The sequence below is a fragment of the Erinaceus europaeus genome, chromosome 11, assembly GCF_950295315.1.
Source record: "Erinaceus europaeus chromosome 11, mEriEur2.1, whole genome shotgun sequence".
Lineage (NCBI taxonomy): Eukaryota > Metazoa > Chordata > Mammalia > Eulipotyphla > Erinaceidae > Erinaceus > Erinaceus europaeus.
Genome location: NC_080172.1, coordinates 55,850,497 through 55,994,675, shown reverse-complemented (window position 1 = coordinate 55,994,675; position 144,179 = coordinate 55,850,497). Strand labels below are relative to the sequence as shown.

Below are 144,179 nucleotides of genomic sequence, written 5' to 3'. Positions count from 1 at the left end.
CTTTATATGTTAACTCTCTTTTCAGCCACCAGGTTACAGATGCTACCATGATACCAACCAGACTTCCCTGGACAGATAACTCCACCAACGTGTCCTAGAGTCTGCTTCCCCAGAGCCCTGCTTCTCTAGGGAAAAAGAGAGGCAGGCTGGGAATATAGATAGACCTGCCAACACCCATGTTCAGCAGGGAAGCAATTACAGAAGCCAGACCTTCCATCTTCTGCATCCCATAATGACCCTGGGTCCATATTCCTAGAGGGATAAAGAATAGGATACCTATCAGGGGAGGGGATGAGAAGCAGAGTTCTGATGGTGGGAATTGTGTGGATTTGTACCCCTCTAATCCTATGGTTTTGTCAATGTTTCCTTTTTATAAATAAAAAAAAAGAAAGAAAAGAAGGAAGGAAGGAAGGAGGGAAGGAAGGAAGGAAGGAAGGGAAGACAGTACCATAGGAAAAAAATGGATAAATATAGATAGTTATAGAAATAACAGTCAACTTATTTAAGTGACCTTGAGAGAATTGCTGTAGTTTCCAATAGAGGGAATGGAGACACAGAACTACGGTGGTGGGAACAGTATGGAATTAAACCTCTTTAATATGATAACTTTGTAAATCAATATTAAACCACTAATAAAGAAAAGAAAAATAATTCTGAAAAATTAAATTCATAAATATTTTTAAAGTGCCAGTTCTGTGACATTGGTGTGTTCCATAGATTGTTGTCAAAAGTTAATACAAACTTGCCCCAGAGTCTGCTTTCTACTTAAATTCAATTATCAAGGAGGGTCACAGTTCTGGAATTGTATCAGACTCCAAGAATTCAGAGAGCCTGCAGTTTTCCTCTGGCTTCTAAGGATATTGTTGGGCTAAAGAATTCAAGATATTTAATTATTTTTCTTTTTATCACAGTCATTTGATATCTTTCCACCAGGAGGCAGACATCACAAAGACATAAAAGGGAATATTTGGGGGGAAATCAAGTAATTCAAGGACACTTTTCAATTTAGCAGTAACTCTTTTACATTTTGTGATTTATGAATGTCACAGTAAAAAAAAAAAAGTCCTAGACAATACTGATATGAAGGGGTATGTTTCAATGAAATTATCATCAAAATACCAGGTCATAGATTGATCCATGAGCTATATAGTTTAAATACCTCTGAATACGTAAATAGATACACTCAACTATCTTCTTTGGTCCGAGCGTAGCAACCACTAAGCCTCTGCCTCAGCCTCTGGCCAATCCCAAGGTCATGTCTTAGGAAGAGACCTGTGGTATGGAGAGACAGAATGAAATTAAGTCTGGCAAGACAAACCTCCATGGTGACACTATTAGGAGTGCTATGAATGACATTAAGTGTGATCTATCTCTAGTACCATTCCTAGCATTCCATTGGCATTTTATATATTTTCTCAATGAATAGTGATGAAATTATTTTTCTTATTTATTTATTTATTTTGGTCACCAGAATTTTTTTCTGAGACTCTGTGCTTGCCTGACTCCAGTGCATCCGGTGAACTCATTGTTTTTTCTTTTTAGATAAAGGGTAGTAGCAAGTGAAAAGGAAATGGGGGATGAGCAGTAGCACACCTGGTTGAACTCACATGTTACCCTATGCAAAGACCTGAGTGTAAGCTCCAGTCCCTACTGGGAGGGAGGAAACGTCATGAGAAATGAAGTTGTACTGCAAGCATCCCTTGTCACCTTTCCTTCTCTATCTCTCTCTTCCCTCTCAATTTCTCTCTGTCCTATCAAATAAAGGGGAGAGAGGGAGGAAGAAAAATACAGGGAGTAATGGTTTCATTGTGTAAGCACTGAACTCCAGACATAACCCTGGTGACAAGAAAAAATAAAACCCAGTTAAAATTTTAAGAGTTACAAAAGGAAAGAGAGAAAGAAGGAAAGACACCGCAGTACTATGCCACTACTTGTGAAGCTTCCCTCCATGCAGGTGCTCCTCTGTGGTGGCCAAGGCTTCATAACCATTACCTTCACACATGGTAAAGTGTACTTACTACTGAAGTAGCTATCTCTCAGTCCAGTAATGGTACTATTAAAGTGAGTTTGATGTTTAGTTGCCCCAGAAAACTTTCAGGTTCCATTTGAGTCATCTCTAAAATCCTATCTGGCAGCCAACTCCCTTTCCCAAAGTCAGTAATGACAGCAATGACCTAGAGTTGTGCCTCTGATTCCAGTAGCACACACAAAGTGTCTGTGGTGTCAGTGTGCCCCCAAAGACACACTGAACTTCCTGATTTCCTCCCCGTATGGGTGTAACTAACCCTCCTAGGTCAGTGGCATTTGGCCCTGTAATGTCATGGATTATTTCTAAGATAACTAACTTGCCTCCCCACATCTGAATCTCAGAGCACAATGGTTCTTGTGATCCCCAATGGTCAGTCCTGTTGCAGTTCTGCTCTTGGTGTCAAAGCTGGGTTTGTAGTGAAGCAGAAAAGACTGCTAAGCAAGGAAAGAGGTGGGTAACGGCCTTCTTTGACTCTTGTCACTCTTGTATGAAAGGTGAGTCTAGAGGTTGGGTTGTGGTTCATCTGGTGAAGCACACTCATGCCTGAAGACCTGAGTTCAAGCCCCTAGTCCTCACTTTCAAGGAGGGAGCTTCATGAGTGTTGAAGCAGTGCTGCAGGTGTATTGGCTTCTTTCTGTCTCACTCACCCTCTAATCTCTCTCTCTCTTGCCTTGGATTTAAAAACAAAATGGTCTCTGTGGGTGTGATGGTGGGCAATGCAAGTACAAAGCTCCAGCAGTAATCCTGATGACAAAAGAGAGAACAAAAAAGAGAAAAGAAAAGAAAGGAATGAAGAAAGAAGAAAAGAAGGAAAGAGATAAAGAGAGGCAAAGACAAATCTAGTTTGAGGGCTGCTGGAGCAGACACCTATTTCCTCATATTTCCAACATGACTTACTGCCGTGACTTATCATCTGTGACTTGACATGTTCTACACACATGGGCATGTTGTACACATTAAGACATGCTTCCTGCATTCAGAAATATTCCCAGACTGAGGCTATTTTCCTGATGAAGAACTGAAGAATGAAACAAGGGTTGACCTCAGGCTCCCTGGGTCTAAAGTTGTTTTAAAACAGCCCCTTCCCTTTGGGAGTCCACCCACATTTTGAAAAGCAGCAGCACTTTCAGTAGACCTCAGTGGCTTGCCTTAGCAGAACTTGCTGTCCCTGGGACTTATGACTGTGCCTCCCAGACCAGCCCTGCCTCAGCCTGCCTTTCACTTTGCCCTTGCACATGGGGAGCGGCTGTGGGCCATGGCTCTGGGTTCACCTGGAATGCCTCTGGTTGCCTAAGGGCTGGTGGGAGACTCTGAGACAACCTGATGGATCATCTCATAAACAGAGCCCGCAGGAAGGAAAAGAAAATTATACCAGCAGAATGCACTTATGAGAAATAGATATGTGTGGTGGAGGGAGCAATGCTTTGATATTAAAATTTTCTGTAACTTAAAAAGGCATGAAAAATGATACCCGACCACTAACTAATCAACATTCCTCTGTGAATGCAGCCTTGGTTCCTAACCAAAAACACATCCTGGCTATTGTCTTGTCTGGATCCAGATGCAAACATGATTAATTAAGTCTCCTAGAGGAGTGGGAGGGGGAGGGTTAGAACGGATGGCTCACTGAGGATTTTTTTTTTTCTTTTTGTAGACACAGACCTGGAGGCCGGGTGCCTCATCCCACAAGGCAGGACTAGCCTTTCACACACTAACAGTCACCAGGTTGCAGGGGGTGGGCTGCACCCCAACTTGTGTGATCTCCTTAGAGCCTGAGAGCCTATGTGGGTCACTAGGAGAGGCTCTCAGTGGTGTCCCTTGCCACTGCCCAGCACAGCTTGAGAAAGCAGCAGAAGCACAAGGGCTATCTTGTTGTTAGACCTCAGCTCTGACCCCGACACTACTTTCCAAGTAGTTTGAGACCTTCTGTTTCTGCAGAAGTGAAAGGTCAACTTTCAAGTTCCTTAAAGTCTTCCCTTTCTCGTTTTGCATTCTGGTGCCTGAGATCCCTCACATGCAGCAGCAGGTGTTTGCCGAACTAACAGTCATAGTCACCTTTGGGCAAAAAAGCCTGTTGGTGGTGAGGTTGAATAGTATCTATGGAAAGTGTGCCAGGAGACTGAGCACTGACACTCATGTTGCTGGCAGGGTTGGCAGACCTTCTCACTATTCCCTGTGCTATTCATCCCAGCCCAATGGCTATGAGTGAGACACCCAATGGCTCTACCACTCGGTGTCCCCATCAGTGAACAGTACCCAGGTTCCTCCTACCCTGGAGTGTCAAGAAACTGAGTGGTGGCACTTACACTCTGTTCTCTTCATGGCATAATTTGTCAGAGGGGACAGTGACATGGAGTTGTGACTTCTTTAGATGCCTGCTGTCTTGTAGGAGCCAGAGGCACTGCACTCTGGAAGTGATTGACTCAGGTGTGGGTTCTGGAGTGAGAGTGCCTATGGCCAGCTAACAGTTCTCCTCCCCTCCTACCCCCTCCTCACAGCACTCTAACCTGCAGATTACAACCCTTCTTTGGGCCTCACTGACTTCACCTGTCAAGTGAGACTATTAACTACAGACTATATATGTCATGGGATTACCATCAATACTAAGTCAAAGCATACTAGGAGCTTATACTCAGATCTGACATATTGGTAATGGCCAAATAAGCGCTGGGTCATTATTACATTTCTTCTCTAGCTTTGAGCACTCATCAAACATCCCTTCAGCATACATTCAGTCATCATTTTTCTCTAGACAGAGAAAATGGAGCCACCCAAACATTCAGCATCACCAAGCAGCCTCATTCATCCATTCACTCATTTGTTCCACAGATATCATTTAGGACCCACAATCTGCCTGGACCTAGGCTTGGGGTGAGGGGAGTTGCATTGCATGGAGTTTCCTAATAGGTTTTTTGTCTGCATGATGAACATCAAAGGCTTGTGGCTGGGTGAGAGAAAGGTATCAGACCTACTGTACCCCAAAGAGGGTGCTGTCACCAAGTATGTACCAAATATTCCCCCCCCCAAAATTCAATAGGTCTGGTGTAGGAATTTAAGCCAGAACCATGAACAGGGTTTAGTGGGCTGTTTTACCGGGGATTTTACCATCTTCTTCCAAAACCATCTGATTCCAAAAGTATCTACATGCTCTTGGTTTTAGCTGGGTATGACCCTCTCAAATATTAGAATGTATAAATTTCCCAGTTTCAAGTTCTATCATTCTCTTCTATTTCAGTGGAGAGTATTTTTCTTCTAGATATGTGATACATCACTTCTGGAAACATCTATGAGCTATGAAGTATTCACTTACATACAGGGGGAATCACTTTACAAATAGCCATTTTAATTCATCTTTATGTTTTCAAGAGGAAATTTATTCTTCCCACTTCTCAGCTGGAGTAACTTGTAGAGTTGAGTTAGGAACTAGCTTGCTTAGGGACCTTGAACCACAGGAGTTGGTGCTGGGGCCAACAATGAGTTCTTCTTTCCTCATAACCCACTGCAGCCCTAGAATCATCTTTCTGAGTTATGATAGAATTGTGGAAGTATAGAATGAAGAATTCAGACTAAAGTCCCCTGGATTATATCCAAGATGCTAAGAGTCTTGCACCTGCGAGATGCACTCTAAGAATCATTTACTATTATGGATGTAATTGAAGGTGAAGCAGATTTTCCACAAAGCTCCAGGAGAATCCCAGAGGCCCTCCTCTTCCCCCAACTGATGGAGAGTTTACATCAGTAGAGATTTAATCCTGCTGCACATGGACCACTATTCTGTTGGATGTTTTACAAAAGAACCAAGAGAAGGAGTTTCCTTTAACAGAAGAGCATAAAGATGACTATATAGAGATTGCTACTCCAGGCATATAGAAGAAACAGCCCTGTACCTGCCAGTATCATGCTCCAGTTTACCTATTAGGTATGTTCAACACCTGCTAGACCTCCTATCTTCATTCTAGAGCTATTTCCTCCATTTCAAATGGCTTCCCATTTCCATTTCTAGTTGCTTATCCTGCCCCAGGGGCTGGGCACAGGTTCTCCTGCTTTTTATTCTCAAGGTCTTAAAGTATTAGGTTGGGACTCACCCTCACAGCACACACATACTTTTTAAAAATTTTATTAGAGATTTAATATTTATTTACAAGACTACAAGATAAAAGGGATACAACTCTGCATGTTCCCACCACCAGAGTTCTGTATCCCTCTATTGTAAGCTACAGCAGTTCTCTTAAAGTTGCAGATAAAGGGTAACTATTATGTCTGCAGTTTTCTGTCTATATTTGTATCCGTTTGCCCTTTTTTCTTCCTATGGTCCCATTTTCTCTTCCTCTCCAAGTCACACATACACCTATTACAACATTCAAATGTCCCTCCCTTTTTCTTCTTCTCTTTCCAGGTCCTGATGGAGTTGGAGTTCAGAGCCCTCTGGTAATCTTCCTTTAACATCTCTCCCCGACTGGAAGCATGGACCAAAATTATTTTTGGGGTGCAGAAGGTGGAAGCTCTGGTTTCTCTAATTGATTCTCCACTGGATATGGGCATTGGCAGGTAAATATATACCCCCACCCTATTTCTATCTTTCCCTAGTGGAGTAGGCATCTGGAAATGTGAGATTTGAAGACATATTGGTGAGGTCATCTGTCCAGGGAAGTCAGGATGGAATTATGATAGTGTCTGAAACCTTGTGGATAAAAGGTGGTAAGATATATAACAGGAAAAATTATTAATGAACAGGAGCCAAAAAGTAGGAATAGAGCAGATAAAGATAAGGATTTTAGGGTGGAAAAAAGCTACAAAGTCTATTTTAGGTATGTTATTAGGGGCCTATGACTACCATAGCTTTTGCTTGAGTTTGGTAGCTAAAAAAAATATTATCTGAGAAGATGGTATCTGTTGAGAATGGTGTCAGGGCTAGAAAGTTGGATTAGGGCAGAGGGTAACTTCCAAACTTGAAAAAAAAAAATCTATGAATGAAATTAACTGTTTACCCCATCCACATGACCCAGGAGCCCATATATTTATATTTAGCACGGGAGAGTGTATAACTTCTGAGTCCCTGTCAGTCTAAGCTTGCAGTTTATGGTCATAGCTGGGAGCATCCTAAGTTGTACTCATTTCAGGACCAGTCTTCCTCCAGTGGCAGGGCAGAATGACTCAGCCTCCCTTCGGAGAGGGAGAAGTCCCTACCATTGCTACTTTATATTGAGGATAAGGTTCTGGAAAGGTTCACAAGATGATGTTTCTGACAAAAGTGACCAGTGATGTCACACACATTTGAATACACATATATGCACATGCCATCATATATGCATCACACTCTCCAGAAGCTGAGCCTTTATTTGCCTCCTTCCTTTCATTGCCTCCTTCACACCCCTGCACTGATACACTCATCAGGATTTGCAGAAATGGCATCTGGGTCCCCTCTGTCTTTGACTAAAGAAGCCTTGTCAAGATGTGAGGACCTGGCTGTTACCTCATTGATCTCCATAGTTGATTCGATTAGCTGGTCTGGCTGGGTGGTTGAATGTACCCTTCCTTTCTCCCTCTATGTTCTCCATGTGAATCCCTCCCCAAAATGTGTGTTCTGTCAAAGACAGAGATGGACTGATCTTCAGTCAAAGGTGTAACTGTGTCCCCCTGCTAGAACCTTCAAGCAAGCTCTCAAGAAGTCTGGTAAAAGAAATGACATGTGGTTTCAAGTCAGTGTCTTGTTTATCACCCAATCTGAGGTGCCACTTGTCCCTGAGCATCCCTGTGTGCCCAGACTGTTCCTGACACACCCAGGCAAGCATCTAGACAGGCTCTGAGATACCCAGGGCCTAAGAGATCCCAGCATCTCAACAACTACATTTACTGTAGTGGGCACTTAGCTTCTCTGGGGCTCTGTTCCTTTTGGGATAAACTAGCAGTCCCTTGTATACATGAACTTAACAATGAATCAAGCACTATGCTTAAGATTTCTCCACTCTTTTACTTATTTATTTATTTATAAAAAGGAAACACTGGCAAAATCATAGGATAAGAGGGGTACAACTCCACACAATTCCCACCACCAGAACTCCGTATCCCATCCCCCTCCCTTACTAGCTTTCCTATTCTTTAACCCTCTGGGAGTATGGACCCAAGGTCATTGTGGGATGCAGAAGGTTTTCCACTCTTTTTAATGCTCACTCCACCTTCTCTGTCATCCATGTCTTTGGGCACACATGTTTGAAATTTCTCCCACTAAAAGGACAGAGTATATTTCTCTTCCCCTTAAATTTTGAACTTGACTATGTGACTTACCTTGGACAATAGAAAAAGGTAGGGGTAACTGGTCAATTCTAAAAGTAATATCTAAGAAAGAGGCAGTGACTCTCTGTGTGAGTAGTTTATATTTCTTTGTACAAAATACTATTTGTCTTACTAATTCAGGATACATTTGTGATTACACTTCCACTGTTTCAAATTAACTTCTAGTTTGTGCACATTATATTTTATTTTTATAAATTTCTTTATTGGGGAATTAATGTTTACATTCAATAGTATGTGCACATTTTATTATCAGGGATTCAAGAACCTCATTTTTTTAAACCAGAACATGGTTCAGCTCTAGGTTATGGTAGTACTGGGGGTTGAACCTGTTACCTCTAGCAACTGAAGCATGAAAATCTGTTGCAAAAACTTCTGTACTATTTATTTCCCTACCTGCAGAATCATGTTTCCTAATACTCTCTCCAGCACCTTACTTACACCCTCAGATTGTCTAAGAATCCCAGGAGCTTATGTAGTTCAAAGGAAGTTGGTAATTATTTTATATAGAAAGAACTGAGTACCAGCCACAATCATCATTGGTTCTAGTGATCTGATAGTTACTCTTGACTTCTGGTGCTATATGGCTTTACCTAGTTCACTATAACTCTCTAGGAAAACACTGCAGGTCTTTTGGGCTCCTATCCCCATGTCCTTCCTAGGATAAGGACAATTTAGGGCAGCTCAGGAAAAGAAAAAAGGATGAAGAAGGACCAGTCTAGTTAATTTCTTCTCTCAGAAATGTTTTACCTGATCAGTCAATTCTCAGTTAACTAAGAGAAATTCCTCAGAATCTACCTTTACAGAGTCCTGAAGTCTTATTTGACTAGAAAAAACATCTCTGACAAATAGACTTCATGATGGAGACATCCTATGACAAAGATGATACACAAAGCAGTGATTTTATAATCTATTTTTGTACTCAACACAAACTGAAGCATAGGAAGATTATGTATTGTCCACATTCAAAAACCTAAAGTAAGACACGGCCAAAATGAGAACTGATAATTTTTATTCACATCTTTTTGATACTTAAAATATGCTGCAGTACCTGGGGGAGCCTAACAAATAAGACCCTTCATGTTTGCCCATATTCTGCACAATTGACAAGCAAAGGCCTGGCAAATAGACAAAATGCCCTTTGTTTCTAATAGAGGCCATATTGGAGGATGTGGTTATCTGTTGGCCAAGACGACCTGCCAACACTGGATCCCAATAAGGAAAAAGATTCCTCCCTCAGAGAAAGGAAACAGAATGCTTCCTTTCTCTGAGCAGTTCGCACTGAACAGGAAGAAAAGCAGAGCTGAGCTGAGCTGAGCTGAGCTGAGCTGAGCAGTCAAGTTAGATGCTCCATCCTCCCCAGGGGAAATAGAAGTAGCAGAGAGATCGAAGTCAGGAACTACACTAAATCAACTCCCTGAACAAATGAAAACATCATGGAGTTGGTTAGATATGCTCCTACAGTATGCCAAATTTATTTAATGTCAATCTAAGTAAGGCTTCACTAGAAAGCCTACATCTCACCTAATCCTTTTCCAGGAAGCCAGATGTTTATATCTTGTGTCATGAAATTACCAAAGATAAGAGTAATTATTCAGGTCTTAACCAAAGTCTGAAGAACTGTTAAGTGAAGTGAGGTGAAATGTATGTATATTGAATCACCTGAAATCATACCATTACATTTAGCCATCAGTTTCTGCCTCTGTATAAAATTCACTGGACCAAATCCAATGCAGGAAATCTTCTTGGTTTCATCAATTTTTTGGCTAATGAGAGACTTTCTTAATCCTAGTAAAGTTGTCATTTCACACCTTTTCCCTACTCTCTGATATGACTATTTTTTTTGTCCAACTGGTTCATCTTCTTCAGCAGATGAACTATAATCTGTTAGAAAAATATGTATATTAAATAGGTTGCCATTATAATCTATTCCCAATATGGTACCCATTCCAGCTGCTGATTAGCTCCTTTTGGTCAATGCACAATGCACAATAACAGCTTAAAGACTCTGGATTGATATATGGATTCCCCCCAACCATGGCAGCAAAGAATATGGATTGCCAAAGATTTTTATAAAGTAGGTGGAGAGCAGGAATGGTTCTCATCATATCCTGTCTCCACCATCTTGATTCATCTACAGTGAAAAAGGAGGAGGTTATGGTGTGGAAATGTGTGTGTGCATGTGCGTGTATGTACGTGTGCACTCTTGTGCATGAGCATTGCATGTATCTGTGCTTCAAATTGCTTCTTCTTCTTCTCCTTTTTTTTTTTTTTTGGCTACATCTCCAGTGAGATGATTAAAGAACTTCAGCTCTTTGCAACCAGCTCAGCCAAAAGTTTGACTCTGCTTCACTCTCCCAATGTGGTTCTCATTTGCTTTCAACCTCATTCATTTCTTATTATTTGTCTCTTGGAGAAAAAGGCAGCAAGAAAAATCAACCTTGGTCTTCGTTAATTAAGACCTGCATTCTTGCTGGTATATTTCAGAAAGACAGTTGGTTCCTTTTGTCCCACTCTCTGGAGAACCTTATAATGTGGTTCCATTCATTCATCAAGGCTCCCTGCAGCTTGGGGCCTGTCCCAGTTAGGTGGTCCTTAAAATATGTTTTCAAATAAGCTTGTAGACATTGGATCACTTTATAGAACTAGTATGTCTCTCTGCAGAGCTTCAGTAAGCAACTACTATGGTAAATCCTCCTTGGGAAGAAGACAGAAGTAAGGAGTTTTCTCTGAGTCTGTGATTTTCAGAATTTAGAAAAAAAGAAAAGGTAAGCACTGTATCTCTCATTCTGCCCACCACTACCCCCACCTCATCCCCAGGCCAAATACCAAGCATTCTATTTCTGATTCCCTGTTTACTTGGTATGTGAGGTACTGATCCATCATATGGTCAGTGTTTTTTGTGATAAACAAACAAAAGTAACTTTGGGGTTATTTTCCAAAATGTAGCACCAGCCAGAGCCATATGCCTGCCTTCTCAAATCTCTTTTCCTCTTCACAATTACAGCTTCTGGAAAGAAAGCTAGTGTGATTCATTTTGCCCAAGTCTCTTGTCATTTCCACCAAAATAAAACTTCCATATTGGATTCCTTACATAAGAATAGACCCAGGGGACTGGGTGGTAATGAAGCAGGTTAAGTGCACATGGCACAAAGCGCAAGGACTGGCATAAGGATCCCGGTTCGAGCCCCAGCTCCCCACCTGCAGGGGGGTTGCTTAGCAAGTGGTGAAGCAGGTCTGCAGGTGTCTATCTTTCTTTCCTCCTCTCTGTCTTCCCCTCCTCTCTCAATTTCTCTCTGTCCTATACAATAACAACAGTTATAACAACAATAACAGTAATAACCACAAGGGCAACAAAATGGAAAAAATAGCCTCCAGGAGCAGTGGATTCATAGTGCTGGCAACTAGCCCCAGCGATAACACTGGAGGCAAAAAAAAAAAAAAAAAAAAAGAATGGACCTTGGTGGTTAGGGAAGTGGTTCTGTGAGTAGAGCACATGCTTTTGCATGCATAAGATTCTAAAATTCAGTTCTCAGCATTGCATATGAGTAAGCACATGACCCTGGTCCCTCCCCTTCTCTCTAATAAAATACCTTTTTAAAAAAGGTTTTATTTATTTATTATGAGAAAGAAAGGGGGAGAGAAAAAGAACCAGACATCACTCTGGTACATGTGCTGCCCAGAATTAAACTCAACCTCATACTTGAGAGTCCAATGCTTTATCTACTGCACCACCTCCTGGACCACTAAAATAGTATATGTTTAAAAAAGAAAAGGTGTGACTCCTTAGAGCAGGGCTGGGAAACCTTTTTTTCTTTCAAAGGTCATTTGGATGTTTATAACATTGGTCATGGGCCATACAAAATGATCAATATAATTAGCACTTAGGATTGCTTAAAAAACTGTTCCCTAGATTTATTTGTTTAGTTGTTTTATTGCTGCCAAGATTATTAACAGTTTAGGCTATCAGTGGCCATTCTCCTCTCTCCACCTGCCCCACCTCATTCTTGTTATTATTGATAAAGAAAGAAACTGAGAGGAAAGTGAGGATAGAAAAGGAGAAAGAAGGACACCTGCAGCACTGCTTCACCACTTGTATAGCTTCCCCCCTATAAGTGGGAACTCCAATCCTTGCACATGGTATCATGTACATTCTACCAGATGTGCCACTGCCTAGCCTTCTCCTAGACTTACTGAATTTTGAGCCCTACCAACAGTAGCCTTGGCGAGGCCAAATCATATGACCTCTGTCTTAGCGGAAGTTTTCCAACTAACATGAATCTTATACCACTGAAGCAACTGTGTGTTCCAGGGACTGAGATGAATTCACAATCTATAAGCAAGGCATCTATGCTCAGAACAGAGCATGATAGACAAGGAACAAAGAAAAAGAAAGGATTAAGAGATAAGAAGAGAAAAACACACCCTCTTATAGTGTTGTTCTCCCTGTTCTGGTTGTCACTGACTTTTTGTACATATCACCATAATTCTGAACTCTTTCACTTCCTTTTCTTCTTCTTTCTTTTTCACTCTACAATCAGATGGAGCTTGGTCAGGGTGGACAAAATGTTGAGAGAAGTAATAATCACAGCCTGGATTTAGGGATGACATTGGCAAAGCAAGAGTGGAAACTATAGCCTGATTTCTAGTAGAAGAAGTAGAGATAATTTTTGACTTTTTTTTTTAGAAGGGGAGTCTTTGTAGATAAAGTTAAATAAGAGTTCCAGTGCTTATCAAGGATGAGCAGTTGTGTATCTAGTTGGTTGCATGTGTTACAGTGCTCAAGGATCTGGATTCAAGTTCCTGATCTCTACCTGGAAGGAGGGCTTTGCAGTGAAGCAGTACTGCAGATGTCTCTCTTTCTCTCTCTCTCTCTCTCTCTCTCTCTCTCTCTCTCTCCTTCTTGATTTCTCTGTCTCTATCCAATGAAATAAGTGAGTAAGTAAGTAAAAAAATAAAAATATTTTTTAAAAGAGTTCCAGTGCTTAAAAAGGTGAGGACTGGGTGGGGGTAGATAGCATAATGGTTATGCAAAGAGACTCTCATGCCTGAGGCTCCAAAGTCCCCAGTCCGATCCCCCATACCACCATACGCCAGAGTTGAGCAGTGCTTTGGTAAAAAATATAAATAAATAAATAAATAAATAAATAAAACATGAGGACCTCAGTTCCCTGATCAGTTTGGTGGTACAGAATAATTATCTCCCTCTGGTTTTAGAGAATTTTTAAAATTTATTTTATGGAGCAACAATAGCTAATGTTGAGAACTTTCTGACTCAGTGGCAAAGCTTTATGATTCTATGTACTCACTGTCCATTGACTTAGTCCTTATGACTCTGTAAGGTTACTGCTCTTATTCTAGTCTATTCAGTGTAAGAAGAAATGAACAGAGGGCAGTTCTGAAGTTTGACCAAACAGCACAGTCTTTACAAAGCAAGAGGAAGCATTCTAATACAGCCAGGCTCTCACTTGTATCACCTTGTTGTGAATCTCCCTTCTCTGGTATCTCTGGAGAGCTAGGAGACTCTTCTCTTCCCACAAATACCTGTCTTGCTGGCCACCACTCAGTTCCAGTCACTGCAGAGATGAGGGGACCAAAGGATGAGGAAGCACAGAAAAGCCCATATTTTCTCTGCTCTTATCCATTTGCACATTCTCATTCAGTTGTCTTCTGCTTGTTGAATTTCTCAAACTATAGCCACTGAATCTTGTGGTGTATTAAAAGCTAATGTGATGGGGCTGGCAAAATAACTCACTTGGAAAGTATGCTCCTTTTTCATGTGTTCAGCCTAGGTTCAGGCTTTGCCCCAAGCACATTGAAGGAAGCTTCAATGCTGTAGTCTCTCTCTCTCTCTCTCTCTCTCTCTCTCTCTCTCTCTCTCCCTCTCCCTCTCCCTCTCCCTCTCTCTCTCCCTCTCCCTCTCTCCCTCTCCCTCTCTCCCTCTCCCTCTCCCTCTCCCTCTCCTTCTCTCTCTCCCTATCCCTCTCCATCTTCTCCTTTCTCTCTCTCTCCTTTTCTGAATCTCTGTCTCTATCTTGAAAAAAAAAAAAGGTTGGCAGCTTGGAGTGATAGGAGTAGGCAAAGTGAGAGGAGTCTGGCAAAGCCAGGCTGTTGGAGGGAGGGAGGTATCAGGGTCCCTTGAATCAAGTGTCTTCTGGCAATAAAGCCCACTGTGTAGCCAGGACATGTCTTCCAAGGTAACCAAGCATTCCTCCCCTCCTTCTAGGCTTTACTCTTCACAAGGAAAAAGGCTGCATTGAGAAGAGAAGACTCACAGCTAGGGTCAAGGCAATGTGGAGGCAAGAGGTTTTGAGATCAGAGTGAGCCCACATACTCTAGGTGTGGCTGAGAAAGTCCCTCGGGAAATGTTCCTTCTTCCCTCTGTTCCTACTGCCCACCTGCCAGTTTAAGACTTGGAAATCTGCACTGTCATGCTGCAGCGTAGCTAGTCAGAAGAGAAGGATACTGAGCTGTCTTGTGTTAGAAGGCTAAATCTACAAATTTTCTGGTAGTTGAATTACAGCTGTCTATTTTCTGTCTGTTCTCGGTCTGCTTTTTCCACACCTTTCCTTTTCCTTTACCCTTCTCAGACTTTGTTCTTGTCACCAAGGCTTCACCACTCCAGATCAAGCTGTTCAGATAAAAAAGAGATACAGAGAAAGGGAGGAAGACACCACAACACCACAGCTACCTCTAATGCAGTGGGGACTTGGCTTAAATCTGAGTCATGCACATGGCAAGATGAATGCACAGTCCAGGTAAGCTATTTTACCAGTCTCTTTCTCAAGCTTTTTGATGGACCTCTCTGTCTCCCCTGGTAGATTTTGCATTTACTGAGAACCAGTATTTGACCACACTGCTATCTCTATCCTCCATGCTCATGAATACTCACTATTTCAGTAAGGATACCTTCCTGTTGCCGAAGTAACAGGAAACCTGACTCCAGTGGATTTAAATGAAGATAATAAGTTTCCCATCTTGCATAATAAGAAACCCTTAGTTTAATTATTTCTAGGAGAGGACAGGCAAGACAGCTGGTATTCTCTTTGTCATGTGCATGACCCAGGTTTGAGTGCAGTTCCCACTATACTGAAGGAAGCTTCGGTGCTGTGTTGTCTCTCTCACTGTCTTTCTAGCTGTCTTTCTATCTGAAAATGTTGGCCTGAAGCAGTGAAGCCCTACTAACAACCGAAAAAGAAAAATGTTGCCTGAATAGAATAATGTCACAATTCAGTGACGGTATCAAGGGCTCAAGGTCTCTCTTATCTGTGTCCTCTGCCAAGCTAAGTATATTTGTGCATGGCATGGGTTGCCTTGCCCTACTCATGGTCATAAGCAAACCATTAGTCACCGACATGGTAGTCTCCAGTGAAAATAAGAGGAATTCTTTCTCAGCAGTGCTCTCAGAAAATACTGTCTCCCACTCACTGACAGGAACAAGGTCTTATGTCAAGTGTTACATTGAGTCCTACTGTGGAGATGATGAGAATAATCATCTTTTATTTCTGAGTTGGGCTTGGAGGTCAATATTCTCTTTTGCCACCAGGGTTATTACTGGTGCTTAATGTGTGCATAACTATCATTCCTGTCAGCTATATATTTTTTTAATAGAGGATGAAAAAGGGAGAGAAGAGGAGAAGAGGAGCTGCAACTGCAGCATTGCCCCATTGCTTGTGCAGTTTCCCCCTTCAGGTGGGGACTGTGGGCTTGAACCCAGATCCTTGTGCATGGTAAAGTGTATGTTTTAACAGGTGAGCCACTACCTGGCCATGAGATCAACTTTTCTAAGCACACTGCTATACAGAAGACAGTGGACCCTGGAAATAAAAAAAGAAAGAAAGAAAGAAAGAAAGAAAGAAAGAAAGAAAGAAAGGAGAGAAAGGAAAAAGAAAAAGAATCACAGCTCTACCAGCAAAGAAGAAATTAGGTGCTGGGACACATAAATTATAAAAAATTGTAGCTTATAATGTCTGACAACCCAAGGCATAATAGCACTGTTTATTGAACTTCACCACACCCTGGACTAATTATTTCAGTATTCCTAGCAACAGAGCTATAAGAAAATAAGACTGAGATCAGTAGTCTATGGGTTGGGTGACCTGCTAACGAGTCAGCCAGCACTGAAAACCTGCTACATCCTAGGCCTTACATGGGATTAGCCACACACATTCCATTAGCTAATTCTCATCAGACTCCTCTGACATGTAAACAGTGGGGCCAAGAAAGAGCTCACCAGATAAGGCACCCACCTTGCTTTATGCCTGGTCTGGGTTCAAACCTCAGCACCACAGGGTAGATGTTCTAATACTAGAGGAAGAAGCCCTAGGTGCTGTGATGTCTCAGGCATGAAAATCTTTTGTATGATCACTATACGAACTGCCTGTCCCTATGATTACTTCTTTCATATTTTCTCTAACTATGTTGAGGTTTGTTTCCACTAAACAGTTAATTTTAGGGAATTTCCTTAGGAACATAGTTTTGACAAGTTCTTTATTAGGAAGGTTACATAGCCCTGTTGACTTTGGGGTTTTCTTCACATTGCTTTCTTGGTTCATCCAGTGGTGGACCTCTCCTCATTATATTTGTTGTTGCACGGTGACCATGGCCAGGAGGAGGGGGAGGCTCTATTTGAGTGAGCCTGGAGGCATTTTTGGCTACAAGTGCCTAGCAGAAGCGATAGAATCAACGTCATGGAGCTCCAGTGGCGCAATCGGTTAGCTCGCAGTACTTATACAGAATCAAGGTCAAGGCAACATGGGTAGTGAGCAGAAGGCTGACATTGCAAATGCTTATCAGACTGGTGGGGAACAACCTCTGGCAGGTTCTAGGTCAGCAAGGGAGCCCTCATCCTAGAAACCACCCTCAAGATGTGCTGTGTTAGAGACTAAAGGCCAGCATGGCAGACACCAGGGCTGCCTCTGCAAATCTCACCTGGTTTGTAACTATTTTCCCCTTTTTTTATTAGATAGGACAGAAAGAAATTGAGAGGGAAGAGGAAGACAGACAAAGAGAGAGAAAGAGAGAGAGAGAGAGAGAGAGAGACATCCTTCACCACTTATGAAGCTTCTCACCTGCAAGTGGGGAGCAGACATTGCGTCCTCAAGCACAGTAATGTGTGAGCTCAACTGAGTGTGCCACCGCCTGGGCCCTTGGTTTATAACTTTTAATGCCCTATTTCATGTACTTGTAAAATTGCTGTCACAAAACTGAAGCATGTTTGAGATTCAAGTTGGCTTCTGTGTGGCTTTTTCATATATTATTGTGGCTTTGCTATTGTTGCTGGCATAAGAAAACTTAGTTATTTAGTTACCTTACCCCCCCCCCGCCCCGCCCAGAGGATCCCTTTTAATCTCCATTTCTAATCTCTTAGAAAACCTGTAGCCCCAATCAGTTGTCTTTGCATACTCTCTGATGGCAAATTCTCCTCTCCCAACAACTACCTATGCACTCTCAATAACAACAGCTTTCTCTTCCTGGTTGAACTGTAGTTACCTCTCTGAGATCCCTTTGTATTTTTACAAATATTTAAGTCACATGTAGATTTCATATATCTGCAGGTCACTGAAGTACTGTATTATGTATTATGTGTAATGTATGTGAATACACACATCCCAGACTTTACACAATTTATTTATTTATTTTTGCCACCAGGGTTACCATTGGGGCTTATTGCCTACACAACAACAGCACCAATCCCAATGGCCATCTTTTCTTTCCTTTTCTCTTCTTTCTCCCTATCCTCCTTCTCCTTTTTCTTCTTATTTCTCTCTCTCTCCCTCTCTCTCTCCCTCTCTCTCTCTTTCTCTCTCTCTCTCTCTCTTGCTGTTTTTTTTTTCTATATAGAAATAGAGAAAAACAGAGAGGAAGAGAGGTGGAGATAAAGAGAGAAACCTGCAACCCTGTTTCCCGGCTTATGAAACTTGTCCCTATATGTGGAGACCTGGTCTTGAACCCAGGTACTATGGTAGCCAAAGGGCTCGACACTTTTGAAGTCCTCTAACTTTGTCCCATATTCCTACTATCTACCTTCAACACAGTAAGTACTGGTTATACATTGTTCTTTATGTTTTAATTAACTACTGTCCATCGCCATGTGCAACTACACTAATCACATGCCACTTGCTTGTAGCTGCAGATCGGCCAGTCACTCCTATATTCCATATGCTCATGCGCAAAGTCTCTTTGGGCAGCAGTCATCTATATTATTTGTCAGTGTCTTTCTACATCTCTCCACACTCTCCTCACACCTTTGTGAACACAGAGAGGACACAAAGGGACTTCTAGAAAATGTTGGTTCTGGGGCTGGGCAGTGGTACACTTTGTAGAGAGCACATATTATAATCTACAAGGACCCAGATTTAAGCCCCCAGCCCCCACCTGCAGTAGGAAAGCTTTAATTCTCGTTTCCCTCTTTTTTTTTTTCTAATTCTGTACAATAAGTAAATAAGAAAAAGTCTGTTAAAAGGGTAAAGAGAAAGGAAAGGAAAGGAAAGAAGAGAAAAGAAAAGGAAAGTCCTCATTCTTTTTTTCACTGCTTTCAGCAAAATCTAAGACCAGGATGGGTCTTAGCCCAGGAAGAATATTAACCTGGATTCTGCATGGTGGCACAACTAGAGAGCACTGTCTTCTAGGAATGAGGAGTTTCAGAGCTTTACAGTTTCCCTTCTCTGAGCTCCAGCCTCAGCTTCTGTGCATTTGCTCAAGAGACTCACTGAGTGGCGGTGATGACATGTTTAATGAAAGATAAATATTTACGGTCAGTCTCCAGCACATGTACTCTGTTGGTGGATAGGTGGATGGGTGAGTAGGTGAGTGGGCAGGTCAGCAAGGCCAGGAGTACAGGAGCTGGGACCCCATCCGGGGTGGGCCTCCATATCCCACCTGATATGTTACTATGTCCCTAACTTTGACCCTGCTGTTATTCTGAAATCAAAGCAGGTAGAAAACTAGGCAATTAAGCTGCTCGGAGCAACTCTCCAACTCCAGGACTGGGGAACAGGGAGCTGGTTACTGAAGTAACTTCCTTTGCAATGTTTTTGAAAACTTCCAGAAAGCTTCCATGTTGCCATATTGTTTCCTGGGGCATTGCTGGCATCTAGTGGCAAGAAAGGGAAGTAGCTGGTGTGCAAATGTCAAAACTTGGCACTCACAAAGCGAAACCTCCTTGTGTACAAGGTTCAAGTTTGGCATCCCTTCTCTTGAAGCAAGGTTACCAACACAAAACAGGGACCACCAGAATGTAAAGATGCTGATCTGATCTGATTTACCCATACAACCCACAACACACTCAGGCGACCTATAAGGTATATTCAGTTCTTATATCCTGTACACCTAAAAACTAAAGTCATAGATGTATCACCTACCTGGGCATCTTATTTTAAAAACCTGCATACTTGAGTTCAGACATGCAGGGATGCGGAGGTTGCACAGGCTCCTATGCTGACTATAGGCCCCAGATTAGATCGATGAGATTTATACTTACCAATATTTGTATACATTTCCCATAATTTCTAGCTATTCTCTGCCCTGTTACAGCTTTCTAGTCCTTTTTCCAACTATGACACCATCTCCCCAGACTGTGCCATTTGACCCACCTGTATGTTAGCTGGCAGGCTCAGGCAAAAACTAGGAAAGTCACGGGCCCTTTGGAATATACCTAAAATGAAGCTAGTAAGCTTCTTCCAAAATTGAGGCCTCAAATCTCATATGCTATAGTCTTACCTTTAGATTCCTGATTATTAAACGATTTGTTCTGCTTTATATCTTAATGCTTTTTCAGACACCAAGTTGCAGATGCTACCATGACACCAACCTGACTTCCCTGGATGGATGACCTCACCAATGTACCCTGGAATACACCACCTCTCCAGAGCTGTGCCCCACTAGAGAAAGATAGAAAGAGGCTGGGAGTATGAATCAACCTGACAACACGCATGTCCAGTGGAGAAGCAATTACAGAAGCAACACCTTCCACTTTCTGCACCACATAATGATCCTGGGTCCATGCTCCCAGAGGGATAAAGAATAGGAAAGCTTCCAATGGAGGGGCTGGGATACAGAGCTCTGGTGGTGGGAATTGTGTGGAACTGTACCCCTCTTATCCTATAGTCTTGTCGATCATTATTAAACCAATCAATCAATAAGCATTAAAAACTTGAATAATTTTCTGATTGTATTGTAAAGATGAAATATAGTATGATTTTTAAATTATTTTTTAAATTTTTTAATTATCTTTATTTATTTTATAGAGACATCCAGATATCAAGAGAAGGAGAGATAAGGAGAGACACAGAAAGATAACTATAGCACTGCTCCGCCACTTGTGAAGCTTTCCCCCTTCAGGTGGGGACTCGGGGCTCAAACCTGGGTCCTTGTGCACTGTTAAGTGTGTGCTCAACCAGGTGCGCCATCACCCAGCCCCTAGTTTTTTAATGGGTTTCAGAGCCAGAGAGAGAGCTCATGGCCGAGATTTGAGCACTGACACCACATGGGCAATACCACAGCCTCAGACCTCCTGAATGATAACAGGAGCATATCTAGGTGATCTAAGAGTGATTATTTCTTTCTTTATTTATTTAGTGTGGTGCTTGGCTCTCACACATGTGCTCTTCACCATTATCAGGATAATCTTTTTTATTTCTTTTTATTTCAGATGTGTGGGGGAAGGGGGGACACACCATAGCACTGCACCACAGCCCATAAGCATTCCCTTGATTCTCATGGTCTTACCATGGGCTGTCAGGACTCAAGACTTGGTCTTTATGCATGGTAAGATGCTAAGGTACCCATCCTACCAGGTCAGCTATCTCAGTAGTATTTATTTGTTTGTTTGCTTGCTTGCTTGCTTGCTTATATTGCATACAACACTAATGGCATGATATGTGGTGGAAATAATTGAGAATACGGAGTTACTTTTTAATTGCCATCAGGACTGCAGCTGGGGCTCCATGTCTGCAATTTTTCCTTTCTTTTATTTGAAAAGACAGAGAAATCAAGAAGGGAGGTGTAAATGGAGAGGGAGAGAGACAGCCACCTGCAACATGGCTTCACCATTTGTGATGTCTCCTCCCTGTGGGAAGGTAAGACACAACAGAGATTTAAAAAAAAAAATTCATCAGCAGCAAGCTCTAAGGAAATAGATAAAAGAAATGTAGGTCCTCTGAGAATCCATAGAAACATGGAAGAAGCTGATGGGAATTTCTACTCTATGTGACATGAGAATTAGTACCAGATGAAAGTCATAGGTCATTCAGCAATCAGGATACATTCTAAGAAAGGCATCCTTAGGTGACTGTAATTCTACAAATGTCTTAGAGTGAAATTACACAAACTTGGATGGTGTAACTGACTACAAACATAAACACTACTGGACAGCTTTTGGGATCACTGTCAGATGTGGTTGACTGTGGGCCAAAATGTCATTAAACAATATACAACTGTACTTTTTATCTAACAGTGAAGAGAGGAGTTGTCCCTTACAGCTGAAGGATAAGGGACACTTGGAAGGCAGGATCTGTTGCTTTCATTCTGGGAAACTGAATTAGAAGGGTAAGGTGGCTCATTCTATAAAAGCAAGTTGTCAGTCAAATGCATCTTCCATTGTATCACTGAGACTATTATCCTTGTTAATTACTGAGGCTGTCAATGACCAAGCATCTGCTGCGAAAAGGTAATCTGTTGCCTACTTCTCTTAATCACTTTCATGGCATTCATTTACTAGCTTCACTTTTTAGGGATACATGCCAAGATTTTGGAAAGTTAAATTGGAAAGTAATGTGGTCAAGCTTTTTGGTAGGATATGGCAGAGTTGGGATTTGAATGAGTCTGCTTCTCATGAGCATCTCACATTCATCAGGTATGCAGAAGCAGGAATCACTTCTCTCCCTTCATGACTGAGTCAGCAGAATCCAAGAGAAGCAATGTAACTTTCCAAGAGCTGCACAGCTGCTGAGAGACACCCCTCTCCTAACAGAAGGTCTGTATCTCCTATAGAATCTTTAGCATAGCCTCTTCTGTTTACTTTATAGCTTATTTTAGAGGTCATAGGAATCAGCTGCAATCTTAAGCAAATTAAATTTCACTTTACTGGCAGGATATAAGCATGGTAATTGATCAACTGTCTCCTAATAGAGACCAGATATTTAAATGTCACTTAACTGCATTCAGTTAAGACCTGCACTGAGTATGGGAACAATTAGTTCACAGACTGCAAATAAATTTCTGATTACTCAGGGGTGGGAAATCGGTTTGTTACAAAGTCATTCAGACATGAGGGCAATCTGGCTAGAACATCTGTCATCAAATTGGTTGTTGAATTTGATCCTGTGTCATGGACTAAGCTGTACAGTCTTTCTCCTTCACTGCTCTCAAGCAGCTTTCCTTAACTTCACATGTTCTGGGTCTGAGGTCTGTGAGTGGAAACTCTTTGCCTGTCAAGTGTGTTCAAATATGAAGCATCTTTTGGAAGGCGATGAAGTCTATTTGTAAGAGTCAGTTCTGTGACTCTTTGAACTGTTCAAAGTAGTGATGATGAATTAACAAGATGAAACTTAAGTGAAATGAAGTAAATGTACCTTTGCACTCTGGGATAAGAGCATTAAGTGGTACAGCCAGTTCTGAGAGCTTTCCAGTTAAAAACTCACCTATTCTGTTATTTAGAATTTCACTCTTAGGCATTTTGCCAAGGGAAATGAAAATATGCCCACAAAAAAAGAGCTGTATAACATTTATAGCAGTTCTTATCCTTTAGAACATCCCCCAATTCGGGAACGGGTGGTGGCATACCTGGTTGAGCACACATGTTACAGTGCTCAAGGATCCAGGTTCAAGCCCCCCAGTCCCCACTTGCAGAGGGAAAGCTTTGCAAGTGGTGAAGCAGTGCTGCAGGTGTCTCTCCTTCTTTCTCCCTCTCTATCTCCCCTGCCCTCTTGATTCCTGGCTGTCTCTATCCAGTAAATAAAGATAATTTTTAAAAATTAAAAAATTTTTTAAAAGAACATCCCCCAATGCTTGCCAATAGATGGATAAGGCAGTGTGTGTTGTGTTTCCATAACAGAATAATGCAAATTGGTAAATAATAAACTACTCATACAAAGCAACAATATAGGTGAATTTCAAAAGCATTTTGTTTAAGGAACAACAACAACAACAAAAAGACAAACACACATAAATAATCATTTAATTGTTTCCAAAATTTTAAAGTTTTGAAGCAAGTAACACTAAGTTATGGTGATAGAAACCATGATACTAGGCATTTTGCTCCCCACCAAGAAAATGTCCTTATTATTTCTTTCTGTTAATACCCTCTTACAGAGATAATTTTATAGGGGAACAAAATGTTGATTCCCAAATAGAAAAAGTGGTATTTGAATCATTTTTGACAAAACTCTAACTAACACACTTAAAATGGGTTTGTTTTATTATGTGTCAATTACATTCTGATGTTTTGAAAAAGGAGTGAAAATTGGTTTAGCTACTGGGAGGCTATGCTCTGATTTTGCTCCTATTTTCTTTTACATTCATCCTTTTTTTCCATAGCTCAGACCTAAAGTGATAAAGACTAGCAAGTCAGGTATAAATGGACGTAGATTGGGTAAGGACCTTGGGTGACATCCACTGTAGTTGAATGTGTGAAATTGTGAACTCATGATTCTGAGAAATAGATTAAGCTACCTGTGGAGCCAGCAGAAATGGAGGATAGAAAATATTCACTGCCACCTCTCTGCAGTGTGAGGCAAGCAGTCAGGACCAAGGAACTTAAATATTCCTCAAGGATTGAGCTCCAGACAAGCACAGCAGACTTTAGAGAAAGAGGACATGCAAATTCATTGTGCTAATGAAACAAAAGATAGTTGTAGGAAGTGCTTTCCAGTGCTCCCAAAGACTCCACAGAGCCATAGAAATTCATTCAGCAGAGTCAGTGTGAGGCATTAAAGGGAGTCATTGGTGGCTTGTATGGACAAGAGTCTGATCAGTCTTTCTGTATGTGTGCCATCATGGTATTGGGACTCAGTGCTTGCAGGATTTTACCATTCCTGTTGACTATTTTTTTATAACAGGTGAAAAAGCAGAGAAAGATAGAGAGGGAGAAACAGACAAGTAGGCAGGCAGAGAAGAGAGACAGCTTAAGCTCTACTCTACTACTTATGAAGCTTGCCCCCTGCAGGTAGAGATCAAGAACTTGGACCTAGGTCCTTGTGCATAGTAATGCGTGTACTTTACAAAGTGAGCTACCACTGGACTCTTACAATTCCAACTCTTGCTGCCCAGCATATCTTCACATCCAGAAACTCCATATATCCAGCCAGGCTTGACTAATGGAGCAAACTCAGCAGGTGAAGGGACAACTAGTGTAGACCTTGTAAAATAAGGACAGCAGTGGGGCAAGAGATAGCTCACCTAGGAGAGTGCATACTTTTTCATGCACAGGGACCTGAACTTGAACCCCTTGCACCACATGGGAGCGCCATGCACAAAAGAAGTTTCACAAGACTCAGTGTGCAAAGTTATCCTCACCCATAGGGCAGCCTCAGCCTTGAGGTGCAGAGTCTATAAAGGGTCTCTATCAATGGCTTCAAAAAGATTCAAGCCACCCCATGGTTTTGCTTTTCTTCATCTACAACTGGCTTGGTTGCAACTTCGAGCAACACAAGATTATTATTAACTTCTCTGAGGTTCTGAAGTATCAAGTCAGTTTTTAACTCTGGTGGGTTTCAGCAGAGGCCTCAAATTCCAGGTTTTACCCCAATAACTGGAATCAATTCAAGCAGAATGGCTGGCTGGGTGGCATATCCTTTACCCCCCACTAGGATGCCACTGGGAAGGGGTCAGGAGGGAACGAGGGCATTCCTTTCTGCTGACACAACTATCAATACATTTGTTTTCTGAGAAGCTGGGCTGTCATTTCTCAGGAATCACCCATCATCTACCCCAAAATTAGCAGGTATGTTATCTAACAGTTATCCCTGTGGACTCCTGAGAAAGTCCAATATTTCCTTACATCCCCAAACCAGCCTGTAAGCTCTCTGGTGCTGTGAGGAACACACTGTCAGATCCAAGGTTGGACCCATCATGACCCACTTGTCTGGAGTTCAAGAGCTGCTGCAGAAGGTCCCACTTGCCAGAGCCTGGGACCTTCACATTCTTTTCAGATGAATCCATGTGGGATAGTGGGAGTCGACTTGAGTCACATTGGAAGAGAAGAAACTGAGACACAGAAGAGCATAAGTAGCATGAGGGAATGAGTTAGTGGCTATAGGTCTGTATTCTTGATCACCACTCTGAAACGTCTGGGAAGGAGGGAAGTGGTGCAAGACTGGAAGATGACAATGGAGATAATGGATCAGGGATCATGAGCTGAAGGCTGATTGTCTAAGGAGGTGTTGGAAAGCCTTTATGGGCTAGTACTGCCACCTAGTGACAAAATATAGTTAGAAATAACACTGAGCAAATAGAAAATGATTAAGTTCCAACCACAGCTTCTAAAAGACAGATGGCAGCCAAGGAAGGGCCTGGCTCCATAGGTAGGACACAAGAACACATAGGTAGATCACAGGACTTAAATTTGTGAGACTCTGGGTTTGGCTCCTAGAATTGTATATGTCAGAGCAGTTCTGGTTTTCTCTCTCCCTGTTCTCCTCTCCTTAAAAAGACCAAATAACTAGGACAGGGGTGACAGCACCATGGTTATTCAGATGGCTTTCATGCCAGAGGCTCTCAGTTCCCTGCACTATCATAATCCAGAGCTCAGTACTGCTCTGGTCTCTCTGGTCTCTCTTGCTCTCTGTATCTCTCTCATTAAACTAAATAAACGAAATGTTTATTAAAAGATTAATAACGCTTTGAAAATAAAATAAACTGTAAAGGTCCTTGGACTAGATTGCAAGTTTCATATGCCACCTGGTAGCTACAGGTTTAGTTTTAAGAATGACTTTTCGGGGAGTCGGGCGGTAGCGCAGCAGGTTAAGCTAATGTGGCGCAAAGCCGCAAGGACCTGTGTAAGGATCCTGGTTTGAGCTCCAGCTCCCCAACTGCATGGGGGGAGTCACCTCACAAGTGATGTCTGTCTTTCTCTCCCCCTCTCTGTCTTCCTCTCCTCATTTCTTTCTGTCCTGTCCAACAACAACATCAATAGCAACAACAATAATAGCTACAACAATAAAAACAAGGGCAACAAAAAGGAATAAAATAAATATTTTTTAAAAAGAATGACTTTTCTCATTACCACCAAAAATTTTGGGCAAATTAATTAACTTCATTGTTTTTCCTACAACAAAATAAAGGTAAAATTGATCCATATGGTTTTTGTGAAGATCTAATGTAACAATGGGTATCATAAACACATACTAGAGACAGATGGAAGGGAAAGATACCACAGCACTAAAAATTCCTCTGGTTTAGTGAGGGACAGGCTTAAACCTGGGTCACCGACATGACAAAGCAGTTGCACTATTGAAGTAAGCTAATTTGCTGACCCCACTGTAGGTGCCCTTAACCCACACACTCTCACTATCTCCCCAGACAAATATTTCTTCTTCCAACATATGGTTATTTTGCAACTCTCTCTCTGAAATTGCCCACTCTTTTCCTTCTACAATCTTCAGCATATTGAGAAAACATATGATTTGTGAACAAGTAAATAATCCAAATTGGGAAACCATATGATTGGGAAAGTTTCTTTATCTTGAGGTTTAATTTTATGACGAACTTGATTTCTAGGTATCTTTGTAAAACAGACTGTTTCAAAGTTAACCTCTCTCTGACCTAGTTACATATTTACTTTCATTCTGGGTGCCATTCTTTTTAACATATTAACTTTTAACCTTGACTTTCTTCTACAGACCTGGACTTGCGGATAGTGATCTACTATTTCCTTCTACATCCTGTCGTGAGCCAAGTGTTGAGCAGCTACATGTAAGTACTACTTGCCCCAAGTAGTGGAGGACACTGAAATCAGGTTTGTCATTGAGTGTCTTCTTTTTGTGGGTTTGTAACTGGGGAAGGAAATGGCTGGTGAGGCTAGAAGAGAGGCTGTAAGCTGCATGAATCACTGGACGTGCTCTTCAAGGTAAGAGGCAAGGTTGGCCAGTGGGGAACCTGGTAGAGCACACATATTACTGGGAGCTCAAACCCCCAGTCCTTACCTCAGAGAGGGAGCCTCATGAGTGGTGAAGCAGTGTTGCAGGTACCTCTCTTTCTTCTCCCCTATCTCCCACTTCCCTCTCATTTTCTCAGTTTCTATAAAGAAGTAAAGGGGGCAGGCTAGGCAGTGGTACACCAGGTTAAATGCACACATTACAGTGTGCAAGGAACCATGTTCAAGCCTCTGGTCCTCATCTGCAGGGGGAAAACTTCACAAGTAGTGAACCAGGGCTGCTGGTGTCTCTGTCTCTCCCTTTCTATCTCCCTGCCCCTCACAATTTCTCTCTGTCTCTATCCAATAATAAATAAATAAAAATATTTTAAAATTTTATTTATAAAAAGGAAACACTGATAAAAACCATAGGATAAGAAAGGTACAACTCTACACAATTCCTACCACCAGAACTCCATATCCCATCCCCTCCCCTGATAGCTTTCCTATTCTTTTTTTAATATTTTATTTATTTATAAAAAGGAAACACTGACAAAACCATAAGATAAGAGGGGTACAACTCCACATAATTACTACCACTAGAACTCCATATTCCATCCCCTCCCTTGATAGCTTCCCTATTCTTTAACTCTCTGGGGGTATGGACCCAAGGTCATTGTGGGATGCAGAAGGTGGAAGGTCTGGCTTCTGTAATTGCTTCCCCACTAAACACGGGCATTTACAGGTCAATCCATAATCCCAGCCCGCTTCTCTCTTTCCCTAGTTGGGTGAGGCTCTGGGGAAGCGAAGCTCCAGGACACATTAGTGGGGTTGTCTGTCCAGGGAAGTCTGGTTGGCATCATGCTAGCATCTGGAACCTGGTGGCTGAAAAGTGGGTTAACATAAAGCCAAACAAGTTGTTGACTAATCATGAATCTAAAGGCTGGACTAGTACAGATGAAGAGTTGGGGGGTCTCCATTTTGTAGATAGCTAGTGGGCATATTTTAGTTAAATTCCAAAGGGCCTGTGGCTATACTAGTTTTTGTTGTTGTTTTTTTTTTTTTCCCTGATCCTGAAATTTGATATGCAGTTGGATCTAAGTTATTGTCTGAGGAAATGATGTCATGGCTGAATAAAGGACCAAAAAGCTGGATCAGGGAAGCGAGTAGATCCCAAATATGGGAAAGGTCTATATATATTGTTGAGTGTAAACCCCATTGATTTGATCTGATCTGGGGCCCATATTCAGCTTAGGAACCTATGTGACCTCTGCATCCCTATAGATCTGAGCTCACATTCTGTAGTCATGAGTAGGAACGTCCCAAGCTGCCCCAATATCAGGACCCATCTTCCTCAGGTGGAACATAGAGTATGTTTGTTGTCCATCCTCCCTTCAGAGGATAGAACATTCTCTACTATTGTTGACCCATGTTGAGGGCAAGTTCCTATGGGGGCCCACAAAGGGAATACAAATATTTATTAAAAATAATAAAGAAATAATAATGGGCTGGGGAGACAGTATATGGTTATGCCCAGAGACTCACATCCCTGAGGTTCCAAAGCCCCAGGTTCAGTTCTCTGTACCACCATAAGCCAGAGCTGAGCAGTGCTTTGGTAAAAATAATAATAAATAAATAAATAAATAAATAAATAATGTAAATCTTTACAAATAATATTTTTTAAACAATGATAATGGTGAAACATGGCTGCCTTCATTGTGTAAGTACTGAGCTCCAGTGATAATTCTGGTGGTAAAAAAAAAATCTAAAGGCAGGTATGAGGAGGTTGTTGCAAAAAGCCAGACAGTATGAAAAAGCTTAAACACTACAGAGAAATAAGGTTTTGTCTAATAAACCTGGGTCTTTTAATCTCATGACAGAATATTTATGGGAGTCCTTCAGAAGGAAAATGAGTCAAAATAATATATTTCAAGATAACATTTCTGAGAAGGTATTGAAAACTTTAAAAGTTACAGTTCCTGCCTTTAGGGATACTCCTTACACTGGATCATTTCCTGGCCACATACAAAGGACAATTATGACTGCTGCTGCTCTAAAAGACTTGTCTGTTAAGCAGTTGAACTAGTGTAGTTTCTTTGAGTGGGATAAGTTTGAAACTAGGTACCAACCTTTCCTCCCATCCCATGTGCCTTTCCAGACTATGACTGACTAAAGTTGAATCTTCAGGTCAATTTAGGGAGGACATTTAAGAACACTATTTAAGAACAGTGATCAACCAGGTTGGTCTACATGTACAGACAGACTGATAGGCCAGTGGGTCAGAATAGAGTCTGGAGATAGGATCAAAGGAGAAATGGATTTGTGCCCATTTACCTATTAACAAGAAGCTAAGTTACTCTCAGTCGCCAGGCTATTCTGCATTTTACAAGATCCTTTGTTTCTCTCACAAGACCTCTAGGACATAGATAGCATGTCAAGTGTGAACTGGAGCACATCTAGCTAAAAAACTAGATGGTAGAGAATGCATCCCATTATCAAAGGCATGGCATTTGAAAGGTACTGGGAATTTTCTCAAATACCTAGATGACTCCCCCATCCCCAGGATCTTGGCTACATTGCTATTCATGGAAAGTAACAGAATTACACATCAAAATCCATTGTCTTCTTTGACTTAAATTTCTTGAAAGTTCTTAAAACTGATGTCATATAGAGGATTTCTTTTGAGGGCTTATTAAACTTTTTTATTATTATCTTATGAGAAAGAGGATCCAAGCACCACTCCAGCAGATGCAGTCTGAAAAGTCCACTTGGGATCTCACATATACTAGTTCCGTGCGCTCCTGATGAGCCATTTTGTTTTGTTCTGTTTTTCAGTGTTTGGCACAATAAAGATTAAATTCAGGTGAGGTGTAGTTCTATAGCAAAGAAAAACCCTGAAATCGTATCAGGTAAACACTCAAGATATTTGTTTCTTGCTCATAAAGATGTCAGTCTCTCTCTCCAGAGTTAATCTTTGACAAATTGTAATCCCTGGATCCAGGCTGCCTTTATCTTATTGCTGTGTTCCTACGGGGTCATGGCCTCAAATTCTTGTAGCTAGAGAAAAGGAAGATTAAGGGTTGCACATCATATGTCAAAAGTCTTTTAAAAAAATTATTTTGCCACTGGAGTTGTCATAGGGCCTCTGTGTCTACAATTTCCTCCACCTCCTGTGGATTCATATTTTTAATTTATTGGGGGGGGTGGGAAGAGAGAGAAAGAGAGCAACACTGCTTCACTGCTCATGAAGCTTCCCTTGTGTACCTACTACATGTGGTGGCTCGGGGCTTGACCCTGCGTCCTCAAATAGTCAAGTGGGCACTCCACCTGATGAGCAACTTCCTTCTAAAGAAATATTTCTTATTTTATGAGACACACAGAAAGAAAGAGAAGGGCGGGGGAAGGAGGAGAAAGAGATGAAACATCAAGGCATATGTTTCAGGTTTCTTTTAATATGTATTTATTTATTATTGGATAGAAAAAAGAGAAATTGAGAGGGGAGAGGGAGATGAGAGGGAAAGAGACAGAGACACAAGAAGCCCTGCTTCACCACTCATGAAGCTTTCCCAGGGGACAAGGGCCTTGAACCCGGGTTCTTAAACACTGTAGTCTGTACGTTTAACCAGGTGCACCACCACCTGACCTCCCAACATGTTTGTTTTAACCTGTAAATCACCTCCTAGTTGCCAGCTCTTAAATTCTTCAGTCAGAATTTGGACTTCCACTCGAAGCCCATTGGCCAGAAAGTAGTTCTATTATGTACCCTTAAGCAACTGGGAAATGTTGGGGAGAAAAGATAAACAGTGAAAGCCTCTGCACATATGCAGGAGACAGTATTAGATAAAATGGTAAGAAATTCTGAAGTGGGATTTACATTATACTATAAGGGGATCACTTAAATCTTATAAGTCTCAGGGAGTTGGGCTGTAGCGCAGCAGGTTAACTGCAGGTGGCGCAAAGCACAAGGACTGGCGTAAGGATCCCTGTTTGAGCCCTGGCTTCCCATCTGCAGGGGAGTCGCTTCACAAGTGGTGAAGCAGGTCTGAGGTGTCTGTCTTTCTCTCCCCCTCTCTGCCTTCCCCTCCTTTCTCCATTTCCCTCTGTCCTATCCAACAACAACAATAATAACTACAACAATAAAACAACAAGGGCAACAAAAGGGAATAAATAAATTAATTTTTTTTTTTAAAGTCTCAGTCTTCAGAGCTTCAGGTGGGAAAGCATGTCATAAAAAGGAGGCACAGTGCACATGGAGCTACCAATGACTAGCAGTCTTCTCAATGTAAGACACTATTCTAGAAAGCCTGCATGGGACACAGTGCTTATGCAGGCTCTGTGGGGTAGGCATTTGTATTTGCTCACTAACAATTTCATGGAATGTGAGGGGAGTGATGTGCCTAGAAAGAGGCAGAGTGCTTTGTTCTTCCTCCATAGCTCCCCTCAGCATCTCTTCCATCTAACTTTTCCCAAGTTGTATCCTTTTCATTTGTCATCACTGGGGCTTCAGCTGACTTTTTCAGAAAGACAGAGTAAGAGAGGGAAAGACAACACAGTACCAAAGCTTTCTCCAGTGCAGTGAGGTTCAGGCTTGAGCTGGGTCACACCCATGACAAAGCAGACACAATATCCAGGTGAGTTATCTTGCCAGCCTTATCCATTTCATATTAAACCCTTTTCTAAGACACACTTTTGTTTTTATTTATTTTTGTCTTTCATCCTTCTCTTTTAGGAAGGGAATGTAAATTGGTCCAATCTCTGTGGAGAGCAGTCTGGAAAACCCTCACAAGGCTAGACATGGACCTTCCATATAACCCAGTAATTCCTCTCCTGGGGATATACCCCAAGGACTCCATAACACCCAATCAAAAAGATATGTGTACACCTATGTTCATAGCAGCATAATTCATAATAGCTAAAACCTGGAAGCAACCTAGGTGCCCAACAACAGATGAGTGGCTGAGAAACCTGCGGTATATATACACAATGGAATACTATGCAGCTATTAAGAACAATGAACCCACATTGTCTGACCCATCTTGGATAGAGCTAGAGGAATTATGTTAAGTGAGCTAAGTCAGAAAGATAAAGATGAGTATAGGGTGATCCCACTCATAAAAAGAAGTTGAGAAAGAAGAACAGAAAGGGAAACTGACAGCAGGATTTGACTGAATTTGGAATAGGGCACCAAAGTGAAATGCCTGGTGTGAAGGTGAGGGTGGATGTTCAGCTTCCCGGGGTGAGGATGGGTGAGTGGAGGGATGGGATGGAACACAGTCTTTTGGTGGTGGGAATGGTGTTTAATATATACACCTATTAATTTGTAGTCATATAAATCACTATTTAATTAATATGAGAGGGGAAAATTGATTGTATGTCTAAAACTTCTTAAAGCACAGACTGAGTCTTTTTAATACATAGGCTGAGTCTTTGATATGTTGACTCTCTCAAAAGCCTAGACCAGGGAGAACAGAAGCAACCGGTGGCACACCTATATATAAGTAATGTCAAAGGACATAAATCATGGTGATGTTGCGTATGATACAACAAATCCTAACAAAGGGATTTTTCAAAGTTAACTCAATTGCCAAATAATGTGATTATAGCAATAACTATCTATTGTCTTATTAACCCTAAGACAGCAGGAACCTCCCACTTCCTCTATAAAGCCCATATTTCCCCCAGTCCTGGAACCTCTAGGGTGGGGCTCACTTTCCTGCATGCTTCTCTCAATTCATACCAAATGATATTGCATCCACTGATCCCAACCTAATCAACACAAAGAGTAGTACCATGTCAGCATGCTTCACTTTAGACTGCGTCCAGAGACATCAGGCATGGAATTTCAACCCTTTACTCTCATTACTCAGGTGAGACCTTTCCTTTCATAGTATTCTCTAATTCTATTCTAGATGGTTCACTTCCTAACAAAGTCCCAAAACCTAGATATAGACCAGGTCCCATGAAATAGAGCATAGGTTCACATGTATCCATAAAGTAGGGCAAAATATGTATCTAAAATAGAAAGTACACAATAGTCTGCAGTGAGTCAGTATAAAGTTCTTAATGAAATAGTGTCTACTTAGACTTAGATACCCTCCTCACCTACTTCCTATTATAGTTCTCTCACTCACTCCAAAGCTAGCCTTATCAAAGCAAGTACTGCAAAAGCTGAATAAGGGCAAGAGACTGGCATAATTTAATGATGACTCTTTAGTCACTATCAGGCCATTCCATCAGCTGGGGCCCTAATCGGGAGTCTTGAGATTCCCAAATAGACATGATTGGCCTAAACCTCAAATAAATCCCTCACACACACACATATTTCCCATTTTTTTTCAATGGTCCTGCCTTCATTTTCTTTCTAAGTCGTATCTACACACCTATTACTACTTCTAGGTATTTTTCCTCTTCTGTCTCAGATAAGAGAAATAGTGCCTGGCTTCCTCTGTTGTTTTCCAGTGATGTTATAAAAACAAGATTGCTGGTGACAAATGTTTCAAGTCCAGGTGAAACTGGGATTCATAGTCCTCTGGTTTTCTTCCCCTATCATTTACCCCTCTGGGAATATGGACCAAATTCTTTTTGGGGTGCAGATTGTGGGATTTAAGCTTATATAATTGCTTCTCCACTGGACATGGATTTTGGAAGGTTTATCCATAACCCCCAGCCTGTTTCTATCTTTCCCTACAGGGGTTAGGGCTCTGGAGAGGTGAGGTTCCAGGAAACATTGGTGAGGTCATATGCCCAGGTAAATCAGTATGGAATCATAGTATTCAGGAACATAGTAAACAGGAATCATAGTAAACAGGAACCATAAAGTAGGAATAGAGCAGATGGAAGTAGGGACCTTAGGGTGGAAAGCTAGAAATTCTATTTAAGTATGTTCCTAGGAGAAAATATCTTAGTAATATTTGCTTGAATTTGATAGCTAACATGGAGGTGCATTAGAAATATTGTCTAGGAAGATGGTGTCAGAGTTGAGAATAGAACTAGTAAGCATGATTATGGCAGAGAGTTGCTCACAAACTAAAATACATAAATGCAATTAACTGTTTACCATGTTGATCTCAAATGGGTCCCTTATCTATTCATATTTAGCATTAGGGCTTGTACAGCCTCTGAGTTCCTGTCAGAGTGAGCTCACAGTCAATGGTCATAGCTGAGAACATTCTAGGCTGCACTCACTTCAGAACCAGTCTTCCTCGAGTGGCAGAGTAGGATGACCCAGCTTCCCTTCAGAAAGTAGGGCAGTCCCTACCATTGCTAGTTCATAGTGAGGGTATGATCCTGAAGAAGCCCACAAAAGGGCTTATGATGAAATTTCCAATGGGCATGACGAGTGATAGTAGAGAAAAGGATCTATTAGATGTCTAGGCCTACATGAAGGAATCCAAATATTCCTTGATAAGACACCCTTTTACATAAAGCTGGTAAACTAGTAAGTAAAATGTGTCTCTGAGTTCTGTTAATTTCTAACCATTTAACTGAACTTGATAGCAATGGAATCATAGAAACCGCTGATGGATAGTCTGATAGTCCAAAGAGTACAACTTGTACTCTTGCCTTGGCATCTAAAGTCATGCTCAAGGTTCAAAACCCTAGTCCCACATGCAGAAAGGAAGCTTCACAAGTGATGGAGCAGTGTTGCAGCTATATTTCCTTCTCCTTTCCCTCCTCTCTCTCTTTCCCTGTCTCTAACCCTCTATTAAATCAAATAAATAGCCACTGGAAAGATGGAATCTTTGTGTAGGTATGGAGCCTCACCAATAGCCTGGTGGCAAAAAAAAAAAAAAGAAAGAAAAAGAAAAAGAAGCCCCCCCAAAAAATGATGGTTCCCTGTTTTGTACTTTATTGCCATGAACTAGGTGCTAAGCACTGTTTTTGTCTTTATGGGGAAGGACACCACAGAATGTGAGGATCCAGGGGACCTCATATCAAATATCTTTAATTTTGGTAGCTTCAAGTATAGTCAAGAATTAAACTGAAATATGCAAGACCTATCATATATTGTTATTTTTTTATTAGTGTTTCACAAAATAACAGGACTACAATTACACACTGTTTTCACCACCAGAGTTCTGTGTCCCCATTCCCTCCATGGGAAACTGCAGGTGATTCTCCCAATGTCACAGATATGGGTTGACTATTATTTCTATAACTATCAGTCTGTCTGTCTGTATCTATTTATCTATCTTTCCCATTTTTCCAGTGGTCCTGCCTTTTCTTCCATTTTAAGTCACACCTATATCTATTACTAATTCCAAATGTCTTTCCTTCTTTCTTTCCACTTCTCTTTCTAGGTCTAGATGGAATTGAATTTCAGAGCCCTCTGGTTATCTTTCCCTAATCTTTCTCCTCCTCTGGGATAATGGACCAAAATTCTTTCTGGGGTACAGAAGGAGTTCTTGCTTCTGTAGTTGCTTATTTGCTGAGCATGGGCATTGGCAAGACCTACCATTTTTAAAATGAGGAGTGGAGTTGAGGCCCAGGGAAAGAAAAAGATTTACCTCCACACATAAAGTTGCTCAGTGTCATAAATTCATCACCCTCTGATCAGGCTACCTCTCAATTTGGCACAAACATGAGTCACCTGATTAAAAAAGTTAATGATTTCTTTTAGGTGGGGGGGGGAGGCATATCCAACTTGATCCCTTTTTTTTAAAGATATTGACTAACCAGGCAGAGATTGATTAACCCCAGCATAGATAAGTAAAGTCTCTAGAAAACTTAAATCTATGCTGAGACACATTTTATCAAAATAAAAAGAAGTCCTTGCATTATTTTGCCAGATTACCCAGAAGTCATTGCAAAAATCACATACTATGCCAGACAGAGCAACAGAGCACTAAGTACCTGCATTCTGAGTTCAAAGAGATCTGAGTTCATTTTCAAAATCTGCTCCTGTACAAAGTCATCTATGATACTCTTTATCAGCTCTATCAAAGATAGCCCTTGAAACTATCTTTATTAGTTTTACTTTTAATAATGATCAACAAGACTGTGTGATAAAAGCGGTACATTTCCTTGCAATTCATGCCACCAGAGTTCCACATCCCATCCCCTCCATTGGAAGCTTTCCTATTTTTTATCTCTCTGGGAATATGGACCAAAGATCCTTATGGGGTGCAGAAGGTGAGAGGTCTGGCTTCTATAATTTCTTCTCCACGGACATGAGCACTGACAGTTCAATTCATACTGCCAGTCTGTTTCTATCTTTCCCTAGTGGGGTAGGGCATTGAGAGGTGGGGTTTCAGGATGTATTGGTGAGGTCATCTGCCCAGGGAAGTCATGTTGCCATCATGGTAGCTTTTGCAACTTGGTGACTAAAAAGCATTTAAAAATAAAGCAGAAAAAAAAATTTACTAATCAGGAACCTAAAGGCAAGAATATAGCAGATGAGATTTGGATTCTTCATATTGGAAAAGGCTAGGAAGTCTATTTTAGGTATATTTCAAATGACCCATGGCTTTGGTTTTACTAAGTTTTGCCTGAACTTGATAGCATGCAAGTAGGCTGAAAGTATTGTCTGGAAAGATTGTGTCAGAGTTCGGATTAGGACCAAAAAGCTGGATTAGGGCAGAGAGTAGCTCCCAAATATGGGAAAAGTATACAAATACCTTTAGCTTACCTGGGGACCATGTCTATTCATATTCAGCAAAGTAGCTTGTGTAACCTCTACATCCCTGTTGGTTTGAGCTGGCATTCCATGGTCATAGTTAGGAACATTTCAAGCTGCACTCATTTCAGGACCAGTCTTGCTTGAGTGGCAGAATACCATCGTTATTCTATGTTGAGGGGAAGTTCATGATGTTGTTCTTGTCAGAGATGATCAGTGATGGTGTAGAGAGGGATCTGTTAAAGGTGTAGGTTCATCATATTTGTGTGGGAATGCCAGGATCCCCTCACTAAAGCCCCAGATGATGGCCTGGCCTGGTAGTGATTAAAAGGACCATCATTAAAGTGTGCTGGTCACTTGCCCTTATCCAGTTTTTGTAATCTTTACTTTATTTGACAGGGTTAGACTTAGGATGATTGAGGGAAGTGAAATAGGAAATAGGTGATGGGGGGGGTATCTAGGTCTAAGTAGAAAATATTTGATTAAGTACTTTATGTTTTCTTTTTTAGCTCTTTCTACTTGCTTGCTGTACTTATTGAGTCACTGTAGGCTATTACACCATTTTACTTGAAGGTATATATTTTCCCCTAACTTATGTATACCTGTGCACATGTGCCCCATCTGATGGGCCCTGGTTGGTATCTAGGTTCTATAACTTAGAAGGTGTGCCACCCAAAATGGAATTAAGGTGTCCTATAAGCTAGGAAAGATCTCACCCAAGTATTAGAGCTGGGGGGTTGACATCCCAGGCCTGGATACAGTTTGAAGTGGAACATGTCAAGGTAGCACTGATTGTATTGATTTGGTTGAGATCAGCAAATGTAGTGTCAAATGTATGGATCAAAAGAAGCATAGAGGAAAACTAGCAAAGTCCCAGAGGTTCCATACAAGACCTTACCATGACTTATGTCATTTAATGCTATTTATAAATAACTATCTTATATACTGACAAGACCAGTTGCTTCTGGTCTCCCTAGTCTAAGATTGTAGATGATTTAATATTTCAAAAAAAAGTTATTGTTCAAAAGGCATTAACAAGTTACACCTAGCTTTCTAATCACTCTAGAAAGGACATATGCTCATGACTAGGCTAGTGATCTAATTGGTTTACAACAGTTCTAGGGCAAGGACATCCTTACCCCAAGGGCCTTAGAATGTTATTCAAGATATGATAAACTGAAGCTCTTAAAAGAAAAGCAAGGAAATAAATCATGAGGGTCCCTCATTACTGCAGAAGGGATTCAGAAACTCCCAAACTCCCTGCACCCAGTCACAGAGCTTGCTTACAGCTAAAAGAGTTGAATGACTGGAAAGGAAGGAATCCTGTCTAATGAGTGCTTGCAGGATGGTGGGTGTTATTACATAAAGCAGAATCAAAAAGATTCTGCCACCAATAGATTCTAAGCTTCGGTCCACAGTGTGAGAGGGCATAGCAATCTTGAGATGAGGGAAACCAGTGGACCAAACTTAATTCTTACAGCAGCTAAGCAGGCTGGTGCCATCAGTCAAATACACTAAAGTTCTTTTGTTCCCTTACTCCTATGCACCCATCATCCTTGGTTCCTTGAGTGATTCCAGTGCTGGAGACATTCTAGTCTTGGTTTCTGTTTGCCTGTGTTGTCTTTGTTTTGTTTTTGGCCTGAGCACCACACTATTCTGGCTATTGGTGGTTCCAGGAATCAAGCCTGGGACCTTTCACATACAAGTTCCATGCACTATCCCTAAGTATCTCCCTGGCCCCCTGGTCTTGTTCTTATCCTGATTCAAGGTTACCTTCACTTTCCTTCCTTATTTCAGGGATTCCCCAAGGGATCATCTCCCTTATTCACAGAGGTGGGACATCCGTGCTCTATCTGGTTCTGACACTGCTCTGTGTTGGTTTCTCTGGGTCTTACTCTCTGCCACCTTGCATTCCATGGACTCTTGTAAGAGGTTTTCTCCAAGACGGCATTGCTGTGGAATGACTATGTTTTGAAGCCACTCTCCTTGAGTATGTTTCCCCATCAACAGTAATTTAAAAAAATAAATAAAATTCCTTTCATCCAGCCAACCACTAATGGTATAATCTCATAAACATTATCCAAGTGCAGCCATGACAGTTATCTTTACTGCCCCACCATGCAGCTTCCCCCAGGGTGCCAAACCAGGCAGTGCCTGCACCTGGAGGTGCCACAATAGAACAGCATTGGCTTCCCCTTTGTACCTCTACAACCTGCCCTGTAATATCTTGCCAGAGAGTTCATACAGAATGCCAGGGGTGGAGGAGTGAGAGGCGGGCATTTCACAAGAAGAATCACTCTGCTATCAGCATTGCTATACTGGCCCCAAGATGAATCATATGAAATTTTTGAAGGAAAACACTTGTCATCCAGCTAGACTGCAAGATGTAAAAGGGCAGCATTGAAGGAAGCAAAATCTGCTTTGAAATGCCTGCCCTCTGTCATCTCTGTCTTCCTCTGTTCCTGGCACGGAAAACAATTTGAGTATCAGATTATTTGTATCTGATGGCCTTGCTCCTTGAGTTTCTCTTCCTCCTCACTGATAAGCTAATCATATGTATATCCCCCATTTGACATTGAGATCAAAACAAACAAGCAAACAACCCCCCCAAAATCTAGAAAGAGTAAAAGAGAAAAAAAAAACTCCCATTTTTTTACTTGTGATTAAAAGTGCCTTACAAGATTGTAAGATTACACACCACATCCACCACCAAAGTTCTGTGTCCCCAACCTCCCACCTCCCAAAGATAACCACCATAGTTCTTATAAAGTCTTAGAAATAGTTTTGCTTGCTTCTATTTTTGTTGTTTGTTTTGTCTTTATGCCATGTTTATAAGTTCTCTATATGTCACGTATGAGTGAAACCACCCAATATATAGTTGGAAAAATGCTAAGATTATTATAGGTAAAGTTCTTGGTCCATGTGAAAAAAATCTTTACCTTTTTCTTTCCTGGGTCCACCTCTTGGGTAGATAGGTAGGGTAGAGAAGAAAAGAAGAAATATTGTTGTGGGCCTGGAGATGACACAGTGGATAAAATTTTGAACTTTCAAAGATGAGGCCTTGAGTTTGATCCCTGGCATCACACTTGCAGAGTAATGTTCTGGTTTTCTCTCTCTTGCTTTCTCCCTCTCTTCCTCATAAGTGAATAAATAAATCTTTTAAAAAGTAGAATACTGAAATGGAGTTGAAATAAAATTGGAATATAAGAATTCCATTGGATAATTTGGGGTTTTTTTTAAAAATTTTTTGTTTATTATTTTTCCTTTTTGTTGCCCTTGTTGTTTTTATCATTGCTGTGGTTATTATTATTGTTGTTATTGATGTTGTTGCCAGATAGGACAGAGAGAAATGGAGAGAGGAGGGGAAGACAGAGATGGAGAGAGAAAGATAGACACCAGCAAACCTGCTTTACCACTTGTGAAGCAACCCCCCTGCAGGTGGGTACCCAGGGGCTTGAACCGGGATCCTTACACTGGTCCTTGAGTTTGGCTCCATGTGCCTGCTACTCTACAGCCTGACTCCCTGGGGCTTTTTTTTTTTTTAACCTCTTAAGTTTTGTATGGATGAAATTTAAAAACATAAAGTGTAAGCAACAAAGCTATTCTCTTTAGTAATAATCACCCTTTAATTAGATATCTAATAAAATTATGAGTGAAGTATTCTCCTAAATTTTATACATGTTTTACAAAAGGGAAATAACGGCCTTATGATTACATTTTCATTTATTTATTTTAGCTACAGATGGAGAGACAGACAGACAGACACCATAGAACTAGAGCTTTCTTCAGCATGATGTAGTTCCAACTCAAACCTGATCATGTACCTGGCAAAGCACCACACTATACGAGATGGTCCATGTTTGTGTTTTTAATCTACATAATTCATTTTAAATGTCTACTTATTTCTTGAAAATAAAAGAATTTCACGTGAAAAAGTGATAAGTCAGAGTTTTGTTGCTTGTCCTCCAGTACAAACAATACCAGAGACTGAGTAAGGAACTTCAGGCATGCACATACAATGTTTTATCAGTTTAGTCATTTCCCTAGTAACTAAAATTCTTCAAAGCAATGTGTAATTTATGTGAACCAACCAATTTCCTGTGTACCATCAAACTGAAAATGGAAAATGTCTATCTTTAAAGTCTACCAGAATACATTATTCTAGAATACCCACCTACAATAATTTACTGCCTAATATTTCACAAGTTACTTCATTTTTTAGATGTCATTTTATGCAAATACAAAATGAAGAGACCGATGCCTTCTATGATTACTTTGTAGGGAGGTAGAAAAAAGATTTTAAATAGAACTGTAATTTTAAAAAATAGTGGTTGACATATATAAAGCAATGTTCAGATTCCAAGTAGGTGAGTGAATCGGAGGTATTTCTCTTGGATTAGATACAACTGTCATTGCATTTCCACAACAGGAATCTGTAGAAGAGGGTTTCTGTGTGGGCCTATAAGACATGGAGATTTTTCAGGGCAGCCAGAATTGAAGCCTGGAGAAATCTCATCTGACAAGGTAAAGAAAAGACACAGAAACATTAAATTCAAGTAATGAACACCTATGAATAGCTATGCAGTGTCATATTATCTAATGGCTGAGGATACAAAGTACTTTGGCAGGGTGGGTAGGAGAAGCGTCCCAGAGTCTGTGATTCAGCTGGGAAGACTCTTAGGATACAATGTGTGGTTGACAGTATGATTCGTTACAAAGAATGCAAAGCCAAAAGGCTGAGTGGGCAAAGTCTAGAGAAAAGCAGGTGTAAACCTCCCAGAGTTCTTTCTCAGAGGAATTATGCATGATGCACTTCATTGCCCTGGCAGTGAGTTGTAATCACACACAAAATGCTTTCACCTAGTGAAGTTCATTCTAGAGACTCAACACAGAGTTGTGTCTTGGTGGCTTGTGATGTATACACCCTCTGCTTAACCGATGCCAAAGCTCCAGGCTCCCTCCCAGAGGAAAAGCAGATGTTCCAGGCTCCCTCACAGAAAAAGAAAATGCTCAGAAGAAATCATATTACTTGCACAAGCAGATTGTACACAGTGCACCATTCTTATCAGCAAATGGTGGGAACTCTCCTGAAAGCCAAGTTCCCAGACTCAAATTCCAACCTTGCAAACAGGCTACTAGAGGGACAGTCTCCTTGATTAAGTCCCTTTGGTTTCATTAACCCATTGATGCACACAGGCATAGAAACATGTGTTTCCAACATGGATGAATAAATACGGGAGGCAGGGATGAGACAAATTAGATTCAATCACTGAATTTTATCAAATCTACTCAGCACCACAACAAACCCCTGCTCAGCCACTAACAAAATGTCACCTATAGAAGTTGTGTGACTGATCCAAATTCCCCTTTCACCCTCCATCTTGAAACCCTGCACCTATCAGGAGCCCTCTTTTCTATCTGCCATATAACTTCTTTTATTTAATCCCCTTAAATAGAACCTAGACTCAACTAGGTTCTAGCTCTCAAGTCAGTTGTGTCTGTCCCATCCCTACCTACTCTACACTCCCCAGAACCATTCATCTGGTTCCCATGGTCCCTTGTCCACTGAGGAACTGTCCCATTTGTGTTTAAAGCCCTAGTTCCTGGAACTTATTCCCATTCCTCAGCCAATGACTAAAAGGACATTTTGTTCATACTTAAGTCTTAGGCTTATTACTATTACTATTAATTCCTACCACCAGGGTTGCTAATTTCTACTCCTCTGCCAACTACCTGGGAAATACCCATAGCTGCTTACTAACCATAGAGTTCTCAGTCTTTCCTTCTACAGGAAATCTATTTGCTATGACTAATTGCACAGTGCCTTCAACTTCTTTCCCACTGCCCTCACCTCTGCTGAAAGAATTTGCTTGTTTGTTTGCATGTGTTTGTGTTAATACCAGAGTACTTCTCAGCTCTGGCCTATGCTGGTAAAGGGGATTGAACCTGGGAAGTTGTAGCCCCAAACAATCATGCTTTTGCATTACCACTATGCTATCTCCCTATCCCTAGTAAGAGTTTTTAACTCCAAACCCTCCCCTCTCCCATTTGCTTGATATGTTTATATCATAGAGTCCATACTCCATAAACATAGAGTTTTAATTGGAAATAAAAAATGAGTGGAGGTAACATGTGGTTTACTTAGTCTCAAAAGTAGAAATATGTGCAATGGTCCAGTCAAGAATTGTCCAGAAGTCACAAAAAAAAAGTCAGCTTCCTCCTAAACATTAGCCACACTGCCAGGCAATTCAGACCCCAAAGTTTTGGGGGGAGCTTCCAGATCACCGGAGTCCAACACACACACACACCCACAAGGTCTCCATCCCTCATCCACACAGATATGAAAATGTGGCTTTCCATGGTCATTGGAGTTGCCCTGAACATTTTTTGAGCACCCTAGAAGACTAAGAGATCTGCCATGAGACAGCAGTTAAAAAAAAGAGTATGAACAAATTTGTACTTTATATAAATTCTGGGTACCTGGAGGGAGACAAAGTAGAGAGTAGATCTGATGGCTAAGAGACAAAGACAATCTTATGATGATCTTTTCCATGAGGCTGGAGCCTGCATGACTCCACCATTCCTGGCAACCAGGGTTTTTTTTTAAATATTTTAAAAATTATTTATTTATTTATTTATTCCCTTTTGTTGCCCTTGTTTTTTATTGTTGTGGTTATTGTTGTTGTTATTGATGTTGTTGTTGTTAGATAGGGCAGAGAGAAATGGAGAGAGGAGGGAAAGACAGAGAGGGGGAGAGAAAGATAAGATACCTGCAGACCTGTTTCACCGCTTGCGAAGCGGCTCCCCTGCAGGTGGGGAGCCGGGGGCTCGAACGGGCATCCTTACACTGGTCCTTGAGCTTTGTGCTACATGTGCTTAAACCACTGCACTACCGCCTGACTCCCGGCAACCAGTTTTTTTGCTGGAGGGTGAGAGACAAAGATAGAGATTAAAAGGGAGACAGAGGGTGGGGGTAGATAGCAAAATGGTTATGCAAAGGGACTCTCATGCCTGAGGCTCCAGAGTCCCAGGTTGAATCCCCCACACCACCATAAACCAGAGCTGAGCAGTGCTCTGGCAAAAATAAATAAATAAATAAATAAAAATAAAAAGAGAGAGAGAGAAAGGAGAGATACCTACTGCACTGTTCCTTAGCTCATGAATTTTACTCCCTGCAGCTGGGGTCTAGGGGCTTGAACCCAGGTCCTCATTCATGGTAATGTATGCACTCTACTGAGTGAGCTACCACCCAATCCCCTGATAGTCTTATAGGAGGTGGGAGCCTTCAGTGAGGTCTTGGGCAGTAAGTGCAGCAATGAGAAGTATTGGAATAATCACAATTTGGCAGGGGCTTGGGAGGGAAGGTATAGCCTGATTCCCTGTATCTCTGGGTGAAACATCCCAGACTTCCAGAAAGGCTTACTGTAGAATCCCAGCAGCTTCATGTCGTCGCCTACCCTGGTCTACATTTGAAGTTCTCTGAGTTTTTTTTGTTGTTGTTGTTTGTTTGTTTGTTTTGTTTTTCCCTCTGAAGGTCCAGAAATGCCATTGGTGTGCTTGACAGACTTTCAGGCTTCTGCCCAGGAGCGTCTTTCTAAATCCTCTTGGGATTTTATTGAAGGAGGAGCTGGAGATGGCACTACAAAAGATAACAATGTTGCAGCATTTAAAAAGTCTGTCCTTCTGTATCCTTTTGCCACTGAGTTCAGATGCACTGCTTCCGGGCTCCTTGAACGCAGTCAATAATCTGCCTTCAAGGAGCACAGCACTCAGGATACAATGGCTTTCATGTTTTATGGTTGGGGGTTTGTTTGTTCTACATAATTTTTGAAGGAGGGTGGTATGGTGTGACCCATGCATGCACTAGGAGTTCAGAAAACAGAGGGATAATGTAAAGCAGACTGTTTCTAAGGAGAAGAGAAGGAATCTCCATTGGACTATACTGCCTAGTGATCCCACTCACCCCAATGGAGGTTTCTTGGAGTTTGCTTCAGTGTAGGTCTCCGCCAGGAATCTGGAGTTCCTAGCACTAGGCAGCGGCTCTATAGAGAAGAATCCCACCAACAGGAGATCTCTTTGTTGTCTAGCACAGAATCCACCTCCGACCCCGGTACCTGAAAGATGTGTCAGAGGTGGACACTAAAACTATGATCCAAGGGGCAGAGGTTAGCGCCCCCATTTGCATCGCACCCACAGGTTTCCACTGCCTGGCCTGGCCCGATGGAGAATTGAGCACAGCCCGAGGTAAGAACCATTCCCATCTTGAAGCTGGGTCCAAAGAGGCTGGATGTGTGGACAAGTCCTGCAAATCAAGGGGAGGCAGCATGAGGACTTTTCTAGAGAAAGGTCTAATGGTCTGGTTGGCGTTAAAGAGGGTGGGAAAAGAGATGCTAGAAGCTATGCTTGCACAACATCTAACATTGAGGGAGCATTCATTAAAATAATAGTAATAATAATAGTGATAGTAAGAAGAAGAAAAAGGAGAAGAAGCATGTAGAGTAGGAAAAATAGAAAGGTGAGAGTCCCATCAAGGCAGGCCTAAGAAGAGGGGTGCTGGCCCCAGTGACTTACACCCTCTTTGGGGAGAGGAATGCTCATGGCTAGAGCTCATGGACCAGCGCTGCTTCTGGATGAGGGGAGCAGGATGAATTAAAAGAGCATGTCCTGAAATAGGGTACTGCTGGCAGGCTCTCTTGTCCAAATGTTTTATTCTGTTTTCTTCAATTTACTGTATCACTTTATTTGAAAATATATTGTTGTTATATTTTGTCTCCATCCTAGTAATCCCTTATTTTCTTTTGTGGTTCCTCACCACCAAAAAATGAAATAAAATAAATATAGGAAGAAAACAGGTGGTGGCACACTCATCTGAGTGCATAAGTTATCATGTGCAAAAAATTGGGTTCAAGCCCTGCCCCGCCCCCACTTGAAGGAAGTAAGCGTCATGAGCAGTGAAGCAGGTCTGCAGGTGTCTTTCTTGCACTTGTCCTCTATATCTCCTCTCCCCTTCTCAATTTATGTCTGTCTTATCAAACAATATTAACTTTAGAAGGCCACCAGGAGTGGTTGATTCACTGTGTGGGCACCAAGTCCCAATGACAAACCTAGTGGCAATAAAAATAAAACAAAAACAAGTAAATTAATAAATATAAAGGGTCTGGGAGAGGAGAGGAGAGGAGAGAAGAGGAAAGGAGAGGAGAGGAGAGGAGAGGAGAGGAGAGGAGAGGAGAGGAGAGGAGAGGAGAGGAGAGGAGAGGGGAGGGGAGGGGAGGGGAGGGGAGAGGAGAGGAGAGGAGATGCAAAGCAAAAAGAAAAGAATTACACAGGGTTTGAAAACATTTCTATGACCCCTTTGTACTCTTTCTTAAAATTAATTAATTAATTTTTTATTTTAATGACAGAAAGAGAGAGAGAGACCTGAGCTGCTCACCTTTGACTTGTGGTGGCTTATATGACCTCAGAGCCACAGCAGGTGTAAAAGTCTTGCATAACTGCTGTGCTATCTCCCACCACTTATGTACTCTCTACCCTCAATCAAGTCTCTGTTTTGAGTGTTGCCCAGGACTTCCATGGGAACTTTTCCTTTGATTCTATAATACAGAAAGTAATGAATCTTGAGAATTCCAGCGCTGAAAATGATATCTATCTGGTTAGGAACCACATCCGGCTAAGTTGAAATATGAGTAACCTACATGAATATGACTCCTTCACTGAAGTTCCATGGTTGGATGTGCTGTGTCAGGGTTGGGGAGGGGATGGGATATCTTCTGGTGCCATTGGGAGTTGAAATATGAATTTTTGATTAGGCCAAATATTTTACTCATAGGTTAGGTGCTACTCTTAAGGTAAAATGTTACTGACTTTAACCTATAGGAGAATTCCATGAAAAATAATTTAAGTAGGAAATTAGAAATATACTGTGTAGTTGCATCAATATTATTCTCTCTCTCTGCCCCTCAATCTCTTTCTCCCTCCTTATCTCTCTTCCTTACCTTACCCCCTGCCGTCTCTCCCTGTCTGTTTGTCTCCATCTGAAAACAGATCTTTTCAGAGTGGCAAAACCCTTGTAATGACAAAACAAAAACAAAAATTTCTATTTGGTAGATAGCTCAATGAGAGTACAGACAGGACTTGTGAGTATTAGACCTAAGGTTTAGTCCCTCAGTACTGCCATATGGCATAGCTCCAGTCTGTCTGACTATCTCTTTGTCCATTTATCTACTAATGATCTATCTATCTCAAATTTTAAATAAGTAGAATAAATGTAATAGCTCACCAAGGAAGGCACCCAACTTGCCATGCACATGACCCAAGTTTGAGCCTAGGCCTCATGGCATTGGTGGAAACTTTGGTGCTGTAGTGTCTTTTCTTCTCACCTTTTACATCTGTCTCTTTACAGATGGCTCATATCAAGTATCTTATTTAATCTCCAAGTAGTCCCACAAGAGAGGTATTACTACTTTCTCCACTTTCTTTTTCACAGATAAAAACCCTCGGCCCTACAGCTGAGAAGTGATGATGCCAGTGTTCTTCTATCATCAGATAGCATACTTGTCCCACTACAATTTCTCAATTGAAATTACAGGTCTTAATCTTCCACTCTCTGTAATTCTCTTCTACTTCATTAGTGTGCTCATAAGAAGAACAATGTTCCCATCTGAAAGCTGTAACTTGCCCAACACAGTTCTGGAAATGAAATGACATCTCGATTTGGCAACATCTTAATAAACAGGGCAGTGTCTGTGAGACGGGTCACACAAGGAAGAGTCAGGCAACTGTGGGCCTCCTAGTTTGATCAAACACCTTAGGTCCCTGATTCCCAGGAAGGCACAATTCATTTGAGCTTTATTATTATTCCCAGAGCAAGCTGGGCAGAAGCAGCATGGTCACCCGGGCTTCTCACCCTAATGCAGATGTGTCTGCCATCCAACCCAATTTGTGTCACTTGCTTTGCAGCTGCCCAAGCAGCTAACATCTGCTACATCACCAGCACATATTCCACCTGTAGCCTTGAAGACATTGTTACTGCAGCTCCCAAAGGTCTTCGCTGGTTCCAACTCTATATGCAAACAAACCGGCAACTAAACCAACTGCTGGTCCAGAGAGTAGAAGCTCTAGGTTTTCAAGCTCTGGTCATCACTGTGGATGTGCCCATGCTTGGTAACAGACGCCATGACCTTCGAAATCAGCTGGACTTGAAGTCGAATTTACTGCTGAAGGATCTTCGGTCACACAAGGGGGTAAGAAAGATAGGGAATCTAGTGGGCAAACAGAATATAAAACAAAATGTTTTCTCCCCTGGAGCGGTGAAAATTGTCACCACAAGTGCTCTAGTCAGAGAAAAAGGAAAGACTTTTTGCATGAAATAAGAGAGGGGACCAACTGGTGACTCATCTGGCAAAGTGTGCATGTTACCATGAGTTAGGACTTGGGTTCAATCATTAGGTCCCCACCTGCAAGGGGAAAGCTTCATTAGGGAGAGCAGTATCTCTCCTTCTTAAAAATTTTTTATTTATAAAAAGGAAAGACTGACAAAAGCATAGGATAAGAGGAGTACAACTCCACACAGTTTCCACCATCAAAACTCCATAACCCATCCCATCCCCTGATAGCTTCCTTATTCTTTATCCCTCTGAGAGTATCAACCCAGGGTCATTATGGGGTGCAGAAGCGGGAAGGTCTGACTTCTGTAATTGTTTCCCCACTGAATATGGGCATTGAGAGGTGGATCCATACTCCCAGTCTGTCTTTCTTTCCCTAGTATAGCAGGTCTCTGGGGAAGCAGGGCTCCAGGACACATTGGTGGGGTCGCCTGTCCAGGGAAGACCAATTGGCATCATGGTAGCATCTGGAACCTAGTGGTTGAAAAGAGAGTTAACATATAAAGCCATACAAATTGTTAACTAATCATGAACCTAAAGGCTGGAATATTGCAGATGAAGATTTTGGGTCTATGTTTTGGAGATAGCTAGTAGGTCTATTTTAGGTATATGCCAAAGGGCCCGTGACTTTATTAGTTTTTGCCTGAGCCTGACATCTGATATGCAGGTAGACCCAAGTTACTGTCTGGGGAGATGATGTTATATCTGGAAAAATGGCTAGAAAGCTGGATCAGGAAAGAGAGTAGCTCCCAAATATGGGAAAGGTATATAGATATTGTTGACTATACACACCACTGATTTGATCTGGGGCCCATATTCAGCTTAGGAGCCTATGAAACCTCTGCATCCCTGTAGGTCTGAGTATGTCTTTCTCCTCTCTCTATCCCTCTCTATCTTGTGTTGTCTCTTACTGTCTAACAAAAATAAATATGGCTTCCAGGAATGTTGGAGTCATGAGGGCATAGAGCCCCATCAATAATCTGGTGGGAAAGGAAAAAAAAAAAAAAAAAAACAGGAGAGTACAACAAACAAGTTCTTCCAACATATGTTACTTTGTGGCACACAAGGGATGATCACTTGGGGTGGTACACTTAGACAAGCTGATCCCCTCAAGAAGATGCTCAAGCCAGGGTGAATGGCCTTTTAAGTGCCATCAGCCTGACTCTAACTCTCTTGCCTTGAGAACTGAAGTGTCAGTATCTCTATGCCTGGAGCTCAGCTGTGGAATCCAGGAGGCGACAGCATATGTGTGTAGAGTCTCTGAGATGGCCCTTTTTGCAGTTAAGCTCTTGCAATAATATGGGGCAGTATGTTTCAGAGAAAGGAAAATCTTTGTAAAGTTGGAATCCCTTGACCCTGATAGAGTCAATCTAATGACTATGCATTTCTTCTCATCAACTAAAGAATACTCATGAGGCTTTCAGGAATCCTTACCTCAGGTCCCAAAATTACACTGATATTTACATTTGACACACATGCTGATGCAAATAACCAAGGATAAAGGGCAAATCATGGGTAATATCTTATTTAGGATTTTTAAAGTACTCACTGCCCTGGGTTATTTCAAACAACACACAGCATGGTCTATCGTGGGTGTTTTTGTTCATCTCACTGGCTGAAGTTTCCATTAATATTCATAATCCAAGTTCGAGTGTAACTATGGAGCCAAGGACACAATTATATGTTATTGTGTAAGCAATTGAAGAAGTAGTGATCAGTAATGAAATTATTTTACACTAACTTTGTTATGAAAGGAGCTGTTGGAGATACTGTTTGGTTTCATTGCCCCTCTTTTTGAGCTTATAAATGGTGACTCTCTGGATGTGAAATAATCTATGAACTCTGGTCAAGCAATGCTGAAAGCACTCAGGACTAAGGTTCTTTTTTTATTCCCAGCAGATAAACCCCATGCCTGTTCTCCAAATGTCTCCTATCGATTCATCCTTCAGCTGGAGCGATCTCTCCTGGGTTCAGAGCATAACTCAGTTGCCCATCATCCTTAAAGGGATCTTGACCAAAGAGGATGCAGAGTTAGCTGTGAAGCACAATGTACAAGGCATCATTGTTTCAAACCATGGTGGGAGGCAACTCGATGAGGTTCTTCCTTCAGTAAGTAGGCTGACTTCAGAAAAGGTGTGTTTTGTGAGGACTCTGTATGTGTCTGTATGCCTGCAGTAAGATTTTCTGTTACTTGGCACATGCTCACTCTCCATTATCACATATCTATCTGTGAATTTTAGGAACTTCTAATCATTAGTGTGTGCCAACATATCTTCTGCCCTTTGTGCATATTAGCTCTAAATCCCACAACAATTCTTCAAGATGGGTAAGATGACTCGGTTGTGGATACTGGAGTTTAGAGATACTAAGTCACTGGTCAACTTGCACACTGATAATCAGTGGTTAAGGTGGAAGTTGATGAGAGAAATGCCCCATAGGTACTGAGTTTCCTCCCTTTTGGAAGAAGTTCTCAGTTTCAAATGTGCTTGTCTGCATGGATTATAAAGACTCACATTTCCTCATATTTCACACCTTTTCTTAGAAAATAGCTAATAAATAGCGTGAACTTTAAAATGTTCTATGAATTATTTTCTAAAAATATATGACAGTCTAGTGTGCTCCCTAAGGTACTAATTTTTGTTCTGAAAAGGTAGCATTTGAGAAAATGAAATGAAAGGAATAGTTTCATTCATATGTGGAATATAGAAAATTGAACTACATGAACTTGGAAAAAAAAAGTAGTAAACTCATCTCTAAGACCTTGGGAGAACTATGGCGGCTATTGGAGGGTAGAGACACAGAACTTTAGTGGTGAGAGTGGTATAGAACTATACTCCTACATTTTATAATCTTGAAAATCACTATTAGATCACTAATAAGATTTTTAGGGAAGGGGAAGATATCATAATGGTTATGCAAAGAGACTCTCCTGCCTGAGGTTCCAAAGTCCCGCCATAAGGCAGAGCTGAGCAGTGCTCTGGTAAGAGAGAGAGAGAGAGAGAGAGAGAGAGAGAGAGAGAGAGAGAGAGAAGAGAAGAGGAGAGGAGGGGAGGGGAGGGGAGGGGAGGGGAGGGGAGGGGAGAGGAGAGGAGAGGAGAGGAGAGGAGAGGAGAGGAGAGGAGAGGAGAGGAGAGGAGAGGAGAGGGAAGAGAGAAAGGGATAAAATTTTTTAAAAAATTAAAAGGAAGGAGACAGGGAAAGAATCTTTAAGTGAGGATTAATTGATCTTACCATTAATCAATTAAGCTTGCCATTATGGAGATATATAGGCTATTCTTCAAGAGACCCTATTACTATTTGACTCATTCTAAGAAAGGGAAGTGGGTTTTTCCCCTCTTAAGGAGTGTGTATGTGTGTGTGTGTGTGTGTGTGTGTGTGTGTGTGTGTGTGTGTGTGTGTGTGTGTGTGTGTGTGTGTGTTGTATGTGTGTTTAGAATAAGCAAAGAATATTCACTAAAAATAAATTATAAGGCATGCACAAGAAAAAGTCCAGTGGGAGTCAGGTGGTAACACAGTGGGTTAAGTGCACGTGGCACAAAGTGCAAGGACAGGCATAAGGATCCCAGTTCGAGCCCCAGGCTCCCCCACCTGCAGGGGAGTCACTTCACAAGTGGTGAAGCAGGTTTTCAGGTATCTATCTTTCTCTCTCCCTCTTTGTCTTCCCCTCCTCTCTCCATTTCTCTCTGTCCTATTCAACAACAACAATAATAAGTACAACAATAAAACAAGGGCAACAAAAGGGAATAAATAAATGAAAGAAAGAAAGAAACAAACAAACAAAGAAAAAATCCAGTATACCACACCCACTTCAGGTTTCTAGCAGTGTTTTCCTTTCCTTCATTCCTAAAGTTCCACCCTTGAGATCATTTGATAGGCATCATTCCCTTTCTGGCTTATCTCACTTAACACAAATACTACAATTTCCATCCAAGCTGAAGCAAAGGTGCTGCCATCATTTCTTACAGTTGAGTAGTATTCCATTGTGTATATATACCATAACTTAACCACTCATCTGTTGTTGGGCATCTGAATTGTTTCCAAGTTAGACTTGTTTCAAATTTTGCTACTATAAATATAAGTGTACAGAGATTTCTTCTGATAGATGTTTTACATTCCTTGGGTAAAAATACTAGGAGAAGAATTTACCAATTATAGGGTAAGTCCATTCCTGGTGTTTTGAGCACTCGCCAGACTGTTTTCCATAAGGACTGAGCCAATTTACATTCTTACCAGCAATATAGAAGGGTTCTTTTTTCCCCACATCCTTTACAGAGCTTGTTTCTGTCCTTTCTGTTGTCTGACATTTTGCATTCCTCTGATAATCTGCAACTTTAAACATTTTTGAGCATTTATGTCTGTTGACCATTTGTGCATCTTCTTTGATGAAGACTCTCCATATCCTTGCCCCATCTTGAATGTGATTGTTTTTTGTTGCTGACTTTGCCACAATATTTTTTTCCACTCATTCATAGATGGGCATTTAGGTTGTTTTGATGGTCTGGCTGCTGTAAATAATGCTGCTAAAAATGCTTAATCTTTTTAAATTTGTGTTTTCATACTCTTTGGGTAAATCCTTAAGAATGGAATTTCTGAGTTGTTTGACATTTCTTCTTTTAGCTTTTTAAGGACTCTACCACAGAGGCTGCTTTAATTTATGTCCCACCAACAGTGTTAAACTTTCCATTTTACCTGCCCTCGTCAACACATGTTGTTCTGGTCTTTTTGACATAGGGCATCTCATGAGTGTGAGGTGGCAACATTTTGTGATTTTTTTTTGTTTTGCATTCCTTCAGGAATGCAAAACAGACAAACATTTTCACATACCTGTTGGCCATTTGACTGCCTGAATTGCAGATATGTCTGCTCAACATTTCTGCCCTTTACTTTTTTGCCTGATTGAGTAGGTATTTTTGTTGTTGTTGTTGAGTTGTATGAGTTTATTATCTATTTTGATATTAACCTCCTTGCCTGACGCTTTATGTGCAAATAAATGTCTTATCCCAGTCTATTGGTTGCCTTTACAGTTTTTGTACTGTTTTCTTACACTGTATAAAAATCTTTTAGTTAAAAAAAGTATTTTAGGTTTATACAGTCCCATTTATTTATTTATTTATTTATTTATTTTCCATTACAGTCAAGTCCCTAAAGATGTCTCTGTGGTCAATGACCATGTGTGTATTGCTATGTGTTTATTTTATGTGTCTTTTTTTATTTGCTCAAATACCATACAGTTTTGATTCTTACCACTTTATGTATAGTTTGATGGCAGGGAGCATACATAATTCCCCAACTTTCATGATCTCCCCTTAACCCTCAGCAAGACTGCTATGATTATTTGAGAAAAAAGCTTCACTATTTTAAATAATACATCAGTGACCATCCTTAAATCTTTAGCATATTCTCATATATTACTCTAGAAAAACTCCATGAAATAAAGTCATATCAGTTGGTTTATACATTCCAAAAGTTGTGAGGTTTAGAGTTTTATGGTACTAACCATTTGCTTCTTCCTTCCCATATGGCCCTAATTGTACGGGGGAAGAGAAAAGCATGATAAGCCCACATGGAGGGCATATCTCCTCCTCCTCCTCCTCCTCCTCCTCCTCCTCCTCCTCCTCCTCCTCCTCTTCCTCCTCCTCCTCCTTCTCTCTCTCTCTCTCTCTCTCTCTCTCTCCTCCTCCCTCTCATACACATACTTGCTCTTTCTCTCTACCACCACCACCCTACCACCCCACCCTCCCATTCCCACCCCCCCGTTAGAATTAGATTAAAAGTAATTATCAGGCCTTGTACTTTATCCTTAACTTTTGACTTGTGACCCTAGGAGAAAGTAGGTCTGTAGAATAGAGCACACATGTTGAGTTCTCCCATCTATATCCTACAAGGGTATCCATGGGTCACCTCTCACACAATTTGTGTGACAGAAGAGTGTACAGGAGCAGAGCAGGACTCAGACTGTCTCATATGTTCTAACAAAGTAGAAACAAATAGTGAAGAAGAATGCACCACAGAGCAACCTATAGGAAGATAGAATATGACTCTTAAAGTAACTCTAATAAAACATCATACAGTACACTCTCTCTTATGAATCATTGTAGCTACTATTGCTCCTTTGGTAATACTTCACCAATAAAAAATGAGTATTGGCAAAAGCAGGAGTCAGAGAAGGAAAAAAATTTCCTATCCCACTATGCTGACTGATGTGTTTTCCCAAAACATTTGTGCTAACAACCAAAACCTAAACTCAGCCAAGGACAGAGACAAAATTAGTTTGAATCAAATGAGTCTCTGGCAGGAAACAAAACAAAAAAAAGGTATTAAATTAATAGCATAAAAATAAGTTAGTTTACTATTTAAATTAAAAAAATCAATTAAAAAAATCAATTAAAAAAATCCATGAGTAGTTTCACTAACTTAACAGAAGATGGTACATTTCCCTGCCTTTATAGAGCCTGCCCCACTACAAACCAGGCCTTGGATTCAACAGTTGTTTCCCAAGTTTAGTGTAACTTCATTAAGAAATCTTGATTTGGGAGTCGGGCAGTAGTGCAGCAGGTTAAGTACATGTGGTGTAAAGCACAAGGACCAGCATAAGGATGCCGGTTCTAGGCCCTGGCTCACCACCTGCAGGGGGGTCGCTTCACAAGCAGTGAAGCAGGTTTGCAGGTGTCTATCTTTCTCTCCCCCTCTCTGTCTTCCCCTCCTCTCTCCATTTCTCTCTGTCCTATCCAACAATGATGACAATAATAAAACAACAAGGGCAATAAAAGGGAATAAATAAAAAAATAAATATTTTTTAAAAAACGTTGGTTTATGGGATATTTTTGTCACAGATTATATTTCCTCATTTCTTCAAGGTAGATGTTATTGAAGAAACAAAATGCTTGGTGTTTGAGGTAGTTAAAATCAGTGGTTCTACTAGGTTTCTGGAAACCATGGTAATAGCTTGACTTTCAGGTAGTAAAATTGATTTACACTGTGGATAGGTGAAAGAGAAGAAGACCTAAGCAGCCAACATGTAGCATGAATTACTTTCTGCCATCAGTCTGTCTCTAGGCATCAGCTTCCCAGATGTAAGAGAGTGTATTTCCACAAAATGCTGGTTAAAATCACCTTCAGTTTCTGCTTCAGTTTTTGAGATACTGCAGTTTCCACATTGTTCTGTCATATACTAATGCTAAAATGATGTCTGCTAATTAAGTCCATGTAGTCCCACTTTCCTCTTTGTTCACTGGCTCTGACAAGTCAGATACTCCCTATATCTCCCCACTTCTTGTATAGAAATAGGAAGAGATGCATAACCTTTATGGGTATAGGTGAATAGGTCAATTTTCTGTGTTGCTAGGATTTACTCTGCTAGCCCTGATGTTGACCCAAGAGTGCAGGCATTTTTAGTAGGGTATCAGATAAAAGCTTTTTTTTTTCTGTCTTCTTGGAGACCTGTTGACATGTTTACCTGTGTTTAACCCAGATATATACAAATACGTCTAGAGGCTAAGAACAGAAACTAGCAAAAACAGTCCCAGATTTAGGTAGTTCCTGGGAGTGATCATGCTATATCCAGGGTTTTGAAGTACTACAGTGAAGGCTTTAGATCTTCAAGCTTCTTCAATACCATCTACTCCTCATCAAACTGTCAGCCTCCTCCACTACAGAAACTTAGACCTCCGACAATCCCTTAGCACTCCTCCCTTCCCTCTTCTGAGTCCCCAAATTTATTTTGATAGACTACAGTCCATTGAAGATTCACCCTGTGTTAGCCTTTGCTTTGGTGAATGAGATCATCCAGTATTCATACTTCCCCTCCTGGATTATTCTGTTCAACATGTTTCCTATGAAACACCTATGTTGAGCAATCAATTTTTTTTGTTTGTTTGTTTGTAAAAATAAGCCCCAACTCACAGGACAAATCTTGGTATTTATTTGATTTTATAATAGTGTTCCATTCAAATATCATTTATCTGAGGTTTGGACACCCTTTAAATTTTATGCCTGAGACAAATACCTCTCACATTGCTCCCCTCTCTGTGAAAAGTGTGATCTTTGTTTTTTGTTTTTTTGTTTTTTTTTCCTCCAGGGTTATTGCTGGGCTCGGTGCCTGCACCATGAATCCACCGCTCCTGGAGGACATTTTTTTCCCTTTTTGTTGCCCTAGTTGTTGCAGCCTCATTGCGGTTATTATTTCCATTGTTGACGTTGCTTTGTTGTTGGATAGGACAGAGAGAAATGGAGAGAGGAGGGGAAGACAGAGAAAGAGGGGGGGGGAGAAAGATAGACACCTGCAGACCTGCTTCACCGCCTGTGAAGCGACTCCCCTGCAGGTGGGGAGCCGGGGGCTCGAACTGGGATCCTTACGCCGGTCCCTGCGCTTTGCGCCACGTGCGCTTAACCCACTGCACCACCGCCCGACCACCAAAAGTGTGATCTTTGAGTGAAGCTTCTATCTGTAAAAAGATGCATACCCAGTATCTCTGTGTTTCCTGCACAGAATAAAGGAAAGAATAAGCAGACTGCCAGCCCCCAAATCTTCTAATGAATGTCCTGATGTGAATTTAATGAGAGAGATGTCTCAGTGGGTAGAGCAAAATGCTTGTATGCTACTGAAGCCCAAGTGAGATTATCAGTACCACATCTGATGGGATAGTGCTCTGGTCTCTCTCGTGCACTCTCTCTATATCTTAAACAATACTTAACTCCAAAATCATATTGTATCCTAGGCTAAAAATCGATCTCTATTCTGTTTCTCAAATTACTGTCAATGTCATTGTCCAGCACAGCCCACTTAAAGAGCTTAAACAACACTTTTTTTCCACAATGTCATAGAAATATCCTAAGGTATACCATGGCCAAAAATATTTAATTCCTTATCAACAAAAAACATTTCTAGCTGTGCCACAAGAAGCCAAGATGTGAAAAAGAAAAAGCAAACGCCAAGTTGTTCTTTTCTCTTCTTTCCTTTTCTCTCCTTTTCTTTTCTCTTTTCTCCTAGACTTATTTATTTTTATAAGGGACTAGAGGGAATGTATGTTCAAATAAGAGGAATTTTTAATTCCCTCTATTACTACACGTTGGTCCAAAACACAGTTTCTTCCACTTGTAAGTTAAAGAACAAAGTTTATCCTCCCTGGTTGTATATTCCACTTCATCACACACAAAAGAATATAATTCAGGTAGAATGCTCACTTATCTTTTCTGCATCCTAAGTTCTCCTAGGGCCCACTTTCTACTCCTTCATTCTGATTGCCCCTCCAAGCACAGAGAGCAGACTGTAGGCAGATCCAGCTCTTTCTACAGGAATGTCCCTCCCATGTCTGTTGTCACCCATCCTTACAGAGTTAGCAATGCTCAGGCCAAAGCGATAAGTTGCTTTTGTTGTCTTGGAAAAGCTTCAACTTTATTTTTGCAGAGCTGTTGCTATAATCTTATCCCATACCACAGATAATCTTCAAGGGATTCAGAGAGGAGTTGCTCGTGTGTGGTTTGGTGGGAATGGAATGCAGCCCAGTCACACAAGATAATCTGCTCCAGACAGCTTGACCCAGCCCCATCGTCCTTGTTTGTCAAAAAAAAATATTTAATTCCTTATCAACAAAGTACATTTCTAGCTGTGCAACACTAAAAGCTGAGATATGAAAAAGAAAAAGCAAACACCAAGTTGTTCTTCTCTTCTCTGTTCTATTCTCGTGGACTTGTTTATTTTTATGAGCGTCACCAGAGCACTGCTTTGTTCTACCATCTAGGAGAGATATCAGCCTACAAGCTCTTTCTCTACTGCTCAGCTATCTCCTAGACCCAACATTTTGTTTTTCTCTATTTGATTTTATAAACCATTTTTAAATTTATGACTTGTATTCATTCATAAGATTGTAAGATTACAGTGTGTAGTTCCAAACTATACCACCAAAGTTCTCTACCTCTACCCTCCCACCCAGTGATAACCACTATAGTTCTCACAAAGTCTTAAAATACAATTTGTTTACTTCTGGGTTATTACTTTTTTTTTTTTGCAAGTTCATGTGTTTCAGTTCTCTAGATCCCATATATGTATGAAACCATCCAGTAGATGTCTTTCACCTCTTTATTTATTTCACTAAGCATTATCACCTCTGATTCTATCCATTACATTCCAAGTGACACAATATCATCTTAGATTGCAGAATAGTATTCCATGGATTATATGTCCCATTTAAAAAAATGACTGTGAGGGGAGGAAAGGAGAAAAAATAAAGATGGCTGAGGTGAAGAAGGGGTCAGCCTTTGAGTGACAGCAACAAAAAATGGCAGCCACCATCAACTGGGGGAGTGAAATTCCCTTGATATTTCCAGCTGTTGGAAGAACTCAAAGTAGACTAGAAAGGAATAGGACATAATACAGTTAGCTGGAGTCTAAAAGAGGATGAAGACAAGATAGACAGGGTTGGACATCCAAAAACAACTTACGAAAACTGAATTTACAGCCTTAAAATAGAATGTGGCCCTAAATACCCAGAAGCACTTCCTTTTGTAAGATTTGTAACAAAAATTAATATAGTAATTAAAAGATATGAATGATTTCAGGAGTGTGGTTTAGTGGCAGCTTAAGCAATCAAGGTTTATTATAATACGCTACAACAGTATGCAATGGTATATTTTAGGAAGATCAAGATAGGCAATTATTGGCAGAGATATAGGTTACTCATCATAGCTGTAGAGGAGATTCATAAGCTAAGCTTACCGGAGCTGGGTTACACGTGTTCAGTTCCCGGGAGAAGCAGCCATGTCAAGCATCGAAAGCACACAGAAAAGCATGGAGCCAGAAAAACAGAGCACAGGACAAGAGACTGACTTCCACTCAACATGCACTTAAGCCCAGTCTGTTAGCTTGACATCAGCTGTAGGCTAATTACATCCCAAAAAAGTAATATAGAGTTAATAGTTCTAATGGAGTGTTGGGCCCAAGAGCAATGTCAGTGCTAGCAAAAAGGATATGAATATGAATAGTATCAAAGTTTCCCTACGAGAGCTTTGACTTTTAATGATGTCTATAGAAAAGATGAAACTCCCTCAGGCACCTGAAGGGTAGTGTCACACCTGTAATCAAAAATAAAAACCTCATAGGGCCAGGCATTGGTGCACCTGACTGAGTGCACATGTTACAGTGCTCAAAGACCTGCTTCAAGCCCCTTGTCCCCACCTGCAGAAGGAAAGTTTAAGGAGTGTTGAATCAGGGCTTCAGGTGTCTCTCTGTCTCTCTCTCCCTCTCTCTTTCCCATCCTCTTGATTTCTGGCTGTCTCTATTCAATAAATAAAGATAATAAAAAATAAGGGAGTTGTGCGGTACTGCAGCGGATTAAGTGCATGCGGAGCAAAACGCAAGGACTGGTAAGGGTCCCAGTTTGAGCCCCCGTCTCCACACCTACAGGGAAGTCGCTTCACAGATGGTGAAGCAAGTCTGTAGGTGTCTTTCTCCCCCTCCTCTCTCCATTTCTCTCTGTCCTAACAACAAAGACAACAATAAAAACAACAAGGGCAAAAAAAGGGATAATAAATAAATAAATAAATACCTCAGTCTCTTCTCATCTCCTTGATCAAGTTAAACAGTCTGATTTTTTTCACAGTAGCAAATTTTCTAGATAAGCCTTGTAGACCTCAAAATACTGAAAAGGAAGCTCCCATTCAAAGGCAATTTATCGTAAGATACTGTAAATGATACTAATTTTTACGCATTTGAAATGTATAAGTTATACTATAGCAAATCCTATAAAGTATATATTACTGCCCACATAGCTGAACTTCTGGGATCAAGAAGGTATATTTAAATTGATTCCCAGGCCAGGTGGTAGTTCACCTGGCTAAGTGCCCATATTACTATGTGCAAGGATCTGGGTTCAAGCCCCCTGTACCCACCTCCGAGGGGAAAACTTCACAAGCTGTGAAGCAGTGCTGCAGGTGCCTCTCTGTCCCTCTCTATTCTCCTTCTCTCTCTATTTCTCTCTGTCTTATCAAATAAAATAAAGTTTAAAAGTACACATATTTGAAAAAAATTGACTCCCATCATAATTTTTCCCATCTACCTCAACTGCCACCCTGCTGCTGATTCCATGACCTGCGGTCTCTGCCTTCTTCCCTCCTCCTTCTCTAGCCTCTTTCCTTTCTAAAACAGCTTGGGGTGGCTTATTAGAGTATATATGAATCTTTTATCTCAGTCTGTGAGACTACTGATGGGTATGTGTGTGGATGCTTTATCTGCACCCCTAATTTCTATTTTTTAAGTCTTAAATGATGTCCTTCCCGAAACCATCTTCCAAGCCTTTATTTTTCCCCAGTCTCTACTACCACCCTTGGCTGATGAAAAGATTGTAACCCCTTCTGCTCCCCTTGGAAACTGCCCTTTGATGAGGAATTCAGTTCTTTCCCCATATCTTCTCTCCCCACCTTTATTGAAGGGTGGGTGCTGCCTTTTCCTCTTCTCAAGTCCCCTTTTGCACCACTGCTGCCAAATACTTTCCATTACACTTTCTTGCTTTGCCCAAAAGCCATCAGGTAAGACTAGAAAGAGTCTCTGGCCTCTCTTGTTTAGTTTTGGAACCACATTAATTTGTTCTTCATCAGCCTGAGAAATGAATATTTGATCCTCAGCCCTGCCACCCTCTGCTCTCATCAGCTGATGAATTCATTTTAGCTCAGATTTTGATAAAATGAAGAGATGAGTCACTGGGGCTACTGAGACCTGCCAGCTCTCAAAGTTCTTGGTGTTCAAATGTGGAAAAGCAGCTTGGAGACACTTGTAAGCACACGTGATCCCTCTGAATTAGTTTTCTTTTAATTGCTTTTGCTTTTGAAAATTGAAGAAGTGTCAAACAGGGCTCTCATTTGGTCATCCTTACAATCCATTTTGGGTCTAGTTTGGAACTTGACAACCGGAACACAAATAACCTTGAATTCAGCATACTTTGGTTTTTGTGCTGCTGTTTCTTACAATCCACAACAGGGATTAAGAAAGATATCCCCAACTTTAAGAAAGGTATCCCCCTTAAAAAAAAGATATATGCTGAAATTGATGTGGTTAACTTCCTGGAAAATTTCTGCCTTTTTCCACTTTTCTGCCCAGGAGCACTAAATGCTATAATTTTACACAGTAATTCACTGTGTTAAAAAAAAAAAAATGAATGTGGAAGTGGATATTATATAAGGAAAATAGTCCTTCTGGGCTATGAAAAGGAGCTAAGCACTGTTTCCTATTATTGGTACACAAGCAAGTGACCTAAAGAGAAATTGCTCTCTGGGGAGAGATGGGTAGCCCACACAAAGTCCTGGGTCTTGGAACTAGTAGTAGATGCTGAGCCAAAAAACCAGTAGCTCCAATTGGGATGGAAAGAAACTGCTATATGCACCCTTCTCCACATGGATATCCTCATACCTGCCTATAGCAAGAGGGCACCTCTGCCCCTTATACCCTGAGGTTCAAACAGAAAATTCCTCTATCCAGATGTGTCTCTGCTTTTCAGATTGATGCCTTGACAGAAGTGGTAGCTGCCGTCAAAGGGAAGATTGAAGTGTATGTGGACGGTGGGATTCGAACTGGAAATGACGTGCTTAAGGCCTTAGCCCTTGGGGCAAAGTGTGTTTTTCTTGGGAGACCAATCCTGTGGGGTCTTGCTTGCAAGGTAAGGATGACAGAATGAGAACCAACTGAGAGAGACCCAGCTTCTATCTCTTTTCTTGTCCCTAGCTTGACCATTTTCTGAGATGCCACAGATTCCTTGCCCACAGTCCCAAGCTTTCTCTTCAGCATGGCTGTTCATTTTCTAGAACCTCACCATAATCCTTTTTTCTTTTGCTTCCATTTATTCCCAATGTCAGTCCCCACATATAGAGACCCTGTCTTTTTTTTAAATTTTTTTTAATTTTATTTATTCCCTTTTGTTGCCCTTGTTTGTTTTTTTTATTGTTGTAATTATTGTTGTTGTCATCGTTGTTGGATAGGACAGAGAGAAATGGAGAGGGGAGGAGAAGACAGAGAGGAGGAGAGAAAGATAGACACCTGCAGACCTGCTTCACCTCCTGTGAAGCGACTCCCCTGCAGGTGGGGAGCCGGGGTTCGAACCGGGATCCTTATGCCGGTCCTTGTGCTTTGCGCCACCTGCGCTTAACCCGCTGCGCTACAGCCCGACTCCCCGAGACCCTGTCTTTCTACCGTAGCTCTGAGCTTACAGAATGTACACTCAGCATGTGGTCAAAATGTTCATTCATACCTGTTGTTTCCTTTCTGTGTTTTGGGAGCAGGGTGAACATGGTGTTGAGGAAGTTTTGAACATCATAAAAAATGAATTCCGCACTTCCATGGCTCTGACAGGTAAGTTTAATCCTTTCCCTTTTAGAAGGTCAGAAAACTAGCTTACTTGGGAAGACTGCCTCTTTTACTGTGTACACAACCCAAGTTTGTGCCTTCAGACTCCAAGACACTAGGGGAAAAGCTTTATTGCTATGGTGCCCTGGTGCCTCTCCCTTTCTCTCTATCCATACCTCTTCTTCCCTTTTATCTGAAAAAGTCAACCTATTACTGTGGAGGTCCAGTAATGATGACAGCAATAACAAATAAAGAAAGGGGGGGGGAGAGAGAGAGAAATAAAAGGAATGAAGGGAAGGGAAGGAAAAAATTAACTTTTCCTAATTTGGATCTGGGTGAATCTTAAGAACAGGAGGGTAGACCATGCCTCCTACCTTACCGTGTCTTGGTCCAGGTATAGTGCTTTTCCAGAATGGAAAACAGAAGAAAATGCCCCAAACAAGTAACAAGCTAAACATGTTACTACAAAAGCAAATGAAATATTAACCTTTTTTTTTTTATCATAACTGGGTCTTTTTACCTTTCTAGCCTGGTTTTTCAGATAGGAAGACAGGGAGCAAAACATCATAACACCAAGGCTACCTACAGGGCAGTGGGAGCTAGACTTAAACCTGAATCATGCCCATGACAAAGCAAGTATTTTATCCAACAAATGAGCTTTCTTGCTGGCCCACCAATGCAATTTGAGATTATAGGGAAAAGGATCCCATTTTTATTCTGACCTGTTCAGCAGGCTAATTGCGTGTGATATGTTGGCTGTCACCTTTTAAGTAATATTCACAGACTGTCAAGAATTGAGAAATTAGTGGTCTAGGAGGTGGCTCAGTGATAAGGCTTTGGACTTTCAAGCATGAGGTCCTGAGTTCGATCCCTGGAAGCACATGTGCCAGAGTGATATCTGGTTCTTTCTCTCTCCTCCTATCTTTCTCATTAATAAATAAAAAAAATCAGAAGTTGAAAAACAAGATCAGAAGAGAAAAAACAAGTGGAACCTGAACTGGAATTGGCATATTGCACCAAAGTAAAAGACTCTGAAGTGGGTGGAGGGGGGAGGGAGAATACAGGTCCTTCAGAGGAACTAGTGGGGGTTGTATTGTTATATGGAAAACTGAGAAATGATATGCATGTACAAACTATTGTATTTACTGTCGAATATAAAATATTAATTCCCCAATAAAGAAATTTTAAAAAATTAAAAAAATAAATAAATAAAATCTTAAAAAAAAAACTAAGAAATTATGTCACAGGGGAAGTGTGAGGAGCTGGACAGAGAGGGGAAAATAGGAGGAAAGAAAAGAAATACTATCCAATGAAACTATGGATAGTGAGAATTACACCAGTGTCTCAAAAATTACATGCAGATGGGGTTCAGTCAAATAATAAAATTATTGTAAAGTGATGATCACAAAAAAAATTTATGTTTCTAGCAAAGCCTAAAATCTAGTGATGCTACAAAACAATGGCTCTCAACTCACTGAGATGGTAATTTTCCTTTACAAGTGCATTAGGTTCTCTTAGTTTTAGTTTTTAGTTAATTTGTTTGTTTCCATAACTGGCACTGGGACTGCCAATTATGCAGGCTGGGAACTAGATATTTAGGGGCCAGAGTCCAGAAGCACTAATTGTCCTAAAATAGAGTCTCATAGAAAATAACTACCTAGGGAGTCAGACGGTAGCACAGTGGGTTAAGCGCACGCAGTGCAAAGAACAAGGACCAGCATAAGGATTCCGGTTCGAGAGGGGAGTCGCTTCACCAGCGGTGAAGTAGGTCTGCAGGTGTCTTTCTCTCTCCCTCTCTGTCTTGCCCTCCTCTCTCCATTTCTCTCTGTCCTATCCAACAATGACAACATCAAAAACAACAATAACTACAACAATAAAACAAGGGCAACAAAAGAGAATAAATAAATAAATAATAATAAAAGAAAATAACTACCTCGAGCAAATGCCAATTATCAATAAGTCTATCTTTGCCAGAGCTTGTTGTAGTTGGCAACTGACTGCAGTTTGAGAGGGTAGAGAAGATGAACCCAAAAACCTCTCTTCACTACTCAGTTCTAAAATTTAGTAATAACAGAGACCGTCTCCAGAAGTATGGAAGTGAAAAACTCCAAAGTAAAATTAAAGCCTCTTTCTGGCTACCAACATTTAAAAAAAAACTTTTTTAACCACATGTGGTCCTGAGATTCTGCCAAGTCTTCTTTGGGCCTGATGGTTAGAAAAAAAAAAAAACTCTTGTGCTCAGAGTCCAAGTTGTACAATGTCCACTGAAGCTTTGAATTCAACTGTTTTGGGTTTGAGTAGTACTAACTAGAAATTTCAGGTCATCATTAAACCAGCACCAGCCTCCTTTCCACCAGACAGATTGAAGAAGGAGGAGGAGAAAGAAAAAGAAATATTGGGTCAGGTGATGGCTCCCCTGGTAGAATACACATGTTAACATGTCTTAGTATACAGGTTCAAGCCCATAGTCTCCACCTGTAGGGTGGAAACTTCACAAGTGGTGGAGTAAGGTTGCAGATGTCTCTCCTTCACTGTGTCTCTCTCCCTTCCTATTTCTCTATGTCCCTCACTCTCTGTAAAAAAGAAAATGGGAAATAATCACTGGGAATGGTGGTCATGCAGGCACCTAGCCCTAGTAATAACCCTGGTGGGGAAATAAGGGGAAGTAAAAATGAATCAAAGCATTGAAGATGAAGGACTTTAGCTTCACATCAGAAACAGAGCACTTAAAGTCATGGAGATGAGTTAATAAGTGGCTGAAATCACAGAGTCCATTTCAAAAGGCAGGGGAAGGACTTCCAGAAGTGTGGCCATGGAGTAGCAGCAGTTTTACAGTTACTCCTTCAAACAACTAGAAACATCTATGAAAAAAATCACCTTAACCTTCATCAAATCACAGCTGTAACTTCTGAAGAAACAAGCTTTTCCTAGGGAAACAGTAGGCAGAAAAGGGGAGAGGGCGAAAATCACAGTACTGGCAGGTGACACCATCTTAGTAGCTATTCAGAGGAGCATAATGCTGGCTTCAGGAAGATGGGGAACCTTCAGCTTTTTATCTCTTTCAAGAACTCATCAGGGTCAGGAAAAAAAAGAATCTCACTCCTACAGGAGATTCATGGGAGTGTAAACAGATCTCCCACAGCTAGTTGGAAAGGTAATTCTTCTCCCACCACTCAGAAACTGAATCAAGGTCACTTTCTAGCTACTAACTTTTTTCTCAGAACATTAAGTTACAGAGGCCTCAATATAGGCTGAAACATTGCACTAAGACCCTGTAGTTCACAGGTATAAAACAGACTAGTGACATGTAGTAGAATTTTCACTCCTGCTCTCCAGCACAATCTATGAACCTGAAAATCCAATACTGTAGTCCCAGGATGACATTCTTGTTCAACAACAGAAGCCATGGTAAATGAGCAAGCTGAGACATAACAAAAGTTACCGTCATGACAGTTTAAAGATCTTCAGGAATACACAGGACTGGAGGGCATATCAGAGAAAGAAATTAGAAATTCATGATGAGGGCAATCCAAGAATCTAAACATACAGAAAAATATGCAAGAACTGAAAGATCATTTCACCAAGGAATTACAAAACACAAAAGAACTCCAAACAGAATTAATTCTCTGAAAAGTTGGAAATCATGAAAGAACAACCCCAAGCATAGCTGACTAAGCAGCTACAAAGCGTGAAAGAAAAATTCAAACAGAATTACACAGTGTTAAATGACATTTTGAATGTAGTTCAGGTTCTTATATCAGGCCTAAAAAGAAAATTTAATCATGTAGTGGAGAAGATACCAGGGTTGGAGGATTCAGCAAACACAATTTGTGAATTCAAAGATGTTTAAAAGGAAAGATTTAGGAAAAATGAAGCAGTTCTCTGTGATATAGCATACTACATCAGAAAGATGAATGTGGGAGTTATTGGGACCCCACAAAGAAATCATAGAATTTTTTTTTTTACTTTCTTTATTGTGGGATTAATGGTTTACAGTTGAGAGGAATACTTTTCACACTTGGGCAACATTTGAAATATAAACATCCATATAAGTTAACACCCATATCCCAGAGCCAAAATAGCCTACACTAAGACACATCATAGTGTAAATTATATATATATATATGTGTGTGTGTGTGTGTGTGTGTGTGTGTGTGTGTGTGTGTGTGTGTGCAAAGAGAAAATATTAGGCTGATAGGGAAAAGAAAAAAACAGCATACAAAGATAAGTCTATCAGGCTTTCATCACAAACCCTATAGTCAAGAAGAGAGTGAAATGGCATTTTCAAAATACTAAAAGTAATAATTTCTAGCCACAAATACTCTACCCTGCCAAATTATCCTTCAAATATGAGGGAGAAATAAAGATTTCAAATATCCAGAAGCTAAAGTAATTTGCCAAAAACAATCTTGTCTAGCAAGAATTACTGAAAACAGTCCCACATGAATAGAAGAACAAAATAACTCACTCTAGGTGAGGTAAACTAGGAACACAAATAACAGAACCACAAAAGAACAAGGAGATAGAAAAAGGAGAGACAAAATGGACCAAGAAATACAATCAAATGTTGGTGGATTAAGACTAACTGAAAAGGGAGTTGGGTAGTAGCGCAGTGGGTTAAAGGCACATGGCACAAAGCGCAAGGACCTGCATGAGGATCCTAGTTAGAGCCCCCGGCTCCCCACCTGCAGGGGAGTCGCTTCACAGGCAGTGAAGCAGGCCTGCAGGTGTCTATCTTTCTCTCCCCTCTCTGTCTTCCCCTCCTCTCTCTATTTCTCTCTGTCCTATCCAACAACAACATCAATAACTACAACAATAAAACAACAAGGGCAACAAAAAGGAAAATAAATATTTTTAAAAATTTTTTTTAAAAAAGACTAACTGAATAAAGGCTGTTATAGATACTGTAAATTTGGCATAATATTCATGATATCCTATATATATACAGATAGATAGATAGATAGATAGATAGATAGATAGATAGATACTCATAGGAAGCATAAATGCAATAGGCAAGACCATCACAGAAAATCACCCACATAGACTGAGAAAGGAAGTTAAGCAGGACCATAGGAAAAATTGGCAAAAATATATAGATACATATATATAGTAATCAATATTAAGTCAACCCATATCTGTGAACTTGGGAGAACTACTGCAGTTTCCAGCAGAGGAGATGGAGCCACAGAACTCTGGTGGTGGGAACAGAGTAGAATTATACCCTTATCATCTTATAATCTAGTGAATTAATATTAAATCACTAATAACAAAAAAAAAAAAATCACCCAGGGAAAAGTAGAAGCAAACATGAAAAGAATCAACAAGAACATAAAGCACTTCAAAACAGAAATCAGAGTAAGTGAACCATATATATCGATAATGATCCTAAATGTGAATGGCTTAAAATCACCAATCAAAAGACTCTCAGTGAGTGAATGGATTAAAAACAAGATTCATCTATTCTTGAGCACACACTCAAAGGGTTAATAAACAAATTCAAAATGACAGGCTGGAGCAAGGTGTACCAAACCAATAATGTGGAAAAAAAGGGCAGGAAAAACTATTCTACTATCAGATAAAACAGATCCTGAGTCCATACTCCCAGGGGAATAAAGAATAGGAAAGATTCCCATGGAAACGATGGGATGTGGAACTCTGGTGATGGAAATTTTGTGGAATTGTACCCCTTTTATCTTACAGTCTTGTCTATCATTATCAAACCAATTTTTAAAAAATGAATTTCAGAAAATGAAGGTAATAAGTTACAAAAATGAATGCAAATGTTGACCAGAGGATCAATCCAACAAGACATAGCCAACATATATATCGCCAATATAGGCACCCCTAAATATATAAAACAAGTACTAATTGACCCCATGAGAGATATTGACAGCAAAAGATAGATCACTGGGACAAAAAATACACCAGTGGCCTTAAATGAAGTCATAGATGAGATGAGATGAGCTTAACAGATATATACAGCACATTTCATATAAAAAGAAATGAATACACATTCTCAAGGGACACAAAAACAGGCTTAATAAGTATATTAATATTGAAAATATAAAAAGTATCTTTTCTGACCATGGGGATATAAGGTTAGAAATCAGCCACAGAAAGAAATACTCTAAAATATGAAGCCCAAGCAATATTCTTCTGAATAACACCTAGGCCACCAAAGAATTCAAAAGATAGTGAGAGAGAAAGAGAAACACCTGCATCACTGCTCCACCACTCATGAAGATTCCCTCCTGAAGATGGGGACCGAAAGCTTGAACTCAGATTCTTGTGAATGGTAACATGTGCGTTCAACAGGGTGCACCACCAACCACCCTGAGAAGTAAGTTTCCTGAGAGCTTGTTTGGAAGTTCTAGCAGGGGAGAGCAGCTACTCTTACACGCTGGACAGAAGACAGGTCTTCTCTATTCGGGGAAGGCCATCCTCTTAACAGAGTGCGCAGCTTTGGGAGGGAGTGGTGAGGGAGGTGGTGAGGGAGGAAGGGGACACCCACCTAGTCAGCCAGACCAGCTGAATCAACCCTGACAATCAATGGGGTGACAGATGTTGCATCCAGATTGCCCTCACATCCAATAAGTTTCTTAACTGTACTGTTCTTTTAGGCTGCCGGTCAGTTACTGAGATCAGTCAGGACCTGATCCAGTTTTCCAGATTATGAGGCACCAGAGCTAGCAACTGAACTATGGCAGTCTCTCAAGGAAGGAAAATAAAGGAAAAAAAGACTTGCAGTGCAAGATGATGCCATCTTACTTACCCTCACCCCATCCAGAGGCTCATCCCGCACTTTCAGCACCCACTGCACTTCCGGTTCCCAGCCCCGTCATCTTCCTGGAGCATGTTCTTTGCCTCTCTGTCGTTTGTATGTTATTCTCTTACCTGAAACCCTCCTCTGAAAGAAAATATCTTAAAGAGGGTGAATGGATGCTGGCTGAAACAGTGGATTAAAATTTGGCTGATTACCTTATATATCACAGCAGCAGATTTCTGCACTCGGAAGGAGGAATGGAGAAACACTCAGTGTAGGCTGGGGGTCAAGTCCCTGTGGTGGAGGAGGATGACAGATTTGGTGGAGAGTGAGCTGTACTGAACCTACCTTGAGGAAATGTAGAATTGTAACAATGCTGGAAATCAACATTCCATCAATAAAGTGATATTGAAGCTGGAAAAAAAAAGGTTCAAAATGACTCTTTACTGGTGAATTGATAGTGTCCATGGAGGATGAGAGAATCTTAATTTGGCACCTAGGATGTGATGCATGTGCTGAAAGTTTAGGAACATACTAAGAAAATTCTGCATGTAGGGGCAATAGCCTACCTTATACAGCTTTCACAATTGCATTGTTGCAAAAGGGGCCAGAATGGTTATGGGTCTCGAAGATAAGCTTCACCACACAAATTGGAATACTAGCATGTGCCTTGGAAATACGTGGATGACTAAAAAGGGATAGGAGGGAGAAAGTGGCAAAAATGATTAAATGGGAGACCCTGACCTCCTTCAGAGATTACAGTAAATCCACACCAAAACTTGGATAGAACAGGGACCTAGCAGTGCTGCACCTGGTAGAGTATACACATTGCCTTGCACAAGGACAAGGGTTCAAACCCATGTTCCCACCAGCGGGGGGTGGAGGAAACTTCAAGATCAGTGGAGCCAAGCTACAGGTGTCTTTCTTTCTCTCTCCCTCTCTATCTTCCCTCCCCTTTCAATTTTTCTTTTTCTCTATCAAAAAGAAGGAGGAGAAGGAGGAAGAGGAGGAGAGGAAGGAAGGGAGGGAGGAAGAAGGGAAGGAAGGAAGGAAGGAAGGAAGGAAGGAAGGAAGGAAGGAAGAAAAGGACACCTAAGGACCACCTACCCTCACCTATGACTATCACAAAGTGCTTTGTAAATATAAAATGCCCAGTCAAGATCAATGGAGGTGGAGGCTACAAGGTACTTAAATTCCCTACAGGAACTCCTATTCCTTTTTTATTTTAACTTTAGAGCTTTATTGAATAATGGTTTACAGTACAATTGTTTTTTTTTTTTTTTACCACCCCTATCACCAAAGGTCTGTGTCCCCATCTCAACTCCCATAAATAACTACTATAGTTCTCCCAAGATTTAGATATAGGTTGACTTTTTTTTCACATTCATATGTTTAGTTCTCTATTTTCTGCTTTCCCCCTGCAGGTGGGGACCAGGAGCTTGAACCTGCAACCTGCAATGTGTGTGCTTAACCAGGTGTGCCACCACCTGGCCCCTATTTTTAAAAAAGATTTGTGTTCTGAAATACAGAAGCAACAGATGGTGGGGGGAAACCCATAAATACTTGCTTAGCATAAGTTACAATTATTAGAAATAGTAAATGTCAGAAATACATAACAACTCTCACTTGTATTTCTTATCTCTCATTCTCATTGAATTCATGTTGCTCTACCTTTAATAGAATAAATTTATCTCTCTCATTAACTGAAAGTTTGTTGACCAAAATCTGTGCCCCTACTTACATAACAGTCATTAAAGGAGTGGGGAAGGGGGTGGGGGTAAGAACCAGGTGTGGTTATTATTTTTATTTGGTTTTCTCATTTATAAAAATAAGGCCAAATATTGGTTGATCTCACCCATATGTGAGATGTAAAGCAAGCAAGCAAGGGAACAAAGGCAAACAAATAAACCTGAGGTTCTAATGCATACATAGCTCATGTCACCAAATGGGCTGGCATTTGAAAGGAAACATGGGGTCTGATGGGCTGTGGTGGAAGGAAATTGGCACCTTGGTGATGGGTTTGATATGGCAACATATTCCAAATAGCTGTGGAACTGTGCCAGTGAATCGTGAACAGTCTTATAAAGAAAATATACTTTAATTAATATAATTTAATTAAAGAGGGAGATAAAGTACTGGATAAAGTACCTTGGCATAGTCTAACTCATACACTGCTGCAGAGCTCTTGGGAAGTTCTATTTTACTTCACAGAATCAAGGCTAGAGACATAAAAAAAAAAAAAAAACAGAGAAGCAAATGAAAGCTTCAAAGATTTGTTGTTTATCATCTCATGGCCCACTTTAATATCTGTTTTGTGTGGTGTACTGACCTCCAGAATGTGTGTGGGGGTGGTGAAAAGGGGGTTGAGAGAAGATACTGAGGGATTTGGAGAGAAAAAATAAACTACACCTTCCTTCACCAATAAATGAGAAAGAAGAGCAATTGATTTCTGTCATACAGGATTGTTTCATTGGAGAGACTAAGCACTTACTAAAGAGCTAAATCAAATACAGAGAGTAAAATCTGAGGAATATTCTGTTGCTCCAGATATGAACTATGGGCAGATTTTGAGCAGACTTGTGAGAGAACTGTACAATCCAGCACATTTCATGTACCTACACCGGCAGGTTTCACTCTTCTCTGTCCTGTTCCTAAGCCCTTCTACCCCTGTAAGATATTAAGAATCAGAATCAAGGACTGGGGAGATAGCATAATGGTTATACAAAATACTTTCTTGCCTGAGTCTCCCTGGTCCCAGGCTCAATCCCAGGTGCTACCATAAGCCATCGCTGAGCTGTGCTCTGGTTCCAAAGGAATAAACAAAACAGTAACATGCTCCCAGTTCCAGTTTGTTAAGTATAAAAAAAAAAAAAAAAAAAAAAGAAAGAAAGAAGGAAGGGTCGGGGGAAATTGTGAGCCTGCAAAATAGCTTACCTGGACAAAATAACTTAACTATGTGAGAATGACGGTTGAAGTTCAGGACCCACAGCATGGTTGGAAAGTTCTGTACTTTGATCTCTCAATCTCTCTGTCTCTTTGTCTCTCTCTCTCTCTCTCACTGAAAAACAAAATGGATCTGGAACAGATCTCATCCTCTCTCACTACCTTGCCACAATCTCATAAATCCAATGTTTTTCATATTGTATCTTGCTGGCTTTTGCTCACACCATAAATTTCCTGTAAATTAATCTGTAATAACTGTGTTTGTTATAGGAACTTCTAAGAGGGTATGATGATTCACCCCTGAAATCACCAGCTTGGAACTTGTTTGAATTATTTCGGATTGATGTAGGGTGAGAGTAAAGCATACCACCGTGAACACTTGCATGAGAACAATTTGGTGTGCAGAAGCTAGATTAATTGACAGATTTATCCAGACAACTTCTCCCTGTGTACATTTGTGTTGATGATAGTTATCTTCTTTTTAGGCCCTGGATATTATATGTGTTACATTACATTTTTGAGGTGTTCCTCCTTTTGGACTCAGAGAACTAGATCCAATTCTAAGGGAAATAGGCAGGAACTCTACCCCTGAGACCTCTTTATTTTTGTAAACCATTATTATGTCACTAATTTAAAAAATAAAATAACCCAATAAAATGAAAAGAAATAAAAGACATTTTGTTTTAACAATACTAAGTGACTGTTCTCATTGCCTGGAAATGTGAGCAGAGCATGTTTACAGTCACCTGAAGAGATGTACATTTAACTTCTATAAGGACTCTTTGATCTCTACCAACATCCTACATTACATTATAGTACTTGATGGGGCAGGGAGATAGCAGATTGGTTTGTGCACCAAACTTTCATGTCTAATGCCTGCTAGCTGAGCTGACCCATGTTCAGTCTTTGGCACCATGATAAAGCAGAGCTGAGTATCTCTGGTATCTGTCTCTCATTCATCAAAACAAAATAAAATAAATATTCTCTATTGAAAAGCACTCAGGAGTTAATAAGACACTAAATATCTCAAAGATAAACACTGTTCTGATAAGAGGATCAGCTTTAGGGTTATCTGGGGTTCAGAGTCTAATTTCATTATTTTCAAAATGTTAAGCAAGACTCAAAATACCTGTGACTTTTTCCATTAAATAACACTAATCTCTTTGCTGTCTCACTATAAAAATTAAACAGTGAACTGGGCTTTTGATTCCAAATGCAGGGCAGAAGAAGCTCTGAAGTCACCTCTCCATGCCAACAAGCGAAAACCTAAACAAATTTAACAACAAAACAAAAAACTCTTCCAGAATCCTCAGAAAATTGAGGTCATAGAGCAAACCATTAATGCTCCAAAACTAGAGATAGACAGCTACAGAAGTAGAGCTCCAAAGTAGGAAGAGCCAGAGCTAAAATTAGTGAATTGCTGGAAGCTTAGAATGGAGAAGACTGAGAGGGAAATCTCTGGAAGAAGGAGGGCAGCTGCAGCAGTCCCTTTTTATATGGCTCTTTTGCCTCCTGGAGCTTTGGGGGTCCTCAGAGTTTGAATGAAAGGAAAAGGCATCAGTAGCACTTCAAAGGGAGTGAGAAATAAGTCAATTTGAAACCTGCCAGAGTATTTCTTCCTTGGCAAAATCTGCCCAGAAGAGAAATCATCTTATCAGATTCTTGCTTGCCAGGGCTTCATTAGAGCCTGACCAACCTGGAGGACAGGGATTACAGGTAAGAAGAAGAAACAATGTCCGCAGTGGCCCAGGAGGTGGCACAATGGATAGAATGCCCATGTTACAAGCATGGGACCTCAAGTTCAGTGCCCAATATTTATTTCATGTGCTGCCAGCATGATGTTCTCATTCTCTCTCTCATATATATATCTTTTTTAAAAAAGTCAGCTGGGAAGAGAAGAGGAGGAATCATTCAAAATTGAGACCCAACATACAAAAAAAAAGAGTAAATCAAAACATCATAGCAAGGATTTATTGTAGGTTTTGATGAGCTCTGGAAAAGACTAGGATTGTGTTGGGGTCTCTCTCTGGTTGGGATGATCTCCAGGGGAAAGGTAATGGACTGGTTCTTTCTCGCTCACGACAGGGGTGACACGAAGTAAAAGACACCAGGGAGCTCCTTAGCATGTTAACTCAGAACTCAGAACTCGTTTATTAGCAAGGTGGACATGAGTTAAATAGAAAAACAAATGAAGGGAATATTACTGAAATATGTCAGAAATTACAGGTTTCTTAACGGTTGGTATTGGGACTATGTAAACCTGATAGAGCTTAGGGAGAACCACCCCCGTCCTTGGATGGAGGTCTGAGAAGATAACCTCTTGGTAAGTCTCTCTCAACCGAGGTAAGCATAAGGGGGGAAACTCAGACTTGGTTCTTTCCTTCTTGACTCTCAGGCCCACAGAAACCCCAGTACTTCCCTCCATTAACTGCAGGCCACATGGCTGCAGATTCACTTATTCAAAGTCACCTTCTGATCACAGAAGAACACACCTTATCGCACACTTCATCACACACCTCAGACCCCAGACAAGAGAAATTCCAAACTATATGGCCTTTTGATATCCATCTTCTGTCTCACCCTACGGGTTTAACCCCTATACTTCTCTCAAATAACTTTGGATAATTAAGTTGCTTGTGTCATGGAGAATAAGTGTCTTGTATCTCATCAATTCCTATCATACCAGCCCCCTACCTAAGAAACCTGTAATTTCTGACATATTTCAACAATAATTCCCTTCATTGCTTTTCTATTTAAGTCATGTCCACTTTGCTAATAAATGGATTCTAGGCACATTAAGAGTCCCCTGGTGTCTTTTATTTCGTGTCACCCCTGTCGTGAGCGAGAAGAACCCGTTCGTTACCTTTCCCCTGGAGACCACCCCAAACCAGAACCAGAGAGAGAGAGAGATACCAAAAGGTCGGCATGCCCCTAAGGTAGGGGGCTGGTATGACAGGAATTGATGAGATACAAGACACTTATTCTCCATGACACAAGCAACTTAATTATCCAAAGGTATTTGAGAGAAGCATAGGGGTTAAACCCATAGGGTGAGACAGAGAGAAGATGGATATCAAAAGGCCATATAGTTTGGAATTTCTCTTGTCTGGGGTCTGAGGTGTGTGATGAAGTGTGCGATAAGGTGTGTTCTTCTGTGATCAGAAGGTGACTTTGAATAAGTGAATCTGCAGCCATGTGGCCTGCAGTTAATGGAGGGAAGTACTGGGGTTTCTGTGGGCCTGAGAGTCAAGAAGGAAAGAACCAAGTCTGAGTTTCCCCCCTTATGCTCACCTCGGTTGAGAGAGACTTACCAAGAGGTTATCTTCTCAGACCTCCATCCAAGGACGGGGGTGGTTCTCCCTAAACTCTATCAGGCTTACACATAATCCCAACAGGATTGACTAAGAATCTCTGCTGAATGCAATCTTCAAAATTTAGCAATAAGGGAAAACATGGGGGGCAGGGTGGCAACACAGTGGGTTAAGCACACATGGTGCAAAGTACAAGGACCCATGTAAGGATCCCAGGTCAAGCCCCTGGCTTCCCACCTGCAGTGTGGTCATTTCACAAGCCGTGAAGCAGGTCTGCAGGTGTCTATCTTTCTCTGTCCTCTCTAGATTTCTCTCTGTCTTGTCCAACAACAGTGACAGCAATAACAACAATGATAAACAACAAGGGCAACAAAAGGGAAAAAATAGCCTCCAGAAGCAGTAGATTCATAGTGTAGGCACCAAGCCCCAGCAGTAACCCCTGGAAGCAAAAAAAAAAAAAAAAAAAAAAGGAGAAAAAGTGTTGGAAAATAAATCAAGCAGTACTATTCTAAAGCCATGAGACAATTATAAAAGGGGTGCAGGGTAGTCATAATAGTCATGCAAAGAGATTCTCATTCCTGAGACTCCAAAGTCCCAGGTACAACCCCCCCCCACAGTGCTCTGCTAAAATAGTAATAACAATGACAATAATTAAACTCATGCCATGAAATTAAATTAAAAGGTTGGGTTATGTTACATAATTAAGGGAAATACCGGGAGAAGACAAAAGAGAGACGAGAAAAGAAAAAATCTCAGGATGTCTGTTGAAGTAGAGATCAGCCATCTGCTCCCACAAATGTTCATGGAATAGTGTTATTCATGCACAGTACTTCCCAGGCCAGCCTCTGTCACATGAGATCCACTGAATGGGCTCCCTTGTTGTTGCAGGGATGGCAATGTCCACATTGCACAGAGGAGAGTCTGTGCTGCACAGAGCAATCGTGGGCAGGTTAAGAAACCTGTGAGAAGCTGGTGAGCCCTGAGATGAAGCACCATAAGAAGTTTTGGTTCCCCTCCTACACTGCTAGTGTGAATGTAAATTGGTCCAGCCTCTATGGAGAATAGTCTGGAGAACTCTCAGAAGGTTAGAAATGGACCTACCCTATGATCCTGCAATTCCTCTCCTGGGGATATATCCTAAGGAACCCAACACACCCATCCAAAAAGATCTGTGTACACATATGTTCTTAACAGCACAATTTGTAATAGCCAAAACCTGGAAGCAACCCTGGTGTCCAACAACAGATGAGTGGCTGAGCAAGTATACACAATGGAATACTACTCAGCTGTAAAAAATGGTGACTTCACCGTTTTCAGCTGATCTTGGATGGACCTTGAAAAATTCATGCTAAGTGATATAAGTCAGAAACAGAAGGATGAATATGGGATGATCTCACTCTCAGGCAGAAGTTGAAAAGCAAGATCAGAAAAGAAAACACAAGTAGAACCTGAATTGGAATTGGCATATTGCACCAAAGTAAAAGACTCTGGGGAGGGTGGGTGGGGACAATATAGATCCAAGAAGGATGACAGAGGACCTAGTGGGGGTTGTATTGTTATATGGAAAACTGGGAAATGTTATGCATGTGCAAACTATTGTATTTACTGTTGAATGTAAAACACTAATTCCCCAATAAAGAAATTTAAAAAGAAAGCTGCCTGGATCCGGTGAGTGAAGGTTCCAGGAGTGATATTAATAGGAATGGCTTTAGTGTCAGCAGAAAAGTTAAGCACAGCTTGCTGGTCATTATTCCTACAGGAGGTAACATAATGGAGATAGTCCTAAACCATGATTTTAATCAGAGATCGAAGCACACGCATACAGAAAACAAGTTAGTCTATGATACCTCATAACCCACATCCCAGTCCTCAAATAGGTTAGTGGGGTAGACACACAAACACACACAAAATGTTTTACATCCTTTCTAGATTACTTTCACATATAAACTAAACCAAGATAGGAGGTGTTGTTCTCTGACTCACTCTACTTTAATATTGACTATACCCCCCCCACACACACACATGTATGGTGTGTAAACTCCCCCTGCCAGGGCCCAATTTGTGAGCCAGTTTTCCCAAAACAGCTTGAGCACTTTTCCTACAGTGAAGCTCTTCCTGGGCTCGTGTCTTTCTTTGAGTCTTCAATGAACTGACTTAAAATTCAAGTTTGTTCTGTTCAGAGTAATCTCTCTCTCTCTCTCATTTGTGTGTGTGTGTGTGTGTGTGTGTGTGTGTGAGAGAGAGAGAGAGAGAGAGAGGGATGGAGAGAGAGAGAGAGGGATGGAGAGAGAGAGAGAGACAGCAAAACTAACATTGTACTGAGAAATTTCTCCTATTCTAGTTTAAACTGACAATCACATATCCAATAGCTGGTGTTAGACCCAAGATTCTTTATCATGCTGTGTTCTTGAGATTTACTTTCTCTTCCTGTGCCTTGGCGAGGAAAGATAAAAGATTATGAAAATTATGAAAGATAATCATTACTCTTTGGGGAGGGAAGGTGCAGGAGGAGGAGTGAACACCAGAATGTGGCTAAGAGTTCAAGGTACAGAAAATGACTCACATACAACAGTGCATAATGGTCCAGTTCTGTCTTGGGCAGGAAGGAAACCAAAGCTTAGACTCTTTTATCTGGCCTCTAACCATCCAGCAGGTTAGACCTTTGTCATTGTCTTCCAATTACTCAGTGAGCTGGGGGAAAACATGGAAAGAAAACTCTGTGGGTGGAGTGGAGGGAGGAAATGGTTTGAGTGAGCTTGTAACCACTCCCTCCATCCTTTCATCTCTTTCCAGGATTGCCTTAAAATCTCATCTGCTCCCCAGTGGTTTCTGATTTTTGGTTGGTGTTTTTTTGTGCTAAGAATTGACCATGACTGGGAAGAGCTGCCTTGTTACTGGAGCAGGAGGGTTTCTGGGTCAAAGGATCATCCGTTTGTTGATGAAGGAGGATTTGCAGGAGATTCGAGCCCTTGACAAAGTTTTCAAACCAGAATTGCGGGAGGAATTTTCCAGTAAGTAGATTTGGGGTGATTTTTTCTTCTGTCCTAGGCAGAGGAGTGGAAGAAGGGGTTCTGCCTGGCAGATTATGGGAAATAGTAATTAGATAGAGAAGGGACTGTGTGCAGAGTCCCAAGAAATCCCAGAAGGGGCTGAGTGTCAGAATTCTGACCTAGACGCAAACCTAGAGAGGGAATGCACCCATTCTGCTTCTAGGGGTTCTCTTCTCCTCCACTCAAAAGCCACTCTCTGTTCTCTCCTTATCAACTTTTTATTATTGTCAAGATTTGTGTTGTTATTTGTTTGTTTGTCTTGGAAATGGCTGTATAAAATCTACAAAATGCAAATAAGTTCTATCTATTAGCCAGCGACCCTACCAGTAAGAACTGTCCTCTCAGTTCACTAGTCTGTTGGGGAATTTCTTCACTGAGCCTCTCCAGGGAAAGAGAAATAATTGGGGGTGGGGGCTGAAGGGAGAGCTGAGTGTGAGTTTATAGGTATGTCTGTGACAGAGACAAAGTATAGAGGACAGAGAGAGAAAGATAAAAGATACAAGAATGAGACTAAGAGTAAGAGAACAGCAAGAGAATGGGGTTCTGAAGAGAACAGGAGAACACAGGACACACAGCCTGGGCATCAAAGACAGAGGAAGAGATTGTGAGTGCCAGGTCAGCACATCTCTTTCTACACACAGAGCTCTGGAGGGTCACTGCTCCTTTTCCCACCTCACCCCCAGATTGTTGTCTCTAGTGCAAATACAAAAAAAGAAAAAGGAAGGAAGAGAGAAAGAAAGAAAGAAAGAAAGAAAGAAAGAGGAAGGAAGGAAGGAAGGAAGGAAGGAAGGAAGGAAGGAAGGAAGGGAAAAAAAACCTGGACTGATAGTGTATTTTACAACTTGCACCCCCAGATTCTCACAATAACTCTATGAAGGAGGGAGGAAAAGGGGAGGTCCCCTCCAGGATGGCAATGGTAAAGTGATTTTGTGGAGAGTTTCTTTGTTAATGTGCAACAGAGTTCATAGTGGAAGCCCACCTCAGAAAGTTCCCTGATTGGCTCCAGTGCAACTTCATGAAAAATAATTCTTCAGCCTCTTACTTCTGCCCCCTTCTCATTCATGTGGCCCCCAGCTCACTTCCTGCCCCCACCAAACCCAACAAAAGAAGTATCCACATGTGGGCTCTGGGAGCTTAGCTAAGACCTGGCATTCCCCACCCAGAGACCCCTGCCAGCTCACTGCTCCTTCCCCTTCTCCCTCTTTAAACATCCTGTCTCCTTTGCCCTCTGCTTCAGTGGGGTCTCCTATGGTAGACTCACAGCTGGCTAACTCCACCTGCCTACAATCCTCACACATCAGCAATACCTGCAAACCTGACAGCAAGGCAGGGAAGGATGAAAAATGGTCCTCAATGTGACAACTTCGATGTGCCGTAAGTGGGAGAGATGAAAAGTGAATTCTCAAAGGTTCTTTCTGGGCAATGTGTTTCATGGATGTCAACTCATTCATTCCTCACAATAACTCTGTGAGATAGGCAATAATACCCTGCTGCTATTTACTCAATATTTTATTGCCATCACATCCTTTTGTTTTGTCAAGGTGAGAACATAGGCACAGAGGCTGCCTTAGTTCGTTTCAGGTAACTAGAACAAAATCACACTGGCTAGTAGTACCAGACCCAGGTTCAAACCCTGCCCCCCAAGGCATTGGGGGGGGTCAGTGCTGTGATATCTCTCCCAATATTTCTGTCTCTGTCTTTTTACCTAAAAAAGTAGGGCTGGAGTGGTGAAGCTCCAGGGATTATAGAAGGAAGGAAGGAAGGAAGGAAGGAAGGAAGGAAGGAAGGAAGGAAGGAAGGAAGGAAGGGGGGGGAGGAAGGAAGGAAGGAAGGGAGGAAGGGAGGAAGGGAGGAAGGGAGGGAGGGAGAGAGGGAGAGGAAGGAAACCCCAGAAAAGACTTTATCCTTTCTGGAAGTCCAAGGTTAGGTCCCTTTCTAATGAAAACTCTTGCCCCTGCACCTTCTTTCTGTGTCCTCACAGTGCAAGGATGTGAGGAATCCCTTTGGGATATTTTAACACAAAGGAGAGGCTGGGGGAAGCAGAGGCAGGGCTCAGAAAGTTCTTACCCTCAGGCTGAGTCCTTATGATTCAGAGCTTTCCTGGCATCATCTGACAATGGGGAAAGGCTGTGAACAGAACAGACTTGGCAAGTACTTGAGGAGAAAAGTACCAGGAGTCCTCCACATGACAGGAGCAGAGGGTGGGGGTGGGGGTGAGCAAAGCCAGAAAATAAGGGAGAGGGGGCAGGAGAGGAAGAAATGTGCCCTAGACAGCTTAGAACTGTTTCTTCTCCTCACTGAGTCTCAGTCCTCTTGCATAGACAGTGGACATCAGAATGTCCAACTCCTGAGACTGCTGTGAAAGGAAATAAGAAGAACAAACACTCTGGAAGCTGCTTTTGTAGAGTATTTTTTTCTGTCTGGAGCATGCCATACCACAACCCAGGTCTAAACTCTGCATGGGAAGAAGCTTCAGTATATCAGTCCTCTCTTTCTCTGCTCTCCTCTCTCTCTCAGTGGCACAGAACTGCAAATTCCCTGAATTTCTAATCTACTTTGAATCTAAACTCGTTCATTTAAGGAATTAGCTTAAATCCCCCAGGAGCTGGTCCTATCATTCCTCCTGTCCCTTCAGGGCAATAACAACAATAGTAATAATTCATGAACTGATTCAAGTGATCTGGGATGGAGACAAATACTTGCTTATTCCCCATAAATGTTGCACGTTCAGATTTTCATGCCTCCCAGGGAATATGCCCTGACATTCTCCCCATTCTTCCTGTTCTCTTTTCCAAGATTTGGGTGAAAGGCCACTTGTCCAGGGAATGCCCCTGCTAGATAGAGACCATCTGACTTTGGTCCATCTTGTGTCTGCAGAATTCCAGAGCAATGTCAAGCTGACTGTGCTGGAAGGGGACATTCTGGATGAGAAGTGTCTGCAGAGAGCCTGCCAGGGCATGTCAGCCGTCATCCACACTGCCTGTGTCATTGATGTCACAGGACATGTCTCCAGAGAAGTCCTTATGAATGTCAATCTGAAAGGTACAGTTTCTTGGGGACCAGGTGGAGTGAGTTGGATGGAGTGAGGGAGGAGAGGCCCTCTGACTAACCCTTGCCACACTCAGCACCAGGAACTTACTTTTATTAATCACTAGAAACTGAGAGACTCAAAGCTGTGATTTTTAGGGTTGAGGGGGCTCAGAAAGACTAAGGAACTTGCCTAAGGCACCCTGGTAGAAAGCAGGAAGCAGGAGTGTCATGGTTTCAACCCAGAGCCATCTGAGCAGTAGTGAAGAGGGCTCTTCCCACTGCTGTAAATCAACAAATGATAAACACCAGCCTCAAATTCTTGCTCTTCTACCACCCATGTGTCCCACACATACACATGACTAGGCTGAAACCAAGCTTTGCAGATGTTTCCTCACTCACCATTTTACTAGTCTTTCTGAGTGACTCTCAGGTGGCAGTCATATAGAAAGACCCAGAACAGATGGCTCTGTGGTACAAGGTGCCCATGTCAGTTCTGAGCTCTGGACCATTACCTTGACCTTGGTCCTTCTGCCACGTAAGCAAGGATAATGAGGACTTGTCTCACAGAAAGGTTTCTCTCAAGAAAAGTAGCAACATTGGTTCCCAGTAGGCTAACAAGATGGAATTATTCAGCACTTGCCTCCCTGATAACACTCCCTTAATAATAATTTCCTGTTGTCCACAATACTATCTCTTCCACTCACCAATATGTCTACTGTTAGTTTGTTTTTGTTACCAGAGCTTCACTGCTCCATTGCTGACTTTTCATAGAGAAAGAAGGAGACAGAGAACAGAAAGATGGAGAGAAGGAAATACATCACAGTGCCAAAGCTGCTCCCAGTGCAGTGAAATCTGGGTTTGAACCTGGGAGAGGGGGGCATTCATGGCAAAGCAGGCACACTATCCAGGTAAGCTATTTTGCCAGCCCCCATGTCTACTACTAAAGAGTAGCTCCTAGTCAGGTGCTCCTCTCCCCTGCAATGCAAAGTGGCTCATTCTGAGTTCTGGGTTTCTAGTTTGCTTTAGTTTAAAAATATTTTTATTTATTTATTATTGGATAGAGACAGAGAGAAATTGAGAGGACAGGGGGAGATCAGGACGGAGAGAGACAGAGAGACACCTGGAGCACTGCTTCACCATTTGTGCAGCTTTCCCCCTGCAGGTGGGGATTAGGGGCTTGAACCTGAGTTGTAGAGCACCGTAATGTGTGCACTGAACCAGGTGTGCCACCGCCTGCCCCCCCCCCGTTTGCTTTAAATATAATTTCATTTAAGGAAATAGCTTTAGTCACGTAGGAGTTGGTCATATCATTCCTTCAGCCTCTGAAGTCACTCTATGAAGAGGTCATAGTCCCACCCTACCCAGTTTACTCACATTCCTTTGCCAAACTCATTACTTAGAGGGAATGCCTATTTAAACACAATATTAATAAATAACCCACACTACAACGAGGGTGCAAAGATCAACCAATTCTAGTCTCTCCTTTTATCATTAAACTTTTTCTTCCTTTTATTTATTCTTTTGCCACCAGGGTTCTTTGCTGGCAATAAGAATCTGCCACTACCAGCAGACATCCCCCCTCCACCTTTTGTTCTTTCTTTAGCTCTAATTTTATTAGATAGGACAGAAGGAAGTTAAGAAAGGACTGGGAGATAGAGAAAGGGAGAGAAAGATAGACGCCTACAGACCTGCTTCACCACTCACGAAGCTTCCCCCTTGCAGGTGAAGAGAAGGGCCTTAAACCTGGGTCCTTGTACTTGGTAGTCTGTGTGCTTCATCAGGTGTACCACCACCTGGCCCCCTCATCGTTATACTCTACAATTCCCAATAGTAAATTTGGAATCCCTGAGAAATGTTGGAAACATCAGTTTCCTAAAAATAAAAATCACTCGAGTTTAAAAATACTTCCAGCAATGGTGTTTTGCTCCTCTGCAGGGAAATTAGCCCAAATTTTTCTTGGCCTGTAGATTAATAGTAATAGTAATAATAATAATAATAATAATAATAATGCTATCTTTCAAAAAAAAAAGTAAATTGCACAGACTTTTAAAAAGGACAAAGATATGCCAGTAAAAAAAAAAATGACATAATAAGTTTTTAAGAAAGTCCTCCCTTATAGAAGAAGGTGCTTTTGGACAACCTCCAGGAGGTTAAAATTCTATAGATGAAGGGATTCTGTAAAATCCTCCCATTATTGGGGTCAGGCAGTAGAGCAGCAGGCTAAGTGCACGTGCTGCAAAGTGCAAGGACCGGCATACGGATCCCGGTTCTATCCCCTGGCTCCCCACCTGCAGGGGGGTCGCTTCTCCTCCTCTCTGTCTTCCCTTTCTCTTTGGATCTCTCTCTGTTCTATCCAACAACAACGACAGCAATAACAACAATAATAACAACGATGATAAACAACAAGGGCAACAAAAAGGGAAAAAATGTCCTCCAGGAGCAGTGGATTCGATTCATAGTGCAGACACAGAGTCCCAGAGATAATCTTGGAGGAAAAAAAAAAAACTCCCATCATATCAACTACCAGCAGAGGGCGCGGTCCTGTTTGCCTTTCTCCACCAGGCTAATAACAAAGCTAGTAGAGCTGGGTAATATACAAAAGAAAGGTTTTTCACCGCCAACCCAACACTATACCCCCCCCCCACCCCCACCCCACACCCCACACACACACATTCCTTCCTGGGTAAACTGAATCACTGCCAGGATTAGGAGGGATCTTGGTAGATAACACAATGAAGAATGGAGTCTGGAGCTCCAGCTTCTCCCCAGAAACACTAATCATTTGCTTGTGACACTCAGAGAAAGGTCCTTCTGACAAAGATTTTACAGATCCTCAAGAGAAGAAAAAAAAATCATAAAAATTAAATATCCGTTTAAAGATCTACTGACATTTATTATGAGAAAAGCAGAGAGAATTAGAGACAGAGTACTCTTCACTTCTGGCACTAGTTTGTGCTTAGAACTGAACCGGTGGCCTCTGGGCCCTCAAGCATGCAAGTTGGTGCTCTAACAGGCTGAGCTATCTTCCTGTCTCAATGTACGATTAAAAGTGAGCATGGTTGGGCTGGCAAGATAGTTCAGCTGGATAGCGTGCCTGCTTTATCATGTGCACAGCCCAGGTCTGAGCCAGGCCCCCACTACACTGGAGGAAGTATGGGTGTTGTGATGTTTTTCCCTTTCTTCCTCCATGTCTATGTCTCTATGAATATGCATGTCAGAAAAAGTTGACCTAGAGTGGTGTAGTCCCAGAGATGACAAGAAAAAAAGTGAATTGCCTTTGTATAATTATCTGTACATTTAAATGTCATATGTTGGCTAAAGACTAGCACTGTTTTTTTTTCTTCTTTATTAGGGGATTAATGGCTTACAGCTGACACTAATAGTGTAGTTTGTACATGTGTAACATTTCTCAGTTTTCTACATAACAATCTAAGTCCACCTAGGTCCTCCTATGCCATCATGTTCCAGGACTTGAACATCCCACCGCCACCCCAACTAGGACTGTTCACATTAGGACAATGTTGCCTCTTAATTTTTTAATTTTAAAATAGCCTGTCCCCATAAAGTGATAGGATGACAAGCAGCAATATTTTTAATGACCTAACGTGATGAAATATTAAGTGGTGGGGGTCAGGCGGTAGCGCAGCAGATTAAGCGCACATGGCACAAAGTGCAAGGACAAGTGTAAGGATCCTGGTTCAAGCCCCGGCTCCCCACCTGCGGGAGGGTCACTTCACTAACGGTGAAGCAGGTCTGCAGGTGTCTGTCTTTCTCTCCCCTCTCCATTTCTCTCTGTCCTATCTAAGAATGATGACATCAATAACAACAACAATAATAATAACCACAACAATGATAAAACAATAAGGACAGCAAAAGGGAAAAAAATGGCCTCAAGGAGCAGTGGATTCATGGTGCAGGCACCGAGTCCCAACAATAGCCCTGGAGGCAATATATATGTATAATATGAAGTGGCAACCTTTTGTCTTTTTCTAAAAACTGAAGATCCACACAGGTAGATGAAATCCAAAAGCCTAGAAAAATGTGTTCTCCAGAACTCAGCAGCTGGTCTCTTTTCCTTCCCTTTTTTTTTTCTTCCCTTGCCACCAGGGTTATTGATGGAGCTGGATCCATGACTCCTTGTGGCCATTTTTTTCCCTTCTTTCTCCCTTTCTTCCACCTCCTCCTCCTTCTTCTTCCCCTCCTCCTCCTTCTTTTTCTTCTCCTCCTCCTCCTCCTTCTTCTCTCTCTCTCTCTCTCTCTCTCCCCCCCTTTCTTTCTATTTTATTTTTTAGAACCTAGAGAAATTGAGAGGGGTGGGGGGAGAGTTAGAAAGGATAAGAGCAAGGCACCTGCAGACTGGCTTCACTGATCTGAAGCATTGCCCCTACACACGGGGGAGGAGTGTTTGAATTCAGGTCCCTGCACATGGTCATGTGTGTGTTGAATAGCCCCCTATTTGCTTGTTTTTTATCAGACCATTGCACAGCTCTGGCTTATGGTGGTGCAGAGGGGTTGAAGCTATCATTTCAGAACCTCAGACATTAAAGTCCCTTTGCATAACCATTAAGCTATCTCCCCCTACCCACCTTAGTATTTTTCCTATGACTATAGTATGAGACACAAAACAATGCACTCTTGGCCTGCAGTGCCAGCTCTTTGGTGATGGGGATGCACATGGTCTGTGGACGGGGCTGGCCGTAGGGGTTGTTGCCCACCAGCCACTAACAGCATCTTCCTTGTGGACAGGTACCCAGCGTTTGTTGGAGGCCTGCATCCAGGCAAATGTGCCAATCTTCATCCACACCAGCACTGTAGAGGTGGCTGGGCCCAACTCTTATAATGAGATTGTCCAGAATGGCCACGAAGAAGAAAATCGAGAGACAGTATGGACCTGTCCCTACCCATATAGCAAGAAGCTGGCAGAGAAGGCCGTGTTGATGGCCAATGGGTGGGCTCTTGAAAATGGCAGCACCTTGTCCACCTGTGCTTTGAGGCCCATGTACATCTATGGGGAAGGAAGCCAGTTCCTTTATTCTTTCATAGACCATGCCCTGAAAAACAATGGCATCCTGACACATAACAGCAAGTTCTCTCTCACCAACCCAGTCTATGTTGACAATGTGGCCTGGGCCCATGTTCTGGCTTTAAGGGCCCTAATGGACCCTATAAAGGCCCCAAATGTCCGAGGGCAATTCTACTACATCTCGGATGACACGCCTCATCAAAGCTATGATGAGCTCAATTACCAGGTAGGCAAAAAGTGGGGCTTTGTCCTTGATTCCCGAAGGAGCCTCCCTCTATTCCTGCAGTACTGGCTGGCCTTCCTATTGGAAATCATGAGCTTACTGCTCCAGCCCATCTACAGATTTGTACCCCCCTTCAGTCGCCACTTGGTGACACTGTTAAATAGTGTCTTCATCTTCCCCTATGAGAAAGCAAAGCGGGATCTGGGGTACAAGCCACTTTTCAGCTGGGAGGAGTCTAAGGAGAAAACCACAGCATGGGTTGGGTCCCTGGTGGAACAGCACAAGAAGTCCCTGCAAACCAAGAGTCAGTGAGTTGAAGCGGGGGCTGGGGGTGGTGGTGACAAAGTTGTGGGTTATGGATATTGCCAAGAGAGTCTAATCAAGCTCTCACCCCTTCTGGTGTAATACACAAAGCTACACAAACACAGACCCAGGTCCTGCTGCCTCTTGGTACAAGGTCACCCATTCATTTAAGGGTTTGTTTTGGTTTGTTTTGGTTTTTTGTTTTTTTCCGCTGTTAGAAGCTTCCTGTCTTCCTCCCCACCCCACCCCTCAGGTGCATAGAGGAAAGGCGAGATGATCTGTTATAGCTGCTCATACTAAAACCTTAGTTGCTGATTCTGAGCTCTTCGGTGCTCTTAGAGTTGTTCCTGTTACATTTCCTTTATTAAATGTACAAGCATTTCTTTTCTTTCAGTGACTCCTGTGTCTTCTTCACAGAGCTCAAGGAAAATGAATATTAAATGTATGAATCTGGTTGTGATTTATTTGAATATACACCTTACAGACCTTCCTCCTTTGCTTTCCCTTTCCAGGTGTCAACACTGCCTCTTTAGAAAAGCTGTGGGGGGCAGGGGTGCAGGGAGACACCAAACAGGGTGTGTTCATGGGAGATGTCACAGCACGGGGAAGCTCTAATGCTATGTTCTCTGATGCTATGTTCTCTCTCTCTCTCTCTCTCTCTCTCTCTCTCTCTCTCCTTCCCTAAATGAAAAAGTGGCTCAGAAACAATAAAATCATAGATGTGCAAGGCCCCTAAGTCCATGGAGAGAAAGAGAATTGAAAAGCAGCATGGAGCTGAAGTAGGTAGAAAAGCTGGGACGGGGAAGGGAATTAACTAAATGCTGCTATGTTCCAGCATGTACTCAATAGCTAATATGTAATCCTCATGAGAAACCCAGGATTAGAAATCACTATCACCTGCTATATTTAGTAAGAAGAAAGTGTGTCCACAGAGACAGTAACTGGCAGTGACCTGACCATGTCCTACAGAGAGACAGACTTGAGAGCCCTCACTTTTTTTTGTTTTTGTTTTTGTTTTCATCTATTGGATAGGGACAGCCGGAAATGGAGAAAGAAGGGTGTGATAGGAAGGGAGAAAGACAGAGAAACACCTACAGCCCTGCTTCACCACTCGCAAATCTTTCCCCTTGCAGGTGGGGACCAGGGGCTCAAACCCGGGTCTTTGTGCACTGTAACATGTGCACTCAACCAGGTGTGCCACCACCCAGTCCCAAGAGCCCTCATTCTTTCACTGAAGCATGTAAACTGAATTGCTCAGAATGCACAACAAAATGAGAGGAGGCTCAGGGTGGGAGTGGGTTTGTCAGCTGTGTAGCAAGATACTGAACCCTAGGGTATCCATGTACTTCCACTGATACTCCCTCACACCTCTGGGGGTTTGCATGCCAAGCCAGACAACCTGGGCAGGGGAGAGAGGAGAGATGCAACCAGCCCCCACCACCAATGTCAGTCCCTCCAAAGTCTCAGGTCACAGAAGGACATGCATTGGTCATTTCAGTGGTCTAAAAATCCATACTCAAAGTCTCCAGGTCACATAATAAAGCCACACCAAAGGCTCCAGGGAATGTAAAAAAAATAGGTGTGAGGACCCCTGGAAATGTCTCTTCTGCTCAGTCACCAAAGAAAAGGTTCACTATCATATGTCTCCCAGTCTAACTTATCCTCTCCTCTTCCATTTATACCTTAGCTTGTTTCCCCTCTTCCTTTGTCCTGTTCCTTGCTTGGTACCACTTTCCATTTCTTCCATCCTCACTTGATCATTTGCTCTCTCACCCTTTCAAATTCCCCTAAGGGAAGAAGCTAACTAAGGCACATTTAGGGACTTACTCTATGATACAGTTATTCACAGAATAAGGTTCTTCATCAGCTAATTGAAAGAAAACAGGGCCCAATGAGCCAGGACTGTGTGCCCTGAAAAAGGCAAGGAGGCAGCCATGGGGGATCAGAACTACTTCCCTCTAGACCCAGGGATTGTCTGTCCTTGTGAGTCACACCAACATTAAGAGAGTCTCCTTACCCAAGGAAAGGATGAGCCAGGAACTCTGCTGAATCTGGTTACCAAGAACGAAGTATAAGCAACCATTAAGATAAAGGGGGAAAGCACTCTGGCCAGATACACAGGTCTTAAAACCTTCAGGCCCCAGGGAGTCCCGCGTCAGCACAGCAGTTAAGCGCATCTCAAGCAGAACTGACCTAGAGATTGGAGCCTCAAGCACCCAAGGTGCACCTCCAGAGAGAGACCACACGGGGGCAGAAGAGGATGGAGGGATAAGAGTCAAGAAGACTCAAGTGGATGAGAGCGCCATCAAATATTCTGTCATTGGATAAGTGTTTAACTGTCAGACCAGATAATGGAGCTGAATTGAAGTTCCTGTACACTGAGAAGATAGCACAGTGGTTTACACAACAGATATTCAGGTCTGAGGCCCAGAGAAGTGTCTATTTTAAGCTCATATCTGTATCTCATCTGATTGCTTGGACTTTTCTAGTTCAATTGTTTTAAAAAAGTTTCTGGGAGTCGGGCGGTAGCGCAGTGGGTTAAGCGCACACATAGCGCGAAGTGCAAGGACCGGCATAAGGATCCCAGTTCGAGGCCCCAGCTCCCCACCTACAGGGGAGTCGCTTCACAGGCGGTGAAGCAGGTCTGCAGGTGTCTATCTTTCTCTCCCCCTCTCTGTCTTCCCCTCCTCTCTCCATTTCTCTGTGTCCTATCCAACAATGATGGCAACAACAACAGCAATAAAAACTATAACAATAAAAAGCAACAAGGGCAACAAAAGGGAAAATAAATAAATAAATATAAAAATTAAAATGATAATAAAAGTTCCTGTCGTGTTTTTAATAGTGTCTTCTTGTCTGGTGTATGATGTCCAAATATCTCCCCCAAGTCAGTAGACTGTTTTTGTGGTGGTTTCTTCTCATGATCCAAAAGCCTTTTAGTTTAATAGCTCACTTGGATAACACTTGCACTGTTTTGCTGTGTGCAAGACCCAGGTTCAAGCCCAGCCCCCGCAGCACTGGAGGAAGTTTTACTGTTATAGCTACTCACTCTCTCTCACCAAATTTGTACACATACACTAATGCATAATATATAATACGTAATATGTAATCTAGAATATATATATTAAATTATTTTTTAAAAAAATATTGGGAGTTGGGCGGTAGCACAGTGGTTAAGCGCAGGTGGTGCAAAGCACTAGGACCAGCATAAGGATCCCGGTTCAAGCCCCCGGCTCCCCACCTGCAGGGAAATTGCTTCATAGGCGGTGAAGCAGGTTTGCAGGTGTCTATCTTTCTCTCCCATTCTCTGTATCTCCCTCCTCTCTCCATTTCTCTCTGTCCTATCCAACAATGAAGACATCAATAAGTACAACAATAAAACAACAAGGACAACAAAAAGAGAAAATGAATAAATATATTTTTTTAAAAATATCCTGGAGTAGTGAAGCCAGACAATTTTTTTTTTAAAGAAGAGCTTTTCAGATTGATTTAATTTTTTTTTTTTCGTTTTCTCAAACAGTGGATAGTTTTCTATTTGGTTAAGTCATTGCCTATTTCTTTTAACACTGTTATACAGTTTTCAGTGTAAATGTGTTTTACGTCCTGTGTTAAGTTTTCCCTAAGATGTTTTATCTTTACTAGTTTAATTGTAAATGGGATTTTTTTTCTTCACTTGTCTTTCACTGTTTGTGTACAGAGATAAGACACACCCTTACAAGTGGATTTGTATTTTGTCACTTTATTGTGTTTATTATTTCTAGTAGATTTCTGCTTGAATATTTATGATTTTCTATGTATATAATCAAGTCATCTGAAAATATTTAAAGCTTTATTTTATATTTTTCTATTTTGGTTTCCTTTTTCTTGCCTAGTTGCCCTATCATGGACTTTGAAAACTATGCTAAACAGTGACAGTAAAAATGGACACACTAGTCTTGCCCTTGATTTTAAAGAAAAAGTTTTCAGTTTACCAACAGGGGAAAAAAATGGAAATTCTGTTTTTAAAAACTAAATTCAGAAACCAGGGAGAAATTGTAGTCGTTAAGTAAGAAGACTTTCATGCCTGAGGCTATAAATTCCCAGATTCAATCCCTTACACCACCACAGGCCAAAGCTAAGCAATGTTCTGGTAAAACAAACAAAAACTAAATTCAGAAGAAAGTTTCCCACCAGCACCATTAAGTGTCTCAAGAACCATACTCTGGGGCTGGGCAGTGGCATACCCAGTATAACCTACATGTTACAATGTACAAGGACCTGGGTTCAGGCCCCTATTCCCACCTGCAGCAGGGGAAGCACTGTGAATGCTGCTATGATGTGTGGAGAGAGCTGTGAACAGTGAGCTGGATCCTCTTCTTAGCAGAAGAGGCCTTGAAAACACAAGTAGGTAGCAGGGGAGGCAATCTACGGAGACTTAGACTAGAGAGACTATAAGCAGGAGAACAAGAGAGACCAACACTTAGCTAGCAGTTCAAGCTGGACACCAAATAGGTGTGCCCTTCCCTTTGCCCTCCAGGGACAAAATTCAGGAAATAAGTGGATTGCCAAGGGCAGCTGAGAAAGGTACATGTGAAATTTTGTTAAGTGAGCCTCAGCTGGGGGAGCTGGGCGGTAGCAGAGCGGGTTAAATGCACGTGGCGCAAAGCGCAAGGGCTGGTGTGAGAATTCTGATTCGAGCCCCGGGCTCCCCACCTGCAGGTGAAGCAGGTCTGCAGGTGTCTATCTTTCTCTCCCCCTCTCTGTCTTCCACTCCTCTCTCCATTTATCTCTGTCCTATCCAACAAGATGACATCAACAACAATAATAACTACAACAACAATAAAAACAAGGGCAACAAAAAGGAAATAAATATTTTTTTTAAAAAAAGTGAGAGCCTCAGCAGGAAAAAGAGGGAGCCAGTGTGGATGTTAGAGGGAGGTGGCAGTTTAGTGGTGGGACACCTCTCTTAGGGGAGATGTAAGACTAAATCCCCATGACAACAACAGTTCTGTAAAAATATTTACTAAATTAAAAAGAAAGGTGGGGAAGGCTGGGTGACAGTGTACCCAGTAGAGCATACGCATTACCATGTGTGAGGATCTGGGTTCAAGTCTGCAGTCCTGTCTGTGTTTATATTGGGAGGAGGGGAACTTCATGAGTGGTGAAGCAGTGTTGCAGGTGTCTCCTCTTTCTCCCTCTCTCTGCTCCTTCCCTCTCAATTTCTTATTCTATCAAGAGGAGGAGGGAGGAAGAGGAGGAGGAGGAGGAGAATGGAAGGAAAGAAGGGAAGGAAGGAAGGAAGGAAGGAAGGAAGGAAGGAAGGAAGGAAGGAAGGGAGGGAGAAAGGAAGGAGACAAAGAAAAGAGAGAGAAGGAAGATAATGTCCTCATTAGCCCTCCTTTTGTAGCCCTCTCTAGGACCTTACCCTAACTACAAACTAGAACTGGTAAGTACTGCCCCACTCTCCAAAAGGAGGCTGGGTCATCCTTCTCTGCCACTCGAAGAAGACTGGTCCAGCAATGTGTGCAGCCTACATTGTTCCCAGCTGCGAACATGGACTGTGAGCTCAGAGTGACAGGGACTAGGAGGTTATAAAGGCACTTGTGCTAATTGTTCATATGCATGGGCCCCAGGTCACACTGATGTAGTAAACAGTTAATTATATTTATATATATTCTTTCAAGTTAGGAGCCACTCTCTGCTATAACCTGGCTTTCAAGTTCCAGTCTCCACTCTGACACCATCCACCCAGAGAATATTTCTAGTTCACCTTCATGTTAGCTATCAAGCTCAAGCAAAATTTAGTAAAGTCCTGGACTCCTAGGAAGATACTCAAAATATACATGGTAGCTTCTTTCCACCCTAGGATCCCTACTTTCATTGTTTGTAATTCTACTCTCTGGCCCTGTTTATTAAGCATTTTGTCCTGCTTTATATCTTATTGCCCTTGGTGGCCTTCAGCCACCAAGTTCCAGATGCTACTATGATTCCATCCAGACTTCCCTTGGCAGATGACCTCAGCAATGTGCCCCAGAAACTCACCTCTCCAGAGCTCTACCCTACTAGGCAAAGACAGACAGCCTGGAGTATGATCAACTGGCCAATGTCCATATCCAATGGAGAAGCAATTACAGAAGGCAGACTCCTACCTTTTGCACCCCAAAAAGAATTTGGTTCATAGTCCCAGAGGGGGATATACTGAGGGAAGATTACCAGAGAGCTCTGGATGCCAGATCCACCAGGATCTGAATCTTTTTTACTGGGAACATTTGTTTTCACCTCATCAGTGAGAAGGAAGAGAATCTGAAGAACTCTTGAGGGAGTCAGGCCGTTTCCCTCACTTGAGAGGAAAGAGTAAAAAGGAAGGGCATTGATAATTATGTGTATGTGTGGCTTAGAAAGGATATGAAGGCAGAACCTTAGAAGTACATAAAAATAGGCATCAGCTTCCACATGGGGTCAGCCATGTTTGTTCAAATGGACTGTATTTTTCTCTGGTGTATGCCTTTTCATTTTCCTGATTAAATTTTAAAATACTAAAGGAGAGGGGGAAGCATATAAGGAATACTTAAGAGTTGGGAGGAGGAGCCTTAAACAATGGGATAAAAATCACTTTTTTCCCCCCACTTGAATCTCTTAAATACAAAAAGGAGGATGAGGAAGAGGGAATGGGGGAAATATTAATGAAGTAAGAATGGAAGAAAGGACAAATACAGGATGATTTCACTCATACGTGGAATATAAAGAACTGAAACACATGATTTTGAAAAGTGGGAGTGGAAGGAAAAGAAAGAATGAATGAAAGGAAGGAAGGAAAAAAGGAAGGATGGAAGAGAAAATGGCCACCCAGGGCTGTGAATTCATGTAGGCACAGAGCCCAAGCAGTAACCCTGGTGGCAATTTAAAACTTAAATAAAATTTTAAAGAAGCAGGAAAGGCAGTCTATGACTGGAAAAGGCAGAAGGGTTAGTGGAAGCCTGCAGTGCCAGACTGGCATTATCCGAGGGAGGGCAGAGATGTGCACAGTTCCTGGTCCTATCTACCTTTCCCTACTTAGCAGGTGTGGTAGGTGGGCTGGGCAGAAGGGCGGCAAAGCCAGCAGCAACGCCAGCAGCAACTTTGCAGTGTCCTTTGTTCCTCTGCACAGGAAACTTGAGGTTTTGGAAAGTTACGTATTTACTCATTAGAAAGAAAGGAGGAAGGATGGGGGAGATAGTATTTTGGTTAAGTAAACAGCTTTCATGTTTGAGGCTCTGAGGACCCAGGTTCAAACTCCTGTGTCACCATAAGCCAGAGCTAAGCAGTGCTTTAGTTAAAAATCAAAGAGAGAAGAGGAAGGAAGGAAGGAAGGAAGGAAGGAAGGAAGGAAGGAAGGAAGGAAGGAAGGAAGGAAGGAAGGGAGGGAGAAAGGAAGGGAGGGAAGGAGGGAGAAAAGAAGGAAGGAAGGAAGGAAGGAAGGGAGGGAGGGAGGGAGGGAGGAAGGAAGGGAGGGAGGAAGGGAGGAAGGAGGGAAGGGAGGGAGGGAGGGAGGGAGAAAGGAAGGGAGGAAGGAAGGAAGGAAGGGAGGAAGGAAGGAAGGAAGGAAGGAAGGGAGGGAGGGAGGAAGGGAGGAAGGAGGGAAGGGAGGGAGGGAGGGAGGGAGAAAGGAAGGGAGGAAGGAAGGAAGGGAGGAAGGAAGGAAGGAAGGAAGGAAGGGAGGAAGGTAGGAAGGAAGGAAGGAAGGAAGGGAGGGAGGGAGAAAGGAAGGGAGGGAGAAAGGAAGGAAGGGAAGGAGGGAGAAAAGAAGAAAGGAAGGAAGGAAGGAAGGAAGGAAGGAAGGAAGGAAGGAAGGAAGGAAGGGAGGGAGGGAGGAAGGGAGCCTAAGGGACAGCAAGCTAGCTCATGTGGACTGTGCACCTGCTTTGTCATGTGGCACGACTCAGGTTCAAGCCTGACCACCCCCCTGCACTGGGGGAAATTTCAGTGTGATCATCTCTTTGTCCCTCAGTCTCTATATCTGAAAAAAAGCTGGCCAAGAGTAATAACACTCCAGAAACAACAATAAAAAGGAGGTATCTCATTGGTCCTATAGACACCTCAACCCTGGTTGCCCATTTCTTACCCAGTAAGGTTTTTTGTTTGTTTTGTTTATTTGTTTGTTTGCCACCAGAATTACTGCTGAGGATCAGTGCCAGCACTACAAATGTGCTGCTCCTGGCAGCCTTTTCCCCTTACCCCCCCCCCAATTTGATACGAAAGAAATTGAGAGGAGAGAGTGAGAGAGAAAAAATAAGATACCTGCAGACCTATTTCACTGCTTATGAAGCTTACCTCTACAGGTGGGGAGAAGGGGCTTGAACCATTGTGTATAGTAATGCATTCACCCAGGTGTGCTACCACCTTGGACTCCCAGGAAACCCTTTAAAATTACAAGTTTGTGGCTGGGGAAAACAGCTCAACAGGTAGAGTGCAGAACTTGCATCTATGAGACCCAGTACCATATATACCAGAACAGTGCTCTGGTCATAAAAATGAATGAATAAATAAATAAATAAGTCTTTTAAAAAGTATAGGTACTTGTACTGGATTCTAGACCAATAGTTAGTTTCTTTGATTTTGAAAGGCCCCTGGGTAATTCCACTGTGCAACAAAGGTGAAGATTCCTGGAGCCTTCTGGCGAACGATGCTGATGTGCAGCAGCCTCATTCCTAAATGAATCAAGCCTAGAGAAGCCCAACAGAAAATGCTCCAGGCTGCACATATTTCACTAGATAGCCCAGAAGACCAGGATCACTATGTCCCCACAGGGCACTCAGCATGTCCTTTAGACACCTGGTTTCATATAGTCATGCCAGGGACCACAAGCTACTTAGTCAGCTTCAAACCCACAGTCAGACTCAAAGGGGCATGGTGACCACAGAGCACACTGGCTCCTTCCAAAAGAGTTAGTGGGAGTGGGAAAAGGCACTTACTTCATACAAGGAGGGAGATATGGTCAGTGACAGGAAGAAAGTATTTTAGTGCTTTCTCTTTATTTCTCATGCCCCCCCTTATCTAGGAGATACTGTTTCCAGTTAGGCAGAAACTAGCCAAAACTTAACTTTGAGTAAAACACCAGTGGAGCTGGTAAGTATGATTAAGAGCTATTGAGCTACATTTCTGAGAACTGGTGGTGGGGATGCAAGGAAGAAAATGCTTTTGTTCTGTGAATCAGGGAATACATACTTTTATAGATTAGAGATTAGACCTAAGACTGCCTCCCTTCTCTAGAACCACCTTCTCCCTCCGCACTGCCAAGATTTCCCACATATTAGTTCTTACAAGGAATGAAGACAGTGCTTTGGGAACCATACCAAAGCTGTAATATTAATGCATTCCTAACACCCCAAAGCCACACTGATGTGTTAGGGCTGCACTGGGTTATTGAGCTAGACTGGGCAGCCTCATTAGCCATCATTCAACTCCAGGATGACGTGGGATTCTACTGAGCATTCTAACACTCAGGCAGCAAGCTTTTCCTGTAAAGATCCAGGCAGTAAATCTCTTGGGATATGAGCCATATATTCTTAATCCCACTGTTCAGCCTTGACTTGATGTTGTAGTGTGAAAGCAACCATAGGCCATACAGAGGTGTGACTATCTGGGTATGTCTGTATATGTGTGACTATCTGGGTATGTCTGTATTCTTACGTAGTCTATTCCCCAAAAGAGGCTGGCTGGATTCAGTAGCATAGTGACCCATCCTACCAGGACCTAGCTCCACAGATTTAATGAAGTGACACTGAAGTGACACAGAGGAAAACATGGTAAAAGATTGATATGGATTTAATGACAAACATTCCATAGTGGTTTCTGAACACCAGAATGCTGTCAAAAGAAACATTATTAAATAAAACAACCTGAAAATAAGGCAATTCTCACATATACAAGCACACAGTCACATAAAACCTGTTACTTCTAGGATCATTAAATTATTCACTATTTTAGCACACAGCTGTAAAAGAATATTACAGAAGGAAAATACGCACATTTCAGAAATACACTTCAGATTGTCTGTGAACATAGATTCTTATTCTGTATCTTTTTCACATATACACAGCCTCGATCTTGAAGAGACCACATGGCTCTATGGTTTAACTTCTTATCTTCTCCTTCCAAATCTGAATTCAAGATTTAATTAAACCATTTAACTTAAATGGCTCCATTTTTTTTTTCTCAGTAATGGACAGCAGGGGGAGATGGAACCTGTCCAACTGCTCCAGGAAAATGCCTCCCCCATTATGAGTGGATAGAGTCCTCAGATGAACATCTTTAAAGGTGAACCACAGTTAATAGTGTTTGCTGAAGAAATGTTTTATTCTAAAACTCGTTATGAGAAACAGCCTCCTGCATTCACTTGCTGCAAATATGTTCCCTGAAGAATTGTCAAAATGGAATCACATTTTCAATGCACCATGAAAGTGGGGGTGTTGGTAGCTTTCTTCTGCCAAGGGATTTACTCATAGAAGGAAAACTGAAGCAGTAGCTGGCTCTCTTATCCACAAGAATAGAAAGAACAAAAGACATCAATGAAACCCAAGGACAACCATTAAGTTATTTCACAATAGCTTCCATCTCCTCATCTTAAGAAAGGTGCTGACACATAATATATTTGATGTAGAAGAGACTGTGCAATAGTATAACAATGGCAGCAAATGGTCAAACAACCCATAAAGTGGATAATTAATCTAGGATCATCAAAAGTAAAGTAAAATTTCCTAGGCACAGACTTTAGAGAACTTAAAACAGCTGGATAGAGGTAGATTCAAATGAAATTTTTTAAAAAAGGATATGATTGGCTACATTATTTTCTCCCACAGTTCATATTTAGACAAGTTGAGTCAGAATAATTAGTGGACACTTACTTTGCTCATATTATTGACTAAAATACCCAACATAGACTATATTTTGAAAATGTATGTGTGCAGTTTGTCATTCAGTTTGAATGACAAACTGATTCAAAGGGCAAGGCCAACAGGCACCATAGAAGTCCAGAATTCTCAGAACATTTTTTTACATAGTGTTTTTTCCCTAATGATAAGCATGCTTCCCTACAGTTCCCCCGAGGTTCTTTGCTAGAATACAGTTGATCAAGTATAAATTTTCAGCACCCGCAGAAAGTTTGCAAAAACAATAGAAAAAACAAATCGGGGGGAAAAAAAGGACTCAATGTTTTTTGTTGCTTTTCTCTGTCTCTCTCTCTCTTCAAGCATGTCCAAGTTTTGTGAAAATGCTCCCATGAAAAATACCAGATGGGTAACACTTACCAGGGAAGAAAGTAACAATGCTTTCCACAAAGTCTAACTTCTAAAGGCTAAGCTAGCAGAGGGACTTTCAGCATATATAAGTGACATCTTGACAAGAGTCACCTAGCTACAAGCCCAAACTATTATTACAACATGTCTGGGACACTCTAATGAGGTGACAAAGACCAGCTCTGTCAACAAGGACATCTTTGGTCCTTCTAGACTAGTATAAAGTTTAACAGCAAGCATATAGTGTCCTTATTTTACTATTTAAATCATGGCAGGTAAGTCTTCCTAGCAGCTGAGTTGGAGAGCACAAACTATCAGACCACATCTACCCACACTGTCATCATCTCTTTAGAACAGGCTACCAAACTCCTGGGTCCCCAGACCTTCCCTACCACAGGGCTCATAATACTGATCTACTTCACAAAGACGTGAGAAACAATGGACAATCATTAAAAAAGCAGAAATCACTTTGCAAATATAAAAGTACTAGTTTGGCATTTATATCAACCACCAGAAAACATGCACTGCTTGTGCTATTTGGCAAATTTGCATTTACATGTCTCCCTGCTTGTGACCTCCCTGTGGAAAGCCTTCAGCTCATTCTACTATATTCCCCCACATCAAATTGACGGACCTATTTGAATCAGAGCCTTTATCAAGATACAGAAATGGAGATTTTTCTCCCCCATTGTTACAGAAGTGGAGGTCAGGTACACAGACACAAAAAGAAGGCAAATAAGAGAAAGGAGTATGGAACGCCAAGGTGTGAACACTTGCTTTCCTGGAGTTCTCACATTTGGATGGCAAAACGTTATTGCCTGACTTCTGAAGCTAGTCACAGGAGCAATTATTGATGGACTGAGGTTTTACATGAACTAGGCATCACATAGCTGGGAGGGTCCATCTCCCTGCACTAAAAAACCTCAAAAGTGAGACCTGGAAGAAATTTTGGGCCAGGTACACACCTTACACCTGGGGCAGGGGCCTGGTCATCCACAGAGACACCTTGACCCAACATGAGGATTTCAAATAAACGTAACAGAACAGACAAAAATCAATGGAAATATGTCTGAGAACCAGTTGAGAAGTGTCCCCCACCACACCCCCAAATACACAGACAGACACACTTGAAATGAGGACCTGGGGCAGGGGCCTGGTCATCCACAGAGACACCTTGACCCAACATGAGGATTTCAAATAAACCTAACAGAACAGACAAAAATCAATGGAAGTGTGTCTGAGAACCAGTTGAGAAGTGTCCCCCATCTTCCCCCGCCCCACATACACAGACAGACACACTTGAAATGAGGGTGTGTAGCTTTTCTACCAGCTCCCCCGGGTGCCTCAAAAATAGCAGCTAGCTGTGGCTCAGATAAAGGGAGGGGAGAGTATACAAAACACCCTCTCCTATAGGACAGATCAAGTTCCCCAACTTTTCCTGGTACTATAACTGATGGGGTGCAGATTAAACATTGGTTTAACGCCTAGTGGGACCAACACAGAATTATGCATACCCATCTTTTATTGTACCCACGCCAGTTTCACTCTCTCCTGAGGTTCAAATAGCCCAGTCTACACTACTGACCACCATACTGTACCCCCAAACCCCTTTCTCCCTCAAGATCTAGAAACGTCTGTCCCCCATAGTTGTCACTGGCTACAGCGTGGATTCCAGTAAGTCCTTAACTCAGGCACACCTCCCAAGCATGTCTTCCTGGGAGATGAGGCTGGCCAAATACAGCGCCCCCAAAGAACCCTTACTCAACCCTCCATTTCAGGAGTTACCCCCCCTCCACCCCACAATATCTAAAGGCTCCCCAGTCGCTCTTGGGTTGGCTCCCCAGTCCCTTCCTTTCCCCCAGTTGTTCTAGCGTTGATCCCCAGGACCCGTAGGAATGGGAAACCCTTGCCCCCAAGCTCCAGCCCAGCCCTAGCACAGGTGCAGCTTCTGGTGCTGCGCCAGGTGCGTTTTGTAGCGGAAGCCCTTGCCACAGCCCGTGCACTTGTGCGGCTTGTTGCCGGTGTGGATGCGGCGGTGGCGGATGAGGTGCGAGCTCTGGATGAAGCTCTTGCCGCACTCGATGCAAGTATAAGGCTTCTCGCCCGTGTGCGTGCGCTGGTGTTGCGTGAGCGTGGAGAAGTCGCTGAAGCGCTTGTCGCACTGGTTGCAGCGGAAGGGTTTCTCGCCCGTGTGCACGCGCAGGTGGTTGACCAAGTGAGAGTTGCGGCCGAAGCCCTTGCCACACTCGCGGCACACATAGGGCCGCTCGCCTGAGTGCGTGCGCTTGTGCGTGAAGAGGTGCGAGCTGACGCTGAAGGTCTCGCCGCACTCGGAGCACATATAGGGCTTCTCGCCCGTGTGCACCCGCTGGTGCTTAACCAGGTCCGAGCGCCAGCTGAAGCGCTTGCCGCACTCGCCGCAGCCATGGGGCTTCTCGCCCGTGTGGATGCGCTGGTGGTTGGCCAGGTGCGAGCGGCGCACGAAGCCCTTGCCGCACTCCCCGCACGCGAAGGGCCGCAGCACCGCCGCCCCCGCGCCGCTGGCCGCCGCGTGCGCCCGCCGGTGGCTCAGCAGGTGCGAGCTGAGGCTGAAGGCCTCGCCGCACTCAGGGCACGGGTAGGGCTTCTCGCCCGTGTGCAGCCGCTGGTGCTTGAGCAGGTCGGCGCGCCAGCTGAAGCTCTTGCCGCAGTCGGCACACAGATTGGGCCGCTCTCCCGTGTGCAAGCGCAGGTGGTTGGTCAAGTAGGTGTTGCGGCTGAAGCCCTTGCCGCACTCGCCGCATCGGAAGGGCTTCTCTCGCTGGGGCCGGGCCAGCGCCGAGCCCGCCCCGAAAGCCCCCGCCACGCCCCCCACCGCCCCGCGCTCACTGGCCGCGAAGGCGAAGGGCTCCAGGCTGCTGGCCGCCGCCGCCTCTGCCAGCCGGTGGATGCGCTGGTGCTGCAGGAAGGCGGCGCCCGGGCTGAAGCTCTCCCCGCAGTCCGGGCAGATGGTAGGCGCGTCCATGATGCTGGCTACCAGGCTGTCCAGCTCCCCGAGGTCCAAGGCCATGGGGTGGTGCAGGCGGCGGAAGCGGCGGGGCACGGGCTTGTCGCTCCGGTGCCGGCTTCCCAGGGAGAGCTGCCTCCTCCAGGGCAGCACGGCAGGGGGCGCCTGCATCTCCTCTTCCTCTTCCAAGCGGCCCTCACCACCATTCTCCTCCTCGTTGTCGTCGTCTTCCTCCTCTGGGGGACTCCGGGAAGCGCAGTGGGTCTCAGGCAGACACCGGAGCTTGACCATCTCAGATGGGGCATCCTCTTCCTCGTGGAGAGCCACGCCTTCTTCCTCACTCAGCAGCTCCTCTGCAACAGAAAAGTAGTCATAAAGGTAACGGTCCTTAAGGTTGCATAGGTAGACCCAGAGAAGCTAGTTGCTGGGTATGGGGCCTGGGAGGAATCCCTGGCTCTCTTCTCCCCACCTCCGTTCCCTTTCTGCCAACCCGGCTCTCTTCCAGGTTCCCACAACTCCAGTCTCCTTCCCTGGGAAGGCCCTGAAGAATCTGCTTTGCTCTTACAACTAACTTGTTCTGGATGCCTCAGGTCCCACCCGCTATCCTGGAGGCCTGCCAGGCTGCTTGAGATGGTTTCAAAAGACAAGACTACTGCAGCCAACCACAAGGAAAGATCACTTGGGCTAACCAAACCCTGGGCTGACTTCTTAAAAATTGCTTTATTAGGGAAATAATGATTTTTACAAGACAGTTGTCCCATGGGTACAATTTCTCATCTTTCTATATAGGGTTTGTACACCATTCCCACCACCAACTCAGGTCCTCCTCCAGCACTGGGCCTTGGGCCCTCAATGCCCACTCACAATGGGTTCCAACAGACCAACTACAGACAACTGAACATGCAGTGACTTGAATGCCGTATGTGCCAGGGTGGGGGCAATAAGGAGGACAGGGAAGTGAGCAGAGGGTTCAGAGTTGGGATACTCAGCTTACAGGATGACCCAGAACACATTCCTTTTTCTGGTGGCTTATCCCAAAGCGGAAGGCACTCTAGAAAATTACCAAGATATGCAATCACATACTAATGGGCACTCAGGGGAGGGACAGCAGAGAGTCTGCACTGTATCTCAGGGGAAGGACTATAACCTCACAGTCCTGGCCAAAAAGTATTTCAGCTCACATCTGTCCCCAAGACGTGCACAGAGCAGGAAAAAGCAAGGAATGCCTAAAGATAGAACCAAGGAGGTGGATAGAGTCCAGCATTTACTCTCTCCAAGTTAGGAATAGCAAAGGATTTTAGCAGACCTGTTGGGCACACTGAATGTTGGCCACATGAACCTTGACAGGCCACTTGCTGCTGAGTGAATCTGCAAATGGAGATGGTGACTAACTGTAAACACCAGGGTCGTCACTACTTGCTTAGCACTGTGCTGTCATCACATGCAGTAATTCATCTAGCTCTATGAATAAAGGAGGTTCTGGATTTACCTATGTCCCTCTTACAGCATAATTATGAGTGTTTATTCTGACTGGGAAAAGAGCATAGATTAGTGGTTCACAAAACAGACTCTCATGCCTGAGGCATTAGAGGTCCCAGATTCAATCCTTGGTGCCACCATAAGCCAGAGTTGAACAATACTCTGGTCAAAATAACAATAATAACTGTTATTAGTTACAGTAATATTTTGTAAACTGTTGTACTGATGAGTTATTTCATTGAGTGGGTTGAAAACAAAATGTTCCCCAGACCTAGCAGAATCTGCTTAATGATCTCTAAAGAGTTCTCCTCATAAGAAATGCCACTCCTTGGTTGTAGTGTGAATGAGGTGATGTCCCTAATATCCCAGTTCCCCTCACCTGTGCACATTCCAGACACTATTTCTCTCTCCTCAGAATCCCCTCTTAGAGCTGCAGCCTGTGGACTAGAACCCATTTCTTGCTCCAGATGGCTTCTCTTGCCTGTGGCCTGTGGATTCAAGTTCACTTCTCTTTCTTCTGGGTCCCCTTCTCTGTCTTCAGAGTTCTCAAAGTCAGAGCCCATGCCTTTATCTTCTGAATCTTGTACTTCACACACACTCTGCTTATCTTCTTGTTCCATCTGGGAAGAACAGGACAAGGGAGGTAACCAGGGATCCCTGCTCCAGACAAAACACACACAGAAAGGTCATGTCAGTCTGGCCTTACCCTTCTCTCCATGTCTGGCTTTTGTTTCCATGAAAATCAGTGACACAATCTAATAAAATGTGTAGAGTTCCAAGCCCCTGGTGGCAAATTTCCACTGAAATACAACTTTTAAAGTAAAATGAACCAAGTGAAAAGGAGGTTGGTCTGAGTGGTGGAAGAATAGTGGCGACTCATCTTGAGGTCACATGCCAACACCTGGTACATTACAACATGATTTGCTTCCTTGGTTTTACAGCTTCCATAGTCGGGTAAGTAGTCTCATTTTGCAGGTAAGAAAACTTGAAGACCCTTCTAGCCTAAAGCTACCCAACAAGCAAAAAAGTGGAGATTAAACCAATTGTGCTACCTCAAAGTTAAATGTCTTCCTTGTTCTTTGCAAAGCCTGTCCTCCTCCAAATATACACAATTTTTAATTTGTCAATTATACCTTAGTAAAGCTGTTCCATTGGGAGGGAGTAACTTGTCTTCCTAGAACACAAAGCAATTTTGTGAGGATTTAGCTAATTATAAGTGTGCTTCTAGGAATCAGAGGAAAACTACCTTCAAGACACAAGAATAACAGAATCATCATGGACTAAATTCTAAGAACGTGTCATCAGCAGAAGCAACAAGCCAGACAAAATAATTCTAAACCTAAGCTCACCAAGGTCGTTGATAAATAAAATAGCAAAGACCAAAGATAGTGAATTTTAAAAGCAGTGAGAGAAAAAGCAAGGAGTCACTCACAAAAGAACCCCCATAAAATTATCAGCTGATTTCTTCAGTAGGGAATGCTGCTTGCTGTGCATGGTGAGTCAAGATAATTCACTTTTTAGTAGCTCTACTGCAGATGGGTAGAAGATATGTTAGAACCCCCGATATTGGAAGCTATCTCTATAGCCTTGTTACACATTTTTCAGTATCTTTAGTTTTAGAGTGCTCTTAACAGAAATATGGCCTAGAATAATTCATAGAACAAGTCATTGTCTGTTGTATGGAAAAGAGAATATCAAAAGTCCTGAACCTTTTGTATGTGCCAGGTTTACATCTCAAATATAGATTTTGTATATTCAGGGTTTGCATTAGTGTTGGTATGCTTCTAATCCTGCTTCTAAAAACCCCTTCTGTTTCACTGGTTTAATCCCCCCTGCTTAACACTGTTAACTAAGCACTACCCTGCCTGCAGGGCATTGGTTTAATCCCCACTGGTTCATGATCTCTTTTTGCTCCGCCCCCTCTCGTAGACCACCCTGATTTGCACCAGTCACTTTTCGCTCCACCTTCTCTACGTCACATCCTGTTCCCACCCTACTTGGCCAGTATATATATAAGGACAGGATTGTGATTAGATATAGTTTTAGATAGCTTGGCTTAGATTGTGCTGCGTTCCGCATGAATAAAGAGATACTGTGTACAGCTCAGCCATGAGTTCCTGGTCTGTCTCCCGTCCGTGAAGCGAGCCCGGCACATTAGGGTCCCCCCAAACCCCCACCCCCACCAAGACAGAGCAGTAGAGCCAAAAATAATTAGGTTTTGCCATCTATCACTCCTTACAGTTTAACTCAAGGCACCATATCAGTTTATAGGTTAAAGATCTTGGACTAAGACTTTGGGGTAACCAGAGTTCTACTACAACAGCCCACAAACAGGACTTTCAAGAACAGAGCTGAGCAAGATGTCCCTTCCTCCTTTTGAATCTGGCTGCTCTGGCTTCTGTAGAGTGAAAAGCAAGGTTTACTGGCACAGCCTATTCCACTGAGTTGGCCTCCACAGAGCCCGGGGCAAGTCAATTAACTTCTCATTGTTTCAAATTCTTCATCATTTCAAGGAGGATACTTAACCTTCCTCTTAGGAAGGGAGGATGTCAGGAGGAAACATTAAAAAGCAATCTAGAAAATATTGCTCAGAGTAATTAATAACTTTGGAGATTGAGAAATGTGGAGTACATTTATTTTTTTTTTTATTGTGCGGTACGTGCTTTATTCCTAAGTTCTGATGCCATTCCTACACTGCTCAAAGACATACCAATTCCCCACCCCTAATAATTCTGGCTACCTCATCACTCTACATAGCATATCATATCCTCCTTAAAGATGATGATGGGAGTCGGGTGGTAGCACAGCGGGTTAAGTGCACGTGGCACCAAGCGCAAGGACCGGCATAAGGATCCTGGTTTGAGCCCCCAGCTCCCCACCTGCCAGGGAGTTGCTTCACAGGTGGTGAAGCTGGTCTGTAGATGTCTGCCTTTCTCTCCCCCTCTCTTGTTTCCCCTCCTCTCTCCATTTCTCTCTGTCCTATCCAACAACAATAAAACAAGGGCAACAAAAGAGGAAATAAATAAACAAATATAAATAATAAAAAAAGATGATGATAAACTCATGAGATTAGAATGAAAGCTCAAGTCCTCCTCTCAAACATAGGGACAGGACTGTGCAGCTGGCCAATCAACAGTGTTCTGGAATGCAGCTTATTTCCTTCAGAATGTAAACTGTTTAGAAGGTGAGGTTTCAAACCCTTAGGACAGGATTTGTTGTTGTGAGGCTATAGTAGAAAAATCCCACTAAAACCATAAACATTTTAAGAAGTCTAAATTGAGTGTATGAATGTGAAAAAAACAAAATGTCAACCTACTTCTAAGATTATGGGAGAACTATACTGGTTATCTATGGGAATGGGGGTGAGGACACAGACCTTTGGTGATGAGAGTAGTGAAAAATAAATAAATTAAATACATTAATTAAAAATACTTTGCAAAAAGAAGTCTACCCAACAAGAAACTGTTGACCTGGAATCACTTGTTCCTATCACATACTATTGCCTGCTGGACTTTGATTCTATAGACAATTACACTCCTTGATATAATCATCTGAATGGGGTGTGAAGAAACAAGAGTAGAATGTTCGGCATGAGATCTATTCGTTGTTAATGGAGAAAAGCAGGGGAGGAATGAGAAGTAGATGGGTTCTGCCATTCTAAGATTAGCAAGTTAACAGAGGAATCAAATAAGAACATCAATAGAAATTCATAAAGCTAAATTCATAATAGGATGTTAAATGGTACAGAAGCAACTGCAGCTCTCCACCCTAAAGGGGTTCAATCTGGGGAGTGAGGAGCAGAGTCTTCCATCTATACTGAGAGACAGAGTGAAAGAGAAAAGTGAGCAACTTCTCAGCACCTGAGATAGTAAAGGCAGTAAAAGTACATTTTGGGTCGTGCCTTCTTGGAAGACAAGAGATAGCTGTTTTTCTAGATCATAGTGGGAACAGAAGAAACAAGGCAGGATCTGAGTATCCCCACTAAGGGACTGAACGCGGACACGAGCTTGCAAAGAGCATGCATGGCGAGATCCTTTCCCCAAGGGAGAGTAGGTATATCTATTACCTCGAGAGACACAACTAATAGCATAACGTCAGATTTGTTTAAAGAAGTATTATATTCGTGCAAAACTAGAATGGATTCAGTTCCACTCTTGTCCCCACATCATGCATTTTTGTTCAAGGCATCTATCAAGAGCTGGAGACGGCTATTTTGAGGTAAGGAGAGGCAGTCACACTTTATTAATAGATGGAAACTAGCTGATTTAAAAATATTCTAGTATGCATGCTAGCATATATATCTTGCAAGTGCACCTATATATCCACACATGTATACTTAGCTTCAGAGAAGAAAATGAAAAGATAGCTTATTTTGATATCTCATGGTCACCTCTATGGGCTTTGCATCCTTTAATATTAACCCAGTGGAGCAGGGTATTACTTTCAGCTTCAAAGTTGAAGAAATGGACCCAAAAGTGAGGTGATTAACTCAAGATCATATGGGCCCTAAAAGGCAGAGTGGGCTAGCTTCAGTGTCCACATTCTCAATCAGAAATTGCTGTGTTGCTTGGGTTGGATTTTTCCTTTTTTTTTTTTTTTAAGCATCTGGATTTTCTACCATAAAAATGTATTTTTAATGACAAAAAAAAAAGCAACTTTGCTTTTTTGAGAAAATATATATAACAAAGGAAAACTAAAAGCAACTAGAATGTAGTGTGGCTGAATGTGTTGCTGAATTTAGTTTTCAGCAACTAGAATGTGGTATGCCAGTCAACAGGTATCTAGGTACATTGTGTTCCAACTCCCTTCCCATGTATTCTCAAAATAAAAATTAACTTGTATCCTTAGACAAGGCCAAGATTAGTCAGGGAGTGGGTGGTGGAGCAATGTGCTGCTTTGTGATTGTACTGATCTCAGTTCAAGTCCTCTGGTCTTTATGACTTTACCTTCTATACGTCACTTAATCCTTGCTAAACCTCAGATTCTATGTCCACAAAAAAAAAAAAAAAAAAAAGATGGTGCTCAGTGGTAGAGCATAGGACTTGCACAAGGTCCCAGACATGATCTCAGGCCTATCCACATATTCCAGAGCTGAGCAGTGCTCTGGTGTGCGTCTCTCTATCCCTCTTCCCCCCTTCTCATAAAATTTGAAAAGAAAACAAGAATGTTAACCCCTACCATATATAAGATGTTTGTAAAGGCAACTAAGTGGCTTTTTAAAAAAATATTTATTTACTTACTTCCTTTTGTTGCCCTTGTTTTATTGTTGTAGTTATTATTGTTGTTGTTGTTATTGATGTCATTATTGGTGGGTAGGACAGACAGAAATGGAGAGAAAGGGGGAAGACAGAGAGGGAAAGAGAAAGACACCTGCAAACCTGCTTCACTGCCTGTGAAGCCACTCCCTGGCAGGTGGGGAGCCGGGGGCTCAAATCCGGATCCTTATGCTGGTCTTTGTGCTTTGCACCACCTGCACTTAACCCGCTGTGCTACAGCCAGACTCCCTAAGTGGCGTGGTTTTAACATTATAAAATATAAGCCAAGTTCTTGGCTTAAAATGCTCATACACACACACCCGCCTAAATTGAGGTCCACTATTCATATCTGTGCTCACTGAGAATGTCTGACAAGTACAAATAGAGCTTACGCAGCCTGGCCTGGCCCCTAAAGACTGTACTATAATAGCCCATCCAAAACAAGAACTAGGGAGAGGCCAGCTGCTTATATAAGTTGAAGCAAGAGGAAAAGCTTCAATTCCATACCGGCATGTAGTTGTTGATGACCCACTCTCTATATAGACAGCCCAAGTCTAAAACTGAATGAGGTGCGTTTTCCAATAAATTCTGAGTCACACCATCTATGAAGGAGCACAAGCAGGAAAGAGAGAAGTTTAACGGGAGACCAAAGAAAGAAAACGATGGACACAGGTAGAAAGCAGTAACAGGAGAGAACCATGATTTGGGGGCCACAGACACTGAGCTGTGTGACTTGGAGTAAGCACTTGCCGCCTCTGAGCTTCTGCTTAATGAATGGTTCTAGTATGCTGGGGACCTCTTCTAGCTCATCATCAAAGACTAGCAAGAGTTAATCCAGGAGACGGGGTGGTAGTGCACATATTGTTGAGCACATATGTGTAAGGGCCGAGGTTCAAACCCCTGCTCCCCATCTGTAGGTGGGAAGCTTCACAAATGGTGAAGCAGTGCTGCAGGAGTCCTCTCTATTTCTCCTCCCCTCTCAATTTCTGTCCTATAAAATTAAAAAAATATCCAGTAAATAAATATAAAAAATACAAGGAAATGAATGACAACAGCTTAACATCTTCCTTTATCCTTCCCCTAATCCCTTCCACAGCTCAGTGGGTGAGATAGGAATGTAAGTGTTTCTTTCCCCCTCTCTATTTCCTCTCTCCTCTGAATTTCTCTCTGTTCTATTAGAAAGAGCAAAAGAAAGAAAAAAGAAGAGAAAGCATACACACCAGGAGCAGTGGTGGATTTACCTTGCAGGCACCAAGTGCCAGTAATAACCTGGGTGGCAATAAAAATTAAAAATAAAGGGTTAATCCAAGGAGGCACCAATGCCAGTTTCATTAGGTATCTTCGTCTCCAGCATGTCTACTCACTTAGTGTTTATTTCTAAACTCCTACCCCTACCCATCAAACCCTTTCTCTTAGATGTTAGATGACATCAGGGTGAAGTTGGGTAAGTATATTCAAAGACTAGTTCTTAGAACTTTTAATATATTCAATCACTCTGCTGCTTACCCCAACCCCCCCCAACTCAAAAAAAAAGTGTAATGTTTACTACTCACATTAAAGGCACACTAGGGAAATGCTCACATGCTTTCAAGACAATTTCTTTTGAAAGACTAATCAAATTAGTTTGCAGATATTGCTACAGTGTAGGAAAAAAATGTGATGAAATATATTGGGAGGAAGGAGAGAAGAGGGAGGGAGGAAGGAACAGAGGAAGAGAGGGAAGAAATGTAGTGAAAGAAAGGAGTAAAGAGCCTGCTTTATGAGCACATTCTCCCAGTAGCTCCCTCTGGGACTACCTGCAGAACCCCTTCTAAACAGCAAGCTCCCCACTGCTTCATGAATTCAACCTCCCTCTGTGAGGACATACCTCTCCCCCATAAGTCCCTGGATTATATTTAGAGAAATGGAGGCCAAAAATAGCATCATGTGGGCCAGTCTCGAAAAGATAAGCTACAAGCAGGCAGTCTTGGGTGGAGATGTCTTTTGACAAGACCCCACATTGTCCTGCTACCTTTGGGCCTGATGGATGCAGGATAAGGAGGTACACTACCACCTGCTGTGACTACTCTCCTATAGAACCTATCACTTGCGTGATTTATAATCCACTTGAGCAGAGAGATCGCAGTCATTCCACAAGGTAAAGGTGGGTGACCCAGTTTGAAAGGTGAAGAAAGCTAAGGCTTAGCAAATCCAAGCTTCAGGTGGCAACTTGGTGAGAGTTAGGACTCAAATCAGCATCTCTGGGCTTCTGGCCCTGGAAGTTCACTACAGGATAGTCCTGACATGCTCTAGCATCAGAGTGGGCAGACTGGCTGAGCTAGAGGACAGGGCAGTTAGCAGGCAGATGTCTCCCCGCCATCTCAGCAGACCAAAGCTGCTGGCTGGAAGGAGGTACTGGGGGAGGGAGTCATGAGCCACAGCCACAATCAGGGGCTTGAAGCCAGGCGGCTGTGCTGTCAGGTCAGGGGGAGGAAGTGGCCTGGCTGTGGTCCAGCTGTGGCTCCCACTCACCCTCCTCTGGGCGGCAATTCCCTTCCTGTCTTCCTCTGCCCTTGTGGGTCCCTCCCTTACCTCATCTCTGTGGTGCTCAGACTCCTCCACCAGGCTGAGGCTCTCTCCTTTCACTTCCCACGGCCCCTGTGCACCACTCTCTCCCAAGGGAGACTTTCACAGCTCATCTAGGCTGGGTAGAAATACGGGGGGTAGGGGAAGAAGAGGGAGTAATTTTCTATCTGTACTTCAAAAGACTAAACTCATGACCAGAAGCAGGGTCTAACTAGAGATTCCAGGGGATTAATCATTTTTTAGTCTTCCTGCACCTACTAAGTAAACTCGCCAACTAGCTTCACCAGGATGTGCTCATTGGGCTCCTGCCTCCTCAGAGATGAGCCTGGGGTCACAAAGAATCCAAATGGCAAAGAAATTCACTCCATCAGATTTTTAGGGAGCAAGGAGATCTTGTTTGTATCCAAAGGGGGCAACTGGCTTCCCCATCACACACCCAAACTGTCCAACCCCAAGTGGCAGACTACTGCATGAGGTGAACATTCATTTCAGACAGAGAAAGCCAGAAGATTACTGCAGCTAAATAGTGACCACACTCCAGACAGGAGAAGCTAAAATAATATGCTTTCCTCCTTGTGGTTACTGTTTTTTTTGTTTTGTTTTGTTTTTGTTTTTGTTTTTAAGGAAAAGAAACCCTGGAAAGAGAAGCCCAACTTAAAAAAAAAAGGGGGGGTGGAGGGGGTTAGCAGTGGGGGGGGGCTCTCAGTTCTGGCAGCTGGGGAGACAGCTCAAAGTGTTAGAACATAGGATTACATATCTAAGGCCCCAAACTCCCAGGTTCAACCACTGACACCACCAGCAGTGCTCTTGTCTCTTTCCCAGGGGGAAAAAAAATATATATATATATATATATATATATATATATATATATATATATATATGCAGTGTATATATATATATATATATTATTTTTTTAAAGAGACAGGCTAAGAAAGCAAAGCAACAGCAAAATCAATTTTTAACACTATTGGTCAGAGCTCATCTGAGATTCCTTCCAATCTCCATGATCAAGAATAGCAACTGGGGTCTGGCATTTCCTATCTATGTTATGGGCTGGGACCCCCTCCATTTGATCAGAAATCCTTAGCGCCTCACAGCTGCCAACCCTTTGCCAAAGTAAGAATTAGTGCAACACAGAGACATAGTTTGTGAGCCCTCAAATACCATCTGCTCTCAAATAAGAAGGCACAGAAGCTAAAGTTCTGCATGCAGGCATTTACTCACTTGTGGTTTATATTTAACTGATCAGAATGTTCCACTGAATTCTCTGTCCATGATCTCTTCTCTGCTGTACTTATGTTAAAGCACTACCACAGCCAGTCTGCAATCTCAGTTCCTTGCCTTCTCTATCATCTCTGGGCAGTCTTCAGTAGAACTATCTCCAAACACTTCCTCAGCAACTGGTGCAGTGCTCAATATTTGTAGTTTATGGAATCACAGGTCTGGAAATTCCCTTGCTCAGACTCCTTCTACAGACAGGAAAAGAGACTGAGAGGAGGAGAGTGGCCCAGTTAGACAGTGAGCGAAAGGCAATTTGCTAAAAGTGTAATCAAATCTTAATATTCTGATGGTACCTCTAGTGATTTTCCCCCCATCTCTTTAATAAAAAACAGAACTTCAAAAACAGCCTGCCAGAGGCCAGGAGATAGCTTACCCAGTTGAGTGCATACTTTGCTATGCTTTGAGGACCTGGTGCAAGTCTCTGGTACTACATGGGATCACCGTGCACAGCACTGGAGAACACTTCATGAATAATGGGGCAGTGTAATGATGTTTCTCCTCCTCTCTCTTTCTTGCTCTGTCTCTCTGACAATAAAATGAAAAAACAAGAGTCCACTGGGAAAGATATAGCATGCAGGTACAAAACTCTAGCACAAGGAAAGTAAGACAGCCAGTCAAATAAATCTGGTTTATTTATTTACTTACATTTTATTGTTTGTTTGTTTATTTATTTATTTATTTACTTCTCAGTTCTACTTTATAGTTTAAACCTGGGAGTTCAGAGCCTCAGCCATGCAAGTTATTTGCATAACCATTAGGTTGTCTCCTCCAGGTCAGGTGAATCTAGAACACAGTGTCTTGGAACCCACCTTCCCTAGAGCCCCACCACACTAGAGAGAGAGAAAGGCTGGGAGTATGGGTCGACCTGCCAATGCCCATGTTCAGCGAAGAAGCAATTACAGAAGCCAGACCTTCCAACTTCTGTACCCCGTGATGACCCTGGGTCCATACTTCCAGAAGGATAAAGACTAGGAAGACTATCAGGGGAGGGGCCCTATAGGATGCAGAGTTCTAGTGGTGGGAATTGTGTGTTGTACCCCTCTTATCCTATGGTTTTTGGCAGTGTTTCCTTTTTATAAACAAAAAAATTTTTTAAAGGGAGGAATAAATTTAAAAAAAAAGAACTGACTATCTTTTTGTCTATTTATAACTGGATTTATCAAGCCCCTCCAGAGAAACATAACCAATAGGATGTATATACACATACATGCAATATGCAGGCAGGTCAATTCAAAGCCTAGCACGGCGGGTTTGCAAGCAAACTGGAGATGCAGAGGAGCTGATGCTACGGTTCTCGTCTATAGAATGTCTCTTACTTGGATAGATAAGCCTTTTGGTTCCATTCAGAGCTACATCCGGTAGCATACACATTTTACCATGCCAAGGACCCAGGTTCCAGTCCCTGGCCACTATATGGAAACACCATGTTAACAGGGAGGCTTCCAGAGTAGTGAAGCAGTGTGGTGGGAGCTCTCTTTTCTTTTTCCTCTTTCTCTGTTTTTTACTATTTAAAAAAAAAAATTACCTGGAGCAGTGGAATCATGCAGGTATGAAACCCCAGCAAGCCCTGTTGGGGAAAAAATAATAATCTCATCATACAACCAAATTTACCCATGAAAACATCTTATTTGGGAGTCGGGCGGTAGCGCAGCTGGTTAAGCACACATGGTTCCAAGCGCGAGGACCGGCGTAAGGATCCTGGTTCGAGCCCCAGGCTCCCCACCTGCAGGGGAGTCGCTTCACAGGCGGTGAAGCAGGTCTGCAAGTGTCTGTCTTTCTCTACCCCTCTCAGTCTTCCCCTCCTCTCTCCACTTTTCTCTGCCCTATCCAACAACGATGACAACAATAATAACTACAACAATAAAACAAGGGCAACAAAAGATAAATAAATATTTTTTAAAAGCATCTTATTTTTCACTATAAACCATTACTATACATATAGATGATACTGGGGTGTGTATGCTGTAGAGGACAACAATAAGAAGTCAGATTAGTTTAAGTTCAAAGCCACACCACAAAGAACATAGAGGTGCTCACCCCACAACAGAATGAGATACAATTTCATAATTGATTCTATTGAAAAAATGAGAACACAGACTCGGGTATGGCCTGGTGGTGGCACACCTGGTTAAGAGCGCATAGTACCATGTACAAGGACTAGGGTTCCCCACCTGCAGTGGGGATGCTTCACAAACATTGAAGCAGGTCTGCAGATATTTTCTTCTTTCTCACTTTCTATCTCCCCTTCTCTCAGTATCTCTGTTCTATCACATAAAATGGTAAAAAAAAAAAAAAAAAAAAAAGGAAGAAATAATGGGTGTCAGGAGCAGTGGATTCATAATGCAGGCACTAATCCCCAGCTATTCCTACCTCCAGGTTCCTGTTTATTAAACAAATATTCCTGCTTTATATCTTACTGCCTTTCAGCTGCCAAATTGTAGAGGCTACTATACCATCCTGACTTCCCTGGGCAGATGACCTCACCAGTGTATCCCAAAGTTTCACCTTTCCAGAGTCTCACTCCAGTAGAGAAAAGACAGAAACAGGCTGGGGGTATGGATTGACTTGCCAATGTCCATGTCCAGCAGAGGAGCAATTACAAAAGCCAGACCTTCCACTTTCTTCTATACTCCATAAAGAATTGTGGTCCATGCTCTCAGAGGGATAAAGAATAGGGAAGTTTTCAAAGGAGTGGATGGGACACAGAACCCTGGTGGTGGGAAATGTATGGAGTTATACCCCTGTTATCTTGTTCATCATTATTAAATCACTAATGAAAATTTTTTTAATTTTAAAAAAAAAAGCACAGGGAGTCGGGTGGCAGCACAGTGGGTTAAGCACAGGTGGCGCAAAGTGCAAGGACCAGCATAAAGATCCTGGTTCAAGCCCCCAGCTCCCCACCTGCAGGGGAGTTGCTTCACAAGCGATGAAGCAGGTCTGTAGATGTCTTTCTCTATGTCTTCTGCTCCTCTCTCCATTGCTCTCTGTCCTATCCAACAATGACAACATCAATAACAACAATAATAAACCAACAAGGGCAACATAAGGGAATAAATATATATATTTGAAAAAAAAAAAAGCACAGTCTCAGAATGTACAAGGTCTGTATATTAGCCAGCAGTTTTGCTATGGGAGAGCTGGTGCTGGAATGACAAATTTTACCAGATGTGACTGGTATATTTTGTCTATATTCTCCTAAGTTGTCTTTCAATGAAAGGGAGCATGAATAACAATGGATAGTTACCATTGGATAATGCTTCACTTTTCCTAACTGATCAAAATTTAGCCTCCGTAGTTGAGTATTCTCAGCATAAAGTGAAACATTTATGTGTACTTAAAATGCTTTTTTAAAGAAAGAAAAAAAGAAAAAGAAAGCTCATCACATACTGGAAAAAATGCTTTTTTTAGAAAAAGATTTATTTGTTTTGTTTATTTATTTATTTTGAGAGGAGCAGGGAAGAGAGGGAGAAGGCCAGAGTACTGTTCAGCTCTGTCATAAGGTGGTGCTGGGGATTGAATCTATGCCCTCTGAGGCCTCATGCATGCAAGTTGATGTTCTAACAGGCTTCTGGTCTCCCTGGCCTTAAAAATAGAAGGAAGGCAGGAAGGTAGGAAGGCAAGAAGGAAGGGGGGAAAAAAAGCTATGTAAAAACTATATACTTGTCTTACTCTTACTTCCTTTAAAACAACAGACTGACATCAAAACCCAGATCATAGGAAACTAGAATACACATAAATCCAGTTTCTTCCACAAAGATGACCAAAAAATGACAAGAAAAAAACAGAAGGGAGAAAAGCCTTTAAACAAACTAACAAAAACCTTAAGATGTATTTACTCAATCTCAATTCCAATACAAAAAAAAATAGCTGTGAATGATAGTTAATATTAAGAAATTGTTTGCTTTTTAAGGTATTAGTATCAGGACAAAGTTTACAAAGTTGTCACAGCTCTAACATATATATATATCATATGATAAGGTTATGTCTGGAATTCAGAATAGAGCACAAGTGTATTGGAATGCGTTGCCTCTGGATGGGGATGCAGATGCAACAAAATGGCACAGTACTGATTACCACTTAAGCTGGTATACACGGTTGTTTTAATTTTCTTTTTCTTTCTTTATTTGGTTGTTTATTCTTATTGCCACTAATGATATCATTGGGACTCAGTGCCTGCACAACAAATCTACCACTCCTGGCAACCATCGCCCCTTCGGCCCTTTTTTATTTGATAGGACACAGATAAATTGAGGAGGGGGAGGAAGGAGGAAACTAACGGAGAGAGAGAGACAGCTGCAGACCTGCTTTATCACTCATGAAGCTTCCCTCTGCAGGTTAGGAGGAGAGGATCAAACCCGGTCCTTAAGCATGACAACATGTGCTCAACCCAGTGTGCCACTGTCTAACCCCTCTTATTTTTATTTTCTATGATTCTATATATTTTCTAATGTCACAAGGGACACTGCCTTATTTATTTGTAACAGAAACACACACACTACATGACACCAATGAAATGCATTTTGAACACATGCAAAAAGCATGGGACATTTATAGAAATAATAATAATAAAAAAAAACTTTGCTTTAACAGTTGTAAAGCTTTCACCCTGCAAGTGGGAGCTGAGGGGTTGAACCTGGGTCATGTGAACCTGTAGCATGTGCACTCAGCCAGGTGCGCCACCACCCAGCTCCCATTTATACTATTTTTAAATACCAATAAAGACAAACACCAAATCTGATACGGTAAGGGAAGGATCACCCAGAGGCTTTACCTTTGGAAGATGGGGTCAAGTAAAGAAAAAGGGATCATCAAAGAGTATGTTGTGAAGTTTGTCAGAATTTGAGTTGTTCCCTTCATAAAAAAATTTTTGGGGGGGGAGTCAGGTGGTTAAGCACAGGTAGTGGCAAAGTGCAAGGACCAACGTTAAGGATCCTGGTTCGAGCCCCCAGCCCCCCACCTGCAGGGGAGTCGCTTCACAAACGGTGAAGCTCGTCTTCAGGTATCTTTCTTTCTCTCCCCCTCTGTCTTCCCCTCCTCTCTCCATTCCTGTCCTATCCAACAATGATGACATCAATAACAATAATAACTACAACAAATAAAACAAGGGCAACAAAAGGGAGTAAATAAATATTTTAAAATTTTTTGATGTATCATTGCATTATAACATATCGATTTCAGGTGTCCATCACTGAAAATCAATATGGGAGTTCACTTTGTCTTTATTTCTGCCCCTTCTAGCCTTCTCCCCATCCAGTCTTTCCCCTCCTTTCTTCCACTTGGTTCATTTGTCTCCTCTACATGTTACATAGTAATAAAAAGTGTTATGATGGGAAACAAATTATTTTCTTCTGAAATTTAAGGTAGAGCATATCCACTTAAATTCTGAACAGGCCATAAGAAAATGTCACCAGCTTCCATAAAAGGTAAAGCTTGTTATTCCAAAGTATGACAGATCAAGGACGATTACAATGCTAAGCACTGAACATAGAGCAGCAGGGTGGGGGCAGAGGAGCTTGTGGGTATATAGAGACTAAAAAACCCTTCAGTTTGATGCTTTTGAGCCTTTTATTTTTGTATTTTTTATGAGATACAGGAATAGATGTTACATCCAAAATAGAGTTAAAATCTTGCTTCCACTTTCATCTGTTTCACATACATTTCCAAAGAGCTCAGTTGGTGCATATGCATTTTCCTCATCAGTCCAGAAGTGTACACTAAAGATCAGGGGTCCTAGTTACTGAAACTCTGCTTCTCCCCCCACCCACCACACACACACACACACACACACACACAAACACGCCTACTTCCCCCATTAATAAATAGATGATTTAAAAAAAAAAAAAGAGTATCCTCATAGAAACAAACACTAAGGATATCATCTAGTTTTACACTAAATTACAAGGAAAACGGCTAAGAGATAACATGTTGCCACTTCCTGCTGGAGACCAAAAACTCACAGCAGACATTTCCCATTTTAGCCAAAGGTCCACAGGGCCAGGGCCAGCGCACTATATTCATCTAAGAAGTAATGCTTCTGTCTCCATGAGGAGGTCCTAGTGTCCAGGAGGTCATCCTGGGCTTGAATGTCACAGTCCCTAAATCATTTCTCAGTTTGAATGTCTCCTGGAAAGTATAGCACAAGTCTGGAAATAGAGTAACAGGTATTTTTTGTGAGTATCACTTCTAGCCTAAAGGTCTCCAGAGGCCATGAACTTCCTGAAACCTTATGTAAATGTCTCTGCAAAAACTTCATGCGAAGCAGGGCTAGGAGCAGCAGCAGATCTGTTTCTCTCCTCTCCTCTCCTCTCCCAGATCAACTAGGAATACCAAAGGAGACCACCTGGGACTGAAACAAGACAAGACTAGAACGACTTCAGGAACCCACCAAATCATTGGTGAGTGCAAACACCTGTGGCTGGTGACAGAGAGGAGCCTAGGGAGAGACTAAATGGCTGGTAACAGTCAGACAGTCTATCAATTGAGACACCACCTCCAGTCTGTTCCACCAACAAGGAGACAGCTGAAGAGAGGAGAGGACTCCTGGAGACTCACCAAGTGTAACCCTGAGTCTCCATTGCTACTGCCCTCAGAATCTGGAGCAGCGGCAGGGAGGGACACCAGGGGACAGAGATCTAACCAGGAAATTCAGGAGAAGACCTATACCTTGGTAGCATAGCTGTGGGGCTGTGAAAGTCTCTTTGCATAACCACTGGACTATCTCTGTCACACCCTGCCTTATCTCTTGGTCAGGAGTCAGTGATTAAGTGAAGAAGCCTACTTATAGTTAGAAGCCCTCAGGCTCCCATAGCCTACAGAGAAGAAAAAAAATTTACAAAGAGGTTTTTAAATCACTGAGCTCAACTCAGGGATTAAAATACTATTGAAACAACTGTTAACTTCCACCACTGTGAACCCTTTAATTACCTTACTTAGACACAAGTCAATCCAGGAAATAGTGACCAATAATTTGAAAAGTACTGATAAAGGGAACTCATAACATAATATATAAAATGGGTAAACCAACAAGAAGAAATATTGGAGAAACTAACCAGGACAACAGTCCAGCTAAAAGCCCCCCAAAGGGTGAAGCACAAAATAACGAGTTCAACATCCAAACATTAGCTAAGGAAATAATCACAGGAGTGAGTAAAGAGTTTGAAAGAATTGTAATCAGAAATACAGGAACAACAAATGAGACTCTGGAAGAAAACACTAACTATCTCAAGGTTATTAGAGAGCTAAAAGCTGAAATAGCAGAGCTAAGAACACAACTAGCTGAATAAGCTAAAACAGTATCAGAACAGGGGAACAAAACAGATGAACTCTGAAAAACAGTAGAGGGCAGAGAGAATAGAATCAATGAGTCTGAAGACAGAAATAGCAAGATCAAGGATGAATTAGAGACAACTAAAAAAGAAGTAAGAGATCTCAAAAAGAGATTAAGAGATGCTGAAAACAACAAAAGAGACCTATGGGATGACTTCAAAAGAAACAATATACGCATTATTGGCTTACCAGAGGAAGAAAGAGGGAGGGGAAGAAAGCATTCTTCAGGCCATAATAGCTGAAAACTTCTCTAGTCTAGACAACATCAAAGACATAAAGATTCAAGAAGCCCAGAGGTTCCCAAACAGAATTAACCCACACTTAAAGACACCAAAACACATCATATTTAGAATGTAAAGGCATAAGGATAAAGAAAGGATCCTGAAGGCTGCAAGAGAAAAACAAAGAGTCACCTACAGAGGAAAACCAATAAGATTAGCAGCAGACTTCTCCATACAAACACTACAGGCCAGAAGAGAATGGCAAGATATCTGTCGAGTGCTCAAAGGCTTTCAACCAAGAATACTACATCCTGTTAGACTGTCATTCAGACTAGATGGAGGCATCAAAACCTTCTCAGACAAGCAACAGTTGAAGGAATCAACTATCACTAAACCTGCCCTGAAAGAGGTTCTGAAAGGTCTTCAATAAACAGTCAGACAATCATAAATAGGACATATATCAGAAAACTCTAAAACTCTACAAGAACGGCGTTAAAATATCTTCAATCTTTGATATCAATAAATGTCAATGGCCTGAATTCACCTATTAAAAGACACAGAGTAGGAAGATGGATCAGAAAATACAACCCAACAATATGCTGTCTATAGGAAACCAACCTGACTCAACAAGACAAACACAGACTTAAAGTGAAAGGATGGAAAACTATCATACAAGCTAATGGCCCACAAAAAAGGGCAGGAATAGCTATTCTCATATCTGACACGATAGACTTTAAATTAGATAAGATTAAAAAAGATAGGAATGGACACTACTTAATGCTCAGAGGATCAGTCAATCAAGAGGACTTAACAATTATTAACATTTATGCACCCAATGAGAAGCCATCTAAATACATCAAACATCTACTGAAAGAGCTACAGCAATATATTAACAGCAACACAGTCATAGAAGGGGATTTCAACATCCCACTCTCTCAGCTTGACAGATCATCCAGGCAGAAAATCAATAAAGAAATAAAGGAAGCTAAATGAAGAGATAGATAAACTAGAACTATTGGACATTTTCAGAGTCATTCATCCCAAGAAACTGGAATACATATTTTACTCAAATCCACATGGGTCATTCTCAAGGATAGACCATATGTTAGGCCACAAAGACAGCACCAGCAAATTCAAGAGCATTGAAATCATCCCAAGCATCTTCTCAGACCACAATGGAATTAAACTAACACTTAACAATCAACAAAAGATTAGTAATAGTCCCAAAATGTGGAAGCTCAACAGTACACTTCTTAACAACCTCTGGGTCAAAAAGGAAATAAAGGAAGAAATCAAAATGTTTCAAGAGTTCAATGAAAATGAAGACACAAGCTATCAAAATATTTGGGATACAGATAACGCAGTACTGAGCGGGAATTTCATAGCTATACAAGCACATATTAGGAAACAAGGAAAAGCACAAATAAACAGCCTGACTGCACATCTTAAAGACCTAGAAGTAGAAGAACAAAGGAACCCTAAAGCAACCAGAAGGACAGAAATCACTAAAGTTAGGGCAGAAATAAATAACATTGAAAATAAGAAAACGATACAAAAGATCCACAAAAGTAAATGTTGGTTCTTCGAAAGAGTGAACAAAATCGACAAACCTTTAGCCAGACTCACAAAACAAAAAAGGGAGAAGACCCAAATAAATTGGATACTAAATGAAAGAAGAGATACCACAACAGACACCACAGAAATTCAACATATCATGCGAGGCTTCTATGAACAACTATACGCCACCAAGCTAGAGAACCTGGAAGAAATGGACGATTTCCTAGATACCTACCAACTTCCAAAATTAAGTAAAGAGGAAGTGGATAACATGAACAGGCCCATCACAGCTAATGAAATTGAAACAGTTATCAAAAATCTCCCCAAAACTAAAAGTCCTGGACCAGATGGTTTTACAAATGAATTCTACAAAACCTTCAAAGAAGAACTAATACCTCTACTTTTAAAAGTCTTCCAGAAGATTGAAGACACTGGAATACTCCCTGCCAGCTTCTATGAAGCCAACATCACTCTGATACCAAAAGCAGACAGGGACACAACCAAAAAAGAAAGCTACAGACCAATATCTCTGATGAACATAGATGCTAAAATACTGAAAAAAATTCTAGCCAACCGGATACAGCAGTATATCAAAAAGATTGTTCATCATGACCAAGTGGGGTTTAGCCCAGGCATGCAAGGTTGGTTTAATATACGTAAATCAATCAATGTGATCCACCACATCAACAAAAGCAAGACCAAAAACCACATGGTCATATCAATAGATGAAGAGAAAGCCTTTGACAAAATACAACATCCCTTTATGATCAAACCACTACAAAAAATGGGAATAGATGGAAAATTCCTGAAGATAGTGGAGTCTATATATAGCAAACCTACAGCCAACATCATACTCAATGGTGAAAAATTAGAAGCATTTCCCCTCAGATCAGGTACTAGACAGGGCTGCCCACTATCACCATTACTATTCAACATAGTGTTGGAAGTTCTTGCCATAGGTATCAGGCAGGAGCAAGGAATTAAAGGCATACAGATTGGAAGAGAAGAAGTCAAACTCTATTTGCAGATGACATGATAGTATACAAAGAAAAACCTAAGGAATCCAGCAAGAAGCTTTTGGAATCATCAGGCAATACAGTAAGGTGTCAGGCTACAAAATTAACATTCAAAAGTCAGTGGCATTTCTCTATGCAAACACTAAGCTAGAAGAAATTGAAATCCAGAAATCAATTCCTTTTACTATAGCAACAAAAACAATAAAATATCTAGGAGTAAACCTAACCAAAGAAGTGAAAGACTTGTATACTGAAAATTATGAGTCACTACTCAAGGAAACTGAAAAAGACACAAAGAAGTGGAAAGATATTCCATGTTCATGGGTTGGTAGAATTAACATAATCAAAATGAATATACTATCCAGAGCCATCTACAAATTTAATGCTATCCCCATCAAGATCCCAAGCACATTTTTTTAGGAGAATAGAACAAATGCTACAAATGTCTATCTGGAACCAGAAAAGACCTAGAATTGCCAAAACAGTATTGAGAAAAAAGAACAGAACTGACCAGAGGCATCACACTCCCAGATCTCAAACTGTATTATAGGGCCATTGTCATCAAAACTGCTTGGTACTGGAACATGAATAGACACACTGACCAGTGGAATAAAATTGAGCCCCCCCACCTATGGACATGTAATCTTTGACAAAGGGGCTCAGACTATTAAGTGGGGAAAGCAGAGTCTCTTCAACAAATGGTGTTGGAAACAATGGGTTGAAACATGCAGAAGAATGGAACTGAACCACTGTATTTCACCAAATACAAAAGTAAATTCCAAGTGGATCAAGGACTTGGATGTTAGACCACAAACTATCAGATACTTAGAAGAAAATATTGGCAGAACCCTTTTCCGCATAAATTTTAAAGACATCTTCAATGAAATGAATCCAATTACAAAGAAGACTAAGGCAAGTATAAACCTATGGGACTACATCAAATTAAAAAGCTTCTGCACAGCTAAAGAAACCACTACCCAAACCAAGAGACCCCTCACAGAATGGGAGAAGATCTTTACATGCCATACATCGGACAAGAGTTTAATAACCAACATATATAAAGAGCTTGCCAAACTCAACAACAAGACAAGAAATAACCACATCCAAAAATGGGGGGAGGACTTGGACAGAATATTCACCACAAAAGAGATCCCAAAGGCCTAGAAACACATGAAAAAATGCTCCAAGTCTCTGATTGTCAGAGAAATGCAAATAAAGACAATAATGAGATACCACTTCACTCCTGTGAGAATGTCATACATCAGAAAAGGTAACAGCAGCAAATGCTGGAGAGGGTGTGGAGTCAAAGGAACCCTCCTACACTGCTGGTGGGAATGTAAATTGGTCCAGCCTCTGTGGAGAATAGTCTGGAGAACTCTCAGAAGGCTAGACATGGACCTACCCTATGATCCTGCAATTCCTCTCCTAGGGATATATCCTAAGGAACCCTACATATCCATCCAAAAAGATCTGTGTACACATATGTTCTTGACAGCACAATTTTTTATAGCCAAAACCTGGAAGCAATCCAGGTGTCCAACAACAGATGAGTGGCTGAGCAAGTTGTGGTATATATACACAATGGAATACTACTCAGCTGTAAAAAATGGTGACTTCACCATTTTCAGCTGATCTTGGATGGACCTTGAAAAATTCATATTGAGTGAAATAAGTCAGAAACAGAAGGATGAATATGGGATGATCTCACTCTCAGACAGAAGTTGAAAAACAAGATCAGAAAAGAAAACAGAAGTAGAACCTGAATTGGAATTGGCATATTGCACCAAAGTAAAAGACTCTGGGGTGGGTGGGTGGGGAGAATACAAGTCCAGGAAGGATTCAGAGAACCTAGTGGGGGTTGTATTGTTATATGGGAAACTGGGGAATGTTATGCATGTACAAACTATTGTACTTACTGTTGAATGTAAACATTAATTCCCCAATTAAAAAAAAATAAAACAATTAAAAAAAAAAAACTTCATGCTACTGATAAGGTCCACAGCTCTTCTCAGAATTTGGAAGGATGCATGGCATAAAAACAAAATTACCAAATGCATTATCACAAGCCAAAACCGCAATGGATCTACGGTCCAATTTGATTTTATCTAGTACCCTAGTCAGACAACAAAGCCCTGGAAAGGCTAAGTGAATTATCCATGAATGTTCCAGTTAAAGTGCAGGCAAGAACCAAATCACTGGAATTTCATCCTCTGTTCTAGTCCCCTTTCTACTCAGACCCAACACAGACTCCAGTGTTCAGTTAACAGCATTCATGCTGGTATCTTGGGTGTGCAGGCAGCATTAGTTTACCTGCTTTTCACTTCATGGTCATTTGTATTATGTGGCAGGTGCACTAGAGGGGGTTAAGTTGCTCTTCAAGCCTCTTTTAACACACTGCCTCCCTGGGATGCAGCTAATTTATACAAGTTTGACCCTTTTATGGCTCCCATCAGCTGCTTACTTGGGCAGTGAGTCAAAGCCCATTAATCAAGTCATAACCTACCCAGGATCCAAAATGCCTTGTTAGCTAATCCTGCTCAAAGCAAAAAGGTTTAAGATCTGGCCAAAGTCACCAACTCATGCTCATTCCTATAAAAACTTCAAAGTCATCCTGCCTGCGTATATTCATATAGAAACACCTAGATGAAGGGGCTTCTAGAATAACACAAAACTCCACATCATAGGGAACTCGGGCTCACACTTAATGGCAAGTAAAGAAGTGCTGGTGTATCAATGGACTCTCAAGCATGAGGTCCTAAGTTCGATCCTGAACACTGCATGTGCCTGAGTGATGTTCTGGCTTTCTCCCTGCTCCCCACACCCTAAACTAATGAATAGAAAAGAAAGGAACTGGCACAAAGTGCAAGGACCGGCATAAGGATCCCGGTTCAACCCCCCAGCTCCCTACCTACAGGGGAGTTGCTTCACAGGCAGTGAAGCAGGTCTGTGGGTGTCTTTCTCTCCCCCTCTCTGTCTTCCCCTCCTCTCTCCATTTCTCTCTGTCCTATCCAACAATGACGACAACAATAACAACTACAACAGTAAAACAACTAGGGCAACAAAAGGGAATAAATATTCAAAAAAAAAAGAAAGAAAGAAAAGAAAGGAAGAAATGAGTCAGACCTGCTCATCCAACATGCATCACTATAAATGCAGTTTCTCTTTCTATTACATGTGTTTGCTCCTGCCTTAACAGCATTGCATTTTATGCGGGAAGTGGTACAGACAAGTGGTAAGACAGGCAACAATAGCGACCTAAATTTTTCTAAAGAGATTAGAACAGAAGGTAGTGAGAGAATCTCACATTTTTTGTTTATTTGTTTGTTAGACATTTCTGAAAAGGAGCCTTTACTCTACCAGTAAGGCAAATGAAGACTAGAGAAGGTAAGTTCTGCATTTAATTTCACACAGGTAGGACATGGAAACAGCATTGTTACTAGCATTTGGGTTCACCTATTCAGTCTAAATACAACCTCCTCTACGCCAAGTCCCTCAACCATCTCTGTCATATTTATAGGGTTAGAGCCCTGCCTTCCCTTATCACATTTCAGATAGCTACGCTTTTATCCTAGCCATCTTGTTCTCTCCCAGATATTTGGTGTTTTTCTCCATTGTGATTTTCTTTCTTTTTTTTTTTTCCCACTAAAAACACAGAAGGTGTTTTTCAAACAATGTCAGTGATCCTGGGAAATGGCTGCTGTTTTAATCAGTTTTGGACTATGTTTTTCATTTAAGATATTTTGTTTATATATTTCTTTTAATGAGAAAGATGCAGAGGAAGAAACCAGAACACTGTTCAGCTCTGGTTTATGGTGTTACTGAGGACTGAACCTGACAACCAAAGAGCCTCAAGCATGAAAGTCTCTTTGTATAACCATTATGCTAGTTCCTCTACCCTTATCTACTGTTTTTCTTAGTAAAAGAGATATATTTTGTTGACTGGGGGAAAGTAGTCATTTAAATAGCTTTGGCTTACTAGGTTTTAGCTATGAAAGTGTTGTGGGAAACATTTAATAATCCAAATCATTTTTTAATTTTATTTATCTATTCATAAAGAAAATAAGAGAGAAAGAGAAAGAATCAGACATCACTCTGGTACATGTGTTGCCAGGGACTGAACTCAGGACCTCACACTTGAGAGTCCAATGCTATATCTACTGCACCACCTCCTGGAACATGTAATCCAAGTCTCTGATAAAGCATTTGAAAGAAAAGTCAGAGACAAAGGAGAAAACCCATGTAGCATCAACCTGAAGAGTTAGTGCTGCTTATACCATTTAAAAAGAATCTTCAAAAACAGTCTCCATTCAAACTATGAAGCATTCTCATTTCTTTTAAGGAGTATCATTTTCCTATGATTTTTCAATTAAATACATTTAGTGAGGAAATGTTGTGTTGCAAGCTTGTAGATTTCATAGAAGTACAATTTCACAACTCCCCAAAGTATCTGTTAGTATACCTCACCTTCCACGGAAGTGCAATCTTACATTTGAATGCCTAAAACCAGTTACCAAACTCTGGTATTTCCTTTGGCAGTGCCATTTCTTGGCCTAACAAGTTTTCTGTTGTTGTTGTTTGTTTGCTTGCTTGCTTGCTGGTTTGTTTTTTACATGAGAGAGAAGAGGAGAAAAAGAGAGAATCAATACATCACTCTGGCATATGTGGTGGTTGCCAGGGATTGAACTCAGAATCTCATGTTTCCAAGTCTAACACACTAGCTGCTGTGCTACCTGCCCAGCTGTGGCCCTACAAATCTTACAAGTCATTTGGAAAGCAAAGGACCAGAAGCAGTGAGTCCTAAAAAATTCTAATTACCCTAACACATATATCAGTTTTCTAGCAAAGGGTGGGTTTCCGAAGTGTGAATTGCCTTGGAAGATGGCAAAGCTCACTCCTATCAGCATCACATTACTCAACTCATACACTTTTCTACCTACCAAATCCAATGTTCTCTTCTCCTTTGATCTTGTCATCAACAATGTCAAGTGTTCTAGCTTATAACAGTAGTTGGGCAAATGACTGCAGAAATCCCAGCTAGACGTGATCCTCTGAAATGTCTTCTTATGTAACATTGGAGCTGTTACACTTACTGCTCTGTCTCCTGTTAACTCCTGAAATAACTCAGCCTTCAGAGTTCTGCTTTACATTTTCTTATTGACCTCCTGCTAAATCATGTTGCCCTTTACCCCAGTTTTAAATAAATACATCATCTGACAAGATCTTTTTTTTAGTTTTGTAATCAGGCTTTTATTTTTTAATTTTCATCTAATAGGTAAAATGATGATAAAATTTCCCAGTTTCCTCCCAACAGTTACACACAATTAAATATGTTTTATTTTTGCATGAGACTGGCATACTTTATTTACTTTCTTCTTATTTTTTAATTTTTTTATTATATTTTTATTTACATTGACAAAACCATAGGATAAGAGGGGTACAGCTTCGCACAATTCCTACCACCAGACCTCCGTATACCAACCCCTCCCCTGATAGCTTTCTACTCTTTAACCCTCTGGGAGTATGGACCCAAGATCATTGTGGGATGCAGAAGGTTGAAGGTCTGGCTTCTGTAATTGCTCCCCTACTGAACATGGGCGTTGACAGGTCATTCCATACTCCTAGGCTGTCTCTCTCTTTCCCTAGTGGGGAAGGGCTCTGGGGAAGCGGAGCTCCAAGGCATACAGGTGGGGTTGTCTGTCCAGGGAAGTCTGATCGCATCCTGCTAGCATCTGGAACCCGGTGGCTGAAAAGAGAGTTAATATACAAAACCAAACAAACTATTGGACAATTATGGACCTAAAGACTGGAATAGTGCAGGTGAAGCGTTGGGGGGGGGGGGGGTACTCCATTTTGTAGATAGCTAGTAGGCATATTTTAGTTATATTTCAAAGGGCCTGTAGCTATACTAGTGGTTTTGTTTGTTTGTTTGTTTTTGCCTAAGCCTGAAATCTGATATGCAGGTGAATCCTAATTATTGTCTGGGGAGATGATGTCATGGCTGGGAAAAGGTCCAGAAAGCTGGACTGGGGAAGAGAGTAGCTCCCTAATATGGGAAAGGGGTATAAATATTACTGTAAATCCCATCAATTTGATGTGACCTGGGGCCCATTATTAGCTTAGGAGCCTGTGTGACCTCTACATCCCTCTAGATCTGAGCTCACATTCTGTGGTCATGAATAGGAACATTCCGTGCTGCCCCAGTATCGACCCATCTTCCTCAGGTGTAGCATAGAGTATGTTGTCTACCATTGTTGATCCAAGTTGAGGACAAGGTCCTATGGGGGCCCACAAAGAGGTCTATTTTGTTGTTCCTGATAGAAATGACCAGAAACAATGGAGAGAGGGATTTATTTGAGGTCTAGGTCCATCAGGTCTGTTTGGGAGACTCAGGACTCCCCGATTAGGGTCGCAGCTGGTGGAATGGCCTGATAGTGACTAAAGAGTCATCGTTAAAGTATGCCAGTCTCTTGCCCTTATTCAGCTTTTGCAGTCCTTGCTTTGCTAAGGTATCTGACAAGATCTTATAACTCTGAACTTCTCTCCTGAAGCCTGGACCTGCACTGGAGACCCATAGCTCTATGGATGCAACTAAGCATCACAACTGAGGAGCTTTGATGACCAAGCACATCACATGGGACACTGAGGAGGTAGGGGGGTTGAGGAGACACCTGTTAAGGCATCAGCACAATGGCTCTAGGAAAGTTTCTCTCCTCTTTAAATCTTCATTTTCTCAGCTGCACAATGAAAAAAAGAAAAATAGCTACGTTCAAGGGCCACTATACTAAATGAACTCCTTTTGGAATGTATCTGGCCTGAGTCAGTCTGAAAAACTTTGGTTTTCTTCCCTGTATCTTTGCTGCAAATCAGCTCCTCCTGACAATGCCCATTCCTATTAATTCCTCCCTTCTCACATACATCAGGGTCAAAGCCCTAGAGTCACCTTTGACCCCTTCCTCTCCCATTTCAATCATATGTTGCTAAGTCTGCCTTTTTCCCCTGTCCTCTTTGTTTAGTTGAGACTATCACTGAATGCCACCTACATAATCACAGTTGGAGCAATTATTTAAAAAAATGTATTTGTTATGTAAAACATTAATTCCCCAATAAAGAAATTTAAAAAAATGTATTTGTTATTTTATGAGAGAGAGACAGACGGGCCGACCCCCAGAGTACTGCTCCAGCAAATCCAGTGCTAGGGATCAAACCCAAATCCTCATGAATACAAGTCCTGAGCTCTATTGATGAGTTACCTCTCCAGCCACATTTATTCATTATTTGTTTTTATTTTATTTTTTATTTCTTTATTGGGAGATTAATGGTTTACAGTTGACAGTGAAATATAATAGTTTGTGCATATATAACATTTCCACATAACAATACAACCCCCACTAGGTCCCCCTCTGCCATCATGTTCCAGACCTGAACCCTCCCACCCCCACCCCAGAGTCTTTAACTTTGGTGCAATACACCAACATTATTTGTTCTTAAATTTCCTTCTTCCTTTCTTTCTACCAGAGCACTATTCCACTCAGGCTTATGGTGTTGCTGGGGATTGAACCTGGGACTTCAGAGTCTTAGGCATGAAAGTCTTTAGCATAACCATTATGCTGTCTCCCTGGCCTGCCACATTTATTTATTTATTCACTTATAAATGAGAGACAGGTTCTAACTCCCCAGTGCACTGGGTTCCTTAGCTCAGTTTGCATACACAGTTGCCAGTGCTTGTATTCTCCTGTTCAGAAACTGGCAGCTTCAATATCCAGAGCGGCAGGAACTCTAAATGCTCAACAAGGCAGCCCCAGGCTCTCTCCCCTCTCCCTGACCTCAGGACACTGACCCCAACCAAAAAGGTGGCTTTAAGTGGGCAGTCTGTGTTTTTCCTCTCCAGAAAGAGCAAATTCCAGTAGTTCCACTCCTAGAGGAAAGCTGTACCTGCACTGGTCAAAAACGCAGACTCTGAAGTCATATCTCCTGGGTGAATCCCGTCGCTAGCTGTGTGACCTTAACCAAGTTGCTCAACCTCTCCAAGCCTGGTTTTTCTCCATCTATAGCTTGAGGGAAGGCAACAAGATCTACTTTATAGGATGATCATTAAGTGCTCAGAGAGAACGATCCTTGTCTCATTTTGTATGAGTCATTATGGTGCTTCTCCTGACCTCATTCTTCCTGACTTTCTTTTTTTTAAAGCTTTATTTATTTATTAGTTGGGGAGGGCAGATCTAGACCATCACCCTGGCACATAAAATGCAGGGGGTTGAAGTGAACCTCATGCTTGAAAGTCTAGTTCTTTACCCACTGTACCACTTGCTAGGCCACCTGCCTAATTTTAGTTTTTATAGTTGGATCAAAATATAATGATCAGTATTTTTTTAATTTATTTATTTATTTCCTTTTGTTGCCCTTGTTTTTTTATTGTTGTAGTTATTATTGTTATTGATGTCATCATTGTTGGATAGGACAGAGAGAAATAGATAGAGGAGGGGAAGACAGAGGGGGAGAGAAAGACAGACACCTACAGACCTGCTTCACCGCCTGTGAAGAGACTCCCCTGCAGGTGGGGAGCCGGGGGCTCGAACCGGGATCCTTAGGCTGGTCCTTGCGCTTTGTGCCACGTGCGCTTAACTCGCTGAGCTACCCTCGGACTCCCAATGATCCGTATTTTATTGTTTGCTCTTTCTCCCCCACCATCACCTCCTAGCCATAAGTTCCTGAAGGAAACATAATGTTTTACTTCACTTTGGTGGCCAACCACAACATGAGCCCTCAAATATTGGGCTGTTGGAAAAGTCATATGTTATTCTATGCATAAATGCATCATGACTTTTCTGGCAACCCAACAGTTCTTGAAATGGATAAAAACTGGGTGGGTAGGGGAAATAACATAATGGCTATGTAAAAAGACTTTGATGCAGAGGGAGAGCTTCATGAGTGGTGAAGCAGTGATGCAGGTGGGTGTCTCTTTCCCTCTCCCTCTGTTATCTTCCCCTTCCCTCTCAACTGTTTTGTCTCTATTCAAAATAAATAAAATAATTGCAAAAAACAAAACAAACGAAAAGTGACTACACCAAATGTTGATGAGGATGTGGAGGGACACCCTTCAGTGCTAATAAGAGCACCAAATGAGGGTCCTAGGAGGTGGCTGAGATGGTAGTGGCACACACACCCTACAATGGAGGAGGGCATAGGTTTGAGTCCTCTGCCACCACATGGGAGCACCAGCAGAGGGGGTGTCTCTCCCTTCCTATTACTCTATGTCTCTTATCCTGTGCCCCCCCCCAAAAAAAGGAGGCAGAGGAGACCATTAGGAGTGATAGAGTCAAACAGGTACCAAGACCTAGCAATAAATGCAGTGAAAAGGAAGGAAGGAAATACCAAATGATATTTGGAAGTCATTTTGGAAGACATTTTGACAGTTTCTTATAAAAATAAGTCTATTCATATCATACCATCCAGTAATTGCACTCCTCAGTACTCATGTAAACGAACTGAAAACATAGGTATATCTCAAGGAAGTTGGCGCTACTTTATTCATGGTCAGCAAAGCATGGAAGCAACCCAGATGGTTTTTTGGAAGATGTCTGAATAAAGTGCAGTATATCAGGACAAAGGGACCTTATTAGGGTCCTTACTGGGCTAGGGAAATAGTATAATGGTTACGCAAAGGACTTAAGTTTTTGAGGCTCTAAGGTCCCAGGCTCAATTCCCAGCACCACCATAAACTAGAGCTGGGCACAACTCTGGTGTCCCTCTTTCTCTCTCTCCCTTGCCTCTCTCTTTCTCTGTGTCTCTCTCATTAAAATAAATAAATTATTTTTAAGAGAGCTACCAAATTCTGAAAAGACAACTTAAATGTGTATTAAGAATCATATTTGAGGGGCTGGGTGGTGGCGTACCTCGTTGAGCAAACATGTTACAGTGTGCAAGGACCAGAGTTCAAGCCCCTGGTCCCCACCTGCAAGGGGAAAGTTTTGCGAGTAGTGAAGCAGGGCTGCAGGTGTTTTTCTTTGTCTCTTTCCCTTCCTATCACCCCCTTCCCTCTCAATTTCTGGCTGTCTCTACCCAATAAATAAATAAAGACTAAAAATATTTTTTAAAAAAGAAGCATATTTGAAAAAACTACTTAAGAAATTCATCCAACCTGGGAGAAGAACCTAGAAAAGAGGGAGATAGTGTAGAGAACAGGGGTTGGGATATAAGACAGAGAGAGAACCAACCAGGCAAAGGATGTTTAAGATGGTAAAACTCTTCTATATGATACAGTCATGATAAATGCATGTTATATATATAGCTGTCCATAATTTACAAAATGCACAGCACTTTACAAAATGTGAACACTATGGACTCTAGGTGATAATATGTCAATATAGACTGATCAGCCACAGCAAACATCACTCTGATACAACGCTGTTGGAAGTGGGGCAGCATGGGTTTCTGTGGGGGGAAGAGGTACATTGAAACTTTGTTCTTTTCTGCTTAATCATGCTGTGAACCTAAAATTGTTCAAACAGTATATTTTTTCCAGTTTATATTTTTAAAAATCCTTCACACATACAGAATCATTTCCCCAGCTTACAAAATGCATATGTGTATACTCTTTGCCACACTACACTGTGAAAATTTGGCAGTGCTGTTATATCAAGAAAGCATCAAAATGAAATATCTAAATTGTAGCACATTCATTCAATAATTACTTACTCAACATGTGCCATGTGCTATCCATTATTCTAGGTTATGCCTTATAGAGATTACATAAAATGACATAATCTTATTTTACTTTATATTGATATAGTTTTAAAGATCTATTGCTTTCAGAACTACCTACTGATATCACATAAGTCATTGTCAATATCTACTTGAGCCATCACTTAAAAAGAAAAGTTTGAGGACCAGCAAAATAGCTCACTTGGTAGTGTAGTATACTGCTTTGCTATGTGTGAGACCCAGATTCAAGCCCAGACCCCTCTGCATTGAAGGAAGCTTTGATGCTATGGTTTCTTTCCCTCTCTTTCTCTCTGTCTTGATTTTCCTATAAAATAAATAAATAAAGACAGAGGAGAGGAAGAAAGAAAAGACAGGAAAAAAGGCAATTCTTTGAAAGGCACAGTAGCTCCCAGCTGCAAGGAAAAGGTCAATAATGACAATAATGGGGTCTGCGTTATTTTTCTCTGCTGCCCTAAGTGTTAGCAGCCACTAGGGATATGCTAACCAGAGATATCTAAATATCACTGAGACCAAAGTGACTCAGGTGGTTTTGTAACTTTATGGTAAGGTCCTGACAAAGCTCTCTGGAGCTCATGTACAAATCCAAATGCCTCTCTGAACAAAGTGCCTCTCTGAACAAAGTAGGTCCTCCTCCCCTAAACACAGAAGGCAGGGGTCACCTTCTGCAGGGACAGAACCTAAACAATTACATGTGATTCCCAGGCACAACCAGCAGGCACTATTGCCAGCCTGTGGTTGCACAGGGAATCTCAAGAACTGTCTTCTCTGATTTTTAAATGATTCATGTGCTTATAGCAACCCACAGCACACAGCGATTATAACTAGATTTCGGGGGGGGGGGGGAGCTAATATAGCCACAGGCCCTTTGGAATATAATTAAAATATGCCTACTAGCTATCTACAAAACAGAGACACCCACCCACCCACCCCTCTTCATCTGCACTATTCCAGCCTTTAGGTTCATGATTAATGAACAACTTGTTTGGCTTATATGTTAACGCTCATTTCAGCCACCAGGTTCCAGATGCTAGCATGATGCCGACCGGACTTCCCTGGACAGCCAGCCACACCAATGTATCCTGGAGCTCCAATTCCCCAGAACCCCGCCCCAGTAGGGAAAGAGAAAGGCATGGATCGACCTGTCAACACACATGTTCAGTGGGGAAGCAATTACAGAAGCCAGACCTTCCACCTTCTGCATCCCACAATGACCTTGGGTCCATACTCCCAGAGGGTTAAAGAACAGGAAAGCTATCAAGGGAGGGGATGGGGTATGGAGTTCTGGTGGTGGGAACTGTATGGAGTTGTTATACCCCTCTTACCCTTATGGTTTTGTCAGTGTTTCCATTTTATAAAAAAAGAAAAAAAAGATTGCAAAGTGCTGTGCAAGGCAGAGGAAAAACCAGGTCTAGTCCACCTCGCAAAGGGCCTCAGTCTTTTAGCAGGTCAAAGCCTTTTGTAGCCAAAAAGTAGAAGCTGCTGATCTTTTTATCATCCAAAGTAATACATGGTGCAATAAAGCTCAAACCCAGGTTCTGCAGAAATCACACTGCTCTTTCAAAGGAGAAAACAAAGTGCATTCTAAGTGCATTCTCTTTCTTTCTCACACCAGCCTTTTTTTCCCTCCCCTTTATCTGATGAGGCAGGAAAACCCCCTCTACTTTCTTCATATGTGCAGCAAAAGGCTTTTCCTAGGCTTGGTCATAAACAGACAAGACAACAAGGCAAAGAAGATACTAAAGCAGTGTTCTCACCCATGCTACCCACGATCAGTAAAATATCATACTGGATCAGTATGGCTATTAGTCAAATGATAATGTTCAATCCATACACATACCCGACTTGAAACAATCCCAGAAGGGGTTTACTTCTTTTGGCAGCTACATGCAAAGGATGAAAATTCATTAAGAAAATGATCCCCCTCCTAAAAAGCATCATCATGCAACCAAAGTCTCATGCTTACATTTCTGAATCTTAAGTCACTACCAAATTATCATCAACTTAGTTCTCAAAATCCCACCATGTGCTAGGAATCTAAAGATGTATCACCAGCTCTGGGGGCTGATTCAAGTTTGCTTTTATTAAGAAAAATTGAGAAGGGTTGGTGGTAGCGCAGTGGGTTAAGCAGGGATCCGGGTCCTCATCCCCCACCTGCAGGGGGTCACTTCACAAGCCATGAAGCCATTTTGCACGTGTCTATCTTTCTCTCCCCTTCTCTGTTTTCCCCCCCTCTCTCAACCTCTCTGTCCTATCCAACAGCCACAGCAGCAACTACAGCAATAATTGTAACAACGACCGACTATAAACAATATGGGCAACAAAGGTGAAAAAATAGCCTCCAGGAGGAGATTTGAAGTACAGGTACTGAGCCCCAGCAATAGGCCTGGAGGCAAGAAAAAAAGGAGAGAGAGAAAGAAAGGAAAAAAAAAAAAGAAAGAAACGGAAAAGTTGAGCAATGCAAAAGACTGAGAGTGGCCTTCAAGTAGTAAAAAAAAAAAAAAAAAAAAAAGTGGGGTGGGGGTAGTAGGGACTTGTGCACCCAACACAGCACATACAGATTACAGTGCAGAAGGACCTGGGTTCAAGCACCTAACCCCTACCTACAAAAGGAATGCTTCATGAATGCTGAATCAGAGTTGCAGGCATCTGTCTTTCTCTCTCCCTCTCTGATTCCCTCTTCCCTCTCAATGTCTCTTTGTCCTGTCAAATAAAAAAAAAAATTTAAAAAGGAAAAATTGGCCACTGGAACTGTGGATTCAAACCCTAGCAATCGAACCCTGGTAGCAAAGAAAGAAAAGAAAAAAAAGTGTGTGTGTGGTGGGGGAGGGGAAGAACCTTTGTTCATGTATCAATAATTACCCTGTATATCATTATTTCCCCCAATAAAATGGAGGAGGGGGCAGATGGTGGCACAACTAGTTAAGTGCACACATTGCAGTGCACAAGGACTCAAGTTCAAGCCCCTGGTCCCCACCTGCAGGAGGAAAGCTTCACGAGTGGTGGAACAGGGCTGCAGGTGTCTCTTTTTTTGGTCCTCTATATCTTCCCTTCCCCTCTCAATTTCTTTCTGTCTATATTAAAAAGAAAAAGAAAAAGGGAAAATTGTGTAAAGAATAATAAAAATAAAATGAAGAAGGAGGGAGGCAGGGAGAAAGGAAAGAAGGAGAGAAGAAAGGAAAGATGACTTAGAAGGCGTAATTAGAAGGAGTAAGACTAGGGTTGGAGGGCAGAACAGAAATAACCCAGATGATCTTGGAGAAAAGGGCAAAACAGTATAGGCAAACAGTTCTGTTCCCAAAGCTCTTTTCATTTGAGGAATTCTGAACCTGATCTTTCCATCTGAGGTTGCTCATGAGCACAAAAACAATGCATAGCTGAAGAAACAGTGTCTCTCAGAACAACAGTCACTGGGATGAATGTAGAAGCTCAACAATGTTCCCAGTAGGCAATCTGGAAAGTGGAGGATCTCAGATGAAGAAGGAAATTTTGTATCAAGGTAAGCAAAGACACATCCATGCTGAACAAATTTGGGAGTCAACAAACCTAAATTCCAGTCTATTTCCAGTCCAGAATTTAGGCCTCCAAGCAAGTGATTTAACTTCATACTAAGCCCCCCCCACCCCCCGGTTCCTTGTTTTTTAGATTGGAGCTAATAGAGAAATTACCAGATTAAGGCAATGGCTATGATATAGTTCAAGGGTTGATAAACAGATGTTTGATAAATTTCAACTGTTGTTGTTTGTCAAAAGAAAGATTGCTCAGTTAAAGGTAAAAGGCTACAACATTATAATGTTTTGGTGGGGGGAAACCTGACAGTCTCATCTGCCTTGCATTGCTGGATTCTCCTTTCTAATTACTGCAGATTTCTTGGGCTACAAAAAAAACATAGAAGAAACATGGTGGAAGACAGTGACTTAGTTGCAAATAACAGGACTGTTATGCTGTTTTTCTAGGAAGTCCATTGCACATTCTTCTCACAAATGAAAGGAATCAATCACCTTGTTCAGTCCAGACACAGGACAAAAGTCACTGATTATCCATTTGGGATTAATCCATTCTACACCCAGGCTGCAGAGTTTGAAAAATTAGACTGGCAAAGAACCTATTCAAAAAACATATAATGACTGTTTGTACTATGCACTCTGATAGGTCTGCTTAGAGCCTCTCAATCCAGGTGCAGGTGCAAAAAGAAAGCCTTCAGCCAAACCAACTATTTCAAAGACAGTCAATCTTCAACAGTTTTTGAAAGTGCCTTCATTGCCACCACTACCACCCCTTTATTTTAATTGGGAAATGATGGAGTTAAGACCATATGCATTCTTCTTGTTCTTTAGTTCCTTCTTTCACTATCTCTGTTTTTCAAATAAGCACCTTTTGTCTACCTGCTAGATTTAAATCACAAAGTAGATAGAGTCACTGTCCCCAGAGGATTCATAAGGCTGAAATAGGGAAAGCTGAGCATCTTTTACAAAACAGACCAGAGATGCCAGTGACCTGAAAGATACAAAGTCCTACGGTTGGTAGGCACTAAGTGGTGAAGGGTTTTGAATGCCAAACTGAGAAGCTGTCTGTGTTGGTGACAGATACAAGGAAATGCCCAAAGACCATTGGTAAATCAGATCTTGTGAATGTATCCACGTTCTGTTTTTTGTTTCTTTTTTCTTTCCCACTTGTTACTCTGTGTGATCAGGTAATTTTTTTCTTGCCTTAATTTATCATTTGCTTAACTCGTTTATGATTTTTATCCTCTTTTTTACTGGACTTTAGAAATGAGGCAAACATGTAAATTCCAAAGAAACTCAAAGAGCTTTTTTGGAGAAGGGAGAGGAAATGAGATGCAACTCCACCAGCCTTAGTCATACAAGGTCTCTTTCAGTGAGGTCACCCTTTGCCATTCCAACTCCACTACGTCTGCTTCTGCTCGTTTTTTCTCAGCCTGATTTGTTTCTTCTCAACCTCCCACTCTTGAGTCCCAGTAGCTTTTCAAGGCCATCTCCTTTTCCTTTTCTATTAATTTGAGTAGTCTGACTTCCCATTTTATGACCTTGCCTCACTAAGGTACCATCTTATTTATTCTCTTTGGAGGGAGGGGTCTAGTTGAACTCCAGACATCAAATTTCTCCCTTTTCTCTGTCCCTCTATCGCCCCTCCCCCTCTGCCTCTCTCTCTTTCTCTTTCTCCCTCTCCCTCCCCTCGCCCCCCCCCACACAGGACCAGTATGTTCCAACTAGAAATCATTTCCTTTTGCTGAATTCATGAAGACTTTCCTCTTGATTTCACCATCTTCCTGTCCTCAGTCTGAACAACAGGGGTTTCCCTCCCACTCTATCCTTATCTCACTTCAGATGCTTCATCTCTCCTAGAGAAACTGCCGCGGGGGGGGGGGGGGGTCAGAATGTTTTGCTTTTTTTCTCTACAAGCCTGGCTTTATTTATTTGCTTATTTATTCATTCATTCGTTTATTTATTTATTTATTTATGAGAGGGAGAGAACAAGAGTATCACTCTGGCGTGTGTGATGTAAAACCGGGGATCAAACTCAGAACCTCAGACTTCATCTGTTGTGCCACCTCCTGAGTCACTCCTCTACAACCCACGTACAAAGCATCTTTCTTACGGTGCACCTGTGTCCTTAGATTGCCTCATCGCCAAGTAGCATTTTCTTTTTTTTTTTTCCCTCCAGGGTTATTGCTGGGCTCCGTGCCTGCACCACGAATCCACCGCTCCTGGAGGCCATTTTTCCCCCTTTTGTTGCCCTTGTTGTTGTAGCCTCGTTGTGGTTATTATTATTGCCATTGTTGATGTTGTTCGTTGTTGGATAGGTCAGAGAGAAATGGAGAGAGGAGGGGAAGACAGAGAGGGAGAGAAAAAGATAGACACCTGCAGACCTGCTTCACCACCTGTGAAGCGACTCCCCTGCAGGTGGGGAGCTGGGGGCTCGAACTGGGATCCTTAAGCCGGGTCCTTGCGCTCTGCGCCACATGCGCTTAACCCACAGCGCCACCGCCCGACCCCCTACCAAGTAGCATTTTCAAAGGTTCATCTGAACTCCACACTAACATCCATGCACTGGCTAGTTAAGAGAAGGAAGTAGACACTAGGGAGCAGCAATGGAAGAAAACGGGAGGCACCTAAGACATGTAAGTTCAGTGACAGCAGTAACACTGGGCTAGATTCAAAGTTGCTCCTTAAAAACTATTAACCTGCTAGTAGTTATCAGCCAACCGCCCTGACCACGCCCTTAGTCTCTGAGGAGAATTTTGCTACCCAGGGATGCAGTGAGAGCATTCACGGTATCCTACAGGTAAAGGGCTGATGAGAGCAGAGGTAAAACATCACAGAATTGAATCCAGCCTCGACCTCGTGTAGCAGGAGGGCGGGTGATTCACTACTGGAAGGGAGTGAGGGGTGGAAAATCCATGGAAAGTTCCAGAGGAAGTGGCAGTCCTATTCTCCAAGTCTGGCCATAAGGTGCTGCCTCGCAGCAGCCACCGATGCCGCTCCAACTCCTCACTCTGCCCGGCATGCGCTGAGCCTCCCGCCTGCACTCCCAGTCCCGGGTCTCCGCGTCCCCCCAGCCCCCGCACCACCACCACCATGGGCAAGTGTCAGCTTTGCCAAGACCCACCCACTCGCCCTCTGACAGGGACATTCGGGACCCCTCCAAAGCCGCGAGCCGCTACCCATCTCTCCACCCCTCATCCATTCTCATTGTGCCATTTGCCCAGCGTGATGGCAACCCGGGGCGCTGGCCGGGATCGGGCTAGGAAAGAACACAGAGGAAAAGGAAGGGACACACTGGGCCAGGACCGAGAGGACCAGCTGCCCCTCCCCGGTGGTCCCTCGGCCCCTGCTCTTCAACCCTGAGCGCGGCGGGGGTGCGGGCAGGCAAGGCGAAGGGAGCGCAGTCGCCTGAGATCCGCAGCCGCACACAAAGCCCTTCACCTTCCCTCGCCTGGCAAGCTCCTCCCTGGCCTGCGTTTTTCCGAGGGTCTCGGATGCCCCCTTCGGTGGTCGGCGGGACGGTCCGACTCTCTCTCGCAGCGTTGCCTCCTCCCGGGCGTCGCAGCCTCCCCGCCCCTCGCCGCACAGACCTGAGGCAGCTCAGCCTGGACTTGGGGCCGCGAGAGCATCCCTGTGTGTCCGGGTGCCTGCGCGCGGGGGTGCGGACACCGGTCCAGTCGGCGAGGCACAACTTCACAGGGCAGCTCCGCCACTGGCTGGCGGGCGCACACCCCATCCTCGCAAGGCTCGCAGCCGGTCCACCCCATCCCCACCATCCCCGGGGCGGCGAGTGGCTGCTGCCACGCGCAGCTACGCTCTTACCTGCGGGCCAGAGGGCGCGGCGGGCAGCAAGGGCACTAAGCCCCGCGCCACGGCGCGTTCACCCGGTTCTGCGGCGGGCGCGGGCAAGCTGGCTGGCAGACTGGCCGGCTGCCCGGCTGACTCCTCACGGGGCTTCCTGTGGGGCTGGACAAAGGACATTTCCTGGGAGGAGCAGGGGAATGTTCCCAGCATGCCTCGATTTGTAGTTCCTGGGGACTTCCTGCCGCTGCCACCACGGACGCCTGGGAGGTAGCTCCGGCCAGAGGGTGACCCCGGCCCGTCTCCGGAGCGGCGGGCTGGGCGGGCTGTAACCCGGACCCAGCCCCACTAAGCTCGCCGGCGGCTCTGCTTGGAGGGCTCAGGTCCCTGCGCCTGCTCCGCAGGCGCTTCATCCGCAGCTAGGGACCTGCAGCCTAGATGCGCAGCAGTGTGGGAAGACTGCGTGGTGGGAGCGGGTTTTCTTTAAAAATGAGGAAGTTTGAGGGTAGCTTGGCTTTAGGTTTATTTATCTTTTAAGTAGATGGTTCTTTCCCCTTTTTCTAAACCACTGGAATGCCGCTGGGGAGGAGGTACATCCAAGAATTTGCTCCCGGGGAATCCATAAGGAATCCAATTCCTTAACATCCTAGAGCTCTATCCTTAGAACCTTAAGAGTTGATGATCTCCGATACAGAAAATCCTAACAAAGGGATATTTCAAAGTTAACCCAATTGCCAAACAATGTGATTATAGCAATATCTATTGCCTTCTTAAACCCTAAGACCCAGGAACCTCCCGCTTCCACTACAGAGGCTGTATTTTCCCAGTCCTGGAACCTCTGGGGTGGGGCTCATTTTCCTGCCTTCTTCTCTCAAGTTATACCAAATAATATTGCATCTGCCAATCCCAACCTAATCAATGCAACAAATACCACCTCAGCATGCTTCACTTCAGGCTTGTGTCCAGAGATGTCAGGCGTGGAAAGTCAACTCTTCACCCTCATTACTCAGGTGAGACTTTTCCTTTCATGGTATTCTCTATTTCCATTCCAGGAGGTTCACTTCCTAACAAAGTCCCAAAATCTAGATATAGACCAGATCCCGTTAAAGCATATGTTCACATGTATCCATAAATTAGGGCAAAATATATATACCTGAAAACAAAAATACACAATAGTCTGTAGTGAGTCAGTATCAAGTTCATAATGAAATAATGTCTACTTCGACTTAGATACCCTCCTCACCTACTTCCTATTACAGTTCTCTCACTCACTCCAAAGCTCACTCCAAAGCTAACCTTATCAAAGCAAGGACTGCAAAAGCAGAATAAAGGCAAGAGACTGGCATACTTTAACGATGACTCTTTAGTCACTATCTAGCCATTCCATCAGCTGGGGCCCTAATCAGGGAGTCCTGAGATTCCCAAACAGGCTTGATGGACCTAGACCTTGAATAAATTCCTCTCTCCATTGTTACCAGTCATTTCTATCAGGAACAACAAAATAGACCCCTTTGAGGACCCCCATAGGACCTTGCCCTCAACTTAGATCAACAATGGTAGAGAATGTTCCAGGGATGCAGAGGTCACATAGGCTCCTTGGCTGAATATGGGCCCCAGATCAGATCAAATCGATGGGGTTTACAATCAACAATATTTATACCCCTTTCCCATATTAGGGAGCTACTTTCTTCCCTAATCCGGCTTTCTGGTTCTTTCCCAGCCATGACATCATCTCCCCAGACAATCACTTGGATCCACCCGCATATCAGATTTCAGGCTCAGGGGCAAAAAGAAAAAGAAAAAAGAAAAAAACTAGTATAGCCACAGGACCTTTGGAATTTAACTAAAATAGGCATACTAGGAATCTACAAAATGGAGTACCCCCCAACCCTTCACCTGCACTATTCCAGCCCTTAGGTCCATGATTGGTCAACAATTTATTTGGCTTTGTATGTTAACTCTCATTTCAGCCACCAGGTTCCAGATGCTTGCATGATGCCAACCAGACTTCCCTGAACAGACAACCCCACCAATGTGTCCTGGAGTTCTCCTTCCCTAGAGCCCTTACCCACTAAGAGAAAGAGAGACAGGCTAGAAGTATGGATCGACCTGTCAACGCCCATGTTCAGTGGGGAAGTAATTACAGAAGCCAGACCTTCAACTTTCTGCATCCCACAATGACCTGGGGTCCATACTCCCAGAGAGTTAAAGAATAGGAAAGCTGAGGGTCGGGCGGTAGCACAGCGGGCGGCACAAAGTGCAAGGACCCAGCTTAAGGATCCGGTTCGAGTCTCCAGCTCCCCACCTGCAGGGGGGTCACTTCACAGGTGATGAAGCAGGTCTGCAGGTGTCTATCTTTCTCTCTCCCTCTCTGTCTTCCCCTCCTCTCTCCATTTCTCTTCTGTCCTATCCAAAAACAATGACACCAACAACAATAATAATAAATACAACAACAAAAAAAGAAGGGCAACAACAGGGAAGATAAATAATAAAAAAATTTTTTTAAAGAATAAGAAAGCTATCGGGGTGGGATGGTGTCAGGAAATTGTGAGGAGCCTCACAAAGCACCCTGCATTTTTCTGCCTCCAGGAGCCTGGCATTCCTTAAAACTTTAAGCCAGCTCCCCCTGCTCCACCCTGCATTCCTGATACTATGGCCTATCTACATAATCATTATTTTGCCTGAAAATCTCCACCCATTCCATTCCTTTAATCTATCTTCTTTCTACCCTCAAGACCCTCCCTGCCTGCAGGGTATTATTAATCCTAGCCATTTCTGTTTCTGACTTGCCACTTCTGGGTCTGCCCTTTAAAAGCCTTGGCTCTCTGATCAATAAAGATTTGCATTGCCTTGCCACCAAGGCAAGCTTGGTTCATGAGTCATCTCCCTCCCGTTGCTGAGTGAGTAGCAGCCCATGCTGGCGCCGGTCGGTCGAGTTCTCTCCAACCCAGAGAGTATGCATCCAGGAAGAAGCACCCCCATGCTAGCCCAGCAGGATGGGATACATAATTCTGGTGGTGGAAACTGTGCGAAGTTATACCTCTTTTATCCTGTGGTTTTGTCAATGTTTCCTTTTTTAAATAAAAAGAAAAGAAAGTTGATTATCTCCACACCCTTGATCCAGTGACATGAACACCTCTGATGTTGGCGATGTCTCAGATATACTTCCAAGGGAAAAAAATAGTATTTAAACTGCACAAGGAGTGAATTCACTATTATAGCCTGTGTGCTGCTGATTGAAAAAGTGTAGGTGCTGCTTGTCTTTCCCATGTAGGAGGATTTAGTGTCAGGATCCCACAATACCAATGCTATAGTCACAGTATAGAGAACCCTTGCAAGGATGGACATAGGGGCAGCTAGAGAAAGAAGATGATTACTTTCCAAAGAGCTTCACTTCCCACCTGTCAAAGTCTATGACATCCTCCACACATTCTTGTCTAATTCAGGAATCACATATACAGGACCCTCATGGGAAAGTCAAGGAAGGTCCCACATAGAGACAGATGACAATGTTGTGTTCTCACACAAAGAGGATGATGGAAATGTTAGGGAAGGACCTGAGGAAGGAAAGATCCCAGGATGCTGGAGACATGTGTTTGAAAATCATGCCCTAAGAAAGGTCTATCCACTTGACCTATCACATTTCAGACGCACAGGAATCTGAATATTTGGGTCAGGGATTGAGTTTGCATTTAAGGAAAGTGCAGCTGCTTTCAGCTGTAGTTCTATTTCTCTAGAAACCTTTAACCACAGGGGTAAGAGGGACTGGATTCATGTAAGGTATAAAATTGAAGGAGGGTCAGGCAGTGGCATACCTGGTTACGTGCACACATTACAGAGCAAGGACCCAG

At 42.2% G+C, this 144,179-nt stretch overlaps 3 protein-coding genes across 14 annotated transcripts; 2 read left to right on the top strand and 1 right to left on the bottom strand.

The window, feature by feature from the left end:
- Positions 1-27,185: 27,185 nt before the first annotated feature.
- HAO2 (hydroxyacid oxidase 2) lies at positions 27,186-76,715 on the top strand. 8 transcript variants are annotated; one of them, XM_060201792.1, is made up of 8 exons: positions 27,192-27,275; positions 44,543-44,681; positions 45,101-45,252; positions 47,965-48,248; positions 50,289-50,498; positions 61,877-62,035; positions 62,655-62,724; positions 76,624-76,715. In XM_060201792.1, exons 2-8 carry the CDS (start codon positions 44,551-44,553, stop codon positions 76,698-76,700), a joined length of 1,083 nt encoding a protein of 360 aa, XP_060057775.1. In that variant the 5' UTR covers positions 27,192-27,275; positions 44,543-44,550; the 3' UTR covers positions 76,701-76,715. The 8 variants fall into 8 exon arrangements, with proteins under 8 accessions (XP_060057778.1, XP_060057775.1, XP_060057774.1 ...); XM_060201791.1 differs by having other exon boundaries at positions 50,286-50,498; XM_016193227.2 differs by lacking the exon at positions 76,624-76,715 and adding an exon at positions 69,339-69,412.
- Positions 76,716-78,528: 1,813 nt separating this feature from the next.
- On the top strand, positions 78,529-87,752 carry LOC103123999 (3 beta-hydroxysteroid dehydrogenase/Delta 5-->4-isomerase-like). The gene is made up of 3 exons (XM_007534684.3): positions 78,529-78,746; positions 81,663-81,827; positions 86,562-87,752. The coding sequence occupies exons 1-3, from the start codon at positions 78,605-78,607 to the stop codon at positions 87,371-87,373; spliced, it is 1,119 nt and encodes a 372-aa protein (XP_007534746.1). The 5' UTR covers positions 78,529-78,604; the 3' UTR covers positions 87,374-87,752.
- Positions 87,753-97,129: 9,377 nt separating this feature from the next.
- On the bottom strand, positions 97,130-140,481 carry ZNF697 (zinc finger protein 697). Of its 5 annotated transcripts, XM_060201786.1 has the most exons (4): positions 140,350-140,458; positions 113,708-113,749; positions 103,461-103,701; positions 97,130-101,955 (listed from the first exon to the last, which is right to left on the bottom strand). In XM_060201786.1, exons 2-4 carry the CDS (start codon positions 113,723-113,725, stop codon positions 100,547-100,549), a joined length of 1,668 nt encoding a protein of 555 aa, XP_060057769.1. In that variant the 5' UTR covers positions 113,726-113,749; positions 140,350-140,458; the 3' UTR covers positions 97,130-100,546. The 5 variants fall into 5 exon arrangements, with proteins under 5 accessions (XP_060057769.1, XP_060057771.1, XP_060057770.1 ...); XM_060201788.1 differs by lacking the exon at positions 113,708-113,749 and having other exon boundaries at positions 103,461-103,738; positions 140,350-140,481; XM_060201787.1 differs by lacking the exon at positions 113,708-113,749.
- Between the last annotated feature and the right edge of the window lie 3,698 nt (positions 140,482-144,179).

Excerpts from the sequence above, each read along its gene's own strand:
- HAO2 (XM_060201791.1), top strand. The coding sequence starts at position 44,551 with ATGCCATTGGTGTGCTTGACAGACTTTCAGGCTTCTGCCCAGGAGCGT. Across the intron at positions 44,682-45,100 it reads AATGTTGCAGCATTTAAAAA|AATCCACCTCCGACCCCGGT; the intron begins GTCTGTCCTTCT and ends TGTCTAGCACAG. Across the intron at positions 62,036-62,654 it reads TGTGGGGTCTTGCTTGCAAG|GGTGAACATGGTGTTGAGGA; the intron begins GTAAGGATGACA and ends TTTTGGGAGCAG.
- LOC103123999 (XM_007534684.3), top strand. The coding sequence starts at position 78,605 with ATGACTGGGAAGAGCTGCCTTGTTACTGGAGCAGGAGGGTTTCTGGGT. Across the intron at positions 78,747-81,662 it reads ATTGCGGGAGGAATTTTCCA|AATTCCAGAGCAATGTCAAG; the intron begins GTAAGTAGATTT and ends TTGTGTCTGCAG. Across the intron at positions 81,828-86,561 it reads TATGAATGTCAATCTGAAAG|GTACCCAGCGTTTGTTGGAG; the intron begins GTACAGTTTCTT and ends CCTTGTGGACAG.
- ZNF697 (XM_060201786.1), bottom strand. Across the intron at positions 101,956-103,460 it reads AGTGTCTGGAATGTGCACAG|AGGAGCTGCTGAGTGAGGAA; the intron begins GTGAGGGGAACT and ends TTTCTGTTGCAG.